This window comes from Cajanus cajan, chromosome 11 (assembly GCF_000230855.2).
Source record: "Cajanus cajan strain Asha chromosome 11, NIPB_CcT2T_4, whole genome shotgun sequence".
Lineage (NCBI taxonomy): Eukaryota > Viridiplantae > Streptophyta > Magnoliopsida > Fabales > Fabaceae > Cajanus > Cajanus cajan.
This window is the reverse complement of record NC_138527.1, coordinates 39,734,573-39,878,751: the sequence shown is the minus strand read 5'-3', so window position 1 is coordinate 39,878,751 and position 144,179 is coordinate 39,734,573. Positions and strand designations below refer to the sequence as shown.

The window sequence follows — 144,179 nt, the reverse complement described above, 5'->3', positions numbered from 1 at the left end:
AAGCAGTATTGTTATGGAATGGACTGAGGAAGTTTTGTCAGTTCCACTAGGAAACAATTCAGGCAGAATCCTTTAAACAGTGGATACAAATAAATGAAAATGAATTCCCGATAAAGTGTTTCATGTTTGGAGAGTATTGAACTGATCATCTGAACAATAGACAAAAAACTGAGAAAAGCAAGAGCCGTTTCTGTTGTATGAATAATGACTGCCATTTAGTATAAATTTAACAACACTGTTTTGCTGTAACTAAAATATTGACTTGATTGCTTACTTATGCAAATCTATCTGTTTTGCAATGTGTATTGTGGTTTTGATTTGAAGGTTGTTTATCAATCCTGCAGGACTGGGAGATAACTGCTGCTTCAGAAAAGTTAGCCGAGTGTCAAGAAACCATCTTTAACCTTGGAAAGCAGTTGAAGGCATTAGCTGCACCAAAGGATGCTTCCCTTTTTGACAATGCCATTGCCACCCAACATCATACAATTGCAAACACAAATGCTGTCCCCCTAAAAGACATGAAAGCGAAAAATCGATCTTCTCTATTTGATCAAATGATGGCTGATGATGATACTAAAGCAAAGGGTTGCAAAGCAAGTGAAAGAAGCTCCAGTCCCTCGAGCATTCCTGGTTTTAAACAGCCCCTGGAGAAGATTTTACTTTTGAATGGGCTTAAAGGCCAGGATGACAGTCCTAGTGTTAATTCTATGGCCATTGTACCTGCCAAGAAATCTTTTGGTCGAAATTTTTGGAGAAGGCTATTTGGGAGAAAGAAATCCAAAAAGAAAACACACTTTTCGTTGAACACATGAAATGCAATTCTAGTGTTGTTTTGGTACTTCCAGAGACTGTTGCCGATGTATCTTCTTTGCTATTTCTAATGGAGTGATATTTGTATGCTTTGCTCTTGGACTTTTATACGACTAAAAATTAACCACTGAAAATTCAAGTTATTGGATGCATGAAACATAGTTGTGATATGTACTTACCAGGTTTAGTGAGCTCATATCAATCTTGCTAGCTATGGTCTGTGGGGTATAACAAATTGGATGTTCTATATAAATCTTACTGATGAAATAATTACCAAAATCATATTTGAATGATAGTTTCCTTAATGCCAATCTGGCTTACAGAATTAAAAGTAAACTATAATTTCAATGTCTATGGGAATGTTTTGTTTTAACGTTGACAAACCTCAAACGGCCCTTCGAATCAATCGAGTTCATTTGTATCCTCTTTAAAAAAACAGTTTTTCATTTGTATTCTCTTTAAAAAAAACAATCAAGTTCTAGTCATTGTTAAACACCAAATAATTAAATAAGTATATTTATTTTTGAATGCGTAAATCAATTGGTGTAAAATTGTTATTTTAATTTAATTAAGATTATCTGGGGTGGAAAGTACATGTAGTTTTCTGCCAGTTTATTTATTTATTTATTTTGCAATGTTTGTCGTTCCTATCTTAAAACTAAGATAATTAATAGATTTCATCTTAATTATACTCTTGTTAGATTTTATTAGGTTTAGGTGCTCAAATCTAATAAGTGACCAAATCAAAATTTAAGGGGGGTGTATTGGATTAGGATTTTAAAGGACTTTTTCAGTGAAAAAAAATCTTGCGGATTTTAAAAGACTTTGCAGGATTTTCATGACTTTTAAGATTTTGCAGGATTCTACAAGATTTAAAATCAGGATTTTAATGGATTCTACAAGACTTTTAAATCAGGATTTTAATGGATTCTGTGGGATTTTGTGGAGTTTTGACATTTGATAAGATTTAAAAAAAAATTCATACATTCAAATTTAAAAAGAGTCAAAGATAAAATAATTAAAAAAAACAATAATGTCTAGATAAATAATAATAATAATTCTCCATAATATTCTATCATCTTTTTATAGCATCCACTATCAATTGTAACAATTCATCGGAATCCTCCTTGGTCTAAGCTTCATAGTTTTCTTTCTCTTTTCCTTTTTCTTTATTATTTTCATGTGAATCTCCCATTTGAATTACTAAAATAATATATGTTGAAAACCAGTTATATAAATAATTATGGATAAGAGACAAAATCAATAAAATTATATTATTATTTTTAGAAGCACACCAATTATACAAGATCGGATATATCTTGGCTATCCAAATGGATCAAATATCTCAATCATTATAAAAAAAAATGTAAAAACGAAAATATAGAAACAAAAGATAATTTTTTATATAAAAAAAATTAGTATATTCGATACTGAGAAAATATTTAGATATATAATCTTTTTATATAAATGGGAGTATTTAGATATAGAGAATATATATATATATATATATATATATATATATATTTATTTATTTATTTTAGTTATATATTATATGATAATTTTTAACGATATTTATAAATGTAAATTATTCTAACAAATATTTTAACAATATTTTATTTTTTAAAAATAAGCTAATGAAGACATAAATCCTAAATCCTAAAAAATTAGATACGGCAATGTCTTATATTAATTTTCTTTTTTTAAAATATAAAAAAATCTTAAATTCACAATATAAAAATAAAAAGAAAAATTCATAGTAAAAAAAATAAAATAATTGTTGAGTCATAAAAGGAGGGATAAGAGTAACAAATTCAAGGGAATGAGAGAGTTCGCAGTTTTTATGCTGAGAGGGTTCTTCCCCCAACTAAGATCCATTTTCATCTCATTCTACTCACAGAAACCCTAACAAATTCATCTTATATATATATATATATATATATATATATATATTTAGAGATTATGATATCAATTTCATCTTTCACCTTTTTTTTTCTTCTTGACGTATGTTATAAAAAAAATTACCACTTAAAAGTTGAAATTTCAAGCATTTTTTTTGTTATATAAAGGAACAAATTCAACTACATAGAATAAAATAAAGCAAGTCAATTAAAGAGAACGAACAGAAAAATAGAGCAAGTCAATGACACTATCATTTACATATCAGAGTTTCACAAAATAGGAGAATGGGATGAGAACAGTACTACAATATTATATATGAGCAATGAATAATAGTATAGTATTATTAGTAGAGAAAAAATGGAGAAGACAGGAGCATAGAAAAAAAAAGATGAAAAACTCACTTGAAAATTATTGTAACACTTGAAAAATCACTTCAAACAATCCTTCAAAATCCGTTGGGTTTGGATGGGATTGTTTTATGAATCTGGTATTTATAGATAACACTAGAAAGTCCTTCAAAATCCCTCTCACACAACAATCCTTTAAAATCCTTATATTTTTGAATACCAATGGATTGTTTTTAAGTTGTAAAAAATCTCAAATGAATACCAGTGGATTTTAATGGACTCTTTAAAAAATCTTGAAAATCCAGATTGAATACCACTGGATTGGTTTTAAGTAACATAAAATCCTGATTGAATACCAATGGACTTTTTTACTCAAAAAAAGTCTTTTAAAATCCTACGAAATCCTAAACCAATACACCCCCCTAAGATTAGTGAAAGACAAATATTATGTCTCGGAAATACTCTTAATTATTAAATTGATATACTGACATGACCATTTTTAACCTTTTTTTCTCACAAAAAAAGATGAAGAGTATTAAATATTCTCCAGGGAATCAAATTTTTATGTAATAAATACTTGGTCAGTCATTTTTAAACAAAAGATCCCCCAAAGTTCCTCATATTTAAGCAGGTATAAACTTTGCCTTCAAATAAAAAAATTAAAAAAAAGGTAGGTGTAAACTTGATTATGTTAACATTTTTGTTAAATATTAGATGTCAACAAATAATAGATAAACCAAAATTACATAATTAAAATAGTTGAGAAACCACATTTGTTAGAGAGAAAATTGAGACCAAATTCAAGAAAGGACAACATGTATAATTAAATCTAGTAAAATTTTGGGAAAAATTCTTTACAAGCCAAATCACTTTATAAAAATGAGTCAATTCAAACTGGGTTTATTTTACAAAAATGATCCAGTTCGATTTTTTCTCAATAAATTTGATTTGATTTGATTTTGACATGGTTCAGTCCGCTTTTGTTATATATTTTTACACACTCAAGTTACATGTATTTTAATCCCAAACTCATGTTTTAAGTCTTCTACTCAAGGAAGTTGCAATGCATCTAGAAATTAGGGATAACAAGAATAAGATAATATCTTTAATCCTAAACTTTTACTTATCGATTTCATTTTCTATTTGCTTTTTAATTATAAAATTGTTGCCTTATTTTCATTTTATTTTTGGTGTTCAAATAAAAATAAGAATACATGTAAACAAGTCCTAATTATGGTGATAAAAAGTTTTAAAATTGAGTAAAAACATGAGCATCATATTACATTAAGTAACTCCATGTATAAAAGGAAGCACAACCGCATGTAATACTCCTATTTGACTTCTTCATTTTTTTTAATAAATGATAACATGTTTTATTTAGAATGTCTCCTTTTAATTTTTAAAATATCAATTATCTTTTTGTTCAACATGTTATATTTATGTATAACTTTTGTACCAATTTTATGTATGAATATGATGTTATATTATCATATCGAACATAGCTATTTGATAGGTTTGAGGTTGTTAAAGAAATATTTTATTCAGTTTGGGATTATTTTGAAATATATTATTATAACTTTGGAATAATCAATGTTAAGTGTCATTAGTTAATTCAGTAACACACCCATAACATGTCATTCTTTTTTTGTTAAAGTGACTTCCAAGGGGATATGTTGTCAAATGTCAATGTTAGTATCGCCGGATTCAATTGTGACATGATATGTCAAACAATAGACTCTAGTGACATCATTTTTTTTATTTGTGTCATTAATAGTCATTACTACACATTTTTTTAAAGGGAGTCGTTAGTGGCTCCAACAACATTTTTTTAAGAGTGTCGGCATCATCATGATGCTATTGAATAGGGGTCCTAAATAAGGTAAAATATCATCTTTTACTCTGCTTCATAAAAGTCAGTCTTGATTTAATCTCAACCATGGTTGAGAGATGGAGACTAAAGATACATCCATTTCACATGTCACTTCGAAAGTGTACCATTATTCTTCAAAATGTGACATTACTTGTCAGAGAACAAGTTATCTTATCTAGAGAAGATGTTGACTAGAGAGCATTTCATATTTTATCTAATTATTCAATATTATGAAATCGACACAATTTAATAATAAAAAATTTCATGTAACATAGCTTACTAGTATATAAGAGTTGTTCCTCTTGACATGGCAATTATAAGAGCTTAAATAATGTTGTTATGGTTGGTTGAAAGATTACATAGATGAAGACAACAATTATCTGGAGTATTTGCATCGTTGAGCTAGAGTTTGGATATTGAAATATATTGAAGGTGTCATATTTGTTGATAGGGGTTTGAGTTAGGTATCATTGAGGTGTTTACTTTTTTTTACATGACTTTGACTCCATCAAGACATGTGCATGTGCATGGGTGGTGTTGTCTTAGGATATCTATATTGATAATTATGTTTATCCAGTAATTATTCTATAGCATCAATTGGTGGACTAGTGATTACTTATGCAATTATGAGGATGAGATCAATTTGATGGGTTAACTCCTTCATAATCACTAGCCATTCCTCCAAAATATCCAATAAGTCTAAGGTAATTATTGAATAATATTATAAACAAATTTTATCGGTATGTTAATATATGAATATAACAAACTTAAATTTATTTTAAATGGTCAAACACTAGTCATAGTATAATTATACATTTCATATTACCATAAACAATTTGACTAGATGAACAGAAAGCAAGTATATTTACTTGTGTTATTTAATTAAGAATAATTATTATAAAATATCTATTTTTTCATATATTTTACAATAATTATTCATAATCAAATAATTCAAGTAAATTTACTTACATATTTTCTTTTCATCAAGTCAAATTGTTTAAGGTGATATTTCAAATCATTTCGTACATTTATACCATGATCGTTGCTTGACCATCTAAAATAAATTGAAATTTATTAGATTCATATATTAACTAACATACCCATAAAACTTGTTTATAATATCACCCAATAGTTACTTTAGACTTATTGGACATCTCAGAAGAATGAATGGTGAGACTAGACGAACTAACCTATCAAATCATTCTCATCCCCATAATTGCATAAGTATCACTAGTCCATCAATTGACATCATAAAATAATTAGTTGATGAACATAACTGTCAATACAAATACCCTAAGGCAACAACATCCCATGCATGTCTTTATGGCATCAAAGTCATGTAAAAAAAGTAATCACCTCGGTGATACTCAACTCAAGTCCCTATCAACAAATATGGCACCTCCAATATACCTCAATATCCAAGCTTTAACATAATGATGTCATTGTTGTTTTTGTCTATGTTGCTAAATCTTTCAACCAACCATGACAACTTTAACTAAATTTCTTTAATGGTCACGTTAAGAGAAACAACCCCTAAATATTGATAAACTACATTACATGAATTTTTATTATTATTAAATTGTGTAAATTTTATAATAATGAATAATTAAATAAAATATGAAATGTTCTTCAATCAGCATCTTGTCTCAATTAGTTTGTCCATCAACATAGAGTCTAGCAAGTAGTGTTACATCCTGAAAAATAATGGTATACTCTCTTAATGGCATGAAAAATATGTGTTTTTGGTCTTTATCTCTCAACCATAGTTGAGATTAAACCACGACTAACTTTTATGAACATGAGTAAAAAAAGCAATGTTTCACTTCACTTATGACCCTAAATCCCTCTTAAGCAACATGACAATGATGACACTCGTAAAAAAAAACAAGTATTATAATGTGTACCACTCTTTCAAAAAAAATTAATGTGTAACAATAGCCACTAGTGACAAATAATAATAATAATAATAATAATAATAATAATAATAATAATAATAAAATGATGTCGCTGGAACGTGTTGCATGACATGTCATGTCATAACTAGCTCCAACGACACCAACATTGTCACCATGTGTCCCCTTTGGGGCTGCTTTAACAAAAATAGTAAAATGCTTTCATATCAACCCTAATATGATGAAAAAGCCCAACGAATAAAGGTTCAAGCCGGCATGCACTAAAGCTTAAGATGCCAGTTCTCAAATCTCCACTTCATTGGTGTAAGGTATTCAGCAGGTCGAAGCTCTCGAGCAACCACATAAAGGTACCTTGCTAATTTCTAACTATATGTTGGCACAAAGTTACTACCGGCACCGCCTAGGCCCCGATCTGTTCCCACGTCAATTTGCGTCACCAACCCTGCAATAGCATGACAAGTATTGATTGTAGGTGTAGGAATGCAAATAATCAATCAATTACATGCCAGATATGTGACTGTATGTTTGGGGGGGGGGGGGGGGGGGGGGAGACGAGACAAGTGAATTAAGAGTTCAAAAATATCATTATTCTTACATGTAGTGCATGATACATAATAGGCATCTAGGAGTTCAAGTTAAATTGATTGCAACGGAATGAGAACTCAAGGAAAAATATCCAACTGCGGAATGAATCGTATAATTTTCCTCTAATTATTTCCAAAACTTCATATTTGGAAACGCCGAAATGGAAATGTACTGAAGCATGTTGGCGGAAAGAAAATCTGGTAGTATTAATCTCTATAAAGTATGAATTTTGCAATATCATGAAGTCCTGCTTCCTCATAACATTTGGCTATCTGCTCTAAATAGTCATCCCATTCTCCCTCTATAGAAGCCAAATCCAACAAGAAAGCAGCTTCATCTAGTACAACCTGCAATTGATTTGAAGATGAAAGCAAGATTAAGAAGAATATCAGTATACACTCTAGCCATGAATATTTGATGTTATAGCCATGATAGTCATTAAATCAATAAATACTTCACACTGTATGGTACCTGTGCAGGGGCCTTCCCCTTTTTAAGATCTTCTTGCCTTCCCTGTTCAGTCACCTTCTCTTTAATGTACTCAATTTGTTCATCATCCCATTGTGCTATATTAGCCACGTCCTAAACAAAAACGAATATGACAGAAGAAATATAGGGGGACAGGAAAGAAAATAAGTACAGAAGAAAAAGAGATCGAGCACAAGCTTAACTTAAACCAGAAAACCAAAATGATAATGATTTTCATACATGATACTTGCAGCCCAAGGTCCACCATGGTGATTTCAAAGCTCCCCTTGCGGCATCTTTAGCTTCTACTTTACGCCCAACCCTGTAAAAAAATATTAAAAAGAAAAGCTCCTTAGAAGTTGAAAATGGTAAGCTCCGAACTCAGATTTCCCATCTTGAACTCAAAGTAACAGAAAATGTTAACACCAACCTTAACAAAACCTCAGCGTTGAACACAAAAGGTCGTGCAAATCCTGGAAAATGCTCCTTCTTGGTGTAAAATTCCCCAGTTATTAAAGCTGAAACCTTCCCACACACAGACATGACCAACATGTATTAATTTACACTAATGGCTAATGCTTGAGGAACCAACTAAACGCAAGAGCATCTTACATGATCTCCTTCCTCAAAATGCCGCGTCACTTTGCGCTCTAAGATATCTGGAAATATACCAACCTGAAAACAAATTAGATATTTGTAATGATTTGCTACGAAGGTCAAAAACACAGTCCAGAAACTTATTAATACCTTTTTCAAAAGATAGACATCTAGGTTAGAAATTCCAGACTCTGCAAAATCACCCTTTCTGTAAAGTTTCTTCCCAGCATCACCGGAAGCATAAAATACTTCTTCATTTCTCTCTTGACCACTCTTTGCATCTTCCTCAACTAATGCTCGGTGTATAAATTGGTCTACCTATATGTAGTCAGACAGTTAAAATAACACCATCTCGAGTGCCAAATTAATCAACATCACAATGTATCAAAATCAAACATAGCGATGCAGTCAAAAGACCAAACACGCTCCACTTACACTCTTAGCTAAAAGCCATACTCCATATTTTCTGACTTCCACCACTGGCATTTCCATCCTGCAGGTGCTCATAACCATAAGATAATCAAAACAGCAGTAAATTAATCACCGCAGAGAACAGCCATTGAGCCTTACTCGGGTGGAGCCGTTGGCCACCGCAGCAGCGCAGTTACATTACCTACCAAGAAAATAATCACAAACAGTGCCAAACTTGAAATTTTCTCAAAGCACTAAACCCTAAACCCATACCAGAGCTATTTTTCGACAGTGGTACAGCAAGAGGTATTAATCCTTGCCTGGCACCAGGAGAGACAATAGATTCACCTGTTATAACACAAAAGCATGAAAAAAAAAACTAATTAAATTATTAAAAAATTAAAATCATTCCTCAGAGAAAGTAATTCAAGCCGCACCGCACATACGCATACACAATTTAATATGCCAAAATAATCCAAATCACATGTTCAAGTACATTGACAAAATAAATATTCACAATTACTCTAAACTTGAGATTCCATTAAGATTTACGGTACAATTTATAATAGAAAGATGGACAAATTGATTGCACAGTAACAGTTAATTGTAGTACAGTATTGTGATTTTCGAGGAACGAAGCTACCTCTGGTTTTCAAAATAGTGAGGAGTTGTGAAAGATGCTGAGGAGGCTGAGTCGCAGCGACATCCTTCACGAAAGAGACGTGGTCTGCGACGGAAGAACGAAAAATGAAAAAAGAAAGAGCGAAACGGTTTGAAGAAGAAGAAGAAGAATGCGTTACCAGAAATGGAGGAGTAAGAAGAGACGCGAAGGGAAACTCTGCGGCGGCTGACAAGCAGAGGCACGACGCTGCCCCGTGGAGCTCCGCCGTATAACACGACGCCGCCGACCTTCATTGTGTATTCGTCTCATTAGCTCCCACTCACTCTCCCTCCCTTTATCTGTTTTCCCTTTTTTTTCTCCGAAAAAAACGTTGCCACATAAAAAGAAAGGGTAAGTTCTATGATCCATAATACGGAAATATGTAGACGCTTCAAGTTTTAGCCCATGTCCATTTTAACTGTTACAACTTACCGCTTCTTTTTCATCTCGAATTACTGTTATCTTAGACCATAAATTGTATTCAAACAAAGTTCATTTTTATAAAGTAATATGTATTAATAACATAATCATAAAAAAAATTACAAATTTTTATTTTACATATTACATATGTATTAACGTATGATCTTTAGTATGTTAATAATTTCACTGTTATTTAAGAATTTAACCAAGTGTAGAGGCTATAACAAATTGTCACAGTTATAATATTTTGTATTCATAATTTTTTTGTATTGTTTATTTTTATCAATATTTATCAAATTGTTTGTTTAACTAAACAATAAAATAATAAAAAATACATGTCCAAAATACAAAATTAATTTTTATATATTAAACATAAACAGTGTTTATATGAATTTTTAATTTTTATCAAATTTAATTTTTATTTATCGTGATTAACTATGAATTAAATATTAATATTTTTTAAAATAAATGATCAATAATTATAAATAATTTTTTGGTATAATATAAATTATTTATCATAAATTTAAAATATAATTTATATGTTTAAAAATATTTATGTATGTTAATTATATATATATATATATATATTCAAGCATAATATTTATTTATATATGTGTAATTTATTATAAATTTTAATTATATCATATATAATCATACAAACCAAAATTCTATTTTTAAGAATTATTTTAACTTACTAACTAATTCAACTTTTTTGTTTTAATAATTTTAGATAAATTATAAATAATCAAAAAATAATATTTTGTTGTATATAAATTATTTATTTTAAATAAAAAATATAATTTATAAATTTTAAAAAAATTGTTTATACAAATTTTAAATATAATCTATATGTTTAAATATAGTATTTATTTGTATGCATAATTTATTATAAAAATTAATTATATATAATAAATATTTAACGTATGAAATACATAGACTAAAATATTAGTATAAATTAATTTTTAAAAATAATATTTTTATAACTATATTGTTAATATAGAATATTCACTATTTTTTGTTAATAACTATTTTTTTTAAAAGAACTTAACTTTTTTGTGGAATTTATCCCTTCAATCACGTGTTTTTTGATCTACAATTTTTTTTATTTTTTAAATATTTTTTGAAATGTCAAAATTAAGCAATTAAAAATTATTGTAGCAAAAGTTATATGATGCAATGAAAATGAGAATAATCTTTAAAAACGTTCTTTTTTTTTTGTCTGCAATAAGAATATATAGAAAGTTCTATTATAAGAGTGGATAATAATACTAGTTATTTTGTTTTGTATGACTGCAATTTCGCAAAAAAAAAATGTTTTATTTTTTAAAGAAAAAATTTATTTTATGATTAACTTAATTTTTTTTCTAAGAAATAAAATAACTATTAACTTATTGTTAAACTCAAGGAAATAAAATAAAGAGTCATACTCTTTTTATACAACTTCGTTTCTACATGGTATGTGTTTGGTTCTAAGTGTAAATTCATGTAAAAAAAAACAAAATTTAAATATCACAAAAATAATTATTATTCACTTCACAATTTTCTTATGTCATTAACGTGACACACACCAAAAAGAAGATAATAATGTAGGTTAAATTTTATAGATCAAATTATTAATCTTTTTTTTTTAATTAAATAAATAAACTCACTTATCTATCCAATCTAATAGGTTTAACATGTAATTTCGTTGAGTCAATCTACCATTTCACTATTTTTTTTATGTTTTATGTTTTTAAAAGATGATTTTGGAATGAATTTATATTAGATCAATGTTTTTATTTTATAACTCAACTTCTCTTTTAATGTAATTATTCTCATTTTATATAAAATATAAGTATATTATTTTGATCATATTTTTCTACTAGTATATTTTCATGTATAGTGTCTTTTTAATAAAATTATATATTACTTTAGTCCTTTGTATGAAAAAAATAGAAATTCTCTAATCAATTTTATAAATAATAATAAAACAATAGATTGAATTGATAATGTATATTGAAATATTTCAATTGAGATATTTTTTTTCTTTAAATTTAGATGATTTAAAGACGATATAATTTACTAATTCATTATTTATAATGCACTAATTCACTAAAGTTGATCAATCCATCATTTTCTACTATAAATAAATTGATTCATTTTATCACTCCTTCAACTAAACATACAAGAATAAATGTTATTATTTATTTTTAACTACTCAATTTTCATGATATAATCTATATTTGCCAGATCATTTGTCATTTTTACAAGTATTTATAATATAGTGTCAAAATGTATTTAGCATCATTATTATTTTATTTGCATTAAAAATATTTTGCAACCGAGAAGAATAATGGCAGAGATCACTAAAAATGTGTTATTGTCTTTTTATTAAAAATATCTATATACATGGCTACACACATTGTTATTGTGAGTGAAAAGACAGACATTGTTACGTGCATGTGCTTACATATTCTTTAAATCGGGTAAAAGAAGCTATTGTTTTAATGGTTCAAATCAAATGATTTGTTTCCCAAATAAAAAAGTCAAGAAGAATGAGAGTGATCATGGTGGTTGTAAAGAATGCTGGTGTTTCTGAAAATGGCAAAACAAACAACATGTGAATTGTGGTTGTTGAGATGACGAGAAAAAGTAGTCGTGATATAGAAATGATAACAATAAAAGAATGAGAGTGATCACATGGAAATCATTGTTGTGATTGATTGTGTTTTAGTGGAAGAAATAAATGCTGATGACGAAATGAAAGAGAGGATAGATCTTAAAAGAAATTTACAAAAAGTGGTATTGGGGATGTTTAGACTTTAGAGAAAGGAAGAGAAAGGACTTGATTGAGTATAAAAGCATGCTTGTATTAAAGTTGAGTTAGCCATTCAAGGCAAATCGAACATAACAAGATTGTTTGTTGCACAGTTTCGTAGACACATAAAATAGCATCGCTAATTGCTACCGGTCATCAATCCGCATTTCTATTATTGCAGTTTGTTTAAGTGTTGGTACTTTTTAATTAGAATTAGAACTATTATATATGATATTTTATATTTTATATAATTAAAATTTATAATAAATAATTTTAAATATAAACTATGTTATAATAATTAAATTTTATTTTATATAACTGAAATTCATAATAAATAATTTTTTTTATTATATAAGTTATATTTAAGATTTATAATAAATAACTTATAATTTGAAACCGTAACAATCCGTTATAGTTTTTACTCTTACTTGTAGGAGAATAAAATAACATCTAACTACCTATGATTAATATATAAATAATACTTGGATATATGTAAAATAATATATACATGTAAAATTTAAAACAATTAAAGATATAAAATAACTATACAAGTATGTAGACTATGTACAATAATTTAGTATTGGATATTAATTATAAGTTGTTGGTCAAACAACTTTATCAAAAGTAGTTGTATCAAAGTAACTTAAAAAAATCAGGTTTGTCATCAGCAACATAGCCACACAAAATTACGTCATGCATTCAGCTAACCATATCTTATTCTCATGAAAACATGATCATTGTAGTTCAACTACTAGAAAAATATGTAAGGATATGTTAGATTTTCAAAAGAATCAACATATAACAATTATAAATGAAATACAAATATACTACTAATGACGACATGTAAACCATCTAACATGCATGTGGCTTACATTGTACAACACTCCACATGGAATCAACAAGTTTGAAAAGCAAACAAAATTAAGCAAATTAAACTTTCACCACAACTATGTCATACAACCATGTAATCACCAAAGCTTATAAACAACATTAAGTAACATCATATCATATGCATACACCTTAATTAATGTGTCGTCGTGCATTTGCTTACAAGATTCTCCTACACCAAGATGAACAATTTAAGTGGTTTGATCTTACTAAATCAGTTGATCTTTTTCACACCTTTCATGCCTACTAGATCAGCAACTAATTGGATATAAATCCTACACATGATTTCTTGGATGTCGTCACTTAAACTATGAAAATCCAGTGTCACAATCAAGTATAACATAGTTGGGTATGATCTTACCACATCATTGGCATGTATTGACCAAATCCCTTATGGATTACAACCCAATTAACTATCTTTGTGATACTAGACATTTTTCCAATAATTAATTAAGGACTGTAGCTTTCGACTTTATACCTTACTTCAACATCAATCAATGATCTATAAGAGATTCAATAATCCATTACAAGAGATAACACTTACTAAACAAGAGTTTTCAAAAATTAGATTCCTAGAGCACAACACAAATATCCATATAATGAAATATACAACTTTCAAGACACAACATCTCCTTTAATCCCAAGTTAATTAACATGCCTTAGTATGTGTAACACTCTCAACATCAACACTTCAATAGGTCAGCAAATCATGCCCAAAGCATTATCAACATCACACCTTAACAATATCCATCTATATGAATTACCATAGGTCAATGAATATAAATCTCACAACGCTAAGCAATTTACAACATATTTGCACTTCGACAATCAATAATTATAAACATATATACATATTATCCTATATCAATATATGTAGAACTAGTAACACCCATTATACAACACACAATAGATTCATCAATCCAAAACATGTTTACAATCAATCGTATAAGCATCAAATCATTAAAGAATAACTTGCACCCAAAGGTATCCACCTTGCACCCAATGCCATTGAGGTAAGGAGTCCTCTGCTTCACTCACGCCCAACGTCATTCAACCTGCATCCGACATGGATCAGGTAAAGACCCCGTAAGCCCTCACACCTGACATGGCAAAGTTATACGCTCGACTCCAAATTAGGTAGAGACAAGTCTCTCTCCTCATGCCTAACACCACTCCTTTGGCGCCCGACGCCAATCTAGGTACATTCAATTCTCTCACCTCATAGTTGACGTCATTCAAACCACGTCTAACATTTTAAAGTCAAAGGTTATTCCATCTCTTTACATCTGGTGTCACCAATCTTGCACTTAGCACGAACAATACAAAGACCCCCTGATTTGAGTCACACTCAATGCTGTGAAGGTGCGTCCAATGCGATGATGAGTTATACACTCAATAATAGACCACGTTTAATGCTCAAACCACCTAAAAATCAACAAATTCCTAATAGGTAATGCAATACAACATATATGTGCATCATCCACGTATCATTTTACACCAAAACAACAACATGCAACAACAATTAAGATCATTCATCAACATTTCACATTCATAACTTAACACTAAAACTCATCCCTTCCATTATTCAATCTAGAAATCAACCAACCAATCACATTTGATGAGATTCAAACACATGTAACTCATACAACTCATAACGAATAGGTTTATTGCCTCTTTTACCTCAACTCCATGCAAGAGAGGAAAGAGAAGGAGAAAGCATTTTTCCGAGCTCTAAGAAGCTTCATACCTACATCACCTTTATTCTAAATTATTTGACTTAAATCAACAACCAACAACAGTTTCTACACACTTGGAAAGGCTAAAAAGAACAAGAAGAATGAGAATTTCATATCTTATCAAGCTCAATTATTAAAAAAAAAATATTTATATACTTTTTTTCCTCAAAATCAGACAAAACCTTTACTTAGAAAAATCCTTTAAAACACTTAAAGATTCCTCAGGAATTCCTTTACTCCAGAGTCTCTCAACACCACACTTCAAAACAATTCAACACATAATTATAGATAAAAATATAATAATTAAAAAGATGTATAGTGTTACAAAAACAAAATTAATTTTAATTATTGATAAAATTTTAAAAGATTTAATTTTAATTAAAATAAAAAATAAAGATAAAGAATTAAAAAAATTTATAAACGCGTTTTGGTTAAAAAAAAAAAGCTAAAAACATAGCCTTTAAAACGCTTTATTTTTAATATAGTTGCTTTAATTAATATACATAGAGAAATTGTTTTAAGAAAATATTAAATTAAAATTAAATATAAAATTTAAAAAATGATAAATTGAAACATATAAGAGAAGGCTATTATTTATCACTACAACAAAATTGATTATTACTAACAATTATTTAGTGGCAATAAATTAATTGCTTTTATTTTATTATTTAATAACAATATTAATGACTAATATATAATGGTCACTAAAAATGTATTTATATCACACCAAAATTTACTATTAGCGACAATTATTTATTTGAAAAAACTTAAGTCCCACATCGACTATAAATAAGATAATTAAAAAGTATATAAATGAATGATAACTCTCATCTTACAAGTTTGTTTTGTAGGGTTAAATTAAACCTATAACTTACTATTCTAAATTGGTATCAGATTACTCACTATTACCAAACTCAATAGTCCCTAAACTTGAGGGGGTGTATTGGGAAAATTTCAAATCTTACATCGACTATTGATAAAATAATTAATTAGGAGATAAGACAATTAAAAAATAAAAAATACCACAAAAAGTTAATTGTCGCTAAATGTTTTAACGACATTGCATACAATGACTATTGTGAAAATGCTGCTAAAAGATTTTGTAACAGTTTTTATTATCATTAAAAATTATATTAAATGCCACTAAAAATCTATTTTGTTGTAGTGTATGTTCGTTAAAAACATCTTTATAGAAGAAAAATAAATAATAACATTATTGTATCTTTAATTATTTTTTACATGATTATTCTAATTTTTATATATACAAAATCTATTAATCTACACGTTATCCCTTTGAAAATATGAGTTTCTATTATGTAATAATATATTTGTATGATTATAAATATTTTCAAACTTAAATAAAATATAAAAATATAAATGCGCGCTTTAATTAAAAAAAACGCATGATTAACATAAGCAATATATAAAATCTACAAACTATTAATTTTTTTTTTGAGGTGTCTACAAACTATTAATTAAAATATATAAACTATTACAAACTATCCCATCCTTTGAGGTACCTCCAACCCACTCTTTGAGGTGCTTCCAACGTAGCGAGGAGATTAGTCACTGCTCTCCGTAGTGGATACTCCATGAACGAACAAAAAAAAATACATAAATATATATTTTTCATTTTAAATAATTATCATTTTAATTTTAATATATAAAGTTTTCATTTAATTTTTATTTTGTGGTTGAATGGAAGGATACATAATCAAAATTCTGATAAAGATTACATATTAATAAACTCGATAAAGATACTTACAACATACTGACAAAATAAATAATATTAAAATGTATAGTGTTGTAATGGAGCAAATTAAGAGCATTAGAATTTGATTAATTTGATAGTAACTATTACTCGAATCCGAAATGATTACAAACAATAAAAATATAACTTTGGCGTAATATTAGCACAACTCTGCTATTTTTATTATTATTATTTCAATTTCAATGATTTTAATCTTTTGATTCACTGTCCACGTAGATGCATTATTTATGCAAGAGTTATTCTTGATTTAAAGAAACATTATATTATTGAAAATAGTGAAAATAATATATATTTTTTAAGATACTGATATTCAATAAAAAAGTTGACTTTTCAATAAATAATATGAGTATTTTATATACTCATTATTGAGGATCATATGACAATTTGAACTATTAATAAAAGAAATCATTTCTTTAAACAAAATATATATTTATTACTTTTAGAAGATTGAGTATACTTTTAGGTATTTAACACTTCATACTCCAAGTATTTCGGAGTAGTAATTTACTTGGGTTGATGGCTAGATTCCGAAATACTCCGTATATTTATTTATTATTATTCCAAAAAAAGAGTATATGAAGTGTTAAAAACGAAAACAAGGATAATTTTTAATTCATGAGTAGCAACAAAACTGAAGAAAATAATTAAAGGGAAGAAAATTAGCGAAAGGGATAAGAGCTCACCTTGTTCGTTTCCACAGTGTATATAAATTCAAAATCGCGTTCCCCCCATTCCAGTCACTTCCTCGAACAAACAAAATAGGGAAAATAAAATGAAATGAGAAAAGAAAAATAAGAAAAGGTCCTCGTCAAAAGCGGCGGAAAAAAATTGAAAGCGTTTTCCCTAATTCTGTTTTTTTAAGGATTTTTGAGACGTGACTTAGGGTTTCAACACCCGCCAATTTCACTCCTCAAACTCAGAACCCTTCACCATCATCGCCAATTCCACCTGCATGATTCGGATCTCGATCCGATTCCCTATTTCCGATTCGGCTCCGATAAGCTTCGCCAGCATTGCCACCGTCAATGGCGTCGAAGCCGTCCCCTTCGCCCTCTTCTTCCAGATCGGAGCCTCTCGTCGATCCCTCCGTACACTCTCTCTCTTTATCTCTTCAATGCATTCGTCAACTTATCCTCTCCCCGACTCGTGCTAGCTAACTTGTTTTCGCTTTCTATTTTTTAATGTTATTTCCGTTTTTGCTTCGATCTGGTTTTAATTATGCCTTTCATCTGCGTCTCTCTAGCTGCGTTTTTAACCTATTGATGCTGTTCAATAGAAAACGAACCAGGCTACATTTTTTTTGGGGGTAAATGCTTGCTAAAATAGGCTGAAACTGGAGATGTAGCTGCATTGTGTATGGGGTAGCTTATTCGAGATGCGGTTCGGTTTTCCGCCATTTAGGGAAGTTTAGCGTGCTTTGATAACCGGCCTGGTTCTTTTGGTTATGGAATATGATTGTTATTGAGTTGCAGTCTGTGTATTGGTTGTGTCGGATGAATTGCAATCATTACATAATGAGTGTGTCTGCCGTGTTTGTTTGGATTGCTATTTTATAAAGTAGCGGTGAGTGACAGATTATTGTTTCAATGCAGGCAACAAAAGTGGAGGTTGCAGGTCCGATGGTTAAAGACGTGTTACTGGTTATTGATTCTTTGAAGAAACAAGTTGCTGCGGAACGTGTTGTTTATGTTAAGGTGTACTAGTAAAATTATGGCTGCAATTCATTACTGATTTTGATTAGACTTTTTTTTTTTTTTTTTTTGCACCTCATAATGTGTGCATTTGAATATCAGAATAGAATAGAGGAAAACAGACAGAAGCTGGTTGGAGTCACAAACCATCTCTGCAAAATGTCAATGGAGAGAAGGAACTGCAGCATTACTGATACGGATAGAAGTCTGGACCTATTGACAAAGAGGCAAAAAGATGCAATAGATATGCACAATGGTGTTCATGCAAGTAATGGTGATATGGAGAGCAATGGCTATCATGAAGATAACCATGGTTCTACAGCAGTTCTTCTAGGGTCTAATGTTACTGTAAAGAATGCTGTTCGACCTATCAAGTTACCTGAAGTAAAAAGATTGCCTCCTTACACTACGTGGATTTTTCTGGACAGGTCTGTTTGCCTGATCCTATTTTTTTTTTCTCAACCTGCAATGCTCTATTGATTCAGTATTGCAAAATTATTGTGGTTGTGTTGATGGCTGGACAAAAAAAAGGATAATGAATGAATGCATTAGAGAGAAATCGGGGTAGAACATAGTAAAAAATAATAGAACCTTGCTATAGGTGGTTTGGTTACTTTGGTATAGAACATTGAGAAGAGTGGATTGGATGGAGTATAGTGTTATTCCTATAGTAGAGGTGGTCCAAGGAAAACTCTAGGTGAAACCATTTAAAAGGACTAAGATCTAAATGCACTTTCCAAGGATTTGGTTCATGACAGGACATAATGCTTTCATTTTAATTCACGTAGCTCACTCCACCTAGTGGTTAAAAGCTTTGGTTGTTGATGCTTTGCTGTATTGCTGTCCTTCATGTGATTTTTAACTAGCAATTAATTCTTTGACAGCTGAATTATGACTCATTGCCATCTGTTTGTGAATCCAACCCAATGTCTTAGGTGAATCTGCCATGTGTATAATTGAAGGAAATTAAACGCGGAAAAAGTGTTTAAGGAACTTTCATTCTATACATGTTTTTTTATCGTGTTTTCTTTAATAAGCACTCAAGCCTCTTATTTACTTATATACTATTTACCTTTCCACATAGCTCTCATGTTTCTTTCCATTGTATTGTAGCTTCACATTTTCAATTCATTAATTTCCATCTCTATAGTTTCTTCTATTTTGATGTAAAAAGTTTGATCTTTTGAAGATATTTGTAACTTGTGTTCATTCTGTTACAGAAATCAAAGAATGACTGAGGATCAGTCAGTTGTAGGCCGGAGACGAATTTATTATGATCAAAATGGTGGCGAAGCACTTATTTGCAGTGACAGTGAGGAGGAAATTATGGAGGATGAAGAGGAGAAAAGAGAATTTATAGAATCAGAAGATTATATACTTCGGTTGGTATAGCTTAGTAAACTATTATTGGGTGCTTTCACCGTTACATTTTCCCTGCCAGATCTTTACTGTTTGTATGTAAAATAAAATTGCAATACATGTCTGATGGTATTCTATCATGTTCACGAGATTAATTTTTTAGAGCAGGAAGCAATGTGTCTGTTCTCTCTCTCTCTCTGAGTCTGTGTGTGTGTTTTAAGGGTATTTAGAAGTTATTTACGCACTTAAAGTCTATAGTTGACTTGAGCATTTGTTTTACATTGGAGCATGTGTTGCATTGTCTTTCAGTTGACTGTAAGAGAAGTTTCTGGTAGGATGGTTTGACAGTTATTTTCTTGTTATTTTATTATTATTTATAAAGAATGAACGAAAATCCTTGATCAGTTAAATGTATAATTCAATCCTTATTGGAAAATGAAACTAGTGCATACACTTGTTATATTAATTGAAATATTATATGTTTGGTTTATCCTGTCAATTAAATGAAATTAGTGCATACACTTGATTGCATTAATGGGAAATAACACTGAAGTTATTTTGCATCCTTCTGCTGTGACTTTTTTTTGAAACCTCTTTATTTTGTCATGTTTGCATGCTACATAATGAATTTCATGTTAGGATGTTTAGATATTATGTTGCATCATCTTATATTGTTTTTCTTGTGTTGCATGAGAGGCAGTTTTGTGGATTTCATAATGTCTGATTTGATTTTACAGCATGACTGTCAAAGAATTTGGTTTATCTGACATTGTTCTGGAGTCGTTGGGTCAGTGTTTTTCTAGAAACACTAATGAAATTAAGGTATGTTTTTTTCATTTGTTGAATTGTTCCTCTATGTATTTTCCACTTCTGCCATCTCTCTCTGTCTCTCTCTCCATTACTCTGATGAAAACTGGTCGTAGTGTAAGCATTCGTCCAGCTGTTTCCCATTTGCTTTGTGCTGGCTTTACAGAGATATGAAACACCGTCAAACATCTTATACAGGCAAGGTATGAAACTCTTGGTGTTAAAGACAATGCTGGTGGGTGTTCCAAGGTTGGAGATTCTGAAGAGAATTCCCACAGTGGCAATTCTTTTCTAGAAAAGGATCTTGAAGCAGCTCTTGACTCTTTTGACAACCTTTTTTGTCGACGATGTCTTGTAAGCATTTTACTCCATGAAGGCACTGCATGGCTTGCATTATCTTTCTCTTGGAATCTCATTGGTTGCCATATTTCACTTTGCAGGTTTTTGATTGTAGATTACATGGATGTTCACAGGATCTTGTCTTCCCTGTAAGTACTATTTATGTTTAAGGCTATTTTTTCATGTAGTAGTCCACTACTCCACTGTATTTATTGAGTCATGGCTTGGTTCTTTAACAGGCTGAGAAGCAACCTACTTGGATCCCTCCTGATACTGAAAATGCACCATGTGGGCTAAATTGTTTCCGATTGGTATGCACTTGTCTGTTCTTAAGGATATTTTTATAAATTTTAACAATTTACTCAATTTGCTTAAACCTTAATTTAGGTGCTTAAGTCCGAAAGGTTTGCCAAAACATCCTCTGCCCAGGCTGATGGTGAAGAGAAAGGCTCTGGTGGTACTTTATCTAGTAGGAAAAAGCCTTCAGCTAAAAGGCGGTTAAAAAATAGCCAAAGTGAAAGTGCTTCATCTAATGCAAAGAACATATCTGAGAGTAGTGACTCAGAGAATGGTCCTGGACGTGATGCTGTTACAGCCTCCCAATCAGCACCTCCTAAAACTAAACCTGTGGGGAAAGGTGGAATTGGTAAGAGAAATAGTAAGCGAGTGGCAGAACGAGTCCTGGTTTGCATGCAGAAACGGCAGAAGAAAACAATGGTTTCTGATTCTGATTCCATTGTAAGTAGTGTTCTTTGTTCAACCACTTGCGTTTTTCTTCAATTATAACCAAGATCTTGAAAAACAATTATTTTACCACATAAATGTGTGAAATATCTTTGCATGGCAAGATCAAGAAGTAATGCATTCATATTAATCTGTAAAAAATGCAGAGTGAAGCTGTTGATCATTCATCAAATGATATGGTCACTGACCCACATGCAATGAGCAGTGAAGACAACACAAGGAAAGAAGAGTTTGTGGATGACAATGTTTGTAAACAAGAAATAGTGGATAATAAATCTTGGAAAGCTCTTGAAAAGGGGCTTTTAGAGAAAGGAATGGAGATTTTTGGTAGAAACAGGTCAGCATATGTTTGGATAAGGGATGCTTTTCTTATTTTTCTTTATTAAATATTAATATCAAATATATAATAAAATGTAATGCTCAAATGTTATAATTAGTGCTGGCATGAATATAAGAAGCATGCAAGTAGATTATGACCACTGGTCCAAGTGTTTATATGAAGTAAAACATGTCTTCAGTCAATTTCATGGGGAATGGATGGATATAAATTTTGAAGTATTGACTCCACTTAGTTCATAATTTTAGTCTGGTTCAAAATGCAGACATTGACTTGGTTGATAGTATTTCATTTTTTAGAACTTTTTAATTTTTTTTTTATACCATTCTCTAACATTTCTTGGATGCTTGGAAATTGAAATAAGCACAATCCTCATGGTAATACATATCTGACTATTATTTACCCACTGTCCAAGTTATAGCCTTTTAAAATGAAAATTGAATGGTTTGGATGGGTGATTGAGGCTTACTTATTAACTAGACTATACGCATGATATGTGGGAGCCTAGACCAAAATGTTTTAGGGTTAGTTTTAGGAGAGAATTTATTTAATTGTAAATAGTTATGCAAAGAAATTCACTTATAATAGAAAGCCTAATGTACATCTGTGCTTTAAGAACAAAAAATCAGGTTCATACTTATGTCCAATAACATTTTTAAAATGTTAAATGATGTGATTGTGTTTTCAATTGCTAAAAATCCATTTAACCAGAGTCAAAATAGAAAAACCTCGTAATGCATTAATTTTTGTTTCTTTCCTTTTTCATAATGGATTGTTACAGTGACCAACTATTTCATTAACAATTTGAAAATCTATCTCCATTTCTCAATATGTTGGTGGTATTATGCTCAAAGAGACTTTAGTATGGTTCAAGCACCTAGAGCCTTCCAATGAACTATGAAATCAAAGTTTTAGTAGAACCTAAAATTAGTATTGCCACTATTCTGAATTGATTGGTTTCTTATTAGTGCATGAAACTGGTATTTAGAATACCCTAGTGTTGTAGTCGAAGTTAATGATACATTGAATGGTTAGCACATGTTATTTAAACTAGGAAGATAAAAAGAAGTGAAAACTGGATGTGGCACGCAAGCTAATTTGTTGGTATGACAAAAATGTTTATAGAATATACAAGGTGTCAATGCTATAGCTCAAATGTCTGATTTAATGAATTATAATTGTAGGGTAAATTAAAGATTGTCCACATGGTTTGGGTCAACCTTAATTTTATTGCATGTTGTTTCAAATGTCTCACTTTGCCCATTCCTGTCTTGTTTGATGCTTGTTTTTGTGTGAATTTGCCTCTTCTTTTAACTATGATGGGCTTGTAGAGTGATTTCCACAATATATTTAGGCATAAATTTTCTCTTTATGATTGTCAATCACCTAATAAATGATAACTTTGGATTTTTACTGCAGTTGCTTAATAGCTAGGAATCTCTTAAATGGTTTAAAGACATGCTGGGATGTTTTCCAATACATAAATTGTGAAGAAGGAAAGATGTCTGGTCCTCCTGGGGATGCTGCAAATTGTCTCTTGGAAGGCTATTCTAAGGTTGATTTAATGCAACTATGCTTGGTGCACTTTTTGCTTTCTTCTTTCTTATAAATAGTGCTTGACCATGTCAATTTTGGTAAAAATGTATATAAGGGTAATAACGAAGTGAGACGAAGGTCTAGATTTTTACGTAGAAGAGGAAGAGTCCGTCGATTGAAGTACACCTGGAAATCTGCTGCTTACCATTCAATTAGGAAAAGGATTACAGAGAGAAAGGATCAACCCTGTCGGCAGTATAATCCATGTGGCTGCCAATCAGCTTGTGGAAAGCAGTGTCCTTGCCTTCAAAATGGAACCTGCTGTGAGAAGTACTGTGGGTAAGTTTCTGACTTGGCTAAAAGATTCTTAATCAAAGGGAGGCACCCTCTACAATTGTAGTGTTGTGTTGATTTTCTGCATTCATTGCCGGTTTATTGTACTTGTAGTTTACATGGTTATGTTATCGTGACATGCTTACTTGCCAGCATGACCATCCAACGACCCTTAATTCCTGTGATGACTTTTTTCTCCCTTTTCATATCAAGATGCCCCAAGAGCTGCAAGAATCGATTTCGTGGCTGTCATTGTGCTAAGAGTCAATGCCGAAGTCGTCAATGTCCATGCTTTGCTGCAGATAGGGAATGTGATCCAGATGTTTGTAGGAATTGTTGGGTCAGGTGAGATTTAATTATGGTTATATGTAGCATTGGTAATAATTTATTTTTCACATATGGGATGGATGGTGTGATTTCTTATATTCATTGGAAATAATTATTTTACAGACATGCAATTGTTGACTTAAGGGATGAAAAAAAAATAAAATAAGGAGAGGTGATTACTGAGTTAGTATTGCCAAACGCACAATCTTGATGTGCAATAATGGAAAAAATCATACTTTGGGCCAACGATTTTCTTGTTAAGAAATGATTGGTGCTGATTGAGTGTGTAGAGATGATTGGGATGGGAGCTAATATGAATATGATATGTGCTTTTGATTGTTTATGGTAATGAAAGAGTCGATTCTGTGCTTCGATTCTGTGCTTGTATCCTTGCATACACACACACACACACTATTTTTTAATTGCTTTTCTGTGGATCCTTGAGAAGAGTAATTTTATGTGTATATTCAAGATTAATTGGGCTGGCCTGCCTCATCATTGTAGACTCAGTCATTATTTGACCCGCTGAATTGATTGTTTTGAAAGCCAATGTTCAGCCAAATGTCTGTATGCAGGACTTCTCTCTGCCTTTCTTTCTTCTTAAGTGCTTATAAATTTATAATGTATTATTCATCTTGTGTTGACTATACTACCAGTATATCTCAACTCTGTTTGCCATGTTACATTTTGCTATTTGGGTCAATTTATTGTTGCAGTTGTGGTGATGGTACTCTTGGGATTCCTAGCCAAAGAGGGGACAATTATGAATGTAGAAACATGAAGCTTCTTCTCAAACAGCAGCAAAGGGTAAATTTCTTTAACTTCCATTTAATGTCGTACCTCTCATTTGAAATCTTACACACGTATTAAGATTTGTTTGGTTCTTTTCCAGCAAATGTATTATTCTATTAAAATAACAGTGAGATATTTATTGTCCAGTTTGTTTAAAAAGTAATTTTTTAAGCAGATAACAGTTCTTAAAAAAAATAGAAAACTGCTTATTTTATTAAAAAAATGTTTTTTTTAGATAAGTTCGAATAAACAGACCTATTATGATTGAGAGAAGTGGATGGAATCACGCATAGAATGAAACTCCCTGTAGACATAATCCTCCTCATGGAGATGTATTTTGCATGGACTTTGGTCTATACCATACTGCAAACTTCATTCTCAATATTCTGTCTGTTCTTTTGTGTCGCTAATGGTATTCCTATAAGATAATTTTCTTTACTGTTATATTTGCAAATTGCAATGATGGTAACTAACATTTAATATACTTACAGGTTCTTCTTGGAAGGTCGGATGTATCAGGCTGGGGAGCCTTCTTAAAGGTATTCATCAATAAATAGTCCTATATGGTTAGGTGTGGTTCTTTCGTTTTCCTAATGCAATCTGTTGGCCCTCCAGAATAGTGTTGGTAAACATGAATACCTTGGAGAGTATACTGGAGAGTTGATTTCACATCGGGAAGCAGATAAGCGAGGAAAGATATATGACCGTGAAAATTCATCTTTTCTCTTTAATTTGAACGACCAGGCAAGCTTTCACTACTACGTATTTTTTGTGGGAGATAAGTTCTTAATGTTACATATACGCGTGTATCAAACATAGAATGAACCACGAGAATGTTGTATGCAGTTTGTTCTTGATGCTTATCGAAAGGGTGATAAATTGAAGTTTGCGAACCATTCTCCTGATCCAAATTGCTATGCAAAGGTAGTATTCAATTATTGGAGCTCTATTTCACAATGCATGAGTATTCCTACTTGACAATCTCTATATGGTTAAACTGGCAGGTTATTATGGTTGCTGGAGATCATAGGGTAGGCATTTTTGCGAAGGAGCGGATTTGTGCCGGGGAGGAACTGTTCTATGATTATCGTTACGAGCCCGACAGGGCCCCTGCCTGGGCTCGGAAGCCAGAGGCGTCTGGATCAAAAAAAGAGGACGGGGCTCCTTCAAGTGGTCGTGCAAAGAAGCTTGCTTAATGGAACTTGCTCAAAAATCAAAAATCAATTCTTTTACTTATTCTTTCACACGTAGGCGAAGCAATCTCATTGGTAGCGGAAAGAAGTGTTTTTTTGAGCTTTTTGTTTGTAGCTAGGCCATGCAATTGTTGCTGCATAGGTAACTAACTACAATTAAACAATTCATTTTGTTATTAACTGACTATTCGCCATTCCAAACGGAAATTATAGGCTTAATCAAAATTCTATGCAATTTTTTCCCGGAGGGAAATGGGCAAATGCTAATCAAATTGAGCTCACGCATATCGCTTACTATTCTTACAAATATCATTTGATTGATTTTGTCATTGAAATGAACAAATTAGTGTGTAGATTTTACTAGTTATATTGATTTCTAATGCTATTAAGCATAAATGCTTTTGCAAAAGAAATATTTTAAATAAATATCATACATTACCAACGTATTTTTTAGATTGTAAAATGGCTTAGGCAAATGAAAAATTGTACAAGCGTAATAAGTGTGATTTATTTTTATACTGAATGATTGTTGAGAGCTATTTTGTTTATTTTTTTAATTGGTGTAGAATCAATATTGATTTAAAATGGTGCCATCGTGTACTTGTTAATTTCCAGTGCAGGAAATAATATTTTGAACCGTGAAGTTTCATGGGCATAACATGCACGTATCATATTTTTAACCTAAAGTTGATTTTGTTGTGATTAAAAACCGAAAGGTGAATGTTGTAATAAATATAGGATTTTTTGAATAAATTATTTAATTAAGCACTTATTAAATTAATGTCTATCGTGTAGATGTTTAAGCATAATTTGTTTTTAAAATTAATTAATTTAGAAATATAATTAATTTGTTTCATATACGTTGTTAGCATTATAAATTACTTTAGAGAATTTATTGAAATAAGTTAAAAATAGTTTATGAATATATTAGAAACTAATTTTGTTAAATATTTATTCACATAAAAATGACTAGTGAATGAATTCTATTTTTTATTAATAAAATTCTACCTAATCATAATGAAATAATAATAATAATTATTATTATTATTTACTTGTTGATTATAATTGAACATAAAATTTATCCAAACCATTGAGATCCTTTCTTGAATGCAAAAACTCCCGTTAAAAAATAGTTAGCTTAGTCCAGAGATCGCTCTGTGGTGCATATAATATCAAGGCATTATGGTGAGCACGGAGTCTCGTATAGCACCAAGGTCGATCCAAAGACTTTTGATGTTAAACAGCTTGATTAGCAAGTTTTGATATTTGGTTGAGGCTTTGCCTTAACATATGACGTATGAATATGGACATAAAATTGCATGGTTTGTTGCCTATCATAAAACGGTGCCTACAGGTTGCAGCAGTAATTTCCGGGCAGAAGCAACATACCCCACCACGTGAAAAGCATAAAGAGATCCAAGGCAGAGGAAGATGAAAAAGAAAGAGAGTGGAGGACGTAGAACAAGTAGCTTGGAAAAGTGGGTGGGGGCTAGAAAATAACTCTCAACAGATGACAAATACATTACATTTGAAGATGTTAGTGCTTATTTTTAGTGTCGACCCTAGCCCATGTCCTAAATAAACAGTATCTCTACATTTACAATAATAAAATATAAAGTGCATTACATGGCACACATAAACGTCAAGTAATGTAATTGCCTCAAAATAAGAGAAAAACTAAAGGTGACAAACCCAATACTTTCATCAACCTCTCTCTTCCACAGTAAAATCTCTTTCTTTTCCTTTCAACTTTCCTCTCTCTCTCTCTCTCTCTCTCTGGTTCGGTGGTGCCATGTGCTCTCGCACCAAATGCAGAGCCTTCACCATCTTTGCTTCACTCTTCTTCTCCCTCCTCTTCACCTCTTCCGCCGCTTGCTTTAACGGGAATTGCCAGGTTCACTTCCTTTTCTTTTTCACCCTTCACACACAACACACTCACTTGTGATCCATGCAAACTGGTTTAAGATTCAGCTGAAAACTAGACGAGAATTCGCAGGTTCTGGAAGCATGTTCAGCTGCCACCGATTGTGGGCCAGGCCTCTATTGCGGCAATTGCCCTGCTTTGGGCCGGACTCGGCCCGTTTGCACCAGAGGCCAAGCCACCACCGTTACATCTCTCGTAACCTCCAACATAACACATATCTCATAACAATTATATGAAAAATAACTGTTTTATGTTTTAACTGTTTTTGGGACATGCAGGTGAATGGTTTGCCCTTCAACAAGTACTCGTGGATCATGACCCATAATTCATTCAGCATCGTGGATGCGCCACCTTTAGCCGGCGTTCAGAGACTCACCTTTTACAATCAAGAAGACACTGTTACTAACCAGTTGAGGGTATGTGTTCTTGTGCTTTCTTCTTCTCCTCTTATTGAGATTCCTTGGGCAAACCAAACACCCCATCGTTTTCTTCTTCGTTTTGCATTTTCTGTATTCTATTCTAGTTCAGCTTCAGGATGAAGGGACCTGACTGCTTTTAATTTTTATATTTATAGTTTACTTATTTCTCTAGTGATTCTTAATTCTTATACATGGCTTCAGGATGAAGGGATTTAAATGTGTGATTTTAGATTCACTTATGAGTTATGTATCTATAGTTTACTTGTTTTTGTTTCTTTGGTGATTCTTATACATTTATGTGTTTGATGGATGTTGTTTAGAATGGAGTGAGAGGATTGATGTTGGATATGTACGACTTTGAGAATGATATCTGGCTCTGTCATTCGTTTCGAGGGCAATGCTTCAACTTCACTGCCTTTGTAATCTAACTGAAACCCCCCTCTTTGTTATTCTTTTTACAATCTAAATTTGCTTTTGTGGGGTGTTGTCTAATGTGTCATGCTGAAAATGTTCTCAGCAACCTGCAATAAATACATTGAGAGAAGTGGAGGCATTCTTGACTCAAAATCCAACGGAGATTGTCACCATTGTAATTGAGGACTATGTGCGTACTCCAAAGGGGTTGAGTAATCTATTCATAAATGCTGGACTGGATAAATATTGGTTCCCACCGTCTGATATGCCCAAAAAGGGTGAAGATTGGCCCACTGTGACAGAGATGGTTCAAGCTAATCACCGGCTTCTTGTTTTCACTTCGGATGCTTCGAAGGAAGCTGAAGAAGGAATAGCTTATCAGTGGACTTACATGGTTGAAAATGAGTGTAAGTGCAGTGTCATTATAATATGGATATCTCTATTTTACATGGTGTCAAATGAAAAACCTCATAATTTTCACCAACCTGCAGCTGGAGATTCTGGAGTTCAAGGGGGTTCTTGCCCGCATAGAAAAGAATCAAAGCCGCTAAATTCTAGAAGTGCATCACTTTTCTTGCAGAATTACTTTCCAACATATCCAGTTGAAGCTGACTCGTGCAAAGACCATTCAGCTCCTCTTGCTGATATGGTGAACACATGTTACAAAGCTTCAGGAAATGTGCTGCCTAACTTTATAGCAGTTAACTTTTACATGGTATTCCTTATTCTTCTGGGTTGTTAATTCCAATTCAATAATACAGAAAATACCTCATTATCCATTTTATAATTCTAAATGAAATTTCATGCAGAGGAGTGATGGTGGTGGTGTTTTTGATATCGTTGATAAAATGAATGGCCACTCATTGTGTGGCTGTACTACAATCTCTGCTTGCCAGGTTTGCTTGCATTTCGTGTCCAGAATCCGGATATGTATTGCCTTGATAACATTTGTTTGTGAACTTTCTTCTTTATTCTGATAATTTCTTATTTCATATGTCTTCTATTCTCATAATTACTGGAAACCTAATTTAATATAATTTCTAGTTAAACAGATGTTTATTCAGAATTGATTGTAGACATGAACAAGAAATATTAGACCTTCAGATGATATTCTTTCAAGCCTGAGCCTGACCGTGTATCTGTCTGACATTAAAATCAATTTGATTCAGATTGTCTTTTTGAATTTGAAGCAAACAGTTGGTCAGTCATCAAATTTAAAACATACCTATATGTAAATTAAGCGTGTTAGTGTTATTATTTCTTGAAAGTAACCATATTACAAGAGATAATAGATCTTAACTTGAGATGGGGAAAGAAAGGTTTAGTTATCTTTGAAAGTAGCAAAAAGTAAAAAATGTATAATCAGGTTATGCTTGACTTTGACTGTATCCTCAAAATTTCTTATTAGCTCTTGGGAGTTTGTGATAGTTTTATTATTTTTTGCATCAATTTTTTGTCAAACCCCTACACCTTTTTTGTCAAAATTAAAAGAGAAATACACTTCTCCATGCCTACTTTCTTTCCCAATGATGTCAGGTCCTCACCTAAAAACTAGGTTTAGGAATAGCATTTGTGTGTATGATAAGTTGGTGTTGTATCAAAGGACATGGTGGAATTCTTAATGTGGATGAATTTCTATCACAGTACAGTTTCTTGATGTGCATTTTGATGATAAAAAATTATAGCAAAGACAATTTACATAGTTCCTACAATTTTTGCAGGAGGGAGCACCTTTTGGATCTTGCAAGAACATTGCAGTACCCAATACAAGTCCAGTGACCAACACAGCTGGGAGCTTTACAGGATCTGTTCAGTTCTCTAGATCAGCTTCACCAGTCCATTCCCCAAATTGCTGGCTTTTCCTCTTGTTTTACTTCCTGTTTATTGCTGTTTTATTGCAATTGTGACAAGTATTATACCATATGCTAGCTAAGTCTTTCAAGAGAAGCTCCTAGTGTTATCATATTTGTTTATCATAATTCAGTATGTCTTTTAGAGAGGGGCTTGTAGTATTTTAGTACGTACACTGAAGTACTGCCTCAAACTGTGAAATGCCATGGAATTGCTTATAGGTTAGAAATTAGATAAACAAAATTTTGGAATTGCTGAGGCTATAATCAAGGATCTCTGAGGTCGTCTGAGGTAGATGGTAACCAAGAAAGACTAAGAATGCATCCGGAGCAGTTCAGGTATGTTGTATGCTTGGCAGTATAGCTCAATTTCTAGATGTTTCAACTCTGGATGCTTACACTTCCTTTCCCTTTCTCTCTTTGCATTTAGGAGCATAACGAGCTTGGCAAAATGATTTGATAAAATAGTTGCATATGTATTAACCTGAAGTTATTGACCAAGCTCTGATTAGGTGCTTTGTTTCTTTCAAATTTATTTATATGAATATGTTAAGATGTCACAAATTTGACAAGTAAAAAATCTTCTTGCTTAAACTACCAATCATCATGATCATGTCGGATTAGATAATTATTTTTCTCCAGGGAGTTTCTGATTCAAATTCAACCTGCAATATTTAATAACCTTTCATGAGCTAGAAGGCTGAGTTTACCTGGTTCAAGTTTCTAAGGGTTGAAAAACCTTTGTCACATTGTTATTATTTGTGGTTCCATCGATATGATGGCTCTCCATTGTGATGGTGGATACCGGATGTGATGTCTTAGCTGGTACCCCTAAGTATTTGTTATTGTGTTGCCCTCTCCTTATATTTATAATATTTCCCCTCATTGTGTTTCAGGATTTGTACGAAGGTAACATTAGGCAATGACTGAATAGGAAATTTGCAATATAGGATCAGGATGGCTGGAAGCTCTTGGTCATTTTACGATTGTATTCTGATGATTCTTATCACCTGTCTTTCCTTCTATGTATTGATGTTGAAACAATATAGTGGTTCTATTCTACATTTTAACCATAAAACAAATAGTTAATACATAATATGGAGCATGACCTTTTAATTTAACAGAGGAACTTGCATGAAATTTGCACAATGCACAGCTTCTAAAAGAAGAACATCGTGTAGATTCGTTTTGCACAATAAATTTTATGTCTGTAAAAGAAAAGAAAAAAAAAATCCAACCCCCACCTTTAGATTGATTAAAAAAGAAAAACCGTTTGTTGCTCTCTTATTTCTCTGTCATTTAACATAAGGAGAATATAATTAATATATAGCGTGTTTGGGAATGCTCGTAAACTCGTGTAGATGTAAACTTTCACATCAAAGTTGAGTAGTGATTGTCTGATCTCCCGTCTTAAACATGCATAAGATTTTCACGTAAAAAAATTTAAAAAAAACGTAGAAGCTAAACTGGGTTACTTTTGAACTGATGCGAATCATATGATAAAATGTCAAATCAAACATGTGGTAGCTATCGACTTTTGTAAATCCGTAGCCTCAAAACGCAGATCCAGACACACTGGCAAACAAAAATGACGAGAAACAAACATGTTTACTTTTGCACGCTGCGTTGCATGAGCAAACACCATTGTCAAGTTGAGTTTTCCAACTCAATAAACTAATCCATTGTATCAGCTGTCAGGTTGGCTTGTTCTTGGATTACAAGTATTGAATTGAATACAGTATAATACCTAAATATGATAATTTTTTGAAAAATAAACTTAAGATACAAATACAACAATTTATATAAAATTAAATTAAATAAAATTTATACATGTAATATTAAATATTTTGTAATAATCTTAATTAAATCTCAGTTAAATTATTTTTTTTTTTAAAATATATTTAAAATTTGGAGAAACATAAGTGGATATTGGATTGACCACTTTTGTATGTATGATAGTCATTACTCTTGAATTAATCAAAACACTAATGGACCCTGGATGATTTTGCATTTACGATTATCATGATTATTTTATGTTCTCATTTTATTTTATTTTCCTAAATTGTTAAACAATTTATCTAAATATAATTATACACTTTGAATGCAACTTCCATAGATAGAGTCGGTAAGTAGATACATTGAAATATTTCACTAAATGAATCAATAAAGAACAATGTGACCTGTTTTGTGAATTTATCCTTTACAGGATAGCCACTTGATTAAATATAATATATACACTAAAACAGAATATTTCCTAAACAGTAAGGAATGGACTTTGACATGTTCAGCTTTTCAGGCAAGTTGAATTTATGAACACAAGAAGGAAACAATAAGCAGTGAAAATACCACTGTTGAATTGAATCAACATCAACATTCTATACATGCAGATGTAGTGCGTCGAGTTTCATAGTTTTATCTGAAGGGCTGGACTCAGAATAAGTAAATTGTTAAAGCAGTGCTCGGGAACTCTTGTTCCCCATACATTCATTGATTTGAGCTTCAGGCATTTATCAACTAGTGCAAGAAGTCCCCTCTCCGTGACATGATGACAGCTCCAAAGAACTATGGTCTGAACAAAAACAAAAGAAGCAATCATATATAATTAATGCGATGGAATACCACACCAGTCTAATACATCACGAAATACAGACAGCGAGATGAATGAAATGCCATTTCTTAATAATCTTATAGAGTAAATAGTTTATGCATTAATAGTGTAAAATGATTTTACATAGTCATATTATTACACATTGTCATGCATGATGAGTTTGTTAACTTTTACAATAATTACCTTAAAAATCATACATATTTTAAGTTATGATTGTTTGATAGTATAAAACTTACATAAAGTTTTCTAAGTGCTATTTATACTCCAATTTTGATTGGAAAATTGCTTAAACACCACTTATAAAATTGTATGCAAGTTTTTTCCTTTAAATTAAACTCAAAGGTAAATTGTAATGGTTGTTTTTCTCTTTGGGCCATGAGCATCAACAAAAACTTTTGTTCTGATGTACTAATTTTCTTCTTCTTTTGTTATGAGAGGAGAAGAATCAGTCGACACAAACACCTAGCATTCATTTTCTTGTAACTTACCTCCAACTTTGGGCAACTTCTTGCTATGGCAAACAGAGATTCATCCGTGATAAATGTACCACCAACATTCAGATGTTGTAAAGATCTAGTTCTAGATATCTGTTACGATAATTGTCATCAGAGAAGCAAAAGGAATTAAAAGTAAAACACACTTCCATTGACCAATAGTGTTTGGTTTTTCCTAAATCTTGATTTTGGGACTATCAATTGAAACCCAAACGTTGTTGATCTTGCAAAGGATGTGAAAACACCCAAAATAACAATTCATCAACTTGACAAATGTCAGAATAGTATCTGCACAATCTAGTCAAGAATAGCCTTAAATTTCCAAGATTCATCTAAATATTCTAATTTCATCCCAAATATCATAGTCTAGCACAAAATGAATATCATCCCAACTATCACACTACCCTAGCATATAGCAAGTTAGAAAAAAAGAACAATGACATACCAGTTGAACAACACCTTCATCTGTGATGCCAGTCAAACCCCACAATGATATGGATGTGAGATTGCTGACACACTTAGCAAAAGATATTCTGAGAAGTCCAGCGTCAGTTATTTGGCAACCCCAACGACTCATAGGTCTGCAATTACAAAAGACAATAATGTCATGCATCTTAGATCTACTGATGATAAACTACCAAAATCTACTATTGCTTGATTCAGGTGCCAAATTTTACTTATCGAAGTCAATGGAGCTTCACTTGTTTCATATATTCTTTGAGTTTAAGATGAACTAACATGTATAATCTAATCTATTCAACCACTATTTGCTGTGTACCAAACATCCCTCACTCCTATTCAAATATTGGCATGTTCGTATCAGAAAACTTTACAAACGAGAAGAGAAAATAAAGAAAAAAACTACTGTTCTATTACCCTTGCCACAATCTGGAGAAAAAGGTTAGAGATACGGCTCAAGGAAAAATGGTGCGGAATCATATCAACAACAATATTACAAATATGGCTTTTACTTTGAGTTCAAAACTCCACCAGATTCCCATTTCTCATATTACTATTTGACACATACACTATTTATGCTTTCAAACAGAGCAGCATGTTCACAGCGCTCAACTATCGTACTATCCCTAAATAAACATGTTATCAACCTTCTCCAAATACTAGTTTCTCCCAGAACCTAAAACAGCAGAGATAGTTTCCATTAAAGTGCCAATTCAACTCCTGTCTGTACAATCAAAATTTATAATTCATCTCCAAAGCTCTTAAAATCAACACCGAAATTTCACTTTGATGTTTCAAAGGGAAGATATGAGAAACATTTTACCATCCATATACTACAAAGGGCCATGAAATTACAATCAGAAAAAACATAATCACATATCGGAACAATGATCGTAGAATAGAATTGAGGGGTCTGAAAAGAAAATAAAGACATATATATATACATACATACATGTCTAGTTTAGTGAGGTTGTAGGCATGATAAACAAGGCGAGCAGTGGAGTCATCATCCATCTTCCAACCTGCAAAGCTGAGATTGTGTCTGCGAGCAAGAGACTCCATCACCCCTTGTTTCCATTTCTTGCAAACACCGCTAGCCCTGACAAAACAGCACCACTAGACCAAGTCATGGTGCATGAATTATTAAAAGAACGAAAGAATCATGCAGGGAACACAAACAGAACTTACTGGGCCAAATCAGTGAAGGAAGTGAACATAACAAAAATATGAGCCAACAAGTCAATTGGCAAGCGATCAATCTCTGCCTCAACTTCCATGATATCCTCTCTCACAATCATAAATCCTTAACCTCAATTCAAACCTTAAACTCTGCTATGCTCGGTGCTGATGTTGGAAATGGCTTTTGGTTCCGCCAAGTTAGCTGAATAAATATATTAATAATAAAACAGACCAACAAGGCAAGAGAAAAAGTGTCCTCATGTTTTCGTCATCCTTATAACTGCCACGTCCTTCCTTTTTCTGTCTACCCACTTTTTTTCTTCTATTAGTTAAAAAAATGGCGGCATTTACAATTTTTATTTACACATAATTATGGAATATGTTGCTACCTACACAGATTCTAGTCGATATTTTCTGTTTAATGTGGATCCTCTGTGTATTATATTTATATTTTCCATCAAATCCTTTTCTTTTTTAATATCATGTTAATACATTATTATTATTTTTTTGAAGAATGATGTTAATACATGATTTAATAATTGGAATTTGGAAATGATAATGAGTTGTGTGCGGCAATAAATGATATTAGTTGAGTTTTTATTAATTGTACTAAAATTCTTTTTATTTATTACCGACTAAAGAAGGAAAAAAATTGGTTTCCTATTTCCTGAGCTTGGGAAAACTAGCATATATTATATAACATGTTGTGAGGTGTGGAATGACTAATATATTAGCTCATTCGGAATCGTGTGAAACTTAGCATATATTTTATAACTTGACGACTTATTTGGTACCCATATTATTGCGTAAAAGAAAAGTACTGACCTAAATTGTTTGAGTTAATCTTTTACTTTTAAAAGGTTGAAAATAATCTTTTACTTTTATTTGTCTGAATAAAAATAGTGTATTTGACTCACTTATTTTTAATATTTTAGTGGATAGCTCCAACTAAGCATGGCTAGTTTTAAGTTTATCCTTTTAATTTTTTTTTTAATCTATTTTAGTTTTCTTTTTAAGTTGTAAGTTTTCATTCACGTTTCTCCGTGGACTTTCTTGCGTGGATAAATTAAAAGCTATAGTTTTGGGATGTACATAAATACACGTCCGTTCCTTCAAAAAAAATAAATACACGTCCGTCAATATTTTTTAATAAATTTTATATTACAAAATCTTAATTATATTTTTCATAAAATATTGCTTTATTTTTTAGGATAATGTTGCTCATTACTTATTAGTAAAATATGTATATAAATATTTTTTTTATGAGACAAATTTTATTTTTCACGGCAGGAAATTGATACATTATATGTAGTATCTGACTTTTCAATTGATTGAATTGGTCAACGCAAGACTCTTTGCGACCTTGACGCTCGAGCCTGGAGGGTTGTGTATTCTCCAGATTCCCAATTAATCAAATCGATCAAATAAAGGCTATTTGTATTGTTAACAATTGAGCATGGAGGGTCAAATATCCTCTAACTCTCCATCCAACCGAACGAACCAAGTTCAGGATCACTCACGGATTTTCTAAAATTAATTAAGGCAATAATTCCCATGATTCTCATATTTGATTACGGTTATAAATGTGATTTATAGACTCATTATGAAAAATAAAATCAAGGCTTATTTCAAGGGATTGAGATTAGAGAAAAAGATTGGAGAAAAAGATTTGTCACATATCCTCCAACTCTCCATCCGTCCAAGCAAACCAAATTCAAGATCACTCACAGATTTTCTAAAATTAATTAAGACAATAATTCCCATGATTCTCATATTTGATTACAGTTATAAATGTGATTTATAGGCTCATTATGAGAAATAAAATCAAGGCTTATTTCAAGGGATTGAGATTAGAGAAAAAATATTGGAGAAAAAGATTTGTCACATATGCTCCAACTCTCCATCTGTCTGAGCAAACCGAATTCAGGATCAATCACGGATTTTCTAAAATTAATTAAGGCAATAATTTCCATGATTCTCATATTTGATTACGATTATAAATTTGATTTATAGACGTTATGGGAAATTAAATCAAGGCTTATTTCAAGGATTGAGATTAGAGAAAAAGATTTGTATCCTTAATATGACACCCATATATATAAAGGAAAAAAGGATTTTGATAAAGGTAATTATGTTCGTCAAATGTTCTAGGCCAAGACAACGATTAAGTTCTCTTAGAGTTCGTATCACTAGGGGTTCCTCGTCTACTATCCTTTTTCCAGAATAATATATAATTTAGATCATCTAATGGATGATAATCTTTTGTGTGTTGGTTAATGATGCCCCGGATATTTATTTGTTTGGACTAATAAAAAAAATACTTTCCAACATGATAAAAGATACAAAATTAAAAACATGACCCAAAAAAGAAACAATAATATATATAGGACACTCTCAAATTAGAAAAAAGTTAAGATATATTGGTTAGTGAACATTCCTAAAATACAGCCTAATAAGAAGAAATCAAGGTATGTTTATCAAGGTTCATGATATATAATATCTTTTTTTATTTATTATTATTTTATAAGTAGACATCCTTTCCTTTTTATATAAAAAAAAAAACAAATTCTTAAGATGTTTTTTATTTTTAAAATTTTTAATTTTAAAATTTTATACCTCGAACATTTAATTCAACATTTTCTTCTTATTTTTCACACAACTCTTTTCATCTTCTTTTTAATTTTTGCATAATCCCCTTCCCTTCTCCTTACTCTCTATCTATTTCAGTAGGTAATTTTAATTTTTTTAATTTTTATATTACTCACACTATTACCCTCTCTCTCTCTCTCTCTCTCCCATTTTTTAGTTTTCATAATCTCAAAACATAAAATTGGTGGTCGACACCATTATAAGTGTATATGGCTTCTTCGACAATGTTGAAGATGTCGAGCCAAATATACATTTTTTTAAGTCCTTCTCCCATTTATATGTCTAGAAAGCACATCATTAAGTTTAATATTTTAAATAATTTTAGTATTTTAAAAAGTACTTTTCAAAATAGTAAAATTAGTATTCTAAAATTATGTTTTTAGTATACTTGCAGAAAAAAATTTCTGGTACACTAAATTTACTATTCCAAAAAGAATTTTCTTGAATTATGTAAAATAATAAATTTTCAAATTTTTTTGAAAAGTACGTTTTAAAACATTAATTTTTCTAATATGGAAATACATTGCAAAACACTTAAATTGGTGTTTCGAAAAGTATTTTTTGAAAGCATATTATGTTACATAATTCTGAAAAGTGTTTTTTTTAAACACTAAATTTATGGTTTTGAAAAGTACTTTCTGAAAGTATGTAAAAAATACAATTCTATAAAATATTTTCTAAAACACTAATTTCATTATTTTGAAAACATTAATTTCACTTGTCCAAAAAGCACTTTTTGAAATATGAAAATTAATGTTCCCGCAAGTATTTCATAGAACACTAAATTTAATGTTAAGAATTATAGAAGTATAAAAGAAGATGAAGTGTTCGAAGAAAAAACACATGTTTAACTTGACACTTTCGAAATTGTTGAGGAAGGCACATATATCTATAACACTGTCACATGCAAAAATTGACAGAGATGGGAGAGAATGAGAGTAATGTGAAAATTGAAAGAATTAAAATTACCTATTTGAAATATGTGGGAATGAGAGAAGACAAAAAGTGCATGAAAATTTGAAAATGAAAGGAAAAGATGTGTGTGAAAAATAAGAAAACAGTATTAAATTGAAAGTTAGAGGTGTAAAATTAAAAATTTTAAAAATTAAAAATTAAAGATATTTAAGAATTTTTTTAAAAAATAAAGAAGATGTACTTTTTTTTTTTATTTATAAAAAAAGTGTATGTCTTATTTGCCGTTTATCAAACCTGGGTAGCCCAATATTTAGATCTACCCACTACCCAGATTAAACGTGATCTTTTTGGACCAGATCAAATTAAAAGTGACCTTTTGTACGGACCAAAGAAAAAACCTACGACTCTTGTAGAGTGTAGACGTGAATTTTTTACATAAATAATATTCTTTTTAAAAAAAATTACAAAAGTAACATCTGTACAACATTATTTACTCAACTAGAACCAATCACTGTTCATGCTCAGAATTCGGTTCCCCGGAAACCGAATTCTGAGCTTCAAATTTTTTTTTTGTGCTCAGAATTCGGTTCCCCGGGAACCGAATTCTGAGTTGTTTTTAATTTTTTTTGCGTTTCTGGGAAGTGGAACGGGCCGTTCCGAAAGCAGAACGGCCCGTTCTGCTTAAACAAATAGAGTGTTATTTTTGAAATTGGAACGGCCCGTTCTTCACCCGTTCCAATTTCAAAAATAACACTCTATGTGTTTAAGCAGAACGGGCCGTTCTGCTTCCGGAACGGCCCGTTCCACTTCCCAGATTCGCCCAAACTGGACCTCAAACGCAAAAAAAAAAATAAATTAAAACAACTCAGAAATCGGTTCCCGGGAACCGAATTCTGAGCACAAAAAAAAGGAAAAAAAATATTGAAGCTCAGAATTCGGTTTTCCGGGAACCGAATTCTGAGCATGAACAGTGATTGGTTCTAGTTGAGTAAATAAAGTTGCACAGATGTTACTTTTATAATTTTTTTTAAAAAAAATATTATTTACGTAAAAAATTCGTGTAGACGTTATTTTTGTAAGGGTATAATGTATTTTAGGCTTTTGTAATTTTTATTTAAAATTATCTTAGTTTCTACACTTTAAAAACAATATTTTGATCCTCATATTTCTAAAAATTGGTAAAATTAATTTCTCATCCTAATATTATTAGTCCTGTTTGCTGACATTATAATATTTCATGTGACAACAGAGACTAATTCTATTGTATTTTAGAAAAATGTATAACAAGACTAAAATTTTAAAATTTAGGGATTAATAAGACAAATTTTCAAGGATTAGAAACGCATTTTATCCCAATAATAATACTTTGTTTTACATAATTGTTAGTTAGGTTTTTTTTTAATATTATGTGGATCTTATTAAATAATAAAGAGTGAGATTCAAATTATTTAGCAAGTCTAACTTATATACATTGAAATTTAAATTAATAATAAAAAGAGTGTTATTAATTTTTTTTTAAAATTAAATAATAATAAAGATAATACTTGTAACATATTCTAATCCATTTTCCATTTGGCAAATGTTAACAAATGTCTTAATGTCACTAGTTAACGAACTAAAAGGTTAAAAAAATTTATTGCAAAATAAATTATAATTTCAAAAATACAAAATTCATATAATTCATGTTTTTTGAGTAATAAAAAAAATTGTTAAGTGTATTTGACATTGCTAAATCAATACATATACAAATGAGATTGAAATTCAAGTTATCATTGAGATGAAGGTCAACTTGAAAATCTTGTAGTACCGAAATAATTATAATTATATAAATAATGAGTTATTAAAGACGGTAAAAAAAAAGTGAGTTTTGTTCGGGCCAACATAACAAATTTTAAAAAGTTAGGAAATAATTGGTCAATCAAATGATATAATTTGTATATAATTTTTTTTGCATTAATTTATATATAACTTAATTATCTTATTATTATCTTTTAACATCTTATTTTTGACTTTATAGCATATTCATTAATTATTTTCAAGTGAGATCCTAATATATTATGTCATTTGATTAGTGTCCTCAACATTGTTTATGTATTATAAGAAAATTGCGATATAATAACACATATAAATATGTTCACTATAAACTATTTTTACTCACATAATAAATATAGTATATGTTGGTATATTGTTATAAAGTATGAGTATAAGTTATAGTGACATACAAATATATTGTTAAATCTCATTCAAAATCAACACTAAAATTATGTATAGTTATATGTCAGATAGATATATATCTACATATATATTATACTTATAATGACATTTTTTGTATGTCATTAATGTAAATTTTTTATAGTCATATAAATTTATAACTTACTAATATAGTAATATAATTGTATTTGACATTAGGAGAAAAAGTATTATATAAATTGATATAATTATATAGACAAAACATTTTTACCTCAGTTCGATCTCGAACAAAACTGTTATTTGAACATAAACAAAATGGGTGTAAATTTTTAATAAAAGAAAAAGTTTAATATAAAAAAAATATATGTTTGGATATATTTTGATCATTAAGTATTAATTAAATGATCCATTAGATATGAAAATAAAAGAGAGAGGATTTCTTCCCACCCATACCATCCATCCAATTTGATTCAAGTTTGTTTAATTTTAACGATGTAAATTTAATTAAATTTTACATGAATATTCTTTTAAAAATGAACTTTATAAAGTTGAAGTATATATTAATGGACTCTTCTACCACTTCTAGTTTAGGTATATTTTATTAAAAACATTTATAACTGAACATATTATTATCGCTTACTCATTGTATATATGTCACATATATGACTTTGAATTAAAACGTGTTAGCGTTGCGTCAAGGAAGAAAAACATTATGGATGTAATTGCGTAGAACTGTAGAAGAGTAACTAATAAAATCCATGCAAGCATACATGAATGAATTTATTTAAGGATTAGGTAGAATAGGAGAAACTTGTGTTTTTCTACTACATATAGCAGGTGAGATACGTAAAATGAGAGGGAAGGGGGAGAGTGATCAGATGATGCGGCGGCACAGGGTAATCCCATCACCAACGGGAAGCTGGCAAATCTCGACCCTTGAATCGAGTGCAAGAGCTTTGTTGAGCTCCATGACAAAATGGCGATAATGCCTAATGTAATTCATGAGAGGCGCATCGGGTGGGGCGACCACGGAGCCGTTCCATAGGGTGTTGTCGTAGCCGATCAGTCCCCCAACCTTCACAAGCTCAATCACCCTCTTGTGGTAGTTCAAGTAGTTGTCCTTATCAGCATCCACGAAGATGAAATCGAACGTTCCCTTATTCTTTTCCTGCGCATGCATGCAATGCAAAATGAACGAATCACAATTAACCATTTCAACTTTCTAGCTAACACAAATATATATACATAATTTTTCATTTGCAATGAATCTTTCTTTTATCTATAAAATTAATTAATAATATGAAGGCTAGGCACGTACTTGTTTGATGAGTTGGTCAAGAAGAGAAAGAGCAGGTCCTTCTCTGAAGTCAATCTTGTGAGCCACTCCAGCTTTTTGAATCACAGGCAACCCCAGTTCATAATATTGCCGGTTAACATCCATAGCTAAGATCTAATTTCAACAAAACGTACTTCATTACTCAGTACACTCATGCAGTCCAGCTTAATTAATTAATATATCAAATTTCTATCTTAATCTTATACACAGAAATTTTAAGTTATGAGAATAACTCATTATAAATTGACGACTCTTATTTATTTATTTATATATATATATATAATAACTTTATTAACTTTTATGATAATTATTTAAAAAATCATATTAACGATGATGTTTTATTAATTAATAGTATAACACTAGAGTAATTAGGAAAATAACTTATAGTTGTCATATATTAAAAAAAAAATCTATTTATTTTTTTATTTGTAAAATGGTAAATAGATAATGACATCTCCAAAAATCATTGAGTATAGTGTCAATGACATGTTCAAAATCATTAACCTAAAAATTAATGTTCAGTTTAATAGTGTCTAATTTGATGTAGAATTTTATTTGTGAAACTAAAAATCAATAAAAAAATTTCAAAAGAATTTCACTTAGTTTTAAGAGATCTCTTTAAATAAGATATGCTCACCAAAATAAAATTTTAATAGTTACAACAAATATTAAGCTTGCGTCATGAAAAACGCAACCTTGATCGAATCATTTATGTTAATTCACGATTAATAACTCTTAAGTACTATATAATATATAAAACATGTTTAGATAGAAGTATTCAAGTATTTCTCACAACTTCTTTTTATTTTTAATATAATTTTTTTTTTTAAGAAATACTTCTAAATATGAATCCAAGCAGAGTTGTGGTTAAGCAAATTAATGAATGACCTTTCCGTGAGGTGGTAGGGCGAGGGCAGTGGAAAGCAAGGAGTAACCAGTGTATACTCCTATTTCCATGGTGTTCTTAGCATTGATAAGCTTAAGTAGCATGCCTAGAAGTTGTCCTTCGTCCGCTGGCGTAGCCATCAGGTTCCTGTTTTACAAAATCGTGTGCCTAGAAGTCAGTGTTTTTTTCTTCTTCCAAAATATATATCGTCTGATCAAAGTAAGGGACTAATATCTTGAAAATTAGTTATTTTAGGACTCACCTTTTCTCTACAGTATGTATTTTACTATTTTAGTCAGTTGAAAACATTGATTAATTATTGTGAACATATATTGATGATCTTACCAAGGATGTTTTTGGGTCAACTCTCGCAGCTCCTTCAAGCTCTCATGCTCTCTTGGGTACACACTGGTTTCAAGTATATACTGCACCACCGGTATAATATAGGGAATTGGAGACAAAAAATTGTTGACTTTAGAGATAAAATGAAAACATGTTGGTAATTGGAGGAACCTTTACCTGATAGAGTGCATCGCTCTGAAGGAGACTTTTGTGACCTTGTTCTTTGTGACCAGCGATGTGGTTTTGTTGTTGTTCCTCCTTAGTCATAGTCATCTCTGTCTTTGCTACGTTATGTAAACAATGGCCCAAAACGCTTATTTATAGAAATTAAGCACAAGTGTCGTAGGTAATTCCTTTCATTTTCATTTGATGAAATTAATGATCGTCAATGGTAGTTATGGAGTTGGTAGGCTGAAGCTTCGATCCATTTGGAATTTTTCAGGCTTCCTTTCTATTTTAAAGACTCATATGTAAACATTTCTTGTTAGAAAATTCTTTAACACCTTCCTCACTCTCATTATTATAACTGAATTATTATTATTATATTAAGTAGGAGGTGAAACTCCCTGCCACAGGCTGGTCATTTTAAAAATTTTAAAAACTGATATTTTAATTGGGACTCCATCATTAAGACGAGAGCTAACTCCAAATTCTTATGCTATTCTTTCATTATAATTATGGAAAACATTCTTCAATTTAGCATGAGTTAGGAGTTGCAGTTAAAAGTAATAATGATCCACAACAAATAATATTTTCCCAATTTCTCTTTACTATACTTTGTCTGTTCTTTATTATAAGGAAAAAAATTATATTATTAAAAAATTTAGTTATTTATATTAAATTTTATTAATTTTATAAAATTATTTTTAAATTATCCTTATTATAAAGGATTAAAAAAAAGTAATGCAAGTGAAAGATCATTTATTAAATAATTAAAATTTGTTTATATTAAAAAAATATGTGTTTTTTTTTCTTATAGTAGAATACAGAAGGAATATTGTCAACTATAAGTACCTTGTCACATTTTTATTTATTTTTTAATTATTCAATAATGATTTAATTAACATTTTTATTATTCATATTTTTTGATTTTATAAATTTTATTACTTAATTTTTAGACTTTATACATTTTTTTAATTTACTTTTAATATTTCAGACATTTTATCCTCTTATTACTTAAAAGTAATTAGTTCATCATTGATAAAAAAAATTATATTTAAGCCTTCATTGATCTATTCTTTATTCTTCACCTCATTTTTATTGTCCGTGTATAGCACTCAATTCAGTTCTTTTACTCATGGGCTTCACAAGCTGATACTACGAGACTTTATCCATGAAAATAACAAATACACATTGTATGGGTACATTTAAATATAAATGAAATATTAAAAAACGTAAATTAAGAATATATGAGAAAGTATATATTAAAATATAAAACTATAGACCTTTTCAATTTTTAAATATTAGTTTAGTTAAAAAATATATATTTTATTAGTTATTTGCAAAATATCTCATTATACTTAATTTTAATTTTGATTAAATTAATTTTAAAGTATTTTCTTAAATAATTAGTTAATTAAATAAAAATAATTTAATTTAGTATTAAAATTAAAAAATATGTGTTGTAAAAATTAAAATATGATTATGTGAGAATAGGGTGTATATAAAATTAGTATTCTATTCCCACGAATAAAAAATAAACGTTAAACTTATTATTTAATGTAAATCATTAAGTAATAATATAAGATAGCATGATCTACAAACAATGGCAGATCAAAAAATTTTAAGTAGCAGGGATTGTACGTATACATAAATTTGTAGTTTAAACATAAAATTTCTTGTTTCTTTAAAATATAAATATATCAAATTATTTTTTTATAAAAATTTATATTTTAAAACTATTGAATAATTTTATCATTTTTAACACTTTTAAAATATCATTTTTATATAAATAATTAAACAATCATTTAACCATTTATATTATATATCAAATTTTTTACTTTAAAAAAAAAACAATATAATATGAGATTGGATCAGTCATCACTCATTAGTCCATTAACTAACTTAATTATAATTGATATTTTTTTTTTCTGTCTCATAATAAGTATTGTTCTAAATTATTTTACACAGACCAAGAATAAAGAAACCTTATTATTAATTTTTTTTATTATTAAAAATAATGCAATACAACTAAAAAATACTTTGAAAGATATAAATAAAAAAAACTAATTAATATAAACGTTAATATTACACTTATTTTAAGACTTATTTTTTGTTCGAACAAAACAGTTATTACGAGACAAAATAGTATTATATATATTATAAAAAAAAACTTAAAAAATTAATATATTAACTTTAACACTTTTTTACAAAACAAAATTACAAAAAAGAGTAAAAATATTTAATTTTTAACATAATAAGTGTAAGTACATTATTATTATATATATATAAACTAAACATTTTAGTGAGGGCGCTTTTTACCACTATGAACAATGTGAATTCGTTCTTGTCTCAAAATTAGGAATGACAACGGGTGGGTCAAGTACAGGTTTCATGATACCCGTTCATGTTCTCATAATTCAAACCCATCCCTGTACCTATAGGGTATATAATTTTCATCCTCATCCCCGTTCTTGTTAGGTATCAGGTATACCCGTATCCGTTCCCGTAAAAAATTATTTTATTTTATTAAAAAAAACACAATATTTTTAAATTATTTTTTCATTATATTATAATTATAATTAAGTTGTTTCTCTATCTCATATTTTAATTAAGAGACTTCTTAATAATTAAATAATTATAAATGTTTCACATTATAATAAATAATTACACATAATAAAATATTAATTTTTTTTAATACAATTAAATTAAAAGTGAGTATTAAGCAGGGAATGGGAACGGGGATCGATATAGATATGAGTACAACATATATACCCGTACCTATACCCAATCAAAATGAGTATTTTCAATCAAAATCGAGACAAATTTAAGTATTACTCACATGTATGAATTTATTTGTCATCCCTACTTCAAATATACATGTGCCGTTTGTTTGATATAATAGATATACATTAAAGTTTTTTTGGGGTTCCACAGCATAAAAAATTCAATTTAAGAAATTAGGTATCTACTAACTATGCTAAACATTGTTAGTATAATATAATCTTTTTATTGTTTCATATCTGTACATATTACCCTGTAAAAAAAATCCATACATATTGTATAGTATAAATGTTAATAATTTTCTGAATTTTAATTAATAAAAAATTCAGCAAAAATCTGTTAAAGATAAAAGAGAAAATTTTGTTAATATCTTTTTGAAATGAAAAGTATATATAGAAGCTTCATAAGATTATTTATTGAGTTTTAAAACAGTGGCTTTGAATCTAAGCTTTGTTTGAAATTTAACAATATCCCTGTTCCCATGCAGTTGTGTCCAGAATGAATCCTCTCTCATCTTTGGCCACAACACAACACAACCACAGTAGAAGAAGGCGCATCTCTCAGTCTCTCGTATCGTGATGAAAGTCAGAGTCAAAAAGTTGCATTACCCCACAACCAACATATTCGATTCTTTTAGATACGACCACACCACACCAGAGAGTACCATCGGATCCTTCTTCCAAATCATAACTGCACTTTCTACAATAAGTTATAAGAACCCATTCAATGCAATAAATCTAGACAATTCAATTCACCATTTGCTTTAACTTGTCGTTTTAACTATCATATCACCCAAATCATACTCTACACTCTACACAATGTACATCACTATTCACGATGCTTTCATCATTACAGTTACAGCAAAAGCAAAAAACAGCCCTCTAATCTAATCAAATCAATCAACCCTTTGCTATTATTTCAGAAAATATACTTACAATTTTCGTTGACAATTATAATTAATACCCCCTCTTTCTTTTCTTTGGATGCATATATACAAAACAAGAAATACATCATTTTCTTCTGCCTTGTTCTCTTCTTTTGCATAACAAAGAGAAAGAGAAAAATGAAAATAGTGATGGTAGGTACTAGTTGGCGTGTATGATCGTTGATGCCTTGTATGTGTGACGTTGGATGACATTGACGCAGATACTGTGGTGGTCCATCCCACAGCACTGGATTCGAGATTTTCTGAGCCAATCAAGATTAGCCACGTGCTAGTACGAATAATGAATAAGGTTTAGTAAAAGATATTAATAAATATTTGTTATGTCGGGTTAAGGTGACGTTGAGTCGGACAAGACAATGATAGAGGTAGAGATTGAGACGTCTGATCAACTAATCATATCTCATCTCACCATTCCCATTTTAAGCTCTGCTTCACTTTAATTTTTTTAAGAATAACTACTTTTCTTACTTTTGAAACGTTTAAATATTAAATTATATATTTTTAATTTTAAAAAATTATCTTATTTTTAACTACTCATTTGCTATAGGATAATGATGAAAAAATAAAGTGAAATAAAATATAAATTTAGTTGTAACCAAAAGACTAATATCATTATATAGTAGTATTACTGATTTAATTATTTAACTCTGAAGATAAGGGTTTGCGTGGGAAGGGGTTGCTGCTTTCATGCATAATCGCAAGGAGTCGTCTCATCGAAATCATAGCTATGGACTTGTAAGTTCTAACAGTAACAGTATCAGAGACATTTAAAAAAAAAAATACAAACTTCACATTCACTTATGTGGTGATCGGTCGCAAGGTCTGACACAAGTAAATATTACGGACTATAACTTGGCATCTGAAATATTTTTACAATGGCCATAATCATTTAATTCATTTAAGTTTTTTATTTTTCAGAAAAATCATTATAATTTTTTTTTATATAGAAATGCAAACACAATTTATAATATTTAAACTTGATCTTGGAAACCTTAATCAAACTCTATTTTCACGATATTTTAGAGAGAATTAAAAACGATAGTCTATTATAATCAGTTTCCAAAAATATAATGGGATATTCAACTATGTTAGAAACGTAGTGGATAGAATCATAGAAACATAAGGAAGAAGAAAAAAGTAGCCAATATAATAAATGATGATATAAGAAGGGAAAAAAAAGTAAATAAAATATATTTTATTGTTACTCATCATCTGGACTATAGAACAAGATAATGTCTCCTCCCATATATAGAAAGCACTCTCCAATAAACTAGTATTCATTTTTGGTAGTACTTCTATTGGTTTATGTAAATTGATTGTAGTTATTTAATATATATGACAATTTTCTATTTTATGCAACTTGTGATATAACTTTCATGTTAAATTTATTTTTCTTTAAATTTCATGTTAAGTTATTACTTTTCGTGTTAGATTTTCGATTTAAAGGTCCGTTTGACTAGCATTGAACAATAATATATATGTAAGACCTTTACGATAGAGGAAGTACCGTCCACTAGCATCCATTTATATATAGAGAGAGAAATAGATAGATAGATAAATAAATATCAAATTAATTTTAATCAAATTATTGTATTCAATAATTTTAACAATTTAATATTAAATTAAAGTATTATATAACTTTTAAATTTTACAAAAAAAAAACTCACTATAAATTTTAGATGAATATTTAAATATGTAACCACTTAATAATGGTGTGCAAACGAATAGTGAAATTCTTATATTTTAATAAAAAGATATGTTATAATTTTTTTAAATATAAATATATGTTTTAAAATGATTTATTTTGTTAGTTTTTATTTTAAAATTTATATTTTTATGAATATTCATGAATATTCATATGTACCTATGAATATATATAAAAAATTATAAATATCTTCTAACTAGAACTCAGCATGTGTACATTAGAGTCAAGATGTAATCTTTCATGTTTAACTAGAAATAATAAATAATAACTTTCACGTAAATTCACATTTAAACAGAAAAAAAAATTGTTAGAAAATGAAAATTAAACACGCACTCATTCATTTATTGAATAGATAATGTAGCTATCGTTTTTCTTTTATCTCACTTCATCCATTCAAATTTTCTTTTTATATCTAAATCCGTTGTGACATGTATTTGTTTATTTCTCTCTTTTCACTAATGGTCTCGTGTACGTTGTTAATTTTCTATTATAAACATTGTATCTGATATAAGATAATTTTTATGGGCACTGTTGCACCGGCCAGCACACCTTGAGAGCCAAATTCATGAAGATTAGTGAATTAGTAGCAGTGTTAAAGATTGAGAGTAAAAATATGATTATGTGGCTCACGTGCCACTGCCACACGTAGTGGAGCGTGCTACCACGGGACTTCCACTACACTTTCTGACACAGCAAAAACAGAAACAACAACACCAACAGGAACGCCAGGCCTCGTATTTGTGGTGATTAAGGTTAATAATATATTCTCTCCTCATATACCTTGTTTATTTGAATCCTTTAATTTATTTTTACTTTTTTATTAATAGGAAATATAATAAATAAGACTTTATATATACTGTCTCAAACTATGTTTATCGACTTTACCAACCGATGGCTTTAGTATAATTTTACTTTCAATTATGTTTCTTCTTAGTTCTATGTTCTTGATGAAGGAGATTGACAATTTAAAAAATTAAAATTAAGCTGAAATTGTGCAAAACAAGTCCCCCTATAAGAATTTAGTAATAATTTATTTAGAGTGTGAAATTGGAGGAGGGAGGAGTTAGTATTATATATGTGAAAGTTTAGAGTGGAAAGTGAAGAATTGTGAAAGGTGATGGCGCGTGAGTAACATTAACATAACACAATTGTGATCCAAAAACCCGCCCACAATTCCCCATATCATGTCGTGTTCATGTCCTTGTTCTTTTTCCTTTTCCTTTTCCTTTTCAACAGGTTTCTGAAAGTGGTTGCGTTGCCATTTACTTCGCTTCTCAACGCACGGAAAACCACCCCTTTCATCCCTTCGCATTCTTCACACCTCTACCAATGGGTGACATGTACCACTTCGACAAGAACCTCTCTTCGCAGGACGAAATCTCTCTTTTCCTGCGTCAGATTCTCCTCCGTTCATCACCTTCTTCTTCTTCTTCTTCCCACTTCATGCCCGGATCCAACGCTCCTCACCATAACCTAAATGCACACCCTTCTTTCTCGCCCTCACCGCTCCAAGATGGAAAGATCCCAGCCCTTGATTCCACCGCTTCCTTTGCTATCAAGCCTCTGCATGTTTCTGCTGCAAATGTGTCTTCTTCACCTGTTGGAGTCAGTGAGAACGAAAATGATGACTATGACTGTGAAAGTGAGGTATATATCACCCTGTTTGTTTCTTCTCTTTTACTCTTCAAGTTTTCAGTATTGTTGCTTCTCTGCAAAATTGTTTCTCATCGTAATACTCTATGTTCCCAGTTTGACATTGTAACACCAACATATTTAACCTTTTTTTTTGGGTGTTATGGCTAGGTTTCTGGTTGATAAAGATATTCGTAACTGTAAGTGTGAAAAAAAAAAATAAAAAATAAAACTTGCTTCCTGGGCTGTTTTTAGTCCGGATCTTTGTAAAACCTTTTGGTTGGGGTGAAAAAAATTGGGACGAACTTTGCTGCTTTGTTGTGGGGATTTAAAGTGAAAACTGCGTCTATTGTTGTTTCGATTTTGAAGTACAATTGCTTCCTAATTTCTGAACGTAGGAGGGTGTTGATGCTTTGGCCGAAGAAGTTCCAACAAAGCCTGCTCCTTCCAGGAGTTCATCTAAAAGATCAAGAGCTGCAGAAGTTCATAATTTGTCTGAGAAGGTTTGTGGATTTCTGTTGATGGCTGTTTGTTGAGCTTGGGTTGTTGGGTTTGATTTTAATCATGCTTATGTGATTTTCCTTGTGCCTTTTGCTCTGGCCTTGGACTTGTTGAGCAGCGAAGAAGGAGTAGGATCAACGAGAAAATGAAGGCTTTGCAAAATCTAATTCCCAATTCTAACAAGGTGCACAAGTTTCTTCGACCTAGGTTTTTACGGGTGCAGTTTTTTGGTTATTAGTTAGTCTTGGTGTAATGAATTGTTTTGTGTGTGGCAGACGGATAAGGCTTCAATGCTCGATGAAGCTATTGAGTACCTTAAACAGCTTCAGCTACAAGTGCAGGTCTGTATTTCTTTTATAAGCTGCAGTTTTGTCCTACTTGTGAATTTTGATGTTCTGGTTATTGTTGTTCGTCTTGTCTGCAATTCTTTTTTATGTGAACAGTATATGTATGTGAAACTGCATAATTTAGGAAAATTTGAGAAAATCCTTGCCAGAAATGTTGTCTTCTCGCTAAAACCTCTATGGTTTTGTACTTGAATTCATCGAGTTCAAGCAACCAAAGTTTTACTAACATTTGAAGAGCCATTATTTTTATTTGCTGCTATTATAATCCAGTGAATTTTCTAGTAGTTTCTTTTTATTTTTCCTTGCAATATATATGCCACAGGTGCTGTTAGAATTGACTTGTATATTGAATCTTGATAAAGATATCTTTAACGAATGATAACAACTGGATATGAGAATTACAAGAATAAAAAATGACGTGTAAAAATTAAATTTTGTACCTGGCCGGTATTGGTGCCTATTACACAGAATGGACCTGATCTTATTGATGATTTGACATCTGAAGTTTACAGCCACATGGAGACTGTTGCTAGGAGTAGAAGGAAGCCTTCACTCTAAGTTAAAATACTAATTCAGTCTCAGTTGAAGAGTTAGCCTGAATCTTGATTAGCTTCATAGTGAAAAAGAAGGGCAGCATAGACAAAAAGTTTTAGAATCATCTTTGTCATAAGCAATGATACCTTATTATAGGCCTATATTCCTAGGAGTTTGGTTCTCATATGTTTTTTCTACTTAGATGAATTCAAAGCTTATGATTATTAAATTTTGTCATAGTTGTCAGTTTGAAAATGGGTTTTGTTCAATAGAATTGGTTTTTGAGTTGAAAGTAGTCTATCACTGAACTTTATGAGTTCTTCATGACATAATTTCAGATGCTGTCGATGAGAAATGGATTGAGTTTGCATCCTATGTGCTATCCTGAAGGCTTGCAGTTATCTCAGATGAGTATGGAATTAAGTGAAAGAAACAGGTCTACCCCTCTAAACATGACAGCTACTCTGCCTCTGCACCAAGAGAACCCTTTGCACTATGCATCCAATCTACCTAACAAACACGCTGTGCCAAATCAGCCATCAGCGCCCTATCCTCCATACATTAACAACTCAGAAACTTCTTTCGGGCTGGAATCCCGAATCCAACCAGATATAAAACCTCTTCAACACAAAGGAACTTCTGAGGTAAGCTCAACCTTGTAGTATATCATATGTAGTTAAAAGTATTAGTCTTTGTTACATGTTTCACTTGAATTGTAAAGCCTATACGAGGGGAAGACCTTTTGCATTACCAGCAATCAAGTGCTATCCATTCAGATGCCAATACTTTAGTTGGCTCCCAAGGTGCGCATGTTTCTTCTTGTACAATTCAATATATAACTAGTATAAACTATTCCATATTTTCATTACTATACAACAATTTCATGATCCAACCTTTTCTTCTGAACCCCAGTTGTGAAAGAATTCGAGTCAGGCACTACAGCATCACTCTCTTTTGACACGCAAACATGTGATCCTAAGGGCAACAACTCTTTGCACACATGCATTGGAGGAAGAGATCAGTCAGGAGTGGTCATAAGAAATAGTGAGGCCAACATTGTTGTTACATCACAGTTAAGTAGGTAACTGGTATGTATATATGATGCTTAAGTAGCATATGTGAAATGTATGTTCATGCATGCAAAAACATGCTTTAGAAGCTTTTCAGCAGAGTGAGTGCAGAGGGGAGAAAGTGGACACAATGGTAACTCGAAGACCGAAAAGTGAGATTTTTGAAGTTTAGCAGTCTTGAAAATGCTTTTTGAATTTTGGTTTCCGCGTAAAAGCAGCATTTTGTTGTAATGTAGTGTTCTCAAAAAGCCTCTGGACATGGGAGCAGAAATTATTTGTAGCTTCTGCTGATAAAAGTATTATGTATAATTTATGCAGAAAGAACTGCCAATTGTTGTACGGAGTATAAACGACTCACGACTGTAAAATCTCCTATGATGATTTCAAGATCACGATAAAAACTAAATTGCCTTATTATTTCCCCATACATAATTTACCTAACCTTCTTAAACATTGGATTTGGTGGTGAATTGGGTGATTATAAATTCTAAAATAATTTTTTAAAAAATAAGGTAATTTGTGTGTTTGGATATATATTGATATAATTGATTAAGTAAATGTGAATAAGAAATATCGTGATTTTGTTTAAATAATAAAATATATGAATTTGATTTTCATATTGAATATTGTTTAGAAATTTGTTATCAAAATTGATTTTGAATATATAATTATAAATATGGATAGATAAAATTTCATAATTGATTTTATTTAATGAAAAAAAATACTAATAGTTACTTCCAGGTGAATGTGAATTTTCATATTTTGAAATTAATTTTATTAATAGCTAAACATACTATAAACATAATTATGATCATTTTGGATGCAATGAAAATTATTCTTGAATTGTTTGATGTGCAGTCAAGCATATCCTTTGACTTATTCTCTAGAAGTGTTCTACTCTTGTCTAATCTTTTAAGTTACACTTTATCTTTTTGATTCGAATGATTTCTCATCTTTACTCAAAAAAAAATATTAAGAAAATAGAGAAGAAACTAAAACAAAAGGTAAATGTTACATGTTGAAACCCTGTGGGTCCGTTTTATTTGTTAAAAATCTAAGGGGCAAAACAAAATTATATTTTAAAAATTGATCGAGACAAAACAAAATAAGTGTGGAGTTCGGAAAGTCAAAATTTTCCTTATCATATTTCCTCTTTGGCACGTTGTCACTCCTCCCAACCGTTCTCTCTTTGGCACACTACCATTTTTATTCAACTACTAGAGAAAGATACCAAAGAGTTGAGTTTGGATGATGATCATAACATGAAACGTGTGATAGTTATATTGTCCTAAAGGATTTTTTAATTTTTATATATATATATATATATATATATATATATATATATATATATATATATATATATATAACTATTATAAATGGGATATAGGAGATGTAACCATTTTTTGATCTCTATTTTTTAATGGACCATTATACCCACATGTAAAAGAAAATTTTAAATTTTTTTAAATAATTATACACAACTTTCTAATATTTTATTAATGAATAATTATTAGAGGCACGAACTCTTCTAGTATATATAAGAGAAATTAAATGAAATTAATAAAATTTTTATCAATTATTACTCTGTATAACAATTTTTAATTTAATAATTATTTTTTAAAATTTACCATTAGATAGAAAGTTCCTTAATTTTATATGCCAAACTTTATATTAATTTAAAATTATTTAATATATCATTAATATAAATCAAAAATTGATATAATATATACATTTCAAAATTTACTTTTAATATTAAGTTATTGAACAAATTAATATTTAGTATAAATGATACAATTAATATATTCATATATATACATACACAGTTACACACACGCATATACATATATATATATATATATATATATATATATATAATGACGGCAAATGTTACGCTAATAAGAAGAGTAAAAGAACGATTAGAAAAAAAACCTTGGAAGTATCCTAGTGGTAAATGACAAGCTTTTCATTATAAGTATCCAGATTATCATAATTCAGACAAGAGTCAAAGAACCACTAGAAAAAAAATTAGTTTAGATAGAACGATTTTTCTGGAAAATTAAAGGTTATAAATAGAAACAGATAATAACACCTTACTGTTCTGAATAATAATGTAAACGTTACTTTTCGGGATAATAATGTAAATGTCAATTTTCAGGCTAAGATAATAAACCATTTGAGTAGCTCTATTAATCCACTTTTTTTTTTTCTTATAAAAGACCAAGTCAAAAGAAAAAGTTACTGGAAAATCAGTTTTTCAGATCAGCTTAATTTTGATATTAAATTTAAGTTTTCAAAATAATTAAACCAAATAATAAAAGAATTTCAGAGACCCAATTGTTGTGCAGGGAGAGAGTAAATCAATCTGAGGGGATTTTTTTTTTTTTTTTTCCATCAACATGGTCCAATATCTCAAAACTGAGTGAAGGGCTAATTTGTATTTGTAAGATGTAATTTTAGGAGATATTCTCAAAGTGTTTTTAATATTTTTTAATCTCTAACCTTTTATACACTTTTTCATTTTTGTTTTTAAGTTGAATTTTAATATTTAAAAAGTATCACTATATGATAAAAGTAACATTGTATCCTAATATACGTCAATATGTCATTATATGTTAAAAAAAAACTAGCTTGAACCGAGGAGTTCCTCTAACATAGGAATCAACATAGAATCAAATTCTTGTCTAATGGTTAAACAACTCGATCACCTATATATCTACCAATTTTACCAAACTTTGTTAGTATTTAGTTTATGGTAGAAAAGAATTTAAACACAAAAAATATGAGAGAGCAGAGTAAGGTAGATAACTATTAGTTTTTCTTTTTTTTTCTTTTTTGAGGACAGTTATTCTAATTTATAAATACAGAAATATTATATAAAATAATAATAATAATAATAATAATAATAATAATAATAATAATAATAATAATAAAAAGCATTGAATGAAGTGTATATGCTTTGGATCGTATTCCTATTCAAGCCCACTATCTCCCCTGTAACAAAGCTAGATAACGAAATTACTCTATTAGTTATCCATTTTTAATTTTAAAAAATCTTTAGCCACATTTTGACACCAAGTAAATGATAATGAAATTGATATCGTGTTCGGGGGCTTGGCATAAAAACGACCACTAACAAAAATTAACAAAACGACGAGGAATGCAAAAACTTGTTGTTGCACATAATGTCGCTAAGATGCAAAGTTTGCATGAATTTGGTGTAATCAAATAATGATAGCCAAAATTAGACGAGACATGAACGGCTAATGCGAACGTTGAGAAGCTGCCACGTGTGCGGAAAATGTTAATTACGGTCCACAGAGAATAAACAAAAATCATTACATGGAAACGTAACCCTTCAGACGTGATGTTTTCTAGTTATAACCATTCCTCTCCAACACACAAAACATTCACGTTTTACATGTAATAGAAAGTCGTAGGAACCAATCAGATCACGTTCAAAGGCTCTTCACTCACGCTTCACACTTCAAAGTTTTGTTTCTTATATATATAAGAAAAGGTTAGTTTGTAGAAGAAGAGAAGGATAAGAATGGAAGAGAAAGAGTCGAAGAAGAAAAATAGGGCTGGGAGCATACCTGGACCCACCAACCCAATGGTGACGCCATTGCTGACGGATCTATATCAATTCACAATGGCTTATGCCTATTGGAAAGCTGGCAAGCATCAAGAGCGTGCTGTGTAAGTAATTCATTCAATCCTCATGCATGCATGCATGCATGCATGCATGCGTACATGAGGGTTTTTCTTTTCGTTGGAACTTGGATGGGTGCAATTTGATACGTGTGTTTGTTTATGATATGATTCGGTTATCGTGAGTGTAATTTTGTTTCAGGTTTGATTTGTATTTTCGGAAGAACCCCTTTGGAGGGGAGTACACTGTCTTCGCTGGTTTGGAAGAATGCGTGAGGTTCGTTGCTAATTATAAGCTCTCCAATCAAGAAGTTGATTTTATCAAGAAAAATTTGTCCGTTTCTTGTGAGGTAAACCGTCTTCTCATTTTCATCATGCCCTGTCACACTCTTGTTGCTCGTTTTATTCCCAAATTTCTTCAATAATTGGATGTAAAGATAGGGTGTAGCAGTTAATCATAGCAAATTAAAAAAACAAATAGTACCGGATAGATTACCTCTTTCTTTTATAAATTGCTCGGAGAAAAAGTTTCATGCACGATCTAGTTTACATGCTTTTTTCTAGTAGATTTTCTCCCTTTAAAATAAATTTGGACTTTGGTATTGATTGATTAAATCATAGGATGCCTTCCTTGACTATCTTAGAGGAATTGACTGTTCTGATGTTGAGGTGTATGCTATTCCCGAAGGATCAGTTGTTTTCCCTAAGGTACCCCTATTGAGAGTTGAAGGTCCAGTTGCTGTGAGTACTTCTTTCAGTTTATATCGCTTTTGAATTCTCGTTTCTTCCAATGACTATATACTTCTTGCATTAAATTGACTTTTCTACTGTTCAGGTTGTTCAATTGCTGGAAACACCTTTTGTCAATCTTATTAATTTTGCGTCATTAGTTTCTACTAATGCTGCAAGGCATCGTTTTGTTGCTGGAAAATCAAAAACTCTACTTGAGTTTGGACTACGAAGGGCTCAGGTTTCTCACTCTTACTGGGAAAATATTATTTGATCTAGAAGATTTAGGAATACTTTCTTTTCTCAGTGGTTCATCAAAAGAATGTTATTTTGAATGTAGGGGCCTGATGGTGCAGTAGGTGCATCGAAGTACAGTTATATTGGGGGATTTGATGCAACAAGGTACTATATATCAAACAACTTCACAAGTCTAGCATGTTCAGTACTATAATATGGAGGAAATGTTCATTATATTATGTATATTTCTAGCAGTTATCATGACTGAGATTTTTTTGTGACTATGATTTTTACAATCCCAATACAGTACAAACAAAGTGTTAGCATTAGTTTTGACTATTTATCTAAAAGATACTTTATTACTGGTAATTTAAGATCGTAAGGCACATTTTGGTAGCATAGCATATAAACTCTGCTTTTGGATCATGTCAATGTTTACCTTATAATTTTGAACATAGTGATTGACAAAGGGAAAAGTGCCTCCAGAAGCCTAGACTTTTCTGATAGTAGTTCAAAAAGTTATGGTAAAACCATGATCACAGATATACAATTTGCTGTATGACAGGATAGAACTAAAATCCTTTGAAACAGTTAATATCTCCTATCACGTCCTATTTTTAAGCCATATGCATTAATGCATCATATTGCATGAAATAACTAAAATCTGGTTTCAAAATAGTAATGAAAGAAGTGGGAGGAAAATGAAAACTGGGATGAAGGATAAGATTCAAACATTCATTGTCAACTTTTCGTGATTATTATATCATATTTCTATCATAACATGATTGTCAAGTTTAGATGACATTCCTTTTTTACCATTTTGTTTAGGTTTAGTGAATTATCTGTATCTTACGTTTGTTATTGTATAATGATTTTTGATATGGCACGCCGATAGCAATGTTGCAGCAGGGATGTTATTCGGGATTCCCCTACGTGGTACTCATTCCCATGCATTCGTTAGCTCATATATGGTACGTGACCATTTCAATGAATATTTATATAGGTATACCTATTAAATAAATAGGGATGTTGTCCTTTTTATATTTGTCTTTATACTGCAATTCCTGAAAGGAAAAACTAAGTGCAGTGCAATTAGTTCAGACATTTATGAACCTCTTTGGACATTGTAATGCCGAAATTGGCGAAATTTACAGCTTGCAAAAGCAAATTTGTTATAGGGTCAAAAATGCAGTAATAGAATTGGGAGGTAACACGTAAGCTTAGAGAGAGAGTGATATCATAAAATCTTAGAACAAAGGAAACCTTCAAATGATGAGGCAGACCCTCTTGTAATTTTTATTTTTTTTTTACCTTTCGTATACTTATATGATTTCAGTTATCAGTATTGTTATGCTTTGTTATGACTTGATTCATTTTCTGATATGCATACCTTGTCTGTCCTGTGATATGCAGAACGTTGACGAAATTAAAGACAAATCGCTTCGTAGAAAAGATGGTTCAAGTACATGTAAAGATTTTGTTAGTTTAGTTCAAAGCTGGCTGAAAAAAATTGAGGTGTCATGATTCAAAGGCCTTTACATCCTTAATATATATAATTTTTTTCATTTGTGGTTTTTAGCTAAATTCTTTTGAGGAAGGGGGATTAGTTCGGTGTCATCATGAGAGATGTTTCTTTTTTCATTTCTCCATATGACCATTGTTATAGCATATATTTATATTATTGCACTTCTGCAACAATATAATCTGTATTGAGGTGTCTCAATGCAGAAGTCGAATTCACTACGTGGCAATTTTGCTGAGACCAATAAAAGTGAGCTGGCAGCACTCATATCGTATGCATTAGCATTTCCTGATAACTTCCTTGCCCTAGTAGACACTTATGATGTAAGTGTATAATATTTTCTTGAGAACTATATTTCCTGTTATAGACATGCATAATCTTCGCACCATTTATGTCTTTGTTGAACTAGCTCTGGTTTAGTTTAGCTATTTTTACTCACATTTGCATGTTAACAGGTCATGAGAAGTGGAATCCCTAACTTTTGTGCAGTTGCATTAGCTCTCAGTGACTTAGGGTGAGTCAATGTTTATCATTATCAATTTATTCTTTTTGAAAGAATCATATAATTGTTATTATTCATTGCTGAGTTTAGATGATGTCCTGAGCAGATATAAAGCAATTGGCATTAGACTGGATTCTGGTGACCTTGCATATTTGTCTTGTGAGGTCAGGAAGTTGTTTTGCTCCATTGAGAAAGAGTTTGAATTGCCCGGTTTCGGGAAGATGATCATCACAGCTAGTAATGACCTTAATGAAGAAACATTAGATGCTTTAAACAAACAGGTCAATTCTCTTTGCTAACTGGAAATTGTAGCTTTTTGGACAAGGAATTCAAAATGTAAGTCTATCACTAGTGACTGATAAAAATATAAAAGCTAATGGCCAAATGAAGACATTGATAATATAGAAAGGTTTAGGTTGAAACACGGTTGTGCTAAAATGGCCTAGCATATATATTCAATAGTTTTTATATATATCCTACTGTTTTTTACTGGATTGCATTTTGCTCTGCAGGGCCACGAGATTGATGCCTATGGAATTGGGACATACCTGGTTACTTGTTATGCTCAAGCTGCTTTAGGTGTTGTTTTCAAGCTGGTTGAGATAAATAATAAACCTCGTATCAAACTTTCTGAATCATTCTCAAAGGTGTGAACACTAGACATCAACATATAAAGTGGAATAATTTTTAATTAATAATCTTATTATTCTTTTGCTACTTTCTCTGTTCTTAGGTCACTATTCCATGTAAGAAGCGAATATATAGATTGTATGGGAAAGAAGGCTATGCTTTGGTAGACATAATGACCGGGGAAAATGAACCCCCTCCAAAGGTATTTCTTGACTTGGTGTTCTTAACCCTCTCTAAACTTAAAATTATTGTATAGTTTAGGATTATTTTGGCTCTATTTTTTGTTAATCTCCACGTAACATGTAAACAAAATTTTAGATTTAAGAGAAAAAATTAATTAAACTTAATTATGTGACATTGAAACTATCGAAATCACATACAAATAGTAGTCCCGAAACTACTTAATAATTTTTCGTATAAATAAAAAATAAAAAAATAAAAAAAAATCCATACTTTCCAATTTCTTGGAGTCAGTCCAGTGGAATTTGCAAATGTAGGCATAAATATTTTTTAACATTATTTTATGATAGGAGGGAGAAAGAATCTTGTGCCGCCATCCCTTTCAAGAATCTAAGAGAGCATATGTGGTGCCCCAGAAAGTTGAGGAGCTTCTAAGGTGTTACTGCGCTGGGAACTCAGGTAAGAACTAAAATAAAATTGACAGGCATGGAGACAAATAGAACCTTGTATTTATACATACTTAAACTATATTTGTTTACTTAGGGAAAGGGAAACTGCTTTAACAAATTTTGGAGGCATCCCATGACATATTATTGATCTACTTAATTCTATTATAACCTTGAACATGCTACTTAAAACTAAATAAGCAAATATCTCATCTCATCCATAAATGATACGGTTTCTAAAATCTGAGTCACAGTTGCACATGCAGCTTTCGACAGTCAAATTTGATTTTTGTATAGTAATATCTGTTTTTTATTATTTCCTGAAGATAAAAAGGAAGGGACTCTGCCTCCTTTGAAAGATATAAGAGAGCGATGCATCAAGCAACTTGAGCAAATGCGATCTGACCACATGAGGAGACTCAATCCAACTCCGTATAAGGTCTCATGCTTTGAATTAATTATTTTTATAATTTTGATTTTGAAGTAGTTTTAATGCGTTAACTTAAAACATTGAGCAGGTTAGTGTAAGTGGAAAATTATATGAGTTCATTCATTTCTTGTGGCTCAATGAAGCACCTGTTGGGGAGCTGCGGTAACAAGTACACTAAATATTTGATCAAGGCCAAAGAAATTTTGATACAAGTTTCTTTCCTGTGATTAACTCAGCATATACATACATCCAATCTCTCTGATATATATGTATGGAAATGGAAACTAGTGTATTTCCTGTATTTGCTATTTAAATTCTTTAAATTTTAATAAAGTCCTATTTGTATCGAACCAAGAATAGACATAATTATAGTTTAAGAGCCCGTAGGTTCATGATTTTTTTATTGTTTTAAAAATAGTTTTTTAAACTATAAAATTTGTTAGTTTTTTATTTTATAAATCACAAATTATTTTGGTATAAACCAAATTAACCCTTTTTGTTTTTTATTTTGTTTTGCATAAATTTATATATTTATATATTTTTATAAGAGAAAAAAAAAACAAAAAACAAAGACTTCCAATCTCTAGGAATTTTATCTTTTCTCGAAAAATTTACATCTTCATATGTTGATTTATTTTTCCGGTTCAGGAACCTAAAATTACAAAAAAATAAATAAATAAATAAAATAGCGTATCAAACATACACAGATAGACAATTGAAATACACTTTCTTGCTTTCCGATCATTCATTCTCCCACGTTTCTTATAAAACAAATGAAATACACCTTCATGCTCATGATTTGATCAACAAACTTCCTCAATTCAAACAGATACTGATCCAGTAGGCTTATTGATCCTTCGAACTTTGACCAAAACTTTTTCTTAACGATTACATCCTTTTAGCCCGCATTGACACATCAATGACAATGTCTGGTTTACACTACACAAACCGAATTTGGCACCAAAAATACAAATTAAACTGCAATGACCAGATCTTGCAGCCTCACCCACCCAAAGGCACAACGGTCCCTGATCTTCTGTGCTGTTGATGCTGCCATATCAATCATCGGCCTAATTTTTATCAACTCCTTCTCTATTGGTATTCTGGATTTTGTCTCCATCTGACATAGTCACGCACCAAAAAAAAAAAGAAAAAGATTAATAATTGTTAAAACAGATTCAAGAGATGCTTAAACTGTATCCTCACTATACAACGGAATCGATTTTAAGTAGACATTATGCAATAAAGGTTGGAAATGATATTCCTATTTACATGATAAAATAGGCTTATAATTACAATAATCATAATTACACAAGGGAAAATTATAAAATGAATAAAAATATTCCTTAAATATTATTTAGGATACTCTCAAATAATCTAAGACAATAAAAAAATATTATCAGACATCTCTCATATAAACAATAATGATTAAGTTATGTAATCACTGTTCATTTATTTAACTCAAATATGATATTTAACAAATTAACTTTAAAATCCGATTGCTTTGCTTCAACTTTCAACAAACTATCCTCATTAAACTTGTCCTTGCATCGTTTAGGGTGTGTTTAAACACCCAATCACTTCAGTTGAACGTGAATGACCATAGAAACATGGATTCACATTGAAAATGCATTGAAAAGTAAGACATGAAGTAGAATCGCATAAACACTTGGCCTAGTGAGTACCTACCTTTTCTATGCAAGAAACAGTATCGAACACATGGCAAAAATATGAAAGCTGCCTGTACAAGTCTGCTTCCGTGTACTGAAAAATCAAATAAATATTTAACTTCACAATTATAAACCTTGCATAAAAGAAACCGTTAATGTTCAAAGAGATCATGGAGTGAAACCTGTCTCAGTAATCGCCCGTTGCAGCGAGGATAATTTGGACATACAGTTCCTCTCTCAGAATCACCAACCAACCGAAGGCTGATACTTCGCGTCGTATGCTTGCACGTTTCATCGTCACACTGGATGCAATAATCAGCTGATGATGATGATTGTGACACCCAATTTTCAGTCTATTAATATTCATTATATATTTAGAGAGGTGACTTACCATTAGTAAACCTCTATAGTACATTAAAACAAACCTCTCTGCTTGCCTTTTGACCTGACATTGAAGTATAATGAACTGTAAGTATGCTCTCAAGAACAATATTCAATGCTAATCAAATCAACAAACATGTTAATAAGTGTTGCTACATATTACATCCGGGGATCTGAAATTGGTGTAAAACCTTTCTTAGATGAAACAGTTGAATAACACAATTTTTTTGAGGCCTTAAATCTTAAATTAGTCAAACCTGATTAGATATCATTGCAGGAGAAATTTTAACATCTTCTGGGCATTTAGGACAGCACAGCTTACGCCAGAAATTGTAGTCAGATTCCTCCGAAATTACACCAGCTGGTTTTTCACTTCCCAACAAACAACAAATAGATTTAAAGACGGGTGGACAGTCAAATGTACCAAAGCAGCTGGGGCATGTCAAGATCAACGGCTCACATCTTCGATACCTGCGATTATTTTATCACATCCAATCCATTAATTAATAGTTATGGTTAGGAAATCCATCGGTAGAATTGATGAATCATAACAAAACATAGATAAAGTTGAAAAAACTGTAAAAAGAATTATATATAAATTATTAAAATGTCTGCACAGAATACTGAATTTTACAATTGAACTTTGAAACAAAATATGTTCTAGCCGACTCCATATTCACAGTAAATATTTGCATTTAAGAGATTTGGACAACTAATGGTACAAATTTTAAAACCATGATGTACCTTTCCTCATCATCAGCAACCAACAAAAGTGAGTTTATAGAATCATCATTTAAAGCTTCACTTGATTTATGATGATACTGTAAAACAATATAGTTTGCAGATTTAGAAGAATTGATACAAAAAAAAAACAAAAGAGTAAATTACCTGCCAGTAATGCTGAGACAAACAAGGAAATATGTTTTACCTTTGACGAGTCAAGCCCTAAACAATTAGCCAGTCTTTCTGGGCTTGTGCCCTGAATTGATGCACAAAGACGGGATACCACAGGATGGATCTACAAGAGAAAAAAGAAAATACTCAATCACGGTACAGTATTTGTTAACCATTGTTATATATATAATTAGCTACTAAAGTCTAAGACACCTGTTGTGATAAATAGTAATCAATGTCAATCAACCAAGTCCCTTGTTCTTGTTTAAGTTCATCAGGATGTCGGGCACGTTGTGCAATGCCAGCTGCACTGCCTGAAGCACCACCCTAATCAAAGAAGAACATAATGTTAAAAATGTTAAGTGAGACAGCATAACCTACATCAAATATTCTATGCAAAAAGAATTTCTACAGGTTACACTATTTGGCCTTTGATTGGAAGCAAGTGACTAAATGACAAACCTGCTCATAGCAAATTATATAAGGGATTGTATCACCAACAGAGCAGCCAGAAGAGTAACCTAGTTGCCTCAATCTTTGTGCCACCTATATGTTGATCAAGAAAAGCATCCTCAGAATCAAGTTGATCATAGAAAAAGAAAACTAGATCGGACAATTTCAAGTAACAAACGAAAATAACTTGGACTAACAAGAACATGTGGCTGGTTCTTGGCATCGGGGTAAGCTTCAGGAGGTTTGGTCAATGTCTTTGTAATAACATATTTCTCTAATGGTACTTGTCCGTTCCTCATTTCTTCTTGTACCTGTATTAACAATAACATACATTAGTTTGCAGGAGAAATAAACCTCAAATGCCAGCTTAAGAATCATTAGTTAAAAAATACGGCAAAATTTACATGAACAAGATCCCCAATATAAACAACAATACCTTCAACAATGATCGATAATTAAATCATTAAAATAATAATAATAAAAAAGCACTCCACATCATCGGCTAGTCTAATCAAATGTGAATATACACTGGGTTTTAGACCACCCTACTATATTCGGCAAAATGTTGAGCCCAAAGCTCCAGGAAGCATCTTTTAAATTCTCGAATTACATGGTATGTTATTATAAACAAATATATGATACCGCAAGATATGACAATTTACCTTCGTGAGAGAGTTGTGGATTGACTCCACGACATCTTCACATGACCTGTGAGCATGGGAACCAGAATATTAATAGTTACCAGAAAAATGAGTAATTCTGCATCTAAAAATTGAGAAAAGGAAAGTAACATACCCTCCCGACAAAATTTGAGTCAAGCAAAAATCTCCTAATTCTTTAGCTAACAAACTCCAGTCACGACGAACAATGTCAAGACCTTTACGTTCAATAACCTGCTCCATACGTTAACCACATTGCATGATCTTCCCAAGATGTTAGGTTAAGCAAAAAAATAAGAAATGATGAACATACCTCGTATGGGGTGCGATCTCTAAACATCAACTTTACAGCTGCATACTTCTTTTTCTTAAGAAGCAACATCCTTTTGTATAAACCATCAAGATCAATTTCCAAGCATTTATATTTCTTGTTGACCTTGACAAATTAAAGCAGAAATTACAGATCACAAGAAAATTAGATGAAAATAGGAAAGGAAAACCACTATTTATTCTTGAATCATGCACACATGCCAAAATTATCTGTATTTATGAACAGTGCAAACCAACAAAGTAAGACATCATTTCGCATCAGTATCCAGCTTTAAATCAGTCATGTAACTAGTGACAAACCAGTAAGTACAAATATTAGCGTGTTTGGTTTAGATTTAGAAACGTAATTTTTCATTCTCTCTTCACGTTTACAAGGCAATTTACGTGGAAGTTACAATTTTTTTGCTTCCCATAAACGTGAATTTTCACGTCCAAAAGCTAAAGCAAACACGCACTATAACTTAAAATGATCTTTTAAATTGAGTTTAAGAATCATTAAATATATTTAATAATTTATACGGGAGGTAACAAGCCTGAAAAGCTCTCGTTCTAGCACTAACACAAGAAAAGAGCAGAGGAAAGGCAATGTGAATCTCAGCCAATGTTGTTAAATAACAGCACCATCACCACTCGGTGGAATGGCGTGGCAGATTTTCTGCCAATCATCATAGGCAACTAATAGGGTTATTTTATGGTATTTGTCTAAGGAGATATTTTATGAGAGTTATTTTTATAAAATTATTACACACAACTCCACAATGATGAAATATTGTCCACTTTGGGCCTAAATTCTCGCGGTTTTGCTTTTGATCATCACCCAAAAGGTTTCTCTCACATTAGAGTATGTGTGTGCTTTATAAGTTGTTATTTTTTTTCTTATTTTATCGATGTGAAACTTGTTTATATCTCAACAATCTTTCTCTCAAACAAAGGACCTAACCTTTCATGCAGTTGAATCTATCTGTCTTTATATATCACATTATATGTTATGAGTTATGAGGGTTATGAAGGTTGTTACCACATCTAACCTTGCAACTCTGATCCCACTGATGAGGTTATTTTATAGTATTTTTATAAGATTATTACACACAACTCCACAATGATAAGATATTATCCGCTTTGGGCCTAAGCCCTCATGATTTTGCTTTTGATCATCACCCAAAAGGTCTCTCTCACATTGGAGTATATGTGTGTTTTATAAGTTTTTATTTTTTTTCTTATTTTATCGATGTGAGACTTGTTTGCATCCCAACAACAATTTGTGAAGGGAGGCCCACATGTTTATATGGCAAAATTTTGCCCTTCTGCCATTTGTGTCATAGATAGCACTGATCTCAACCACCAAGCGTTCATATATAGGCTCAAAAGAGGTTTGCACAGCTAATAGTCAGATCTTACCTCTTGAATAACTCTTGCAGCAATTTTATTTGCTTCCTCAATATCATCTAGCCCGCTGTAAATCATTATTGAATCAGTATCGCCATAGATAACCTATAAAGTAAAAGACAGCACACCAATTAAGAGTTGATATTCACAACCAGTTACATCAAATAATTCATATACTAAACTATAATACTTATTAAAGATGCTGAGTACTAGAAATAACCTCTAAATTCAAGTTATTCTGAACAAGATCAACAGTACTCTGTAGTATCTCCCTTCCCTATACGACCATTAGACACGCAATTGAAAATGTAAGCGTTTCAAAATATATTTGAGATTATGGTAGTCACTATGCTGAATAAGCCAGCATATTCTTCTTACTTGTAGTGTTATGAGCTCGGCTAACGGCTTAGCATAGAATCTTGAATTGGAAAATCCCAGGCACCCATACATACTGCATCATATGCCATAGCATTATACATACAGAAGGAAGAATGACATACCAATTTTGGGCACTCATAATTCACTGGAAAATATTTATTAAAAAAAAAAAAACCTGTTTGCAGTAAGTTTCAGTGCTTGCTGTTGAATATCCAGTTGCTGAACTCTAATAGGATCAGCTTTTTCATTCTTCTTTTTTTCATTCTTTATCCACGACTTTACCTTCTTCCTCCGCTCGACCAAATTTTTCAGCACCTAGCACAACAAACACAATTGTACACGCATCTCCTTAGTCTATTGGAGGGAAAACGAAAATCGCCTTGACAGGTAATAAAGTTATATCAAATTTTTAATGCATTGATAAACCGCATGAAAATACGGATAAGCCACTTTACTGACGTGAACCATGCAAGTAATTTAGGACCTTGATTGTGCCAGACTGCCAGTCAATTTTGCACAGCTACAGTGAGATTATATATTTTATTGAGAGATTTAAAATGACTTGTCATAAAACGCTCTGTTTTGAAACTAATATTAATTAATGTGCTTTATACGTAAAAATCTTAAGACCATTTTTTTCTCTCAACTCCAACCAGGTCTGTCATGGCTTCCCCTTACTTATAGTGTTTCACGTTACTTGCAGTGATTTTCTTATACGTTTTTGTATTCCCCGTCTGGGAATGGCATATATCATATCCTAGGTGATCAAATCCTCTTCGGATGCGGAAAAAATATCCAATGTGATGCTTGAAATTAGTTAGAGAAAAAGATTGCTATCTCATATTTCCCATTCATGGAAGATTTTCTTTATCTAGTCAAATCTGTCACCACCTTCATCACCTTTCATTGAAACAGCCATGGCAACTCGATTAGGAATCCTTTACTAATTTTGAAGTTTTTCAAACTCTGAAAACTCTGTTAATCCTCATTTTCCAATGCTACAGCTGGTCACAGATATAAGAACAGCAGCCAAGATGGAACAAGCAAGAAGGAGACAACTCTAGAAATTCTAGTTATATAAGTAGTTTACATGGCAAAAAAATCTATAAATCTTACAACACCCGACCCATATGCAACAAAAATGGAAGCCAGAGCCTCGCATCAGAACTGGTGAGAATATATAAACTAACTAGTCAAAGTTGCAATGCAAATAAATTAGAGATATCATTTGGCATATCTCAAGCATGCAAAATTTGGAAACAATAAACTAATATAAAACTTCAAGCTCCAAATGATTCGACAAGTTCCACAATACTTACCTCTGGCAAGACTCCAGTTGTTTTACTAGATGGTAGACGAGGAAAAGATTCGTCCGAAGATCTTTCAACAGTTGTGAAGCAAATATTGTATTCCTGTAATTCAGTTCAGTAAGTTGCAAATAGTAGAAATTGCCACAAATTACTACCAGAGGAAAAGTAAACAAGCAAATACAACAGATAATGCCAAAAGGTAGAATGAAAGTGACTAAAACCAAGCATATTTTGAAAGACAGTGATATCAACCTGAATAATAGAAGGATAAAGACTGTTGAAGTCCAGAAGCAATATATATTTGTCATATAGACCCTTCTTTGGCTCCAAAACCAATCCCCCGGCATAAGAAGGACCCTTTTTGCTTTTCTTATGATCAGCTTCAGAAGCATCATTGTCATAGTTTGCATCGTCAATATCTACATCAAAGTTGCTATCCTCAACATCATTAGTGACTTTGCGTTTCGTCAATTTTGTTTCTTTTGCATGGTTTGAGAACTTGTCTGGCACCATATATTTCATTGAATGAAAAGTATGCAGCAAAAGATACTCCACTCTCTGTGCTCGACCACCCTAAAATAATAAATTGAAAAACATTAGTTATGGGCCTCTACCTGTTAGGTCATGTCCAATATTAAATCAAGCTAGCAAGCAAATGCTACGGGGCTCACCTGAAGAGTTTTTCCCCAAAGATTACCACTTATATTAGTTAGCTGACGTGTGAGCGGAAGAATACTTAAATAAAACATGAGTTCCATAGACAACCACGCATCTGTTTCACCGTATTCAATCTGAACAAGTCAAGAACACTATGATAGTTAGCATAGAAGCAAAAAAAAAAAAAAAAAAACAAATTAAATGTTCCATCAATCAAATATTCCACATGGAAAAAGTAAATTCTTCGACCCACACGTATTTTGCCAGACCATATCAAAAAAAGTTGATCAGATCCAATAACTTATCAACTAAGACTATAAAGTCCCTAAATTCTGTAAAATTCAATATGGTTGTGAAATATTTCATACAACAAACTAATACACGTCTATTGCATTCAAGTTTCAACAACTCAGCCCAGAAGCACTATCAAGTTCAAAAATATCAAGTATGGGAAAATAAATTGCTAATATCAATAACCATGACAAACGTCATAGTTCAATATTTATGAGTGCAAACTCTTGCAGAATGTGAATGAATTCCCATTTGCCCAAACAAGAGCGTCAGTCCAAAATATTGATGCATTGAATCAGAATTGAAACAAAAATTTCCCATAACAATGAAGTGTTTAACAATGAAAAATATGATCCATGGATAACATTGCACAACGAGCACTTCAAATAGTTGTCAACAATAAGGATTAAAATAACATAGAAAGCTGTTTGAGTACACAGGGACCTACAAGTTCCATTAGGGATTCTGCTGCTTGGAACATTTTTGGAACTTCATGTGGAGCAACTTCCTTCCGAAACTTGTTCAGATGTGATTTTGCAAGGTGAGTTAAAGAATAACTAACCTGGAAGAACCAAATGGTTAATGGTTACTAAGAAATAAAAACCAGAATTCCAGCTAGGCAGGAGTTCTGACCAATTATTGTACCTCCTTTAATAGGTCCCGGGAACACAAGTAGGTATCACAAAGAAGCCGACCAGCAAGGCAAGACATGATACCAGGATCTGCTCCAGCACCAAAAGTCTTGCCTCTTCTTCCAAGTTTAGGCATTTTAGAACGGTTGAGGCGGCCTAGTCTAGACCACGTGTTGCTTCCTACTTTGAGAGCCTGCATCTTAATTATTTTAGGGTGCTTTTAGGTGGAACATTCAGTGTGTAAAATGCAAGTCAGATGAAATGCAGCACATTTTTGCTTAGAAAAGCATAGGAACAATGACAGCCATTTCCATGCACAAATGATGAAAACAAGAAAACTGTACTTGGAAATTTGGGATAAAGCTTTTAGCTTAAAAAAAGTTCAAACAGTAAATTGAAGAACAACTGGCTAAACATATAGTTTTCTTAATACTTATTCAGGAAACATGAACTGATGCATTAATGAGTTTCACAAAGAATGACGGGGAAACTGTGTCCATAACAGTTACACACCAACCACAAACAATAAAATAAAATAAAATAAAATAAAATAAAATAAAATAAAATAAAAAGATAAAAATAACCATGGATTGAAAATTGTGAAATAGCTACATGGTTTCTTTCTTTTTTTGTTTACAGACCTCCAAATGAATTCTAATATTCCATTTAATTTTGTCTGAAGCTTTATTACCAACTAACAATCTTCCTAATATAACATTCATAATCAATTCTGACAAATTAATTTTGATCTTCATGAGTCCTCATGCCATTTTACTGCCATGAGAATGAATTTCTACCTGACTGATGTAATTGCTCAAACCCACCTAAACCAATTACTTCGCATCCAGATATCATCCGTTGAACAAGGAAGAATCATAAGGAAACTCAAGTACAAAATTCAATTAATTCCTTTTCAGCTTGAAATGTTCAAATCATTGACAAGAAATTGTTTGAGAAAAGGTCAAAACTCCCACCTGGCATCTGTGGAGAAGAACATCCAGGTCAAATCCAGAAATATTATGTCCAACAAGAACATCACTATCCAACTTGTGTAATTCTAACATCAAGCGATTTAACAATGCTCTTTCACTGAAAACAAAAGTAATACATAGGTCAAGCCAAGAAGCAATCATAATTTCCAAGAAAAGTTTTAAAAAATTTAGACATCATATTTAAACTCAAAGAATAACATGCAGTCATGCAGATAAGCAAAACACTAGAACTAGCAAACCATCTTTCAATGTCTCACCTGCTTTCAGCACACAGAACATTTGAACCAGCTTTTAAGTTTTTGTCCGTAACCTCCTTATTGAATCCCATCGGAAATATATTCCCATCAAGTTTACGAATAACAGTAAAATGGGTCAGCCTTCCAGGCCTCTTCCACTCTGAAGCCAACATAGGAGTGTCAATCTAAAAAGTCAAACAGGAAAGGTTACTATTAATCATACTTCAAACTAAACTTCATCTAGAATTGTAACAAACATCTTAAAATTTGATATTAAGTATTCAAATTGCCAATGAGGGCACATATGGATACATATTCACACAATCTAAACAAGTGTTAAATACAAGCATCAATTCATTTAAAGATTTATAGAAAACAAAAAATTCCACCTAATGGCCACCGTATCAGCTAAGATGATTTATCCAAAAAAAATAGTCAAGACCAACTGTCCAATTGCATGAGCTCTAAATATTACAGATTAAGTACAGAAGTTCCAAAAAGTTGCCAAAGGTTCAAAAGAAACAGACTGTATACTTTTATGGTTTATCGAGTATTACCTTACAAAAAAAATATTATGTCTTCCTGAACATTTAAATAGATGAAACTGACAATACATTCTTGAAACTTCAAGTTTTGTATCCGTATAAGTTCATGTTAAGAGAACACAAGAATTAAGCCATATGTGAATCAATATTCTATAACCACGGAAATTTAGGGAAAAAAGATTAAGTACTTTCAGCAAATAAATTTATTTATGAGAAGTGAGAACTGTTAGTAAGCACTAGTTTGGTAAGTCATTCACCAAGAATGCATTATTTCCATTCAAAATATACCAAATCACACAATCTTGAATGTATGTTGTGTATATGAATAGCTAATACATAGAAATTGCAAATCAGTGAAAACTGTCAACTATGTTCAAACTTCACAAGCATATTGACAGTAAATTAATCCTTCCTGAAAAATAGATTTCCATTACACAGATATTCTTATATTTAGACATATACGCAAACACATGTTAATGCTCTTGAGATCATTCCAAAAAGATAAGCTAACAAACTATACATAAAAAAAAGGACAATAAACAACCTTAACCATATTGCAACATATAATGGATGCCGATACAATCTCATTTGTGTTCTGTTTTTCATTTATGATTGTTTTCAAGCTCATCGCTGCAACAACCACAGGAGGAATCTTAGAAGTGATTTTTGAAGGAGCTGAACTCTTTATGTCTTTAGGAGAGTCAACGGTCACTTCAAATTTGCACCAGCTAACCTGTAAACGCAAACAAGTTGATAGGATTAAAACAAGGAGGCCTGTATATGAAATAAAGACAATGTCATATTACTTCTACTTGATACCCAACTTAAAAATATTACCCTTTGACTTGTAGAAAACTTTGAAACCTGTAACCATGAAGGCCCCTTTATCTTTCTTTTAATCAGGAAAAGCTCGAGCGCACTGCAGATTGTGATACAGTGAGTTCACCTTTTTTTCTAACAAAAAAATGTTTAATTTTTGGACACTCTTTCGAGTGGGTGGTTATAGTGCAAAACCCTTAGCATGGTACTAGCAAAATACTAGGCAACTCGACTATTTAAAATACACACTTCATTTGACAAAGTACATTTTTCTGTTTACCAAAGAAAAGGTTATTAGTCTCTTGAACCAAATCAACTCCTCAATCCTCAGACCAAAAAAAGAATTAAATCAACTCCTGTAACATTCTATTTCAGAGATCTGACAAGTGTTTGAAATGCATAGTCACTGAGAAATTAGTTTAGCTACACAAAAAGAAATCTCCAAGGTTCTGCTTGATTACTCCACAAGTATTCCGCGATACATATGACAAGTTTAAATGGCTAGGGTCACTAAACCAACATGCATAAAAATATGCTCCCTTCTGAAATAGAAAATATATTTTAATAATAATCTCTTCTGAAAATAATTTGAGTTCCTGAATTAAGGGCTGATTCAATAATCGTGCAAAACATCACACAGGATAGTATCTGAATATTTATAATACCTGCAACCTGTTCCTAAGAGAGCACAAAAATTTTCTCCTTTGAGATCTCCTGGAAGTACTGGATCCTGCAGCAGATAAAGATTGAAAAAATTGAGAAAATCAAATAAAAATACACATGCGTAACAAGCTTTAAAAAATATTTTTTAACTAGAGAAGGGACAGATTTGGTGTTTATAGCTGTCTTTACTCTTCAAAATCAACTTGAGTATCAACTTAAGTACATAACAAAAATATATTTTGACATTTTTTTTATTGCTTGAGGATGTGCAGGGATTTGATAGTGTACCTTAAATGAATAATTGATTTTCACCACATAATTTTCACCTGCAGGTATTTCAGATCGTTCAAATGCATATTTCCTCTGCAAAAATGAGCAAGTAATCAGAATATAAAAACATTGAAAAATCTACTTGGCACAAGAGCATCACAACTCATATATACACTCCAAGATATCAGAAATTATCTAATTAGCAAACCTTAACAGGCGCCATGCTAAAGTTAGAAACTTCCAAATTCACCAGATGCTGTGCTATCTCATTCTTAACATCAGACACCATGTCCTACAATTTAACAATGAGACACGACAGACTGCATCAACCCCAGGCTAACAGAAAAATAGGGAAGAAATTCAAACTTAATAAAAAAAAAAGCAAAAAATGGACAATTTTATGCCAGAGATCAATAAAGTGAAAGCTCACCTGCAGCTTTTTAAAGAAGTCTGCAGAAGAAACACGAGACTCTTGGACATCTCTCTCGAGACTCCTCATCTCTTCAGTGCGATGCAAAGGATGGCTTAGAACTGCATAGACACACCTCTGCATGTTTTTCACAATAACACAGCAACTCTGATAGAAACACCCTGTTTTGACCTAATTCTCACCCAAATGCAAATAATCAAAGTCATTTTCTTCATCTAAGTCACACTCATTAGCATGAAAAGGTTTAAATTCAAAATTATTCAAATAAGATAATCTGTCCTGCAAAAGTACCTTCCCAAACAGATAAAGGGTACCCCTATTTTCCCCATAAAACTCCTCATAGGCATCTAATATATAGAAAGGCAATGACCCATCTTCCTCCAAATCAAACTCCGATTGTTGTTGGTTCTGCAAAGCATCCTTCGAATCAGCAGCGTTGACCCCACCAGCACCGTTTATCGCTTCCTTCCAACCCGCAGTCGCAGACAGTGCTGGATCTTCCTCATCTTTAACCTTCGCATTCAAAGAGAACACCTCCTTTTTCGCACCCGTTTTAACTTCAATTTCAACGTTCTTCACCTCTTTCTCCTCAACTACACCCTCGTTAATTTTGCAATCATCGTGTTCCATTTCCACCATTGGTCCCTGTCCATTTCCACAAGCCAACTCTTGAACTTCACTAACCACATCGCACTTCTGCTCTAACCCCGAGTCAAAATCGTTACTCTCAACAACAACTTTAACAGACTCAGCATTGGCACTTGGCGGAAACAAAGAAGCTGCGTTCAAATAATCAGCAGAAGGCTTATCCCTAACCCTGCATCCGACATTGGATGAAATCGTTTGAGCCTTTCTACGCCTGAGTCTATCAGTCTCATCCGGAGCAAACTCCGCAATCACATCGTCGACGATGCTTTCGGAGGCTTTGTCATCTCTGCTCTTCTTGAAAACGGAGGAAGTGAACATGGAGGAGAGTCTCTGGCCGCCCATCATGGCGGCGGCGGCGGAGAGCGAAGAAGAAGGCCGTTTCGGCTGGGGGTCCTTCTTCTCGACCTTCTTCCGTTTGGGCCTCTCCGATTCGCCTTCGGATTCGTCGTCGGAAAGGTTGAATCCGGCCTGCGACCAGTCCTCTTCCTCGCCCTCGTCGCCGTAGCCAAGTCCTTCATCGTCGACGATGAAGGAGCGCGCCTGTTCGCGGCGCTTGGCGACGAGGGCGTTGTACTCGTCCTCGGGGACGGTGTCGTAGACAGGGTTTTCTAACCTGATTTGGGGGCCGGTGTCGTCGGATCGGCGACCGCCGCGTAGGCGCGCCTTGAGACGCTCCAGGGCTTCGCTGCGGGCGGTGGCCTCTGGTCCCCTCGGCCTTCGCCTCCCGCTTACAGGCTCCGCGTCCGCCATTGCTGTTTGCTATCTCTCTTTTCTCGCTCTGTGAATTGCGAGTGTGATCTGAGAATTCAGATTTCAGAGTTCAGTGCGGCGCTAAAGGGTTTTCAAGATAGCGCGGGAAATGGTTACAATTTTGGCGCCCATGCCACTTCATTCTCTCTTCTTATTTTATATACTTTAGCTTTTTTTTGTCTTTATAATTAATACTAGTATATTTCATTCACGTTTTATATGAGTATGTCTGTTTGCCTTTTTTTTTTCTTTTAACTCTTATATTTGCATAAATATTAATTTTTAATCTCTATACAAAAGGTGAAATTTTTAAAATTAGATTAATTAAAAGGATAAATAAACCTTATGATTATTATAAATTTAAATATTAATGTACAAATATAAATTGTTGCTTTATGATGATTTAATATAATTATGTATTGTCAGGTGTTCGAATCTTGTCTTGTGTATACAGTCGCGTTAAATTTTGGGGTCAGTTATCCCACCCTTTGAGATGCTTCCAACGTAACGAGAAAATTAATCACTACTATCGGCGATGGATACTCAAAAAATAAACCAAAAAAATAATAATAATAATTATGTATTGTAATGATAACTATTAACTAATTAATTTGAGTTTATCTTAGACAAAATCTAAAATTCAAATTTTGGGAGTGGAAAAACATGATTGAAAATAAAATTTCTATTCAAAATGGTTAAACACTCTCCTTAACAAAAGATTGGTATGATTGTTAGAAAAATAATAATAAATTAAATTTAAATATTAACCTAATGAATAATAATTAAATTCATGTCATATTTTATATTTATTATTACTTTTTTATGATAATTTTATGGTGGATATTTGACAATACTGGATATGTTTTACTTCGTTGTTGATTTTTTTTTTTTCATTCAAAGTATATAACTATAATAATTTAAGTTATGTATCGATTAAAATTATTAGAAATAAATATTTATCTTTATTAGCATACTTAAAATAACTATGATAATACGCGTGCATATATATATATAAAGGAGGGTTCAAGCGATACCGGTGTAACTTTTACTAAATATTACACCGCTCAATAATTTTATATTAAATGTAACTTTATATTTAAGTTATTGAGCGGTGTAACATTTAGTAAAAGTTACACTGATGTATATTCATTTTTATTTTAATTTCCTTTTACTTTTATTTATAGCCATTTGTTTTTTGTAATGGTATAAGTATTAGTGTTGTAAATAGTTTAAAATAATATGCAGGACATTGTTTTTTTTTTTTTTTTTACAAAAGTTGAGTATATTGTTGCATAAATTGCAACTAACAATGTTGTTTGAATTAGAATATTCATTGTTAATTTAATGACATTTTTTGCATTATAAATTTAATTGACTTCTACTATAATTAAAAATAGAGTAATCATGTAAGTCAAGGAACTTGGATCTTATTAGTGATACAAGAAACATATTTACACTCAAAATGCTTTCATCTCACTTAATAAGTGAATCTATACAGGGGATTGTAATTTGTAGTGATGTGTAGAGTATTCACTCTAGATAACATGTTTGACTCACTAAAAAAACCACCTTCTCAACATAAGCATGACGCTCACACTAGGTCGATGGACATTAAGTTTATGTTTAATTGGTCATAATTATAATGAGAGATCGGTGAAGTCAACTTTAGTGATTAATCATTTATTTATATACGACTTTGATATGAGCATTTTAGTTATTGTGCTAATTGTTATTGTTGGTGTTTAATTAAGCATAATGTCATATTTAGAATAATCAATTCATTTAAAGACATATGAGGTGTGAGAAATCATGAGATTTTGTTAACAATATTACTTTGAGATTGTTATTATTGACTAAAACAACAATAATACACTTAAATTATTGTATGAGTTAATTGATGATCACATCTCATGAGACATAAATATTAATATACAAAACAAGATATACAAATATACATATTTAAAGTATACATTTTATATGAGATGGTGTATGAATGATAAGATATTTTTAGAAGATTAATGAAATGAATGGTGTATGAAGAAAAAATACAAGTAAATAAAGTGTTCACTAACATATTACTGTTATACAAGTTGGGTTGCCCATTATATTTGACAATTTGACATTTTGACTTAAAAGATATATTTTTCAACAACTATTTTTTTACATGTTATATATAAACAACAATATTTTAAAATAAGATTATAAATGTGATTAACCATCAAGTTGTTATATATAAATATTGCGATTATCTTAAAACACGTTTGAAGAAAACTTTTAAAAATTGTCATATTAAATGACTAATATTAAAACTCAATGATATATTATGCACATAAATGATGTATTATACACATATTTCATTGAGAAAATAAAATACGCATTAATATTTTATGCTGTCATTTAGTTATAAACAATCATATAACATATTTTTGTTGATTTTTATAATAAATAATTAAAAATATATAAAATATTTTTATATTGCTACATTATCATTAAGCTTAATTTACTTCATTTACATTAAAATTTATTTATATATATTAATATATAAAGGAGATAACTTTTTTTGGTAACTACCTTGATTTATACTTTTTTTGTCCATTATATCCTTTTATTTTAAAAAAATTTAAAAATATTTTTGTAATCAAATTTAAGAATTTAAAACTAATGAACCTATACTTCTATATTAATATATAAAAGGAATATCATTTTTAATAAATACTTTTGGTTTCAATTTTTACATGAATCATCTTATCTTTTGTTTATTTTTTAATAATTTTTTTTATGAGTAATTTTTCATTTTTTTTTATATTTACTTTTTTTCTTTTAATACAATGCAGGTATAGAGTGTCTTTTTCTTGCTAATATTAATAATATATATACATTTTATCATTTGTTACATGATCATTGAATTCCACATCATTCACATTAAGAATCACTTATATTATTTATAAAAAAAAATGATAACCCTTCCACAATTTCTTTATTTTGCATGCGTTTAATTATTAGAATCATAATCTATTGTTGAATTTTCGAACTCATATTAATCTTCTTAGGCTCAAATTTTCGTACGAATACCATGTAAAAGCTATTATCGTGTAATTAAAAAAAATGTTTCGAAGTTATTTCAAGCTAAAATATCGAGTGGAACGTCAGACAGAAATCAGAACACTCTTCCTTGTCTGGTATCCATAATTAGGTCTGTCAATTTTATACTACACTCTTTATCAAATTTTAAATTTCGTGCCATTTTCCGAAATTAACTCTCAGAAGAAGAAAATTACGTACATTTGAGCCTATTATGTGTATCACATAATATGTTTGAGGTCATAACTACTCGTTTAAGGTGCGATAGTCTCACCAAACTGCTACATATTTTTCTTTATCGTCATTTTTATACTCTCCTTTGACTGCAGTTCTGGTAAGCATCATAGATCAATACAAAAGGAAACAAATTAGGATTGGTGGGGCCGGTTAAGCTATGTTGGGTTGAAAAATAACTAAAGTCCAACCATCAACCACGAAGTTACCTAATCCAATTATATTTTGCTGATACACATTAAATGATCGAATAAATAACAGCAAATTCCTCAAATTAAACATTTTAAATTAGCCGAAGAAAAAGCAGTTGTCATATTTCTAAACAGCAACCCAACCAACTAAATACAACATGGAAATAAACAACGGCTCCAAACATGTAACATCTCATCAGTCATCAATCATCATGCATAAAGCAAAATTATGAAAAAGTAATTCACATTCATATATTATACACGGCGATCCATTAATTTTATAAGATTGAAATTATATTTTTATGTTAGCAATAATTATTTAATTAAAATAAAATATTGAATTTGGATATTATTAAAAGGAAGAAGAAAAAAAGGTGTGATTAGATAATGGGAGTTGAAGAAGTGTTGTTGTAGAAAGTAGAAAGGGTTGACGCGTGGTGGCGGGAAGGAAAGCATGGTAAAAGGAATGATTAGGAAAAACTAGAGTTAGCGTTAATGGTGGAAATGGAAAGCAGTAGCATAGTATATGGACTCGAGTGAGAGTTGATAATTGAGGATTCAGATTTCACACACGTAGCATTCAGACACTGCAATTGATTGCATAAAGCAGGGTCCCACTCCCACCATGCCAGCTGCATTCTTTTTTGTACGGTTTCTCATTCTCTATTTTCTTCTCTTCTTCACACGAGTGGAGGAACAAGGCCTACTTCTCTTGCAAATTGCAATGCCCGATCACTCCACCACCACCACCACCGCAATGAACGACCAGCTCTCCAACCCTACCTCCATCTTCGGCCTCCGCCTGTGGGTGGTTCTCGGCGTCTGCGTCGGCGCCGCCATCGTCCTCCTCCTCTTCCTCATCTCAATCTGGCTCGCCTTCAAGCGCTCCAAAACCAACCCCGTTTCCATCCCCGACGTCTCCAAGGAGATCCAAGAAATCAGGCTCGACACCACCCACGCGCCCAATCCCACCCTCCAACCCGACCCTTTTCCCGACCCTGACCCTCTTCCCGCCGCCGAACGTCACTCCGAGGAGGAAACCAACCCCTACCACCGGATTCAGTTCGAGATTGGGAAGAACCACCGAATCTCCTACCCCGAACGTGCCTTGCTTCGCTCCTCTTCCAACGACGAGGCTCATGCTCAGGCTCAGGTTCAGCCTCCCACCGTCATTCCTGAAGTTTCTCACTTGGGTTGGGGCCACTGGTACACTCTAAGGGAACTCGAGGATTCCACTAACGGCTTTGCCCCTGATAATGTTATTGGCGAAGGTGGATATGGAATTGTTTATCATGGTATCTTGAACGATAACACTCATGTTGCTATTAAGAATTTGCTCAATAATAGGTCAATTCCTTTCTTTTCTTCTTTCTAATCATGTTTTGCATTCAATAGTTAGTTCATAATGATGAGATTGGTGTTTCATTAATTAATAACGGTAGGGGGCAAGCTGAGAAGGAGTTTAAGGTTGAAGTGGAAGCTATAGGACGAGTTCGCCACAAGAATCTAGTGAGGTTGCTTGGTTATTGCGCTGAAGGAGCTCATAGGTACTCTATTCTCTTTATTTTTTTAATCACCACTGCCATGTGCGAGCAAGTCCCAATACTGTGAGCAAGATTAGTAAACTGGAGGATACCGGAGAAAAGATTTTTTTTTTGCAGTGCTATAGCTATGAGCTGGTGATACGAGGTTTTTGTTTCTTTCGCAGGATGCTTGTTTATGAGTTCGTTGACAATGGTAACTTGGAGCAGTGGCTGCATGGGGATGTTGGGCCTTGCAGTCCACTAACTTGGGAAATTCGGATGAACATTATTCTGGGAACGGCTAAAGGGTAAACGCCAAACAACCAATTTATTTGGTTTTCTCCTGCTATGATGCGCTTTCTCTTTTCATGTTGGCGGGTTTGTTTTTCAACAGATTAACTTATCTTCACGAGGGGTTGGAACCAAAAGTTGTTCACCGTGATATTAAATCAAGCAACATTTTGCTTAGTAAGCAGTGGAATGCAAAGGTGTCGGACTTTGGCCTCGCGAAACTCCTTGGCTCTGACAACAGCTATATTACAACCCGTGTCATGGGTACATTTGGGTTTGTATAGTCTCTCCTTGCCCTTCCTATATTGTGCATGTTCACGTTGAGTTGCTAGCAATTCCCTTACTTGTTCTTGTTTTGGCAGATATGTTGCTCCTGAATATGCAAGTACTGGCATGTTGAATGAACGGAGTGATGTTTATAGCTTTGGAATTCTTATTATGGAACTAATTACAGGAAGGAATCCAGTTGATTATAGTAGGCCTGCAGAAGAGGTATGATCTATGAATTTAGTGTTATGAAAATCCCTGTCGTTGCATTTTTTTTACTTGTTGCTGAAAACTCGAGATTTTCAGGTAAATTTAGTTGACTGGCTCAAGAAGATGGTTAGTAACAGAAATCCAGAGGGAGTGTTGGATCCCAAGCTCCCTGAGAAACCAACTTCGAGGGCACTAAAACGAGCCCTTCTTGTAGCCTTACGCTGCACAGATCCTAATGCACAAAAGCGGCCTAAAATGGGGCATGTGATACACATGCTTGAAGCTGAAGATTCCCCTTACAAAGAGGTAATAATCATTTCTGGTCAAGTTAATTCAACCTCAGTATAGTGCTAGTTAATGCATGAAGAAGTATAGCATGTGTTAACACTTTCATTAACTGGGAGGATAAATTAAGACGCAAAAGTTAAAAGGGAACATATTTAAATATCAATAAAGACTAAATAACAAACAATCCCTTGTTCTTCAAATTAAATCACCATATTATGAAGTTTCCATTTGTGGCCTATAGTATATACATGACCTCGTTATGGATGCGTATTTAAACCTGGATATCATGTGACTACATATTTCGATAACTAAAGGGATATTTACATTCATTTATGCTATAGTAATCTCTGCAGAATGTGCGGTTCTTACAAGTCTTGTGTTAGTTCAAGCTTCATGAAATATTATTCATCTAACCATGGATTTTTTTTCACCATGGAACTGTTTGTTTTTTACCTGTTGATCAAGTGCTATGTTGTTACAGGATCGCAGAGCTAGAAGGGATGCAGGACATTCACCTAATGATAGAGTAGTAGGGGATGGGTTGAAAGAGGAAGCGAGTGTATCAGTTGATAGTGGTAAGCTTGAAAACGGGACGAGTGCTAATGAGACAAGAGCGAACCCTCAAATAGACCAGCAATAAATTTGCATAGCTGTCTCTTGAGTGACCCAGAAACTTGTGGCTCCCTTTACAACCTGTCATTGCCGAAGGCCAAACAATTTGCATCCATCGGGCCATAACGTACTTTTCTCTATAGGCTGTTTGCGCCTTCTATACCTCAGCGTATACTCGCATAACTCCCACATCGAGATTTCTCCGCATTCTGTGCCCTTTTTTAAAGGATGATTCTAGCTAGAGGTTTCGCTCATGTAAATTTTAGCCATATTGTTCGATTCACCCAATAAAAGATTATTATGCATTGATCGATATCTTGTTTTGATCTGCTTGAACGTTGTTAGATCAAAACATACTTCGTTGTCAACGTTGTAAAATGACATGCACCTAGAAGGTGGACTTCACATGTACATCATATTAAATGCTAATGCCACACACTAGGTTATATATTTTTTGGTTTGTGTGGCCATTATACTGCATACTGGTTAGACACAGTACAAGTAGCTGGCATTAGATTAGATGACAGGATATTTCCACTTCATCACACTGGTCCTTCAGTCCAATTTCTTGTCAAGTGGGGAACCCATGTGTTTTGGAGAGGCTCGGATAGTTCCATTAATGGAATCGTCTTTTTAGAAGGCTGGACACTATTATTGGACTTTGTCTTGTGTACAAGAGAAGCCCCACAACTGTGCATTATGGATCTCGCAAATCTTCATCTGATCTCAACTTTTATGATCATAAAAGAATTCAGGCATCACTTGCTCCTCAAATTTGGAAGTTGTTCATTTGGCGATTCAATAGCAATAATGGAACTACATTCTTCAATAAATAGCGTACACAGATAACGACTGCCAGCAGAAAGGAGCTCTTTCACGAGACAAGAATTTGATAAGTTCTCGAGGATGTCAGTCATTAAACAAACCAAGTTACAATACAGCCATATAGCGCCGTGGGATGAACAATGACTCGGATTCCACACAATACTCGGAATCAAATTGGCCTATAAAATCTATGATTACAACACATATTTTCAATGATTAAAAGCTCCCCTAAACTAATGGCATTCTATAACCATGCCAATAGAGATGTTGTAGCCAAAATTACCACAACCGATTGCATCAACTCGGCTGTTCTACCAATATAAGCATTGTTTGCGTGATTATTATTTTGGGACTGCTGGCCTTCGGAGGGGGTTTCTGTAGCAGGTGGAGGTGGAGAAATAGGAGGTACATCACAAGTGCCAAACGTAGCGTTTGCCTGCATGTCATTAAATATTATGGTTTAAGGTTTCCAATGTATATACATTACCACAGTTTAATCATTCTACATTTCGTAACATAAGATCAGTTCGTTACTTTTCAGTACTAACTACGCATAAGGTGGAAGAAACCAAACCTTGCAATAAGCAATGTTGTCACACCCGCAAGTGAGATGACCGTTTGCTTCATCAACGGCTTCTGATGCTCCTCCGCCATCATTTCTCTTTAAAAGATCATTAGTGTAATTAATGAATGGCATAATGAGTGATATGATAAAAATTTTAGACAAGTAACTACCTGGTAATAATCAACAGCAATGTAATTTGGCCAACGTTTGCCGGCTGCTTCATGACATGTCTTCATCATGCTAAGTAGTGGAGCCGAATTGTCAGCGCAGGCCTGAGAACGATTTGGAGCAGAATGAAAATAGTTTACCACCACAAGCGATCTAGACTTTGTGTTCATTGCAGGTGATTCCGCACGGCTTGGACATACACCTGCTTTCATGCCTTCATCTCCATCTGAAATTCCCACATATAATCATGATTAGTTATTAGCATTTCTCTTCTGCACCGGTGCTAGATTGACATTTAGCCTAGGAGGGTCCACAACCCTTCAGCCTCGAGCACAATAGTCCGATGATGAGGCTTGAAGGAAAATGGCACATAAAAATTAAGGATATACAAGATACGACAAATAACCACATTAGTTGATCAGAACTAATGTCAATCGGTCATGAGTCTAAGGGGAAAACATGTTTCCGGTTAATAAACTCACATTGGTTTTCTACCGTGTATTTCCACTGATAAGCAATGCCCTCAGAAGCTTCCTTTGATGACTTGGAGGTAAAAACGACTAAACGCTGATTCTTCTGCACCATGTCATCTACGGTTGGCCAATCACCACCATTACTGGGCATGCGAGACAGTGGAAACATGTACTTGCTGAGGCCTGAAGCTTTGAAAACCTTGGTTAAGCCCTGTGGAGCTGTGACGTAGTCCTCAATGAAGATGGTGATGATTTCAGATGGATTTGCATCTAGAAATGACCGCATGTCTTTAAGCACGTTTATGGCAGGTTGCTGCATGCATGTTGACACAGACACTTGAATGTTATATCAAATTTGGACCAAACTTGTCTCATTACGAAATTGAAGAAAGCAAGGTCACGCACTTACGAATGCAGTGAAGTTGTAACATTTGCCTTGAGCGGAGTGACACAACCAGATGTCGTTTTGAAAATCATACATATCTAACATAAATCCTCTAACGCCGTTCTGTCAAAATATCCAATACAAAATCAAGAAATATAACGCATAAATTACGAAGTAATCATAATCATACATTAAAGCATCAAATATGTAAATATTTTATCACAATTCTATAATCTATAATATAAGTACTTTATTTTTTAAAACTTAACGTAAGGGAGCAAAACTAGAGTTGGAATTTTACGAATGATCCAGGGAGCAAAATTTGAATACACAATTTGTTTATAATTCATCGAGACGTTTTTATCCTTCAAATTTAATGGGTGAATTATTCAAATGGGATATATCTTGTTTTAAATGTGATTACTTCATTCATCACACCAGAGACTAAACTTATATGTAATTGTTTAATTAAAAAATTGCCAAATAAATACAATTATTTTGCTTTATTTGCTATATTCACAATGAATATCTCCCCCCACTCCAAAAAAAAAAAAATTCTCTTTCATTTTTTTTTAAAAGTCAAAAGACAGCTTCTGCATGCTTGAATTATTATGTACCAGTTAGCACATGATTCACACTGACCAGTGACCATCTATGTTTGTTTTCCAAACGAAAAAGGCCACGGCTTTTAAAAGTTATAAAATTAATTCTCTACGTTTCTAAAATTAATGTACGATTTAATAATAAAAAATGTTGAAGATTAACATAAGTACACGTTTCACTCGCATTTAAAAATTTAATTAACTTTATTAAAACCAATACTATGATAATAATATTTTAAAGGCTAAATTATACACCTGACCTGAGTTTATATCATATCTAATCTGCAAATTTGTTTATCTAAATTTTAATTATAATTTTAATCATTAATTTTAAAAAAAATCAATTTTTTCTTAATAAATATTTATTTGTTGATCATTAAAATATGATCAAATATTAAGTAAATATTTAGACTAAATTTTATTTTTAATTCTAATTTTTATGTCATAAATGATTAAAAGTGATAGAATAAAATAAAAATAAGAAAAAAAATAACTTAAATATTTATTAAATATATCAATATTAATTATTATATCAATTATTTAATATTAAATCATAATTATATCAATAACTTTAATAATTAATAAATAATATTTATCGAGAGACTAAAATTATAAATTTTTAAGATTACAGAATTAAATTAAGAAATTTAAAATTAATAGATTAAAATTGTGAATTAGATTATATAATTAGAATTAAATTAAAATTACAATTTAGGCCGTGAATTTTTTACTGGAATAATATTTTTTTTTTTAAAAAATTACAAGAATGATTACTGTGCAGGATTATTTACCAAGATAGAACCATTTACTGTTCAAGCTCAGAATTCGGTTCCCCGGGAACCGAATTCTGAGTTGGTTTTAAATTTTTTTTTTTTTTCGTGTATGGGCAAATGTGGGCTGATCTGGGAAGCGGAACGGCCCGTTCCAAAAGCAGAACGGGCCGTTCTGCTTAAAGAAACAGAGTGCAAATTCTTTAAGAAGAACGGGCCCGTTCTGCAACAGAGTGCAAATTCAGAATTTGCACTCTGTTTTTTTTAAGCAGAACAAGCAGAACGGGCCGTTCCGCTTCCCAGATCAGCCCACATTTGTTCCCATACTCGAAAAAAAAAAAAAATTTAAAACCAACTCAGAATTCGGTTCCCCGGGAACCGAATTCTGAGTTGAAAAAACAAAAAAAATTACATTTTGATGGGAACCGAATTCTGAGCTTGAACAGTAAATGGTTCTATCTTGGTAAATAATCCTGCACAGTGATCATTCTTGTAATTTTTTTTAAAAAAAATATTATTTCAGAAAAAAATTCTTTAGGCCGTTCTAAAAGCAAATAAGAACTAAGCATCCGTTTGTTTATGCAGGAAAACAGAGTTGCAACTTTCACGCATCTCAACGTCGTTTGAGGCATATCAATTCCCAAAGTAAGCTCTACGTATTCAAGATAAAATAGAATTCCAAAATAAAATATTTGATGTTTAAATTATACAAAACTTTATCAAACAAGCCCTAGCGTTTAGATTCTCTACTGAATTTTAAATTTTCAACCTCAACTAGTATACCTTCAATATTAAACAAAGAAATGTTTATTCACATGGAAAGCAAATGCCAACAAATAAATCAAAGGATGGACCCCGTCCAATGCATGTCTATAGAATTCAATAATGTTTGCAAATTGCAGTATCCCTTTTTTGGGTAACCCCACTTTGCTTAAGAATCAAAACTAGTTTTACACGAATCAAAAGACATTTTGGTTACTCACCAACATAAATAAAAAAGACATGTTGGTTGCAACAGTCCCTTTTAAAATCAATTATGGTTGTTAACACAAAAAACAAGAAAAGAAAATAGAGAGAGAGAGAGTTACAACTTTTTATTTTTTAATAAAAAAGACCTTTTAAAATATTTTATTACGAAAAAACTGTTATAATTACTATTTTTTCATAAAATATTGTTATTGCAATTATTTTGGAAATGATTTTAATAATAAATAAAAAACAACTAATTTGTGAATCAATATTCTGGTAACACACTTTGGCATTTGGAAGCATAATCTTAGTTGTGTTATGCGATATTCGTAATTTAGAAATAAATTAATAGGAGTTAATTTGGGGGAATCTCAGTTGAAACTTTCCTTGTTCTTTTCAGCATACAGCAAATCTGCATTATAAAAAATGTAAAGGAAAGTAAGAGAATGTTACCTTGAGTTGATCAGCGACAGTGTCTTCCTGGTTCATGGGTGCTATGATGATAGAGCCAGTGGCGGATCTCGCCCCGGCCAAAGCATACGAGTTATGAGTGGTGAGCCACGAATAACGGTTAAACGGTAGCCCTTTCACCTGAACACAATTCAACTCCGTCAAAGAAATTATAATAAAATAAAATAAAAATAAATAAAAATTGAGGAAAATGAAGTAACCTTAGAAGTGGGGTTCAGAGGTTGTATCCGCGAACATCTGGGTCGGGTATTCCCATTGGAGGGACATGTTTGGCAGCTGAGACCAGCGTCGCATTTGTTGTCTGACCCGCAACTTTCTCCGATCTGCTACCTCGGACTCGGTCAGAACCAAAAATAATAAAAATAAATAAATAAAAGAAAATATTGGAAACTCAGAAACTGAGCATTTCTTAAACAATGACCTTTAAACCGGAGGAACAGGTGAAGAGGCAGATAGCGATTAGTAGAAGCTGCGTTTGTAAATTACGGATGCCTAACCTCTGCAGATTTCAAAATTAAAAGACGCGACATTATGAAAATTAAATGTAACGCTAATCAACTAGGCTTGCAACTTTCTAACCTTCATTTGGTTGAGATTCGAGAGAGATAATTTGTGTGTTTCTTTGTGAGTTGAGTTTGAGCGTGACTGTGCAAATGAGATGAGGAAAGTTCTTACATCACAGGTATAAAAGGACGATGGATTTGGTGAGGGTGAGGGTGAGGGAGGGAAGGTGAGGATTGAGAAAGCTACATCCACATTACAACTTATTAGATTAGGTATATCTGTCTTTTACTCTTCTTTTTTCCTTTTTTTTTTTATTGTAAATTTTTATTTTCTTCTTTTCTATGCCCATGTTACTTATATCCATATCAGCTAATTATTTCTCTTGTACACTCTTTTAAACTTGGAGATGGTTAAGAGTAGAACAACATTTTTCTAAAATTAGATTAACAACACTTTTCATAAACAATTTTATTTCTTAAATTCCGAGGTGCTGTAAATAATAATTAAGATTGGTCCTGAGTCCTGACCGTGTAGTGGTTAAGAATGATTATTTAGCGACGGGGTCAATAATTGAATTAGCAAACTTTTTGAAGATTAAACTTTTGTTGAATGTATCCCATGTGCACAAATGGAGACAGACTAATAGTATTATAGAGTCTAAATAATTTTATTTCTAGATTTTTAATTTATAATACCAAGTCTTGAGTTTTAAAAGATCTACTCAATTCCCTCTATTACCTTTGATTATCAAATACGGTGTATGACACAGTGATTTACTAGTATTAGTTATTACATTTTTAATAATAATAAAATCTCATTTAAATTAAGATTATTATTTTTTTAAAAACAAATACATTATATTTAGGTATTAAATTAATTTCAATTTATTTCTCCTTTATAATCTTAAAATAATGATTTAATCATTATTTATAAAATAATGATTAAATTTAAAAATTCTGTGCACATTAACTCAACCCTTCACAAATAAAAAAATAAATTTATAATTTATAAATTCTTATTTTTTCTCTTTTTTTATCTTCGTCGATTTACTATTTACTTTTTACTTTTTAAATTTATAAATTATTTTGTCTATTCTATCACTCTCATTCTCACCGTAAAAAATATTTCACGACATTTATAATTATTAACTAATTTTACCAAACATTTTTTAATTTAATCAATTAACTTATAAATTTTAAACTTTTTAAATTGTAACTTATAATTTTTAAACATTCATTAACAGATTCATTAAAAAAAAATGCATTATCGTTTCAAAAAGAAAATTGCATTAACCGTTGCGTGGAACACGGGTGACGGTTCTCAAGAGTTCAAGACTAACTGTACGACATGGATTTCTCCCCATCATTTTTATTTTTTTATTTTTATAATAAACATTTCGCGTGGAACACCATTCTGCAGAGTGAAAAGAACACGATGTGTTGATATCTGAAGCCAAGGGCAATACACAGATAGATATATTATTACTATTAAATTGGAAGGGATGTCTCTGTTTAGGCCACTTCATATGCTTAATGGAAACGAAAGGATATATTTTCAAACTTTTCTCTAACCATTTTTCAACATTCAAAGTTCTGAATAGGCATTCAATTTCATCATCAAGGAGGTAATACAGAATATTGTTAACACGTATAAGATTAAGAGAAGCCAGAATAGTTCAAACTTCAAAGCATTCTTATCTTACACTGAACTCACTTTCACATTGATTAAAAAAGAAGGGAGAGAATATGCCTTAGCTTTAGCCTTTAACTTCAATTTATCGCATACTTTCTAGCCTTTGACACGTGTTTCATCAAATGAAAGCAAAAGTTTTTGATAAATTTAATTAGATCACCAGAATTTATATATAAAAATAAAAACCACGAGTCCAATTATATGAAGAAGGGTTCAAAATTTATATAAAAAATATTTCATGTTAACATCAGAAGCTGTTAGGAAGTTCTAATCTACAAGTAAACATCAATACAAATTAAGATACATTTTTTAGGGGGAAAATTGCAAATCATCTTATTCCAGCGAATTTTGGATTGAAAATGTCTACATAGCATATTCATCCCCACCTTGTTTAATTTCCTGTGATTATAAAAAGTCATTAAAAAATAAAATAGTATGTCAAAAAAATATTAAAAATATATATATTTCATTACAATAAAATAGACTTTGAATTACATTTAATATTATTTTTAGTGGTAATAAAAATGACTGTAAAATATTTTATCAGTATTTTTACATTAATCATTATATGTAATGTTGGTAAAATATATACCGACAATTATTCCACATACTGCTAAAAATCTTTATAATGGTCGAGAAAAATGTATAAGTTTTTGTGATATTTTTTTTTATTGAAATTCAATATTTTTTTTGCTATTACCATTAAAAGTTTAAGAAATGATTCATAATTTATATACTCTTTAATTATCTTATTTTTAGTCGATGTGAAACTTTAATTTTTCTTTAAGAAATAATTCCTAGCTTATATACTTTTTTACTTATATACTCTTTATAATTGATGTGAGACTTAGATTTTTTTTTCCAATACACCCCTCAAGTTTTGTTCAATTAGAATAGTGAATTATGGGTCTGACTCAATCTTACAAAATCAACTTGTAAGGTAAAAGTTATCATATGCTTTTATACTCTTTAATTATCTTATATCTAGTCGATGTGAAATTTAAGTTTTTCCTAATAATAATTATTGTTAATAGTAAATTTTGGTGTAATGTAAATATATTTTTAGTAGCTATTATATATGAGGAGAGAACCATTTATTCTCGAAGTAAATCTACCTAAACTTAAAGTTTAATAACTCATGTTCTACATCAAATTTCAACGATCTAACCATTGAATTTAAAATTCTTAATGCATAGATCAAATTTGTAAATTTTTAAAATTTTTAAAATTATTTGATACTTCGTTTCATTAATTCAAATCAATGTATAAAATAATTTTATGATTATCTGTTAATTTAAATTAATGAAATGAAGTATTAAATGATTTTCAAATTTTCTAAAAATTTGTAAACTTGTTCTATGTATTAAGAACTTTAAATCCAACGATTGAATCGTTGAAATTTGATGTAGAACATAAGTTATTGATCGGAATAAATCTAGATAGACTTACTCTTGAAATAAACGAATCCCTTCTTATTATATATTAGTCATTAATATTTTTATTAGATAATAAAATTGAAACTATTAACTTATTATTATTAAATAATTATTGTTAATAATAAATCCTGTTATAATATTCGTATCTATGGAGATTTTGGCCAATTGGAACCTTTGTGTGGGCATGACATTTTGTTTGTAGTGATATTGAGGAAATTGTCATAGTCACCCCTTGAAAATTTATAGTCTTGTCCTATGTGATAATCTTGTAGAAAGTTGAGAAGCGAAAAATGACTAGAATGATTCACCTTGAAAATAAATTGACAAAAAGTATGAACCTTTCAACATGAAAGATTATTAACAAGGAAGAAATTGACAAAAATGTTAAAGAATGCAACAGGAAAAATAAATTGATAGAGTAAGTTAACAAAAATATCTGAACCGTGCGATAATGCAAATTAATTGGCTGAGAAGATAGGAGTAAAAGCGTACAAAACATAAATCATCATAAAAAGTTATTTACAAGTAATTTGACGGGATATTTAAAATGTTCGAAAGTAAGTTAACAGAGAATAAAAAATTGACGAGAAATTAAATTGCATCAAAGATAAAGTGTAAGAAGTGAATGAACTTGAAAAGATAAAGAGAATGAACTTTTGTTGAAATCGAAAAGATGAAGTGAATGAACTTGCATCAACAGGATTTTTTTGTTGTTGTATCTTTATAAAATTAAATATCTTAAAATTATTTTTTTAGCAACTAATTATTAAACAAAAATTCATTATAATTATAATTAATCTCTTGAGAATAATCAATTATACATGTAATCCATTATTAAATAATTTAATTTTTTACATTGATTCCCAACACACATAAGATTAATGTGCTTGAAACCATACTTGGTGATGCTCAAGTTCTAGTAAAAATTATACATTCTCCTAAAATTACTAGAATAAAGGAGGATTTAGCATTTTCTATTCATAAAAATTACAATAATTACAATAAAATTTAAACTTAAGATCTTAGACATATTACCCTAACTATACTACTAAGATGAAGAAGTAGTTTGTGTTAATTAACACTTACCTAATTTTGTTAATGAAATTATCAATCTCAACAAAATTTTGTAAAAAAAAAAAGATAGATCCAACATCAGTATTGATATGAAGAATGACGATAAGAAAAAATATGTCCATTTTCTTATTCTACTTTTTGTCCATTTGTAGAAACATGGACATATAGTTTCTAGATGTCATCAAAGAAAAAAAAAGAAAAAAAAGGTATTTCATAACAACTAAAACTAATATATATGAAAGAAAATACGGGTACTTAAATATCAATTTGTTCTCATTGAATATCTATTTAGTGGATAAAAATAAAATATTCAATTAGTATACTGGAAGATACGTGAGGGAAAAAGAAAACATATATGTTCTGACTTTCAACCCTCCAGAAGAGACAATTGTCCATAAAGACAACCGACACTGTAAAATTTGTGGTATATATAAGATCGATAATTAAGTCTCATTTACTTACTATATATAAAAGATACTTTATATATTAAACATAATTTATTATGCATAAGCCAATTTTATGAGGCGATTTTCAGCATATATATTTATTTAGTTAATTACCGTTTGAACACTTTAAAACACAAGTTTGAACTTTCTAATGCATAAAATACAAAAGGAAAAAACACTTATTTTGATTTTAACATACGTTAAAGACCCCATTTTTGCCAAAGAAGACAATCCCACTCCTTATGCAAAAGACTTTTGATGACAACAATTTCATTGGCATGTCTATGATAGCATTGGATCTTACCTTTGAACCAACTGAACTATTCTCCCATGATCTCAGAACAAACAGCAAGGGCATAATCTCTACATGCATGGGAGAATAGTTGAGTTGCCAATGTTTCCGTAAAAACCCTGTAAGAACTCATCCAAACAGCAAGGCCATAATACTTTTTGTTTATAAATACATACAAAATTTTATTTTGTTTTTTAATATGTTATATAGTTATATTCTTTTTTTTGTTTATTTAATTGGTACTGACAAATGCGAACTGTTTGTAAAATTTTCATGTAATAATTATAATATTAGTTTCCTTTATGAAAAGGATACATCTTTTAAAATAAAAATAATAAGAAAGTATAAAATATTAAAAAAAGTTTATAATTATAAACTTACACCAACTGTTTGGATCAGAATTCAGAAGTGCTTTTCAATCAAATTAAGCCAGTATTAATTTAACCACTCACACCCACAAAAAGTGCAAAATTGACCCCATGATACGATTGTCCTTTTTGTTTTTCTGTCAACTATAATAAATTTTAGGCCAACCACTCAATTTAAATGTTTAGAGCATTGACGTCAATGATCATACGTTTGAGCTTACTACAAAAAATATTTTTAAGAATTATATAAAAAGCTATTATTTTCAATCTAAAGTTACGTGTTAAATGCTTATTATAGTAAATTATATACATAATTAAATATTATATTTAAATATATATAATGTATTTAAAATCTGTATAAATAAATATTTTTAAATATATATATATATATATTATATTTTAGATTGTAACATTATTATTTCATAATCTTATTTTTTGACTTGACAAGTTGTTATTGAGAGCTATGAGATTTAGAGGCCCCGATAACATGTTGATCTCTAGAGATTAGACTAGAGATAGGTGGAATCAACTCAAATAAATATAAAAAGGAAATTTTTCAAAAAGGAAGCTCATAATACATATATTTTTTTATAACCTTAGAGAGAAGTCATAGAACTCAAATCCTCTCCATCTTCTCATTCCTTCAGAGAAACCTTCCTTTACTTACTTCTTGTAGCTAAAATCTAGAGGAGGGCTGGAATCTAAGCTTGTGGAAGTGGAGGATTCACATTGGAACCGTGCGAAGTTGCTCATTCTTCTTCTCCTTCTTTTCTTTGTGGATTTTCTCCGAGAGGTAAAGGAGACTAATTTCAAATTTTTGGGTGTGCATCATGTGGCTATGATGATTGGAATGAGTTGGTTGAGGGTGTTGAGTGAATTAAAAGATGGAGTTTAGAGGGTTTCATAGTTTTCAAGAAAAGTATAATAAATTAAGTTGATTCTTGTTTGGATGCTTGTTGCAAGTTGTTTTTTATGATAAAATTTAGTTGTATATGATGTATAAATGTTAAATGTTGCAATGCATGTTCATGGACAGCTAATTTTCAAGTGTTTTGGGTTGAAATCAATTTATGTATAGGTTTAGAAACTAATATTGTGTCGAATGCCCCTTTAAGGCACTGGGCGAAGTTTCAAAGAGAGGTCTTTGTCTCACTCACGTTGGGCTATGATTGGTGGTGTCGAGTGTGAGGAGAGAGACTTTTCTCGAGTTAGAATTATGTCGGGCGTGGGTTAAGCAACGTCGAATGTGAGATGAGAAGTTGGTCTTTGTCTGGGTTCATGTTGATCGCTGGTGGAGTGGCACCGAGTGTGAGTCAGGTAGAAAGTTTTGTGCTTGATTAGAGTCGGGTGTGGATGTTTCCACATTAGGCGCGAGACTGAGGGACACTCTTTACCTCAACCACGTTGGGCGCAAATGGTGAGACGTCGGGTGTGGTGTGAGATAAGGAACCCCCTACTTTAGTGATGTCGGGTGCCTAGTGAGTGGCACAGAGCACAAGTTGTATAATATAAAGTAGTTATTTAATGTTGTTTTATAATTGATTGGTGATGAATGAGTTATATGATGTAATGTTGATTGTTCAAGTTGTTTGGCAACTGATTTATGATGATGTAGTAAGTTGAACATGTTGTGAAGTGGTGAGTTGTTGTTTTATGTTGTCTTTAGTTGATATCTGATGTTATACAGTCAAAGTTGTAAAAGTTGAAAAGATGTTCGATGTTTATGTTGTTAAGTTAATATGTTGTAAAGTTGAAAGTTGAACATTGTATATGTTATATGTTGTTAAAACTAATAAGTTGAATGTTGAAAGTCAATAAAGTTGTTAAGCTGACGAGCTATTAATATGTGGGTTAGATACATGTCTTAGCTATGATACATAAAACTATAAGAGAGTTCAAAATGTTTTTGAACATAACATCCCATTGTGTGAATATATGTTGCAGTGCTTTAAAAGTCATGTTGAAACCCTTCAATAGGAAAGTTGGCTACTCCTATATGGTCGAGTTTTGTATATATATCGACCGACATTTAGGTTTGTTTGACTTTTAGTACTATATTTTGTATATGACTTTCATGTACAATATATTAGTTACTAACTGTATTATAAACTCTTATTTTGATAAATGTTGCTTAGTCTCCCGCTACACAATAATTATTTAATAGTATGTGTAGTAACCTGTCGAGTCGTGATATAAATTTATAATAAATAATTTATCAACTTGTGAGTTTAATATATTTATGTATAATAAAAAAATTATAAATGATACAAATTAATATTACAATGTTGTTGATTTTCATTTTAAGATTATTATTCTATGCATATTAAATTTTGTTTTTTCTTCTAATACTTGTTCATTGATACACTTTACTTTATTTGTACTATTATACGTCATATATTACAATATTTATACTACAGGGGACAACCTATTATTTTAGTTAATAATGATTAAAAAAATATTAACTTGTTATATAAAGAAAAATATTTTGCCTTTTTATTTTTATATTTTAAAAATGAGTGATTTATGGAAGAACTTACTCCAACCCACTAAAGACCGGACTAGGCTAAAGTATTTCAACCCATCATAAAATTATCCTAATTCAATTTAGTTCGAAAATGCATTGACATGGAATAATCCAGTTGGATTGAGTTAATCCAAATTGATGACTTTAAGAGATTAAAGGATAATCTTTTAACTTTAAGAAACTAAAATAAAATAAACAATGAGGCGAAGAAAAAAAATTAAATAAAAAGAAAATAATAATAGTGGAGCCAAATAAGTTAAGCACCCACCGAAAAGACTCCTAATTTATATTTGAAATGTGCATAGGGTTATCCTACTCGCAGCAAGAAAATACAATTACATATCTGGTGAATTTTAATTATTTATAAAAACTTTTTTTTTTTTTTCAATTTGGGAAACAAGGATAAAAGAGTAACGATAACATGTGATTTTGTTTCACAAGTGGCATTGATTAGTTTTATATTTGGAAGGGGCAAAACAAGAAGAGGGAAAAAAGGCAATTTCTGAATTTCGTAAAGGATGGGAAGGGCGAATGCCTGATCCAACTGCGCTTGAATTTTTTAAACAAAGCCCAATAACAAACCTGTTCATCTAGGCCCGGCAAGGGGATAAGCTACAAAACTTAAATTTTAGATCTTAAAAAAATACTTATTATTAACTTTTTAGGTTAAATATATTGTTTTTTATTTGATAAAGAGATATATCTCCTACCATAATATTAGACTTTATTGAAATAAAATAATACATTTATTCGTCACTCTATATCTAAGTTAAAAATCATACATCGATCAATAATTAAAAATTATAAATAACAAATTACTTATGCTAATAATTTTTAATGATTAGATATGTTTTTAGTATTTGAATTGATCTTATTTATATTTTAGTTTTTATGTTTTTTTTATATTTTTATTGTTACCTAATTTTAGTCCTAAAAAAATACGTTCTTATTGTTTTGATCTTTCCGTTAACTCTGCACCGTTAACTTTAACATAAATGAAAAACTTTATCCATCACCACTTCCATTTGTGTTCTTTTTAAATGATTATAATCATACGTTGTATCACATGTTAGTTATTTTTACCATGAAATGTATTTTAACCGTCATTATTTTTTCAAACGAGAATTTGCATCGATTTTTTTTTCCTGTTTTTTGCAATTTAAATTAGTTATAAATATCATGTCAGTGAATTTATTTGAATTATAAAAATAGTTAATCATTGGTTACAATAAAATTATAATTTTTATACTACTCAATTAAATTTATAATTTTCACTTTATTGTTATACTTAAATAGTTAGTTATATAATAAATTAAGATATTAATTACTATTTTTTGAAATACTTCATGTTCATGCACAAACAATCTCAATTAACAAAAAATAATAATTCAAAAAAGACATGTAAGTCATAAATAAACTAATCATCAAGCATAAAGTTGACTTTAAAAAAGTGCAAGTTAGGAACAAAATTAACTATTACAATTTACATATGAAGTTGACTTAAAAAAGACATATACATCAAAAATAAAACAATTATTATGTATTAACTTAACTTTAAAAAGACGTGTAAGTCTAAAATAAATTGACCATCACACATAAAGTCAACTCAAAAAAATGTGAGTGAATAATAAAATCAATCATCACACATAAAATCAACAAAAAAAAATGTGTAAATTATAAATAAATCGATCATCACACGTAAAGTCAATTCATAAAAAGTGTTTAAATAAAAAATAAACAAATCATTATGCATAAAGTTGACTCAAAATCCTAGGCAAAATCAGGTTTGTACTTCATATATATTTCAAAACTTGTAAACTTTCTACTATTTACTCATCCTTCAACATGCGTTCACCTTAGAAAAATGTCAACTTTTAACACTTAATCGTTTTGATAAAATAAAAAGTTTTTTTGTATACAATTTTTGGAATTGTTCACTTACTTGTAATTTGAAAATAAAATTTATTTTTTTGGTTGATTTTTGAATTTACATAAATTCTATGTTGTGAATTTGGGTTTCTAGGAAAGGTGAACCCAAAAATCCAAAGTTATTGATCTTTCATTATTAAAGGCATGTATGTTGCATTTGAATTAATTTTCATGTATATGTCGTTTAGAATCATATTGATGGGATGCATGTGAGTTTAATGGTTTTGATTTGATTTTGGAGCTTACATATGAGTTTGGGGTGGTTTGAAAATCTTTGGAGACGTTGTTGAGGGTTTTTATGCTCATAATTCCATGTTTAGGGATCGCCATGGGCATGACTCGATGGTCATGTGATTGGTATTGTCTAAGGTTGAAAAATATAGTAAATGTGATAATAGAGTCGATCATGGGCGTGACTCACCATTCACGATTGTGATCCTTGTAACCTTAAGTTGAAAAACATAAGTAATAATAGAGCAAGATCTCTCACAAACATGATGAAATTGTCACAGTGGTGATTACCTCAATCAAATTAATTGTTGACGTTTTCATGAAAGTTGTAGTATTGAAATGTTATCTTTTTAATGACTTTAAAATCACCTAAAAACAAGGTTTAATACTCAAATTATGACTTTTTTTAGTTGTTGTAATCTTTATGAAAGTTATAGCTCTGTAAAGTTATTTTTAGTTGTTTATGTTTATATACATTATAGTATGTATATAATGTATTTTGAGTATAAATCCTTTAATATGAGATAGTTTCATTATTATAGATATATTTTGTAAATGTTATAATCATGACAAATTATAACATTTTTACATTAGACTTGTTAAAATATTAATTAGAATAAGAAGTATTACTTTGTAAAAGTACCCGACTAGTGAACGGAAGTTATTTTTTCAAGGGAAAACCAATTAAAGAAAATATGGGAGAAGATAAAAAAAAAACTATTGACCCAATGACACCCATTGAAAGAAAAAGCTATACGTATAATAAGAAGAGAGACATAGAAAAGAATGAGTGTTGATAAGATATATAAAATAGAGGGCATTCGAATATAAATACCCAAAATAAAACTGAAAACCTTATAAACTGATCAAAATTTTAATATGAACAAAACGAATCTCTGTACACTTGGCCAAGGGTGGCGGCAAGTAGTCCTCCTGTCATCCTATTCCTAATAATTCACATCTAATTAAAGACAAGAATCAACAAACGTCATGGAATGTCATCCGTACGATCTCATCAACTTCACCTTACGTCAATCCAGTCATCCGATCCCGACCAACCCATCGGAACCAATTCATCAGTGCCCAACCGCCGGAGACGACTCGCCGGCGAACACGACAAACTGAATTCCCCCTGACACCACTCGCCGGAGTCCGGGGAGGAAGGAAGCGAAGACGTCACGGTGGAAGCCCAGTCAGGGAAATCAAAGTGGGTCCTCGGCGACGGCGACGGCAACGACCCATTGACTTTCTTAAAAGAAACACAGTGATCGTTAATAAAAGGATGTTCCAAAAGCATCTCAGCACTCCACCTCGTATTAGGATCCTTAACGAAACACTTCCTTAAAAAATCCTTCCCCTCTTCCGACAACTCTTCTGGAATCTTCGGCAACTCCTCTCCAACCCCAATCCGTATCAACAAAGCCCAAATATTCACCCCGCTTCGAACTTCCCAAGCGGGCTTTCCCGTCACCATCTCCACCACGGCGCAGCCCAAGGCCCAAATATCCGCCGCCGACTCGTACTCGTTCTCGTTCACCGCTTCCGGCGACATGAACAGCGGCGTCCCACGACACTCCCACTTCCCCTCTTTTCTCCCCTTCTCCTTCGCCAGCCCAAAGTCCGCGACTTTAACCTCGTCATCGTCGAACACGAGAATGTTCTGCAGCTTCACGTCGCAGTGAACAAAACCTTCGGCGTGAATGTGCCTGAGAGCTTCCACGACAGACCTGGTGCAGCGCCGAACGTAACTCTCCGGGAGGGTCCCGCCGTGTTTTTTGAGCTGATCGGCGAGGGAACCGCCGGCGGCGTGTTCGAGAAAGACGTTGTAAAACTCCTGGCCGTTTTCGATGGTAGAATCGTGGCCGTAGCATTTGATGATGTAAGGGGAGTGGCGAATGCGATCGAGAATCTCCTTCTCGTTCTTGAGGGAAGCGGCGGTGTGAAGGTCGGAGGATTTGACGGCGGTGGGAGAAGGAAAAAAGTGAGCGGAAGTGTGTGTGGGTACGAGCTTGTTGACGGTGGCGAAGCTTCCAGTTCCGAGCGAGTCACCGCGAATCCAATTCATGGTTGTGTTGAAGAAGGATGAGACGAGAAGAGTGGTGTCTCTTATAAAGAATGAAAAGTGCGGTGTGGATAATTCAAGCACTGGAATTGGCGCTTACCGATTTTGGAAGCACGTGATAATTAAGGATATTTTCCGCGAAGGCGCGTTACCCTGGATACGCTTACACCTGTCCTCAACGTGTTTCTTTTCTTGTTTCACTTGCGAAGCTTCTCAATTCTCATACTCATACTTGCCTTTTTATTATGGAAATAGATGTATATCTATATTATATTATCACTAACTAACTTATCAATTGACTGCGCTGCCTTTTATCACCCCTAGATATTATCTTCTTTCAATATCTGTTCTTAATTCAAACGCCTCTCCTTCAACGTTTGAACTCATCTTGTTTTTGAAGACTAATAAATGGAAAGATGAATTATCACTGTTAAAAATAAAATATATACGAGTATATTATATTCATATCTTTAATTTAAAACAAAATCTTTAAATTTTTTTATAAACTCTTGAAATTAAGATTTTATTAATTTTGAATAACTCTACGTAAATAATTTGACTGCCTTTTGCAAATATTGGATAAGATATACTTATATACAGTTATTTATATGATTGTATATTGTATTTTTTTTATATCCATTATATTTTATATCATATTGCAACGAAATTGTACATTTACAGCAACTTATATGTAATTGTGTATTGTATATTGATCGAGGATTCTTACACTTTTTTTTTTATAAAGATTGGAAAGATTACATAGATGATTGCAATGAGGATTGAACCTAGGTCCTCATGTTTCTTACTACTCCAACCTTTCTCCACTCAACCACTAAGCTAGCCCTAGTGATTGATCCCTACATATTTAATCCTTCCTTTCAAGATCATATATTTCTTATAGTATATTTTTTAAAATGAAGAGAATACTTGATCTCGTTCTTTTGTAAATAAAATTCAAGATTAAATTAAAGACGGATAATTTATCTCAATCTCTTATTTTATTGGATTCAGTCTTTCCATCTTTCTTTTTAAAATTAAATCTCTATTTTTCTAGAGAATATTATAATTAAAATTTATAATAAATGATCAATACTCTATATAAATTACTTATCATGAATATATATCTCTCCATAAATATAAAAACAACAAGAATTTTCTTGAATGAAGTATTTTTAGAGATCACTCTTCAATGATAATATTTTAAGATATTATTTTTTAATGAGAGTGTTTTTTTTTAAAAAAAAATTAACTTCTTATCTATTTTAATATATCATTTTTGTTATTTTAAATTTAATTTTAATAATTTTAAAAATGATCAATAATTAAAAGTAATCTTATATTAAAATATAAACCATTTAACACAATTTTAAAATATATTTTATATGATAAAAAATATCTATTTTTTATATCCATTATATCATATGGCAACAGAATAACCAACTGTATTGTACATTTACAACAACTTATGTGTAATTGTATATTGAATATTGATTGATTGATTCAGGATCCCTAGACATTTAATCCTCCCTTTCAAGATCATATATTTCTTATTAATATTTTTTTAAATGAAGAGAATACTTTCGCGTTCTTTTGTAAATAAAATTCAAGATTAAATTAAAGACGGATAATTTATCTCAATCTTTTATTTTATTGGATTCAGCCTTTTCATATTTCTTTTTAAAATTAAATTTCAAATTTTTAGAGAATATTATAATTAAAATTCATAATAAATATAAAATTATCAAGACTTTGTTACTTATCATGAATATCTATCTCTCCAAATATATAAAAACAACAAAAATTTTCTTGAATAAAGTATTTGTAGAGATCACTCTTCAATGATAGTATTTTAAGATATCATTTTTTAATGAGAGTGTTTTTAAATTTTTTAATCTTTTATCTATTTTAATATATCATTTTTGTTATTTTAAATTATATTTTGATAATTTTAAAAATTATCAATAGTTAAAATTAATCTTGAATTAAAATATAAGCCATTTAACATAATTTTAAAATATAATTTATATCATTATATGATAAAAATATGTTTATTATAAATTTAAATTTTAATATAATTTATGTATTTAAAATATTTATTTACTATTAAATAAAAAATATATATTTTATATATTGTACAAGTTAAAATATTAGATAATTATATATTAAAAAACATTTATTTAATAAGAATTTTATTAATTATACTCTCTATTTTGTTTGGCATGAAAGTATTTTTAATGATTATGTACCAATGATCTAAACCTCTCAACCTAATAGTTGATATGACTTTTAGTAATTTATTGGAAGAAATTGCCAAATTTATCATATATATAATAATTTGTAATTAAATGATGTATAAAAATAATTTTACACTATTAGTACATAATCTATTTATCTTTAAAAAAAAAGTTGTGTGGACCAAAATATTTATATTTAATATTTTTTAACCAAGGTCTATAATACTTTAAAAATAGAATAAATTTATTTAAAGAACTCAGATTGAATTTGAAAATTTTCAAAATACAATAACATACTTAACCCCTTTTGTTTATTTTATTCTTAAAGATAGTGAGTCATACAGAAACAGAAGTTTTGCTTTGTGCGTGCCGCAATCTGCACGAAAAACACATTCATTTGATTAGGAAATACCGAAATAGGAATAGGAACGTAGGAATCAGGAGGCAGTCATTTCGAGACATGCCCACTTTTCGGCACTGCATGCTCATGAACTGTACTTTACATTGTGTATTTGTGATAAATGGGAAATATCTTTTGAGATAGAAAAAAAAAAACTATGTATGTCGACAACAGAACTAACATAATTTTCTCATTTAAAGTATAAAAAAAAATCTCAAAATTTGTTTTATGTGAACTCTACGGAGAAATATTATTCTTGAGCACGTTATTTTTACAAATGTACATTAATTTACATAAATAGATCCAACTAATTAATTAGAAACTGTTTGCATAATTTTTTTCATATATATTTTACAAAAAATATGAGAAAAAAAATGAAATTAATGAAAGAGAAAATCACATTTTAAAGAAGTTAATGCTTGGTTTTTGCATAAAATGTAGTTGAGAAGTTTTTTTTTCCCTAATAAGCCTCTAGATTACAAAACATGTAAAAAGTAAGGTGATAAAATGGGCAAATTCGATATATTTAAGTCTGACTTATTATTGGCTAACAAAAAACGAGTTGAGCCAAGTTGGTCCATGAAGAAAATGAGTAGTAAACTTTGATTAGCGTCTAAGGACAAGTTAATAAGTCAATTTGCTGATCTTTAAAAAAAAATATTATATATTTATTTTGAATTACTCTTTTAACATGTTTTTTTTTCTTAATATCTAAATGACTTGTTTAAATCAATGTATCTAAATAATATAAAAAAAATCTCCAATTATATATAATACAATAAATTAAATACACAATAAATTTGTTACATAATAAATCATAAATTATATACAAAATAAATCTGAAGTGACTTAATTAAATTTATATTAAAAATAATAAATAAATAAATAAAAGGGGTTGAAACCTCAAGCATGTCAGTTGACTCAACAAACTGACGAGTTAGACAAAACGAGACAGACAGATTAATGAATTAAAGTACCTAATATAACTTGCTAAATTTTTATGAACCAACAAACTGATTCATGGATCGTAACTCGTTTTACCTCCTCTAATGAATAGGAACACCTTATAATTATAGATGAAATAATTGACTTCCAATTAAGAAAATAAATTGTAATTAAGTATAAAATTTATAGTTATAAATTTGTAATATGAGCAAAAGTATATATATATATATATATTATATATATATATATGAGGATTATAATAACATGTGTAACTTTTATTAAGTATTACACTACTTAATAACTTTATATTAAATATGAGTTTTGTAAACCCAATTGTTAGATTGAAAGTTATTTACTTCTGGATTGTATATACAAAATTTTATATTAATTCAAGATAATTTGATACTTTATTTTTATAAAATAAAATTGACGTAATATATATATTTTAAATATACTAAAATATAAATACTTTGATTACCTTCAAGTTATTGTTCAATTTTAACAAAATTTGATATAAACATATAAAGTGTTATGAACTTTCAATTTAATGGTTGCATTTACAAAATTCATATTTAGTATAAAATTATTGAGCGGTATAATACTCAATAAAAATTACACCGGTGTTATTATAACTCTTTATATATATATATAAATTTTCATTCTATCATAAATTACATATAATAAATTTATGACTTAATAATAGTTAATCACTCTAAAAATACACACCAAACTATAAATTTTTAATTAACTTGTTGAAGTATGAAATCTTTTACAAAAATAACATAATCATTAAACCCTTTTAATATTTACCAATGCAAAAATTACACTAACCATAAGAATTTTGAACATGAGATATATAAATGATGAGGAATTAAAAACCCTTACCTTGGATAATTATGATTCAATTTTTTTTAATCTCTTTATGTTATTTGTATCTTTTCTTTTAATTATTGAAAGTGACTTTCTTCGCTATATTTCGGTCTTTCTTAATTCTTATTTCTTTGATGATTAAAAACCTTACTTTTGTGGTAATGACTTTTCTTAGAAAAAGAATCGTTTATATTTGTTTTCATATTCCTATTTTCTCACACTGTTTATAGTTTATCTAGAAGAGAACTTGGTCACTCTGCATATTGTTATATTTTTAGAATTATAACAATAGTGGTATTTAAAAATGAAAAACATGTGGTCATTGCTCACGAGTCACGACTAATTGAAGAGTGGGTCATGATTATTTGCAGGATGGTCTGAGTAGTTGAGTTCAAATGGAAATTTGAAATCATGTGCATGTTTGAGGTAGAAAAATATTGGTTAGCAACAGCGTTAGAAAGGTCGTTGTTCAATGTTCACACTTGAATGGAAAATGCGTAGACTGCGTAATTGGGATTTGATTATTTGAAGAAGAGAAGACTGAGTGACACGTGAGGTCAGATACAGAGAATCACTTTTAGTTTGGAGCCGACGGTGTGCGACCAGAACCTGCCTTCGCTTAATAGTCAATCCCTATCACGTGAATGCAAATTTCTTTCTATTTCTATTTTAATGTCTAGGAAAGATATAAATATATAACTTAAAATTATATATGACTACTTATATTATTTTAAACAAAACAATTAATTAATTATTATTTTAATAAAACAAATATTTTAAATAAATAATTTAATATAAATATATGTAATTGATTACATAATTATTATATTATATATATATACAATATATGCTACTTATATTTATTTATTAAATAATTAATTTAAAATATGAAATATAAAATAATAATAATAATAAATAAAATATAATAATATATTTAAAATCTATTAATATATTTTAAAATATAATTTAAAAATATAATATTATAAATAATTTATATATTTAATTTGTTACATATTATATATAATAATGATGTTTTTTTTAAAACTCTCTCTAGCATAACAAATTACACTACTCATATATATATATATATATATATATAATTGTTTGAATAATTTATTTTCATATAATTATTTAGTCAAATTAAATATAATTTAAAAATTTTATTTTTTTACTCTATTTTTACTTAATTTCACCTACTAAATAGCTATAAATTTTATTTTATTTTTAATCTATTTTTCTTTAAATCATTTTTCACTCATTTTCTCTCTCACTCATTTTTTTTTTCCTTCAAAACATTCCCTCTTTTCCCTTTCAAATCATACCCATCTCTAGATAAAGTAAAAGTTATTAAGTAATTTAGGACTGCATATGTGATATTCTACATTTTGTTAATAATTGTAAATTTTATTTAAATGTATGTTGTGGTGATTTGTTGTTTACTATTGAGAAACTTTAAAATTTAGAAAACTCTTATTGAGTAATTGAAAAATAAATTTTGTTGTTGTGTGATTTATATGATAATATTGGTAGTATTAATGCATTTATTTTTGTACTTGTTTTATGATTATTTTTCCAAGTACTTGGTTATCTTACATATTTTATTATAGTCAGATTGTGATAATTATACTTAGTATAGGAATAAGTCATAAATAACTAGAGAAAGAGCTCTAGTTAGAGTTATGATGATCGTGATATTGTTTGTGCTACCATGACTTTGTAGTTTTTTGTTAGTAGTTATTGTTTGGTTGACAATTAAGATGTTCATATTTTAAGTGGGATTATTATTATTATTATATGTGTGGGTGTATGTACGTGCATGCGTGTGTATAAAACATGATGTAGTTTTAATTGAAAAACATTAATGATATTTCAGTAGATTTTATTCTTATACTTCTGTATATATTATTGCATGTATATATGAGAATTGTTCATATATTAATTATAGATAGTTATAATTATTTATATATATTTTTCATTATGAGCAGTTAGATCGTTAAATGTAGTAATATAAGAAATTATTATGATATAATTTTTAATGAATTTCTACATAACATATAATTAAATATGATTAACTTTTTATTGTAAATTAAAAAACTTAAATTTATCATATATATATATATATATATATATAAATAAATTATTTTAATGGTCAACAAATAACAAATATTATAAAGTCCATTGTTTATTGAATCTTGCTTGTTGCTTTTCTTTTCATTCTCAAACCAATAATTTTCACTCAATTCCTAAATTTGGCTGAAAGCTCTTCACTTGGCCCTGGTTGGATGTTATTAGCATAGACCAAGTTAGCAGCCATAAAATCTAATTCTGACTTGTAATTTGTCATCTTCAAGTGATAGACAACCGATTATTGTGCTGCAACTCAAACGAGGAAAACACCTATTCAGTTGGCAATGTTCCAGTAGAATATTTTTAATAAATTATTCATCAAATATTTTATTTCGTTATTTATTTGGCTTAAACATTTGTTGTAAAGGTATTGTACTATTGTTCAGTTAATATTGACAACGCACCAAATGTCAATCAATGGGAATTTAGGATGCCGAAAGCAATTTTGGTTCACTTAGTTTTCGGCTGCAGTATCTCAAATCATTCCAATTTTATGGGCTAGATGGATTCTTATTGGGACCCCACTTCATTTTGTTTAGCACACGTTCATTGAATTCGGCTTCGGCACGTCACCCCTTTTTCCATGCCATTTAAACATGATTTAATAATATGGAAAATTAGTCAGGTTTTAAAACTATATATTCCTTTTTTTTTCTTCATTTTTTTAATAATGATATAAAGTATCACTGAAAAGAGGAGTGATATGAATTGTGAGTCTTTGTACATTTGTTTTCTTATTATACTTTCATTTTGTTATTATAAAGAAAAATATATCCATTTTTTGTTTGACCTAAGAATACTAAAGAAATATTTTGAAGCAAAATAAAACTTGAATTATATTTTTCAATTCAGACGTTTATATACTATTTATAAAAATAAATAAGAGATTATTGTGATGTTTTCATGAAAATTTATATTTTAAGTTAAAGTATATTAAAATATAAATCACATATATTTTTTAATATAGACATTTATCCCCTTTGTCTTTTTCATTTGGGTTCAATCTGTGCTACCAATGTCTAAAAGAATTAAGATGAAGAGAAATGAAATTAGGTCTCAAAATATCAATATTTGAACTTATTTGTATGGTGGTATGTCATTTTTTTAAATTTATTGTAGAAAATGAATATCATGCAATATGTAACAGATATAGTAGGTTTAATAATCTATCAGTAATTTATATCATATTCATTACATAACTTGTAATTAATGTATGCATCTTTTCTTAGATAGACAAACTGTTTCAAATTTTCAAACACAACTTTATGGTATTTGTTATAGTTAACTCAAATTTAAGGTACATTAAACAATACCTGCTTTTGTTGACTTTAGTTAAAATTCAAGATATTAGTTGTGAATGTTACAACTTTTTGGTACTTAAATTCAGTGTTCATTGTGAAATACTGATACGCTTACATGTATGCGAGTAACCTAAATTTTTAAAATTAAAGAGAATTTTAAAATGATACTTCCTATAAACTTGAATATAAAAATAATATATATATATATTACATTAATTAAAAATATTAGTTAATTTAATTTATTTTTAACCCCATTTTTTTTAATCACTCCGTGTGATAATTGATGAAACACATTGATTTTTTGAACTTGTTTCAAGTGGTAACACTTTTTCTATTTTGAAAGATGTATGACTACGTCACTCAAATCAAAGGAATTATTAGTTAATTTACTGTTAACAACAATTACAAACAAATAAATAAATAAGCATAAAATTAATGATTTGTAAAGATTGAATTTTATAATTTAATTTCACAAGAAAAATGATAGATAAAAGATATTCTTAACTTTTCATAAGAATTTTGGTCTTAATTTTTTTTACATGAATTAATAAATAGATTAAACAGAATATTAATTTTATAAATTAAATTTTTTTTATAAAAGAATAATATTAGAAATATAAATAAAAAAGTAATCAATATAATATTGACAAATTTAAATAGATTTGTTTTTTCTACACTTAGTATGATATAAAGAGAGTAATAATAAAAAATGAGGCTAAACAATGCTAACTTAAAAAATTAATTTTATTAGATTTTAAATAATCTAATACTAAAATTGAATGTGATTCTTTGTAAGTCGAATTGTGTAACTGTTATCTTTATCCTTCATAAGTATCCACAATATGATTGACAAGTATATTACAAAAGTATTCATAGGGAGAGCAATGTTGTTCATGGGTTAGCCAAGTGGAGAACCAAATTTAATTTGATGTTTGTTAAATGGATGAGTCCTTCAAATTTTATTGTGTGTGAAATTGATTTATATTTCATGTAATTTTCTTTGTTTGATTGTATTCATCAATATAAAAAAAACACATTGAATGTGATTAAACTAAGAATTTGTTATTGTAACATTTTGTTTTGAGCTAGATTTGATATTTTTTGTACAATAGTGGGACCAGTGACGAACATCAGAAAGAAAAGAAAAAGGAATCAGATTTCTGAAGGAACGAAGAAGAACCAAAATGAGCTAGGCCCATAATCATAGATCAATAAGAAAAGTAAAACCAAACAAACGGACCAAATTTATTGGACAGGCTTGGTATTGTGGCTATGGGATGGGTTCGGTGATCCAAAGCCTTGTGCTGATGGGCTGAAATCGTGGGACTAAGTTTGTTGGTGGCTGATACATGCTGATTGTAATGTAAAGCTTAATGTTATTACTTATTTCTGGTGCATAAGATAAAAATAAGCACGGTCAAGATCATCCCAGCAAACAATTGCCTAGCTTTGGCATTGATTTAACGAGGTTCTTATCCTACGTAAGATTGCAAGAATTGTTCCTTTTAGAGTATATTTACAAATAATAAAGAATATGTTAAAAAGAGTATTTCAAACCTTTCAATATGACAATGTTGTAAAATATTTGAGATTTACAAAATCATAATCGTACGTAAGAAAAGTGCACCTGCACTGCACAGTGCAAACGCCGAATAATTGGAGGTGCGATCCCCCTTTTATTTCTTAAACCTACATACCATAAGGAGGGTAGATGTGGCATTTATGGGGACTCGTCGTGGTGTCAAACAATTTGGGTGAATTGATAAATGTTGAGAAAGTTGCTGGTACAGTATTTAAAATACTTGTCCAGTAACTGCAATCATCAGATACTACCGAACAAAGCGTGATTGCTGTTGAACAGAATTGAATCATCCTCTCTAACGGACTCTTAATATGTTGTTCATCTCTACTTCTCCACCACTCCATAAATTAATTATGATTTTATGTTTTGAATTATACTGTATCATCCCCTTTCAGTTGTACTTGTAATAGTAAGAGAAACATGAGGATCCATAATAAAGGGAAAAAAGAAATGAAACAGCATACATAAATTGCAACGAGTGTAGAAAGCACATTTGGGCATGCAGTTGCAATGTGATGATTACTCTTGAGTTTATACAATGGAATAAATATGAGGCAACAGAAAGGAGAAGGAGATCCATCTGCGCAAGCACACTGAAGGACGCTTCAAAATCCAGAAAACGTAAGGAAACGACAGTACAAGAGTGTAAACGGCAATTACGAGTGGGGATCTGAGGCGCGTGGGCGATCATCTCCGGCAGCGCGTGATGACGGAGCATCCCCGGGAGTAAGGGTGAACGGGGCCTCTGGCCTTGTAGCAGTTGTGCGTGTAGTAAGATCTGCCGGAGCGAGGGGGGCAGGGGATTCTGTTAGCGGAGAGAGCACCGTAGGATATGTAGTACTTCATTCTCCGCCAGAACAAGGATCTCCGGCTGAAACCGTTTTCCACGTCCTCCTCTTCGGTGTCTTGGTCCACGTCATCATCGTAGAGCGACATTGTGGTAGGCCAGTCCAAGGCGTCCGACATGAGATTTAAGGTTGTCTCCTCCATGTGCGCCCGGGCGCCGAGGGAAATGCAGAGGAAGAAGAGGGCGAGGGTGAGAAGAGAGAGGGAAGACGCCATTGGAAGAAGAGAGTGAGAGTGAGAGTGAGAGTGAGAGTGAGAATGAGTGTGAGGGTGAGTTATACTCGTTAGGGTGTGTGAGCCATGAGGAGTGAAGAGTGAAGAGGGGACAAGAGACAGAGAGTCACATGATGTTAGCGCCAAAGCTGGTTTACAGCTGTGCCTCATCAATGCCCACCTATTTCAATTATTCTCTCCCACCTCCTTTTGCTTCATTCATCTTCCCATAGATTGCGTTCCATCACATCCCACGGTGGGGAACCACTCTGCTTTTAATTTTATACATCAATTTCTAATCAAATGCATCCTACAATATCTCTCCCTCAATAAATGGGATCAACGCTCATTTTAAATCTAATCACGCACCCAATATCCCTCGCTGGATTCTAATCCAATGTCCTACTCCTACCCTTAAAACTTACCATGACCAAACCTAAAAAAACCAACACAATAAATCGTGGGGGAAAAATATATTAATATTGTTAGTTATGCTATAAAGTATAAAGTGTGGAGTTTAAATATGTTCCATGGTCAAATGTTATTCAAAATATAACTTTATGCGGAGAGTAAGCATGGGTCGGAGACTAGAGTGTAGGATTCAATTTATAAGCTTTCTTACCATTTTTTTAGTACATAATCCTCTCTATCTTTTATTCAGCACAAAAAAGAATAATGCTTATTGTGACACCCCCCTATCTGTTTTATTGTAAAGCTTCAACTTTTATTTTTGCATTTGGATAATAAAAAAATTGTTAATGTAAAAAATTCAGCGTGAAAAGGTGCGGCAGACAGCAACGATTCCTTTTGTTATTCTTCTTTTGGTCAACAGAACGACCAGACACAGACTACTAGAGGCTTAAACAGAGAGACATAGACTCCTACAGAGTGGCCCAACAAACAATACACAAGAATGGAACCAGACCTGTATTTTTAAGCCTGAAAATTACATGGACCAGGTTAGAAAATGGCCCTCCTTTCATAAGGTCCAAAACTCTCATAGAATGCAGGCCGAATAGATTCTGCTATGGGCCGTGACTCATATACTAAACTTTAGTTTAATGTTTTTCCCTCTTTGTCAATATTAACCCTTTCAACAAAAACAAAAATACAATTTCCAAAAAAAGAAAGTGACCATGAATAACATTGACTCAGTCACTTAGGCATATATAACTCAACATTAGCTAGTAATTTTCCTCGAGTCTTGTGTATAATGATAGCATAGATTAAGATGGAAACAACCATGTAAGGAATGCAAGTCAAATTCTTAACGTTCTTTCTAGATACGATCTTTATTCTAACAATAACATGATTTGTTAATTGTAGTCTTAATAGATGCATTGCGTAATGATTATAAGTTATTCTATATTTATTTTATCCGTATATAACATTATTTTTATTTTATGTAGTTAATATAAACTTTATTTATTTCATAATTTAATTAGAATAATTTTATTTGGTGAATATAAACTTTATTTATTTCGTAATTTAATAATTTTACTATTCAAAACCAAACCTAGTTTTTTACAATATAACATATTGATCTATGCTCCTTCATAATTTTTAAATTCAGTTAGGATTAAATTTTAGATTGAACCGTGATTTTAGATTATTCTTTTTTAAAATTATTGCGTTTTATAATTTTATATAATATGTTAGTATTTATATTTAAAAACATATAAGATACATATATATTTTAATAATTTTATATTCACACATGTATTATATCATTTTAATTTTTATAAATATATTTGTATTTATGTATACTTTAGATATACATCAATTTGAGTCTTATTTTTTCCATTTAATAATTAATTAGGGAGAAAATCATTTTTCTTTTAAAAAAATATAATTAAATAGTAGTTGAATGAGAAAATATTATAAAAGAAAACTATATCTACATCGAAATTATAAAACAAATACATATATAATAAAATATATATTTTTAAATAAGCCAAGTATTAATGTGTTTTTATATCAAAAGTTCACTCTCATATGATAGGAGATGATCAAACGAGAAAAAAAATTATCAAGAAGACAAATAATAATAATTATCGAATTAAGATTAAAAGTAATAGACTGTTAATATTAAAATTCAATCATGAACGATTTGTTCTGTTTTGTATTTTTTTAAATTCTTTTTACAATACGAATCAAGTCAACCTAATCACACATTCTCGTATTAAAATCTTTTCTGCCTTTTCACTCCATAGCCTCTTAAAAGGGAGAAACTAATTTTCGAAAGATTTCTATGTTGATATATATGTTCTGTGTTGTTGAAAAATGGTATTTTTGAGAAAACTAATAAAAATGTGAAAGGAAGTTACAGTAGTTTAGAAATTAGGGAATAATTAACGTATTAAGTAACTCGTTATATTTGTTATGTCATCATTCAAATAAATCAGTAAAATTTACTAAATAATCACAGCATTTCAATATTTAGAGATCTGATTTACATTATTAGAAGTTGCAAGTCAAAACTAGACGATTATAATATTTAAAACACGAAAACTGTACTTAATTCTTTAACAGTAAATGTATATAAGTTGATCGAGGGCATATGCTCCAAGCAGCGGACTTGAATAGATATCTCTTTGTTCAGATCAGTCGCTCTCACTCACTTATCTGTTTACTATTTGTCAATTACAAAATGCCTCCGATCATCGATATCATGATTTCATTTCATTTTCATTTCCCACCAGATATATTTAAATATAAACAACACTCACATGAAAACAAAAGCCACTCTTTTACGCACTTCTGCTGAAAATTATGTTTAATATTGTCGCGTTTTAACTATTATCTTAACGTATGATTATGTATATTAAATTTTAAATTATTTAAATAGATGGGCGGATGCTATTCCTTACATAATCTCATTAGCTTCTACATCTTTTGTTTGTATCTCTCTATATGTTAAAAAAATAAAAAAAAAAATATTAATTATTTTTGTTATTTTCATTGTATTAAAAAATACATGCAAATAAGATGAATGAATCTATAAAAAACAAAAGAAGCAGTAACAGGGACCACTTTTTCTGCAACATAATTAAACAGCTTATCTTCTTATCTGCTCTTCTTTTTATATGTGACAAAACACTAGAGTCTTAATTTTTGCACGCTTCTTTCTGAGTTTCTAAATTTGCCTGGCTTCAAACATGGCAATATCTCCCACTTTAGAATGGGTCCCTGCAACAGAGAAGCTAAGATTATAGTTTATATAGATCATAGAGAGTATTATTATTAGATATGCGAATCTTTTTAAAGCTACGGGTGCCTCCACCTTTAGTAACAGTGGTTGGGTATATAAGCATCCTATTCAGCAAATTTCTCCCTTCTTTATCGGTTATAGGATATTTAATTGTAAAATTTAAATCAAGCACACAATATTGTTTGAATAGTGTGTTTAATTAACCACAGTAGATTCAGGGAGACATGAGTGTTATACTTATAGTGTATAGTCTATATATATAAAGGTCTTAAAGATACATGATTAATTATATATACCTTGAAAGAGTATCTAATTGTCCAAAAAAAAGAGTCACAGATAGTAAATATTTACTCTTCTCATTTCTAGGTAAAGAAAAAAAAAAACATTACAATAGATACATCTTATATATTCATGCTTACACTTGAATACACTATAACAAAAAATTTAGATTAATTTTAATAAATTTGATTAATCATAATTATATATTGTTTAAAAAATCATCATATATAAAAACAAGTGTAAGTTGTGAAACGCCACAATAATTTACAAACATATACCTTGTTTATTATTAGATATTCGTTAACACAAGCTACACTTTAGAGATAAACAGGTACTAGCGTGGAAGACTGCTGGTAGGTTGAGGGAGAGGTTTAGTGGTGAAGAGTGAAGGAGGAGGGTGTTGCTGCTGCCTGCAGTTACTACACACCTCGATAACCGTTCAATTCTGCACTGGACTTGCTTAAAGTGCGGTGATAATTGATAACTCCACAGTTGACACCCTTTTCTTTTTGGATCGTTTTTTCTTTCCGCAATGCATTAAGCATATATAGTCGGGTCCACGCTCTTATCTCTGCCAGGGATCAGGTAATTAAGCTACCTTCTCTCTGACAAATGTCATGTGACACTGGGGCTACCTGGTAAATCAAGTGAGTTAAAACTTCATGGCATATTAGAAGGAATTGAGCCTAACCTGGTTCATGCATCTTGCACCATTCAACCCTACCGTTGTGGTCCCTTTCCTTCTCTCATTCTCAACCATCCGATCTTAAATGCTTCCATCTTCCACCCTTCACATCAACGGTGCGAATCCACCCCGGCCCACACGTCATGGGCGCTCTCCAATGCATCATAGATTACATTTTTTCCACATTTCCTTCCATAAATAGATAAAATTAAATAACATTTCTCTCATTCTCAACTTGCTATAAAAAGGCCTTCCATTTCCTGCTACATTGGTCGGTTACACAGATAATAATCTGCACTGCTTTATATATTATTCTCTCTCTACTGCAAAGTGCAAAGTGCAAACCCTCCTCAGCTTCCTCTCCCTTCCCATACTCTGCTCCCAACTTTTCTCTCTTCCACTCCCCCTTGTCTCACGCTCATGGACGTGGACATTCTCAAAACTTCTACCAGTGACACCAGCATGGACATGATGATGATCATGCAAATGGATCAAAAGTTCCCTGAATTATGTGAACCTTTTTATAACCACAACACTACTAGTACTACTCTCCTCCACCCAGAAACCGACTTCTTAACCTCCACCACCACTCTTCCCGTCTTCTCTAACCCAAACGTCATAACTCCATCGCCCACTTTCATCAACACGCCACCCTCTTCCTCTAACTTCCTTCTCCAACAACCCATGACACCTCCTCTTCAACCCAACCCTTCATTTTCGGAGAAGAAAAACTCTGTGGCGGCCATGAGGGAGATGATTTTCCGCGTAGCGGTTATGCAACCTATTCACATAGACCCGGAATCCATCAAGCCACCCAAGAGACGGAACGTGAAGATTTCCAAGGACCCGCAGAGCGTGGCGGCGAGGCACAGAAGAGAGAGGATTAGCGAGAGAATAAGGATCCTTCAGAGATTAGTTCCTGGTGGTACCAAAATGGACACGGCTTCCATGCTTGATGAAGCCATACACTACGTCAAGTTCTTGAAGAAACAAGTGCAGACGCTGGAACAAGCAGGGGCGAGTAGACCCTTGAACATTGTCGGATTCCCTGCTACCACTGTGTCCAACGCCAACAACGTTAATTATTCTGCTTTTGTCAAGAGTTGCCAACCGTGTCAAATCACGCCTTCTGCAGCTTCTAAACAAATGCTCACTTGACAACTCTTTCTTTGCTTCATACATGCATGAAAAATTTATGAAAATCGATTAATTATATATATGCGGTGTATTGATCTTCATGGTTTTGTGATCGTGCATGGAATTATAAAGACTCTTAATTTTTCCGTGTACTTGCCATTGTTTCCAGAATTTTCTATTTCTCTTTTCCATCCTAAAAGGGGAAATAATTAATATGAATGAATACTTTCTTCATTTTTTATTTTATTTTTATAATGAGTGTTTACTGATTGACTCAACGGCCTAATAAATTTTCAATCCTATTCCGATCAGAATGAATGTCAGAGTAAAATGTTTGAATAATAAGAAGCAAATCTAATGGGTGATCTAGAGTGTTCGAATGAGTATGATATATAAAGCAAAAGTTTGACCCATATATAAATATATACGGACGCAGTGTTGTTTTTGTCTTTTAAATATGGTTAACTCTAATGGGCCAGTAGTTTTCAGATATTAGGCCATTTCACATTTAACCTTGCTGACCCACGACACGGTGCAAACAGCCTGCAGCATGCATGCATGCATACTCACTTCCCTATTCTTCATTTGGCATCCAATGCAACCAGTCATTATTACTATTTTCAATTAAATTTCTATTTTCTTTCTCTCAATACAAAATGCTAATTTTAAATGAGAACAACTCTTTTTTTATTCATACATAATAGTTATGTAGAGTAAACATTTATTCTTTATTTTACAAAGAGTACTATTGAGATATAAAATTAAATCTAAAATTATTTTATTCTTTATATGTAAAAGAAATTCATTACAATATAAATTATTTATCACAAAAAATTCTTTAAACACATTGCAACCCATATGTTTAAAATTCTTTATTTTAATTATTTGTTATTTTACGCATATTAAAATGTAATTTATTTTATAATAAATAAAATTTATTTATTATAAATTTAGTTATATGAAAAAATATTTTTTCTATCACTTTATTTAATATTAAAAGAGAGAAATATTAAACAGAAAGAAAAATAAACATAAAAATAATGTTATATAAATTGTTGTATATATAGTATTATTCATATTATTATATGTTTCTTGCGTCTCTTTGACTTACCCACATACTAATGACTCGGGCCATACAGGTCTTCTAGAGAAGAAAATTAAGGGCCCATAAGGTTAACCGAAGTAGGTTGCCTCCCGCAGCAAGGTCGAATAATTTGGTTGTTCGTGTCTCAAGGATCATGCCTCACAAATGTCCCAATTTTTTCTTACTTGACATATATGATAAAAATTTACATTAGGTAGTGAGGAGTTTATGAGTAAAAGTTTAGGCTTCTCTAAATAAAGTTTTAGGTTTGGATTTTGTACATGAAAAAAAAACATATGGAAAGAAAAGATTTTATTAGAAATCACATTCTACAACAAAAGATGATTATCAATAAACTGTAAACATTTCATACTACAGGTATGGTAAAAAAAAAAAATATGAAAAAGGTGAGAAAACTGTGGAGAAGTGACTAGCGAATTCGGGGCATGTGGTATAGTCGAGTAGGGACCCATGCATGCTATGAGATAGGATTTAAAATTATTATCCATTAGTGAATAAAACTAAAGCACCTTGCTATCAGCATATGCATTATCTCTGCACCTTCCCACCTTCTCTATAGTGCATTGTATCCTCCTCTGACACATTCCTTATCGTATTCCGTTTCACTTTCCATTTCTTATTTTATATATACTTCATTCTGCATATTTTATTTCATAATATTCTAAATACTTTAATCCATAAATGTTCTAAAAATTACACTGTATAATTATTTATGCAAACTGTACACGTCGTTGATGTTAGACTATCATCTCTACCTCTACCTCTACCTGTAACTCACCTGATGGAATAGGATAAGTTTCATTGTTCCTTGTGGGATGTATACCGACATTGCATTCAAATTGATACCGCTATATATAATACTATATTAGATATTAGATTCTTGCATTTAATGGTCAAGAAAGAAAAAAGAAAAGGCCAGTGAGAATTCATTCAAATGTTGCAGCCACCAACTATCGTGGAAATGCAAGAAAATTTCAGACACTAGTACAGCTTTAGCATTTATTTCCTTATCTATCTGGTTATATTCTCAATGACAATCAGCAGTAGTAGAACTTCATAAATCAAAAGCTTGGTGATTAAATTATAAAAGTATTATTAAAAGAATCTCAACTTTAAATTTCCGAATTTTAATAATATCAATTTGCTTGGATAATTTTTTTAATCATATATTAATAGAAGTATCTATTATTTTCGTTGAAAATTAATCTCTCAAAATTTTGATTATATTAAAATTATTATATTTTTATCAAATCTAAGATTTAAATATAATTAAGGGCATCAAATATAATTTGATAAAAATATTTTAATAAATTTATATTTAATTTAATTTTTTTATTTTTTTATATTATAATTATGTGATTTTGATTTATAAGATTTTAATTAAATAATTTTAATCCCTTAAATATTATAATTGTATAATTTTAATTCTTCAATAATATTATGATTATACAATTTTGACCTATTTAAAGTTTATATATTATAATTTTTATTCATATATTAAGTGATATTTTTTTTTACTAAAATTTTTAATATATATAACTTAAATAAGTAAAAACTTATATAATTATGATATTTAAAAGATTAAAATATACGATTATAATATTATAAAAACTAAAATTATTTAACTAAAATTAAGAGATTAAAATTATATAATTATTATACTTGAAAAGAAAAAAAAATTAAGCCTAATATTTATCAATTGAATTTATTTTAAAAAATAATGCATTCAGTTTATTTATAATCACACTTTTCTTTAACAAGTTGTTTATCGTATACTTTTATCTTTTTAATATTTTTAAATATTAAAATAATTTGATAAAGTCAACTATAAGGTGTTTGATTAGTATATTACTCCCGAAGTAGGACCGAGATCATAGTGTAATATATCGATTATATATATAAGTTGACTTAAACCTCGAGGTCAATAAGACCGATATCTCAATATATAAACAACATCAAATATATATAACACGTGACAATAATAACCAACCTAACTGTAGTTAACTCACCTCGGACAATCGTTATAGCAGTTATATCGGAAAATCGCACAACCCAAGTAAATGATAAGTATGAGAATAGACAATGAAGGAAAGACTAACTTGATCGTTGGAGTCCTTTTTGCAGGTATATCCAAGACGTTCGAGAAGGAAGACTAGAAAGAGGAGACTCACCACAGCAACCGACCTCATACAATCTCGGCTAGACCAGAACAGGAAAGACGACTTACCCGAGTTGGAAATCCAACCTGATTCGTGTAAGAACAATTAGTAATTGTTCTTCCTTAAAACTTGATGTAAGAAGTTTTTGATGAATAGTGTTCGATCCTCAACTTTCAAAGATCAAGTGGATTATATCTAAAAAAGAACATCGATATTTAAATTAGCAAGTATTTAGAGTGAAACAATATATATTATGTCTATATTTTCACATGAAGTGAGAGAAATATGTTACCAGGTTCTGTTGAATAATTTATATTATTTCATAATGACCTAGCATTACTCTCCGTGAAAACTGTTAGAGCAAAGCCACTTACCCACACACGAGAGAGAGAATACCCGAGAAAAACGTAAAGTAAAAAATGATTCTATTATACACTGAATAGCAGCAGTAATTATATCAACGTACAAACAGAGTCAGTTACTATTTATACAGTAAATGGAGAATTTGAATCAGATTTCTTAACACCCCCCTTTGATTCAAAAGCTTACAAACAAAATACACCCAAAGATTCTCTCAACTCCCTAAACCTTTCGATCTTCAATGACTTAGTCATTATGTCCGCTAGTTGCACTTCTGTTCTGCAATGCTTCAATTTAATTCTACCCTTGCTTACCTGATCCCTGAGAAAATGATACTTGGTATCTATATGCTTGCTTCTGCCGTGAGATACTGGATTCTTGGCCAAGTCTATAGCTGATTTACTATCCACAAGCAATTCAACACCACTATCAACCGACACCTTTAATTCACTGAGCAAGGAAGACAACCATAGTGCTTGACAAGCAGCTGAACATGCTGCAATGTATTCTGCTTCACAAGTTGATAGTGCCACCACTGTTTGCTTCTTTGAGCTCCAAGATATAGGAGATCCAGACAATAGGAAGACTTGTCCCATAGTGCTTCTTCTATCAACCAAATCACCACACCAGTCGGAATCAGAATAAGCCACAAGACGCAGACCATCATCTTCCTTGGTTTGATGAGAAAACATAATTCCATATCCCAAAGTTCCTTTTAGATATCTCAAGATTCTCTTGGCAGCTACCAAATGTGGTTGTCTAGGGTCATTCATGAACCTACTTACAAGCCCAACACTAAAAGCAATTTCTGGTCTACTATGACAAATGAACCTCAGGCTACCAACAATCTGCCTGAACAGGGTTCCATCAACTGAAGCCTCATTCTCACTTCTTGTAAGTTTCCCATTGATCTCTGCCGGAGTTTCTGCAGGATTACACCCCATCATATTGAACCTCTTTAGTACCTCTGAAATATACTTCTTCTGATGCATAAAGATTCCCTTCTCAGTATAAGCAAACTCTAATCCCAGAAAATATGATAGGATTCCCAAGTCTGTCATTTCAAATTCCTTCTTCAAACTTTGCTTGAGTGACTCAATGTCAGCAGAACTATTACCAGTAATCAGTAAGTCATCCACATATAGGCAAATAATAAGAATTTTAGTGGAACTCACCATCTTAACATAAACTCCATGCTCAACAGAGCATTTCTGAAAACCAACACTATGGAGGAAAGTGTCAACCCTTTTATTCCACGCTCTCGGTGCCTGTTTTAGGCCATATAGGGCCTTCCTTAACTTCAGAACCTTCTGTCCATTCCCTTTACTTATGAAGCCAGGAGGTTGTACAATGAACACGTCTTCATCAAGTGGTCCATTGAGAAACGCTGACTTGACATCCAGCTGCCATAACTTCCAATTCCTCCAACTAGCCAAAGCAACAATCAGCCTCACAGTTTCCAATCTAGCTACGGGAGCAAACACCTCTGAGTAATCTATTCCTTCCCTCTGCATGAAACCTTTTGCTACCAATCTAGCCTTGTGCTTAGCAACTGAGCCATCTGGTTTGAGCTTAATTTTGAAAACCCATTTAACATCAATAGGGGTCTTGTTCTGTGGTAATTCTACCATTTCCCAGGTATGATTCTTCTCAATGCTCCTCAATTCTTCTTCCATAGCTGATCTCCACTCTTTGCTAGTGATAGCTTCATCAAGACTGATAGGTTCCACATCAGCCATGAGTGCCAGGTGCTGAACTAGATCACCATCAACTGAGATAGCATTGTCAGGATAAACTTGATAATCTGAGAGTCTTGAGGGAAAATTTCTGTTCCTCGTCGGTCTGTTTTCCACTGTTGGAGATACATCATTCATTGTCTCCTGAGTAATTTCCCCTATTGAGTTATTTTCTTCCCAGTCAAACTGTAATTTTGAAACTGTTTCAAGTTTTGACTGCGACTCGCTCCATGAATTAGACTCATCAAAATAAACGTCTCTGCTGAAGAGAACTTGTTTTGTTTTTGGATTGTACAACTTGTAAGAACCTGTAGGGTTGTATCCAACAAAAATCATTGGCTCACTCTTGTCATCCAACTTCTTTCTCCTCTGATCAGGAACATGCCTGTAACATAAGGATCCAAAAATCCTAAAATGCTTGACTGACGGTTTGTTTCCTGACCAGGCCTCCTCTGGAACCATGGAGTCAAGTCTCTTGGTTGGGCACCTATTCAGAACATACACAGCTGTCATGGCTGCTTCACCCCAGAAACTATGAGGAAGATTCTTCTCTTTAAGCATACTTCTGACCATGTTCAAGATTGTTCTGTTTCTCCTTTCTGCAATGCCATTGTGTTGGGGAGTGTAAGGAGCAGTTACTTCATGAACTATACCATGCTCCTTGCAGAAACCTTCAAATTCTCCAGATGTGAATTCTCCTCCACCATCTGTCCTCAAAATTTTGATGCATTTTTCAGATTGCTTCTCCACCAAAGCCTTGAAATCTTTAAAGATGCTGAACACATCACTCTTGGCTTTGATTAGGTAGAGCCATACCTTCCTGCTCAGGTCATCAACAAAAGAAACAAAATATCTATTTCCACCTAATGATGGAGTGTCAATAGGCCCACAAACGTCTGAGTAAACAACATGCAGTATTTTACTAGCCTTAGAAGTAGTAAAATTGCTAAAGGATTTTCTAGGTTGTTTGCTGATTAAGCAACTATCACATACCTTCTTGGGAATTTTGATAGAAGGAAGACCAGTCAACATTTCCTTGGATTTCAAGAGACTCATATCTCTAAAATTTAAGTGGCCCAGTCTGAGGTGCCATAACCATGCATCATCTGACAACGTAGCAGCGGAAAGACATTGAGATTCAACGGTATTTAGGCTTACCTTGAAGGTTCTGTTCTTGGCTAGAGGGGCTTTCATGATCATTCTCTTGGTTGTGTCATAAATTTCCAAAAAACCACAGACCATGTTCATTGAGAAGCCTTTCTCCAAGAGTTGTCCCATACTGATAAAGTTGCTCTTCATTCCAGGAACATAAAGCACATCTGCAATCACTGCTTGTCTTCCATCTTGCCTTGTGACTAACACATTTCCAGTACCCTCAGCCTGAATGACTCTATTGTCTGCGAATCTCACTGTGCTCTTCTTCTTTGCATCAAAATTAACAAGCCAATCACGATACCCTGTCATATGATTTGAACACCCAGAATCTATGTACCAAGTTTCATTTTTATGAGATTCCGGATTGGTGATCATCATCAACATTAGAGGTTGTTCTTCAGAATTTGCTTCGCTCTCTTCTTTGGCCATGTGTGCTTGATAATCACTATGTGATTGACTTCCTCGTTGATCTGTCCGACCTGGTGCAGCTTCACATTCTGCAGAAAAATGTCCAATTCGGTTACAGTTAAAGCATTTAATTCTTTTTCTATCAATAACCTTTTTTTTTCCTCCTCGCCAATTACTGAAATTTCCTTTTCTGTTTGAGCTTTCTGGTTGATCTTGGTCAATCTTTCCTTGATCTTGGCTTTGATTGTTTCTTTCAAAGCCACCTCTGAAACCTTTCCCACGGCCTCGTCCTTTGAAGTTTCCTTTGGAATTATAACGTCCTTTCTTTGAGGTTTGAGCTTGCAGTGCTTGATGATCATCAGACTTCACTGAACTTCTTTCAATGAGTCTCTGCTCATGTGCCTCAAGAGAACCTTGAAGTTCCTCTACCTTCAATTCCTCGAGCTTCTTTGATTCTTCAATGGCCACAACAATGTGGTCAAATTTGGGATCGAGTGTTCTCAGAATCTTTTCTACGATTGTTTGATCTGTGATTTTCTCTCCACAGTTCTTCATAGCATTCGTGTGGGTGATGATTCTGTTGAAGAACTCAGCTATCTTTTCATTATTCTCCATTTGCATCAATTCGTATTGACGCCTCATCGTCTGCAATCTCACCTTCTTCAATTGCTCTGCTCCTTCACTGCATTTCTCCAGAATCTTCCACGCTTCTTGCGAAGTTGCAGCACCTGCAATCTTCTCAAAGTGTGCCTCATCAACACATTGATGAATCAAGAAGGTTGCTTTACAATCTTTCTTTTTATTTTCTCTGTAAAGCGCCTTCTGTGCATCTGTCGAGTCTTTGGTGAGCGTTGGATAGCCTTCTTCGACGATTTCTGCAACCTCTTGATAACCCAGAATCGCCTTCATCTGCACACGCCACCGATCCCAGTTCTTTCCATTGAGAACGGGAAGGTTTGCCGGAAAATTCGTACTAGTTGAACCCATCGTGTCTCAAAAAATCCCTTAATCGGAACCTATGCTCTGGATACCAGTTTGTTAGAGCAAAGCCACTTACCCACACACGAGAGAGAGAATACCCGAGAAAAACGTAAAGTAAAAAATGATTCTATTATACACTGAATAGCAGCAGTAATTATATCAACGTACAAACAGAGTCAGTTACTATTTATACAGTAAATGGAGAATTTGAATCAGATTTCTTAACAAAAACTATGGTGAAGGTGCTGTCAAGACTGAATTATATCCTGTTGCACGTACTCAGTGACAATACTGACAACCGAATACACATGGAATCTCCAAAACACTTAGAATCTGGGGCCGAGACATCTCCACTGCGGTAACAATAAAATTGATTCACATATGTTGTTTGGATAAAATGTTTAGCTCTCAATCTCAAATAACGCTTTGCCCTCATCAAATAATTAAGTACTCAAGTTTGCCAAATTTGAAATTGTGGTTTTTCAAATAATTAAGTAATCGTTGACTGGTCCAATAAAAAAATGGTCAGAAACCTAGTTAATTTTTAGAAAGATATCAAATTTTAAAACTTGATAGTGGTGTTTAACTAAAATTTTATTTTTGTCATAATTTTAATCAAATAAGTTGGGAGATAGTGCATCAACTTACATGGATAAATCAGTTAATCACTTTAACTTACTCATCAAAAGTCTTCAAATCTTAACAAGTTCTGACCAAATTTTCATTAATTTCTTACTGTAAGTAATCGGAACGAAATACGTTTTTTTGTTTTCCCCTATTAACCGACTATGGCCGACATCTATTGGAGGCGAGTTCTTGAAGGTTGAACTCAAAGTTAATAATGAAACCCATATTAAATGAGAGTTAGCACAGTATGTAGTTTGGTTGTAGGTGAATTGTTAAATGTTTTAATATTACTTGTCAGTTTCGCATTGAATTCCATTACATAAGATTTTTATTTAATAAACATTTTCCAATCAAGAAACAATAAATAAATATATAACATTATACCCTGAATATCGACACCAAAATCTAAATCATAAGAATGTATTGTTGATATTTCTCAATCTTATTTATATAATTTAAGAGAAATAAACTTTTAGTCTAGTGATAATTATTTTTAAAATTAATTAATTAATTAAAAAATATTTGATATGTAATAATTAGTAAAAATTACACTTATGTAACTTAATCTCTTTTATATTTTATATATAAATTTGTTATTGTTAATGTGTTGTATTATATCTTATCAAAATTTAAACATAAATATAATGATATATTTAATTTGAAAGAGTTTATTTTTTCAAATGAAATATTTGAAGACTTATTGATCATAATAACTTGTTATAAAGTTTATCATTTGAATGTGTCAATTTGTAGATGTGAATTTCGAACATGTGAATGAGGATACTGCCAAAACTCACAGAAAAGTTAAAAAAAAAAAAAAAAAAAACCTTCGACTAAAAAAAAGAATACCAAATGAAATGAAAGTAGCTTAAACTTAAAAAACGAAGTTGTGAGAGAGTTATACAAATGTCGTACTCCAAGACAAAGCAATATAGTATTGTACCTTAAATGATGAGAGCCCAATTATTAGTAAAAAAATTATTTTTAAAATCGAGATTTTAAAATTGGTTAAAAAGTAGTCGATTTTAAAAGTGACGTGGTGACAATTTTGTAAATAATGACATTATTTTTTAAATTGGCTATCTTTTAACCGATTTTAAAAGGTATCTGATGTTACTTTTAAAATGGGTTATTTAAGAACTGATTTTGTATGTAATATACAAATCGGTTCTTAAGTAGCCTATTTTAAAAGTACTACTTTTAAAATCGGCTAATTAATAACCGAGCTAATTAAGAACCGATTTTGTATGTAGTATACAAAATTTGTTCTTAAATGACTGATTTTAAAAATGTCAACGCCTATACTTTCTCTCTTTCCCTCCATTCTCTTTGATCTTTCCATCCATTCCTTTCTTTACTCTCTTGCGCTCTCTTCTAAAGTCTCCAACTTCTCATTTTCTTTGCAAGACTACTATATCAAGGTAACATTCTCATTCTCTTCCCATGTCTCTAGTTACGTTGTTGTTGTATTCTAGTAAATTTCAAATCTGGAACGGGTCGTCCTGCAACAATAACGAGTGTTCTGCAACTAGAACGGGTCGTTTTTCAACCAGAACGGGTCATTCTTCAACCAGAACAAGGCCGTTCTGGTTGCAGCACAGGTCGTTCTTCATTCAGAACGGGTAGTTCTTCATCTAGAACAGATCGTTCTGCAACAAGAATAACCCGTTCTGATTACAAAATGACCCGTTCTGATTGCAGAATCGCCCGTTTCAGACTACAATTTTAGGCCTTTTGAGGAACTTGAACGACGTGTTCCAGTTTAGAAGTCTAACTTTTAAAATCGATTTATGCATGACCGATGTTAAAAGTTATACATTTAACATCGGTCAATGACCGATGTTAAAAGTGCAATTTTTTAAAATTGGCTCTTTTAAAATCGTCCAGAGAACCAATTTTAAAAGTAAAAAATGACTGATTTTAAAATTATTTTTTCCACTAGTGAATGCTGAAAGTATCGCTAACTTTTGGTCTGACTCGAGTGACATGAGACTCGTGGATTCGAGTACAAAACAACAAAATTCATCTTACAATACTAAATACTTTATGATATTAAGTATTGTACCCTCCGGATCTCCAATTTGTCGAGTTGACCGATCAATGGCTCTACGCATCGTCAACACTCTAGCTAGGAGGGTTGTGTACCCTCCAGATCTCCAACTTGCCGAGCTGATCGATCAATGTCTCTGCCTTGTTAACGCGTAAGCCAGGAGGGTTGTGTACCCTCCTGGTCTCCCATTTGCCGAGCAGTACATACCTTCCTAGTCTCCATCCGATCGAAAAACCCGAACTTTAGGCTAGTCATAGGTGTATTGACGAGTGAGTTCCGTGAAAACTAATCAAGGTTGTGATTTTCGTGATTCTTGCGTATATTTGATTACAATTATAAATACGATTCATAGGCTCATTATAGAAGGGAATTCAGGCGCAATTTAAGGAACCAAGATCAAAGATTCGTATCATGGGTATGAGACCCATATAAATAATAAAAAAATGGACTAGGGAGAGGCAAGTTATTCTCATTCTTGAATTTTCTAGGTCAGGACGGCAACTAGGTTCTTTCGGGGTTTACATCACTAAAGGTTCTTCAGCTGTTATCCCTTTACTATAACAAGTATACTATGAATATTAAAAACTTATAAAATAATATATTTATTTAATATTATTTTATACATTACTTAATTGTTATTTTTATCATAATTTAATCATTGAATTTTAAATTAGTAATGTGCGGTTTAATTTTAAAAATAGCGGGGGGAGAAAAGGATGAGGGGACAAAAATCAGATTCAGTTTGGGCTTTGCGGCTCGAAGAGAATGTGGACTACAAAGTCTACTAAGAGGTTAACGGGCTCCCTTAGCCAGGTGGGTCCATCTACAAAGAAATAAATAAAAAAACACTGGGCCTTCATTTTCAAAATACCTTTTTTGATATTGGCAGATGATAAACACACTTCCATTCTCGTATAAATACACCCCCTTTTAAAAAAAAATATAAAATGTTTAAATTACCTTTTTTAAAAAAATAAAATTCCTAAATTTACACCTCCCTTCCCCGCACCCCCTTCCCCGCACAGAACGACACCAGAACGGCACCAGAACGGGCCGTTCTGCAAGCAGAACGCAGAACGGCCCGTTCTGATTGTAGAACGCCACGTACTGCTTGCAGAACGGCACGTTCTGAAAGCAGTACAGGTCGTACGGGCCGTACTGAAAGCAGTACAAGCCGTTCTGCTTGCAGCACGGGCCGTTCTGGGGCCGTTCTGTTGCAGTACAGGCCACCGCGTCACTTTTAAAATGGCTACCTTATGACTGATTTTAAAACTCCGATTTTAAAAGTCATTTTTGTACTAGTGTGTCTTTCCATAGAACAAGTAAGAGTCTTTCTCTTACAAGACCACCTGCTGACATTGCGCACCCTCCTTCTTTCTCTTTCTGACACTCCTCTTCTTCTTTTTTTTTTCCAGCACCTCGCACACCCCTCTTCTTTCTCTTTCTGGCACTCATCTTCTTCTTCTTCTTACTATTACGGAAAGTTCTTTCCGGAATTATATAAAAATGTTCCGGAAAATACTTTCCATAATATTAAATTCTTATTCCAGAAAGTATTTTCCGGAAATGTTTTGTTGCATAATTCCGGAAAGTACTTTCCATAATATTAAAGTTACTATTACGGAAAGTTCTTTCCGGAATTATATGAACAATAATTTTACTATTCCGGAAAGTACTTTCCGGAATGCTAATGACTGTAAAAGTACTTTTCGGAATGCTAATGACTGTAAAAGAACATTTCTTATGCTGGTTATGGTGGGGCTAGTCCTTTTTTTCTATTCAGAATGACTGTAAAAGTATATTTCTTAATGACATTGAGCGGAAAGAAGCTTTGGGAAGAAGAGGGGTGTGGAGTGTGGGGTGCGGGGAAAGGGGTGCGGGGAAGGGAGGTGTAAATTTAGGAATTTCATTTTTTTTAAAAGGGTAATTTAGACATTTTATATATATATTTTTTTAAAAAAGAGTGTGTTTATACGAGAGTGGATGTGTGTTTATCATCTGCCTTTGATATTTTATTTCTAATAAGGCTTTACTGAACTTTTTTTTTTTTGTCTTTCTTTTTGTGTAGCCTGGTTTTGTTTTAAACGTTTTGTCAAGAGATAGATTTAACGTTTTAGGATGCTGTTAACCAGTGTTCTAAGAATACAGATTAAGAAGTTATTAAAAATTACATTGACATTGCATTAATAATCACGAGAGAGGGCACTGTTACACTTCTTAATAAAATAAAATAAAAACACTGATAACAAAAAAAAGACACTTTTAATTCTTTTATGAATGTCTAATTAATATTTTTCTTTGATTTGTTGGAGTCTCTATACCCAATTAGTTTGTGGATTAAAATGGAAACCATTGTAGTCTGAATAGCACAATCATTCAAGTTTCATTTAAAGAATGGGCTATAGCCTGTTCCAGAAGATCAAGAAACTTTTATTGTCCAGATTTTAACGTATGCTCGAGCCATTTTCTGTAAAACAAAAGAATCCAGTGGGCTTCTTCTGTACATTCTCTATCTTTTCTGACCTTTTTTTTTTTTTTTTTTTTAATAAATTTATTGTTTAAAAGAATTAAAATTAAACAAGTTTTAAAATTATGGTTATAATATATAATTTTTTAGACTAAATTATATTTTCAATTTTAATTTTAATTTTTATATTTATTTTAATATATTATTTTTTTTATATGTCTATTGATTTAATTATTTTAAAATAATAATAATTTTTAATTTTATGACACCATTTTAAATCAAATTTTTACTGATTTTAGACATAAAAGTTGTAAGAATAAAGTTATCTATATAAAAATTAGTTTATTTCTTGTTATGAAGTGATATATTAAAAGTAAAATTAGAAGAACTGAATTTATCTGAATGATAAAGTGAAATCATTTTTAAAGTTTAAATGGTAGTATGTTTTGTGAATAGACATGTTTAACACATTTTTATTGTGAATTTGCTGAGTTGTCGAAACACGGAATATAAAATATTACAGTATGAAACGCGAGGCGCATGCGTGGTGTTCGTGGTTGTTGAATATTTGTCATCACTGTTTTAACTTTGGAAAATGTTTAATCCTCCGAATGTGATGGTTACAAAAATCCTCCGAACACTGAAAGTTACTATATTTTTTTAGATTGATTTAACGTAAAAAAAAAATATTTTAATTTGATATTATCATTAGTTTAAATGTTGGAAAATAATTCAGCATGTATAATTCGGACGGTGTAGCACTTCTCTTTAACTTTTAACTTCTGACTTATTAATTAGTTAGATATTAGATATGGTATATTTTTTTTATATGAAAAGTATTAACCAGTGTTTTAAAAAATAAAAAGTAATTCTGTACTAAAAGTATAATAATAATAATAATATAATGTACTCTTCTATGTAATTTTAATGGTAGTTCTTAATAACAAATTATATACTGATTCCTTGACAAATATTTAAGTTGGGAAGATACATTCAGAATTGATGAGGACAGATAGATGATATGAAAGCGTACAGTTTTGACAGCTGTACAGTAACTATCAAGAAAAGTCCAAAAGGTAGTATCATAAATATCACGTGACAACTGTACAGTTTGCGTATAAATATCTAATCATAAATATTAAATTAAAATTAACCAATATTCGTATTTTAGTTTATATAATATAATAATAAATGTTTATTTTATATAAAAAATTATGATAGATAAATAATTTCAATATATATATATATATATATATTATTATAATTTAAATTTATCTATAACAATAGATAAGAAGAATACATTTTTTTTTCACATTTATAAGAACTTTTTTCTCTCTTAAATTTATTATAACTCTATTCTTTTTTAGTCGGATAAAATGTTAAGAAAATTACAAAATATACAAGAAAGTTAAATTATTTTTTTAATAAAAAAATCTACACTGTTGTCAAATTTTTAAAAAGATTAGTTTTTCCTTCACTTCCACAAAATAAAATAATGGTTATTTCAACAAATTTTAATTACTTTTCTCTCTTTTGTGATTTGATTTTTATTACATGTAATTGCACCACACTCTTTAAAGTTTCAAATTTGGTCATTCAACTTTTTTTCATTTTTATCAACATGGATTAATCAGGTTTATAATTGTTACTATGCATTATATTACTTCTTTTTTTTTACTTCTATTTTCTAGCTTATAACATTCTCTTCTATATTTTTTTATTTTCCTAAATATTTTGGTAATGACAGTAGTTATTAATATAAATTTTGATTCTAATTATTTATCAAGTGGTTGGTTCTACTTTTATTTAACACTGCTTTCAGTTCTTCATTTTTGTATAACTTGATTTTAGACGCACATTACCTTGATATTTGTTGTTATAGTTTCTCAATCCTCATATTTTGGGCATTCTAAAATTTGAACTATCATTGCTTTTGCAGAAACTTCCTTTCCTATCAGAGAGGCTTTTGTCCCTAGGTTTTGATGTAATTTCAATTTTCAAATATACTGGAGACTGGGCCTGTAAGTTTTCTAATCATTAATTAAATTTAATTTCAATTTATACAGGGATGGCAAATACCAAATAGTCTTACAATTTCATTGGAATCTGCAATCTTTCCAGCAGTAGTAATGAATGAGAAGGTCAGAATTTATTTCAAAGACGTAACATGGATAAACTTTTCTTAAGAATAATAAATTAGTGAAATGGAGTTGCTTTTATCTATTAGTATAGATGAAGATTGTTAAAACATTTTTAATTTTCAAGAATTTGTGTTACGAAATTTACTCTCATGTACTATAATTATTTTTTTTCAACTTTTAAGAATATTTGTTAAATAGTTTTAATTTTTTTTATTATTGTTTCAATTAGAGACATTAGTCATTAATATAAATAAATGTTCGTGCTTTGTAAATTATCGGAAAAAGGTGAACATTTGCTTATATACTTCAATGTGTAAATGAGAGGCTGTGATTGTTTGAGACAAATTTGTTGGAGTTTGATTCTTTCGTGAAATGTGAGTGATTATTATGATGTTAATTAATTTATTTTCTTTCTTTTTTATTTTTTGATTTTTTTTTGCGAGTAATCATACTTTGATTTAACAAGTTAACTGAATTTGAGTTAATAAAATTTGATCTAATTTTTTCAAATTTACTTATGATATTTGTCTCATATTATTCATTTTTAGACTATTTATTTAGTTGAATTGTTATTTCTATAGTGGATTTTTTTTTATTTAAATTGTTTAAGAGGATTTTATTTTTTTGATATAGGATTTTATTGGAAGCTTAGAGAAGGGAAGTGCTTTTATTCATAGTTGTTTCTTTAATGAATTTGAGTATGTATTCTAACTTTTTTTTCTATCTTTATACTCTTTTGTATTGGACTGAATTAAATTCATGTTTAACTCTGCTCAAAATTTTATATGGTGGCAAATATGTTTTTTTAGTTTCTCAATATTTATATATTTATATTGTATTTTAGTATCCATAACATATTAACATATCTATCTATGTATAACATCTATAATCTACGATCTATGATTTATAATCCATAAAATCTATAATCTATATCTATACTTATTATAAAGGGAATATATTTTAATAATCATCTTTTTCATTTCTATTTTTGTCATGGACACTATTACCCTTAAATTTAACAAACAAAATTCTTTTAAATTTTTTTTTAAATAAACCTATTATAAAGGGAATAGATTTCAGTAACAATCATTTTTATTTTTATTTTCGTATTAAACACTATTATCCTTGAATTTAACAATTTTTTTTTATTTAAAAAAATAAATATATAGAGACACGAAGTGTCTCTCTACTAGTAATAAATAAGTATTTTTAAATATATCAATTATATTTTAAAATATAATAAATACTTTATATGATGATATGATATTATTTTCAATTAGTGATATTCTTTTTTAAAAAAATTAGATTTTGCTTTCAAAAAAATATTTAGCTTTGATTTAAAGAAATTGAATGAAAACAATAAACAATTAAGAAAGTCAAGTATATATACTACTAAAGATAAAAATATAAGAGTTTTAAAAAATGAATTAGTTACAAAAAAAATTAAATTAAAAATATAAAATATAAAATTGGATAAGCTACGTGGTTCAATAAGTAACAATACTCATGATTCCGAGTAAAACTAAACCTGATTTCATTAACTTATTGGATTTAAATTTTATGGATAAAAAAATTCTAATTAAGAAATGACTATAGCAAAAGTGTTGGATCAGATTTTCTAATAAAAATATGATAAAACTAATAAATATTTTATATTAATAACATGACCAAATTAAAAACATAAAACTAACTTTTAAAAAATATCTTTAAAAAATAACTCACAAAAATATTATTATTCTATAATGACTTTGTATTTTCTGGCTATACACTAATATACACCGTCATCAAATCACAAATTATAAAATATATAAATTTTAAATTATTTTTGTAAAAAATAATAATTTTATTATAAATGACAATTTTTTATTTATTTAATGGTGATGTAACATATCTTTACATTGTTTGGTACGTAAATCATTTTCTACCATAACATGGGAGTAGAAATTTAAGATAATGTATTTAATTGTAAAATAGATATTTTAAATATTAATTTATCTTCAATTAAAATAAATTATAATAAATAGTTAATTTATTTTATTAATTTTGGTTCACTATTCAATATATTTTATTTTATAATAGTTAAGAATTTTTACTTGATATATATATATATATATATATATATATATATATATATATATATATATATATATATAAGTAACTTGTCTAAAAAAATTATAAGTAACTTATATTTTAAAAACAAAAACTACTTTAACAATAAATATAATTGAAATGCAAGAGGAAAAATAAAGCATAATATATTTTTTATAATAATAAAGCTTAAACTTAAATAAAAAATGGTAACAGTTTTTTTTATAAATAATTAGCCAATATTAAGTAATGACAATTCGCATATCATAAAAATAAATAACTTAAAATAATAAATATCTTCACACGTAAGAAAAAGTACTCAAATTATAATGTATATAAGTGTTATTAATTAGTAAATAAAATTTGTTTCTTATTATTAAATGTTTAAATCAAATATTAACAGATGATAAATTCAGAAATGTATTTTAATATAATTATTCAAATAAAAAATAATATTAAAAAATTTAAAACTGGATAATAGAAATTTACAAAGAACTCAATAATATAAAAAAAATGAAACAAAAATAGTATAAAGTTTATCTTAAAAATACTTTTGATAAAGCAACTTTTCGTTAATGAATTTTTCTTGAAGGATAAGTTTAATTTTATTAAGTTAAATTAATTTATAAGTCTCTATATCATTATTAAATGTCTATTTAAGTTCCTATAATATAAAATTTGTAATTAAATCTACCAAAAAATACCATAATTAAATTCATTTTCAATATTTTTAATGTGTCAGTCTAAGTTAATAAAAATGTAAGGTAGCATAGCGATTTATTATAATTACGTGGTATTTGATGAAGGATTGAAAGAACGTGCATGTACAGCTAATATAACTATAGTGTTTTTTTATTGAACTTTTTATTTCTTTAATTCATTTTTGAGTTTTACCAAATGCATCAACATTGTGATATCTAATAGAAAAAGGAACTTTATATCTCTTTTATTAAAAATAAATAAATAAATTAAAGTAATTATTTGAAAGTGTGTATTTCTCGTGTAAAAAAAATAAAACAAAAAAAAGTAGAGTGAAGTGATTATTTAAAAGGTGTAGGTGATTTATATTTATGAATAAATAATTTAAGGATAAAATTAAAACTAAAATATAAACACCAAAAAAAATCTATCACTTTTATTATAATCATAAATAAAAACATGACTATGTCTAAAAAATTTGAAACGAAAAATTAGTTCTACGAGTCAAATTCTAATATAATTTATCATATTTATTTTATCATTTTAAATTTTTAAACAACAAATTTATTAATTGAAATAAATAATTTTAATATCTTATTTAATGTTAATTCATTCAATTATTATCTTGTACTATACTTTATCTCAAGTGAATCTAAATAAAAATAATTTAGAAATAATATTTTCACAATAACAATAATTATACATATTTTTAATTCTATTCTATAAACATTACATGTTGTAAAAAAAATCATCTTAATTATATAATTTAATAGTTTTTTCTTTAAAATCTTATGCTGGTATTCTTTTAATATTCTTACTTAAAAAATAAATTAATATCACTAATATCAAATTAATATTCAGTAAAATTTAAATTTATTTCAGAATTATTATATATATATATATATAATTTGTTCTCTCCTTAAATCTTTATCTGTTGGGATTCATGTAAAAAATTAAAACTGGTTTCATATTTTAATATTTATACAAATAAGCTACGAGTATATGAATATAAATTGATTTAGTATATCTACAAAATAACAAAAATAAAATATTTTGATTAAAGTCAAAGTATTAATATTTAAATAAATATTTGATTTTACCCCTTTCATTTTCATCAAAATACTTTTATACAAGTCATATTATATTCATAGAGTTTAATAACTATGTTCATTTCATTTTAATGTCAATTTTATTTTATTTTAATTCAAAGAAAATATAAACTAATTTTTCTTATAATTTTTTTTAAATGAATTACTTACTTTTCAATTTATTTATAAAACATTTATGCATATACACGTTCTTAAATTGTATAATTTTATTAACAAGTTAACTACAAATAATTAAAATGTTTAATCTAATAATTTAATTTAAACTTATTTTTCTAGATAATATATAATTAAAAAAAAAAAGTTTGAAAGGGTTCTATAGCAATAACTTCATTGACTATCACTGCCAAGTCTAACATAATTAGTAGATAAAAAATATATTTCCTGTGAGTGACAACATTTACTTCAATTGAGAAATATTTTTGGTTCATAGAAAAAAAAAAAGGAATTTTCATTGCAATGGAACACAACATTCGTATCAGTCATTTATATTAATAAAAAAAAAAAAAACTATTTAGTATAGATATTTTAGTTTTCACAATTATTGAACTATTACACATTTTAATTATTTTAATTTTTTTAAATAATTAATATTTTCTTTTAATAATCATCCACTCTATTATCTTTTATTTAATTATTTTTAAAATAAATAGTAAGAGGTATGAAGTCACTATTTTTTTCTTCTTTGTGTAATAAAGTGTTTTCCTTTTCAAGCAAAAAGTGTTCACACATTACTAAATAAATCTTGTCATATATATATTTTCACACATTACTACTCTGAGTTTAATAACTTTTCATTTTGTTAAAAAAAACTAAACTCTTCGCATGATAGCATCGTCTCCCTTCAGTTTTTTCTCTCTTTTATTCTATCTTTTTCTTTGTAATTTTAATCTCACACTTCTCTTTTTCTTTCTCCTTTTCTCTTTTTTATTTTTTTGTCTCGCTGCATTTAAATAGGAGAGGATCCAAATTGTTTTGCATGAACAAGCTGTCATCTGATGTAATATCGGATAATTTAAATCAGAAGAAGAAAGAGTAATCAAGCTCGACGTCCCATCAAAAGTTTCTTAAATTATAATTTCAGTCTTATCAAACATTATGTGATTTTGTTTTGTACTGTTTACTCGTTTTAAAAAATTAGTTTAAGCACTAAACCATGTGACTCTCGCAAGGAATAAATTATTGGCTTGTTACTTGTCCTTTCATCATTGCCATCGAGGAGTGGAATAAGTATAAGTTAAACCACAGCTTTTGTCAATTAAGTGTGTGTTTTAGATATGTGATCCTCTGATGATACAATTGATTTTGTTAATTTTCAGAAATGCATGAGTAAAATTGAGTAAAAAGTAATATGATTTTTATTTGGATGATTCAGATATAAATTTATTTATTTTTATATAGAATGTTGTTAAATTTTTTTGTTTAATTATAAATTTATGTAAATAAAATTTTAAAATAGATTTTCTTTGGAGACAGTATAAATAGTTGTTTTCAAATAAATATAAATTTTTATATTTTAAAATCAATTTTACTAATAATCAAACTTATAACAATCATGATTATAATAATTTTATAAAATGCAATGAAATTAATTATAAACATGTTTGATATGAAATCAAACATATACTAACATAAAAACAAATCACATGTTAAAAAGATACTAGTTGTTAAACGTATCTCACAAAAAATACATAATATATTACATATCAATGATACAATCAAAATCATAATATATTAGCAATGTTTTCTTTGTTGTTATCCGTTAAAAAAAATATAACAAAAATAATTGATAAAATACAAACAAAATCAAACATCATTAAAATAAGAACAGAAAGAAGATTTATACAACATGTATACTGCAATAAAATAAAATGTTTTGAGTAATGATGGACATAAATTATTAGAGTTTAAGTTGGAAGTATACAATATGAAATTAAAAAAAATAAAAGATAAGACATCATCCAATCAATAATTGCACTCGAGAAGTGTACGTATAATATATAGTGATAATGGGTGGCCTAGATTTATGAGTATTGTTAATTCCTTGGTCTTCTTCTATTATCGAGCATGGCATCAAAAAGGAAGAGCGGTTGCAGCAAGGAGTTCGCAGAGAGTTATATGTTGTTGAACCCAGAAGACGCTGATTTCTTTGATCTATTAGGTGTCCTATTTTCCCGAAAGTTGGGAAATCGAAGATTCGTGGAGTGTGACGCAGAGGGGGCTGTTGAGGGAAGCTTCCGCCACAGATGGCTCATATTTGTGTCTGTCGTACTGCAGAAGTTTCTCATGTACGTCGCTAAGCCACTTGCCTTTTTCGGCTCTTGCATTGAGCTCCTCATCAACCTCCTTCTCCTCAACGGTGGCTTCTTCAGAATATTCATTAACTTTCTCACATGTAATTACCTTTCTTTTCTTCCAACACATATACGTACATCTTACTTCTTCTTTTTTAACACTTTGCTTCTATATACATACCTCACTCAACATAAATATCTATTCCATTCATCTGCTGTTTCCTTCAAAGTCCAACATTTTTTTTATGCTAAAAACCATTAAAATAGAAAATAAAATCCAAAGTGCCTTTTTACTAGAGTCCTACCTAAGTTATTCAGATCCTCCAGATTAGATACAAAGGTCAAATAGCATTCATGCTTCGTCTTTTGTTCAACCTCATTTTCCAGAGTCACAGTCCACGGATCCAAACTATGGACTTGGAGTGTGTGACTTTTTTTCTTTTTTTCTTTTTTAATTATGGCTTTACTTGTTTTTTTTATTATTTTTTTATTTTATTATGGGTAATAAACGGTTTTAATTTTTATATTTTTTATTCAAAATTAATCGTCACAAGTCCATAATTAAGTTTTTTTTTCCAGCTTAAAAATTCTTATTTTTTTACTCAAATATTTTAGGATTTATAGGATATATAGAGAAAATGAAGCGATTTACATCAAAGTTGTTGGTGGAAATTTAATAAAATTTGGAAACTTTTGTTGGAAGTGAGGTTTGGATTTTGAAGAAGAGGAGGGTCATACATATATATAATTTTATTTTTTCTGTTTTCGGTGAAATGGAATAGTTGGAACAATTTTTTTTTTTCTGGTGAGATTTTTTTAGTTAAAAATTATTTAAAACGATTTAATTTAATATTGAGATATTTTGAGTAAAAATTAAGGATTTAATTTATTTTTAGCCAAATGAAATTAGTACAAATACTTAAATCATAATAATTGAAAACATTACTAAATATAAATAAATTGCATGTTAACTATAATAGAATGATATATAATGTCTCCCTATATATTGTTATCACCTAATTATGTATTATAAAATTTTTAAAATAATTTTATTTTGATACTGGAATTTCTTAACTATATTTCAATCTAAAGCTCTGAAAGTTTGCCGAGTCAACCCAATACAGCTAAGTCTTCGTTTGTTTTTTTATAAATAAAAAATACATTATTGGTCAAAATTGAGCTCAATAATCTTTCAATTTTTCAGATTAGTAAAGGCGAGAATACAATTATTTTTTAGATAAATAAAAATTTAAAATTTTCCGCTGAAAATATATTCTAAATATAAGATTCATAAAATATATCGATTAAACAATTGTTTTCACTTGCTTACACTACTCTGAAAAAAATACATGCATAATTATAATATTTATTAAAACATGAATCCCCTATTTCTATCCATTCCTAGATTGATAAGTGATTTACGATCCCAATCTAACTATTGATGGAATCAAATTTAACAACGCTCATAATTAGAAATATTACATACAATAATATATATAAAAAGTCATTATAAATATAATATATATAAACATAAATTCATTTAACATATATTTATATTCAATTTAAGTATTAATTTTAAATGAAATTTAATAACATATTTCATAAATCACTATAATTTATTCTTATATTTTTTAACAATATATCAATATATATTATATTTATAATATAAATAAAATTAATTTTTAGTGACAAATAATATATTTTAATATGATATATGTCAATACATAATTATTTTTTTTTTTGTAGTGACTTAATAAGAATATATAACATGTATTCTTACACATTTTAACTTGACTGGGTCAAATGGGAAAATCATAACTGTGCAAAATCCAATCCAACATAATCATAAGAAAAATATTTTAAAAAATCATTCATTTCGTATCCAATCTCATAAATTAATCAATTAATATATATATATATATATATATATATATAAACAGGTAACCTGGTGATCCCGAAACGTGATACACCAAATTATTTGTCTTGTATTGGAAATTTGGACGTGCGAATAAAGTTGGATGCTATCAAGCGCGAAGACAGCAGGTACTATGCTTCAATAGCCATGATGGCTTCAAAAGCATCATATGAGAATGCAGCTTACCTTAAAGGTCTAATTACAAATCAATGGAAGGTATAGAATTCAAAAACTAACTTATTTTGTCTTCACCTTTCACTCTTCTCTCAGTTTAATCAATTTCTTTCCATTATGCCTCCCTAATTAGTTTTGTTTTCACACCTGTGTCCTCTTACAGATGCAATTCGTGGGATTTTATGACTGCTGGAATGGTGAGATTTAAAAATAACCTATCTCCACGTGTTCATGTATAAATTATAAGTTCCTAAGGTTCGGTGAATAGTTGAAAGTGTTAAAAATGTTAACTGTATGTTATTATTAGTCAAAGTGAAAGTGTATTCTCTCTAATACAGACAAATTTTAGTGCGAGAAAGATACACAATATTATGAGAAATAAGGTTTAATTATACTTTTTATATTTATATTTTATAATTTTTGCAAATTGAGCAGCTCAAATTTTAAATTTACATATTTTATAATTAAAATTATAAAAACTTTATAATTTTTTTATATTTTAATAATTAGTTTTAACATTATTAATGATTATTGATGTGATATATTAATTATTGATATAAACTAATAATATGACATATGAGTATGTTAACATATTAATTAAGTCGATTATTAATTAATATTGTCACATCACCAACTAACATAATAATAAAATGTATCAGTAGGTTTAGATTTTTTTTTTTATATAAAATATGCAAATTAAAAAATTTAGATAATAAAATTGTAAAAGTTAAAGAAAAAAGTTTTTAAAGTTAAAAAGACCTGAAATACATTTTACTCTTGATTGAACGATGATGAATATTAATTTTGGTTTTGAACCTGATGCACATGGCAGATTTTCAAGAAAAGGCGACGACTCAACTCTTGGTTCTCTTGGACAAGCATGAGGAGCGCGACACTTACGTGGTGGCTTTCCGAGGAACGGAACCCTTTGATGCAGATGCATGGTGCACTGACCTTGACATCTCGTGGTATGGGATTCCGGGCATTGGAAAAATGCATGGTGGCTTTATGAAAGCCTTAGGGCTACAAAAGAATGTGGGGTGGCCTAAGGAGATTCAGTGGGACGAAAATGTTCCCCCGTTAGCCTACTACGTTGTTAGGGACATTTTAAGGAAAGGTTTGAGCGAAAATCCGAATGCAAAGTTTATACTTACGGGTCATAGTTTGGGTGGAGCACTCGCAATCCTCTACCCCACCATCATGTTCTTGCATGATGACAAGTTGCTGATTGAGAGGTTGGAAGGAATCTACACGTTTGGACAACCAAGAGTTGGAGATGAAGCATATGCAGAGTTCATGAGACAAAAACTGAGGGAAAATTCTATCAGGTATTGCAGGTTTGTTTATTGCAATGACATAGTTCCGAGGTTGCCCTACGACGATAAGGACTTGCTCTTCAAGCACTTCGGGGTCTGTCTTTTCTTTAACAGGCGTTATGAACTCAGGGTACGTGTGAAGTGAATTAATTTCACTCCATAATATATAAAATATATGTTGAAAAGAATATAAACTATATTTGTGCTGAATAATATATAAGTTGGTTTACTTATTATTTAATTTAATTTTGTTACAGGTTCTGCATGAAGAGCCCAATAAAAACTATTTCTCGCCATGGTGCGTGATACCCATGATGTTCAATGCTATTTTGGAAATAATAAGGAGCTTTACGATTGCGTACATAAATGGACCTCACTATAGAGAAGGATGGTTTCTGTTCGGTTTCAGGTTGTTTGGTTTACTTATTCCTGGCATACCTGCTCATGGTCCCCAAGATTATATTAATTCCACTCTTCTGGGATCAATTGAAAAACATTTTAAAGCAGATTGATGAGTTCGTGTGAGTTATTTCATAGTAGTAATAAGCTTGCTAGCTTTAGGTTAATTTGGTGCATGGAGTTATCATAATTAATGAGATCAGTGTGCAGCTGTTTATTTTATTATGTCTCGAAACGACCAAAATTGCTAAATAATATTACTCTATTTGGATCTTTCTTATCTTTCGGATTTTTCATGCCCCTTTTTCTGTTTGTTGTAGAGTGTGTTTGGCTGCACATACTATAAATTTTGTAAGTTTATTTTACCGGCTTAAAAGTAAGTGTAATTAAAATAAATTTGTTTGGTAATTGGTATGAGTGTATACAAACTTATTTTAAAGTTTTATAATTTATTTTTATAAATTAATTAAAGTAGTTTATAATTTATGTGTATTAGTTTTTTTTCTCTTTCCATTTTTTCTCTTTATTAATTTACTTTAAATCACTTTTATCATTTTAATTTTATAAATCATTTTATCTAGATATTAATTATTCTCCCACTCTTATTATTGAGTAAATTAACATGTCATTTTATATCAATATGTAAGTTTATTAGTTAATTTTATTATATATTTTTAATTTAATAAGTTAACCTGTAAGTTTTTAATTTTTCAATTCCTAATTTATAATTTATAAATTTTAAGTTAACTTATAAGTTAATATTACCGAACACACTCAATTTGACACAGAGAAAATTATATTTTGACACAACGTTTTGGATCTTGATTGCAATAATCAACGCGAGTTTGTATGGCTTAGGTTTTTAAAAAAAAATGTTTTTTAAAGTCAATATTAAAAATAAGTTGAAAATTTGTTTTTTACAATAAATATTTTTATTTTCATAAATAAAATGCAATTAAAAGGAGTTTTTCCAATGAATTAAAAGTTAAATTACACTCTCTTATAATATATATAATCAATAATTTTTGTCTTAATTTTTAATTCTACAATTTTAGTTTTCATTTTATAAAATCTGTAATTTTAGTTCTTTTAAAGTCTCGCCAATTAATTATTAAAATTGTAACATTGATTAATATCGGATATTATTAAATGATATGATAATTAATATTTTATAATATATAGGTTTAATTGTAATTTTAATTTTTTATTTTTAACTAATTTTTCATCTCATTTTACTATTTTTATAAGATAAAAATATGAAATTAAAAGTGAAATTTATTATAAATATTTTTAAATATTAATTGACATGTCATTTATTTAATTAAAATTTGATTAATATTACAATTTTAATAATTAATAAATAAATATTACAATGAGAAAATCAAAATTAATTAATAATTAATATGATTAAAATTGGTTTCATATTTTAATATTTATACAAATAAGCCTCGAGTATATGAATATAAATTGATTCAGTATATGTACAAAATAACAAAAATAAAATATTTTGATTAAAATTAAAGTATTAATATTTAAATAAATATTTGATTTTACCCCTTTTATTTTCATCAAAATACTTTTATACAAGTCATATTATATTCATAGAGTTTAATAGCTATGTTCATTTCATTTTAATGTCAATTTTATTTTATTTTAATTCAAAAAAAATATAAACTAATTTTTCTTATAATTTTTTTAAATGAATTACTTGCTTTTCAATTTATTTAAACATTTATGCATATACACGTTCTTAAATTGTATAATCTTATTAACAAGTTAACTACAAATAATTAAAGTGTTTAATCTAATAATTTAATTTAAACTTATTTTTCTAGATAATATATAATTAAAAAAAAAAAGTTTGAAAGGGTTCTATAGCAATAACTTAATTGACTGTCTCTGCCAAGTCCTGAATAACAATGTCCGTCACAAAATCTAACATAATTAGTAGATGTAACGTAGCGGTCATTCTCCGACTAACGGGTTTCGATCCC

At 30.5% G+C, this 144,179-nt stretch overlaps 15 protein-coding genes across 24 annotated transcripts in view; 8 read left to right on the top strand and 7 right to left on the bottom strand.

Moving 5' to 3' along the window:
• LOC109800691 (filament-like plant protein 7) overlaps positions 1–1,006 on the top strand; it is a 6,918-nt gene extending 5,912 nt beyond the window's left edge. For all 3 annotated transcript variants that reach the window (XM_020361520.3, XM_020361522.3, XM_083066378.1), the window contains one exon: positions 345–1,006. In XM_020361520.3, the coding sequence (XP_020217109.1) occupies positions 345–812 (468 nt within the window). In that variant the 3' untranslated portion in view covers positions 813–1,006. The remainder of the gene's footprint in view (positions 1–344) is intronic.
• Positions 1,007–6,871: 5,865 nt separating this feature from the next.
• LOC109800764 (protein IN CHLOROPLAST ATPASE BIOGENESIS, chloroplastic) lies at positions 6,872–9,889 on the bottom strand. The gene is made up of 12 exons (XM_083066798.1): positions 9,701–9,889; positions 9,544–9,627; positions 9,174–9,248; positions 9,060–9,102; positions 8,925–8,982; positions 8,640–8,807; positions 8,505–8,567; positions 8,323–8,417; positions 8,133–8,214; positions 7,896–8,006; positions 7,435–7,771; positions 6,872–7,281 (listed from the first exon to the last, which is right to left on the bottom strand). The coding sequence occupies exons 1-11, from the start codon at positions 9,813–9,815 to the stop codon at positions 7,631–7,633; spliced, it is 1,035 nt and encodes a 344-aa protein (XP_082922924.1). The 5' UTR covers positions 9,816–9,889; the 3' UTR covers positions 6,872–7,281; positions 7,435–7,630.
• An 8,009-nt stretch (positions 9,890–17,898) lies between these two features.
• On the top strand, positions 17,899–26,916 carry CLF (SET domain-containing protein). Of its 3 annotated transcripts, none has more exons than XM_083066481.1 (18): positions 17,899–18,261; positions 18,766–18,867; positions 18,967–19,292; positions 20,085–20,246; positions 20,961–21,045; positions 21,229–21,384; positions 21,471–21,518; positions 21,609–21,680; positions 21,757–22,107; positions 22,260–22,450; positions 23,870–24,005; positions 24,102–24,325; positions 24,473–24,664; positions 25,363–25,453; positions 25,930–25,977; positions 26,054–26,182; positions 26,285–26,362; positions 26,443–26,916. In XM_083066481.1, exons 1-18 carry the CDS (start codon positions 18,199–18,201, stop codon positions 26,632–26,634), a joined length of 2,646 nt encoding a protein of 881 aa, XP_082922607.1. In that variant the 5' UTR covers positions 17,899–18,198; the 3' UTR covers positions 26,635–26,916. The 3 variants fall into 3 exon arrangements, with proteins under 3 accessions (XP_082922607.1, XP_082922606.1, XP_020217717.1); XM_083066480.1 differs by having other exon boundaries at positions 24,434–24,664; XM_020362128.3 differs by having other exon boundaries at positions 17,901–18,261; positions 24,533–24,664.
• Positions 26,917–28,181: 1,265 nt separating this feature from the next.
• On the top strand, positions 28,182–32,359 carry LOC109800613 (PLC-like phosphodiesterases superfamily protein). 2 transcript variants are annotated; one of them, XM_020361397.3, is made up of 9 exons: positions 28,195–28,525; positions 28,628–28,750; positions 28,834–28,971; positions 29,295–29,393; positions 29,492–29,795; positions 29,880–30,103; positions 30,198–30,284; positions 31,110–31,577; positions 32,135–32,359. In XM_020361397.3, exons 1-8 carry the CDS (start codon positions 28,424–28,426, stop codon positions 31,293–31,295), a joined length of 1,263 nt encoding a protein of 420 aa, XP_020216986.1. In that variant the 5' UTR covers positions 28,195–28,423; the 3' UTR covers positions 31,296–31,577; positions 32,135–32,359. The 2 variants fall into 2 exon arrangements, with proteins under 2 accessions (XP_082922531.1, XP_020216986.1); XM_083066405.1 differs by having other exon boundaries at positions 28,182–28,525; positions 29,492–30,103.
• A 996-nt stretch (positions 32,360–33,355) lies between these two features.
• Positions 33,356–36,197, bottom strand: LOC109801066 (F-box/RNI-like superfamily protein). 3 transcript variants are annotated; one of them, XM_083066406.1, is made up of 5 exons: positions 35,988–36,197; positions 35,752–35,915; positions 34,786–34,921; positions 34,335–34,433; positions 33,356–33,807 (listed from the first exon to the last, which is right to left on the bottom strand). In XM_083066406.1, the coding sequence occupies exons 2-5, from the start codon at positions 35,859–35,861 to the stop codon at positions 33,643–33,645; spliced, it is 510 nt and encodes a 169-aa protein (XP_082922532.1). In that variant the 5' UTR covers positions 35,862–35,915; positions 35,988–36,197; the 3' UTR covers positions 33,356–33,642. The 3 variants fall into 3 exon arrangements, with proteins under 3 accessions (XP_082922532.1, XP_020217639.1, XP_020217640.1); XM_020362050.3 differs by having other exon boundaries at positions 35,752–35,898; positions 35,988–36,194; XM_020362051.3 differs by lacking the exon at positions 34,335–34,433 and having other exon boundaries at positions 35,752–35,898; positions 35,988–36,196.
• A 6,282-nt stretch (positions 36,198–42,479) lies between these two features.
• Positions 42,480–44,817, bottom strand: LOC109801130 (caffeoyl-CoA O-methyltransferase 5). The gene is made up of 5 exons (XM_020362129.3): positions 44,474–44,817; positions 44,300–44,379; positions 43,957–44,101; positions 43,051–43,182; positions 42,480–42,900 (listed from the first exon to the last, which is right to left on the bottom strand). Exons 1-5 carry the CDS (start codon positions 44,567–44,569, stop codon positions 42,607–42,609), a joined length of 747 nt encoding a protein of 248 aa, XP_020217718.1. The 5' UTR covers positions 44,570–44,817; the 3' UTR covers positions 42,480–42,606.
• A 6,168-nt stretch (positions 44,818–50,985) lies between these two features.
• LOC109799791 (transcription factor SPATULA) lies at positions 50,986–54,313 on the top strand. 2 transcript variants are annotated; one of them, XM_029271776.2, is made up of 7 exons: positions 50,986–51,537; positions 51,921–52,025; positions 52,142–52,207; positions 52,299–52,364; positions 53,243–53,548; positions 53,642–53,707; positions 53,817–53,957. In XM_029271776.2, exons 1-6 carry the CDS (start codon positions 51,220–51,222, stop codon positions 53,693–53,695), a joined length of 915 nt encoding a protein of 304 aa, XP_029127609.1. In that variant the 5' UTR covers positions 50,986–51,219; the 3' UTR covers positions 53,696–53,707; positions 53,817–53,957. The 2 variants fall into 2 exon arrangements, with proteins under 2 accessions (XP_029127609.1, XP_020216005.1); XM_020360416.3 differs by having other exon boundaries at positions 50,989–51,537; positions 53,626–53,707; positions 53,817–54,313.
• A 2,997-nt stretch (positions 54,314–57,310) lies between these two features.
• Positions 57,311–62,648, top strand: LOC109799960 (nicotinate phosphoribosyltransferase 2). The gene is made up of 15 exons (XM_020360630.3): positions 57,311–57,670; positions 57,825–57,972; positions 58,244–58,363; positions 58,458–58,592; positions 58,692–58,753; positions 59,484–59,559; positions 60,002–60,103; positions 60,317–60,433; positions 60,566–60,624; positions 60,719–60,893; positions 61,125–61,259; positions 61,346–61,444; positions 61,773–61,881; positions 62,195–62,307; positions 62,387–62,648. The coding sequence occupies exons 1-15, from the start codon at positions 57,522–57,524 to the stop codon at positions 62,462–62,464; spliced, it is 1,677 nt and encodes a 558-aa protein (XP_020216219.1). The 5' UTR covers positions 57,311–57,521; the 3' UTR covers positions 62,465–62,648.
• A 303-nt stretch (positions 62,649–62,951) lies between these two features.
• Positions 62,952–76,834, bottom strand: ICU2 (DNA-directed DNA polymerase). Of its 2 annotated transcripts, none has more exons than XM_020361835.3 (31): positions 75,586–76,834; positions 75,295–75,465; positions 75,073–75,156; positions 74,883–74,957; positions 74,597–74,661; positions 73,950–74,031; positions 73,657–73,845; positions 72,589–72,752; positions 72,314–72,428; positions 71,353–71,538; positions 71,156–71,269; positions 70,431–70,550; positions 70,012–70,332; positions 69,769–69,861; positions 68,625–68,764; positions 68,450–68,522; positions 68,292–68,348; positions 68,084–68,176; positions 66,669–66,791; positions 66,492–66,589; positions 66,359–66,404; positions 65,894–66,007; positions 65,706–65,789; positions 65,457–65,570; positions 65,278–65,367; positions 65,094–65,170; positions 64,607–64,820; positions 64,360–64,413; positions 64,151–64,270; positions 63,988–64,062; positions 62,952–63,418 (listed from the first exon to the last, which is right to left on the bottom strand). In XM_020361835.3, exons 1-31 carry the CDS (start codon positions 76,690–76,692, stop codon positions 63,272–63,274), a joined length of 4,605 nt encoding a protein of 1,534 aa, XP_020217424.1. In that variant the 5' UTR covers positions 76,693–76,834; the 3' UTR covers positions 62,952–63,271. The 2 variants fall into 2 exon arrangements, with proteins under 2 accessions (XP_020217424.1, XP_020217425.1); XM_020361836.3 differs by having other exon boundaries at positions 71,353–71,532; positions 75,586–76,833.
• Positions 76,835–80,650: 3,816 nt separating this feature from the next.
• On the top strand, positions 80,651–83,869 carry LOC109800060 (Protein kinase superfamily protein). The gene is made up of 7 exons (XM_020360741.3): positions 80,651–81,545; positions 81,641–81,745; positions 81,907–82,029; positions 82,116–82,286; positions 82,375–82,504; positions 82,586–82,795; positions 83,259–83,869. Exons 1-7 carry the CDS (start codon positions 80,824–80,826, stop codon positions 83,415–83,417), a joined length of 1,620 nt encoding a protein of 539 aa, XP_020216330.1. The 5' UTR covers positions 80,651–80,823; the 3' UTR covers positions 83,418–83,869.
• A 317-nt stretch (positions 83,870–84,186) lies between these two features.
• On the bottom strand, positions 84,187–89,377 carry LOC109800061 (PI-PLC X domain-containing protein At5g67130). Its single transcript, XM_020360742.2, has 9 exons — positions 89,197–89,377; positions 89,039–89,116; positions 88,818–88,940; positions 88,600–88,737; positions 85,830–85,928; positions 85,430–85,733; positions 84,950–85,173; positions 84,789–84,875; positions 84,187–84,650 (listed from the first exon to the last, which is right to left on the bottom strand). Exons 1-9 carry the CDS (start codon positions 89,200–89,202, stop codon positions 84,459–84,461), a joined length of 1,251 nt encoding a protein of 416 aa, XP_020216331.1. The 5' UTR covers positions 89,203–89,377; the 3' UTR covers positions 84,187–84,458.
• Positions 89,378–99,851: 10,474 nt separating this feature from the next.
• Positions 99,852–101,224, bottom strand: LOC109800842 (mitogen-activated protein kinase kinase kinase 20). The gene has a single exon (XM_020361744.3). The coding sequence runs from the start codon at positions 101,176–101,178 to the stop codon at positions 100,135–100,137; it is 1,044 nt and encodes a 347-aa protein (XP_020217333.1). The 5' UTR covers positions 101,179–101,224; the 3' UTR covers positions 99,852–100,134.
• A 9,820-nt stretch (positions 101,225–111,044) lies between these two features.
• On the bottom strand, positions 111,045–111,862 carry RALFL34 (ralf-like 34). Its single transcript, XM_020362154.3, has one exon. It carries the CDS (start codon positions 111,694–111,696, stop codon positions 111,322–111,324), a length of 375 nt encoding a protein of 124 aa, XP_020217743.2. The 5' UTR covers positions 111,697–111,862; the 3' UTR covers positions 111,045–111,321.
• A 3,969-nt stretch (positions 111,863–115,831) lies between these two features.
• HEC1 (basic helix-loop-helix (bHLH) DNA-binding superfamily protein) lies at positions 115,832–117,157 on the top strand. Its single transcript, XM_020362741.3, has one exon. It carries the CDS (start codon positions 116,289–116,291, stop codon positions 117,024–117,026), a length of 738 nt encoding a protein of 245 aa, XP_020218330.1. The 5' UTR covers positions 115,832–116,288; the 3' UTR covers positions 117,027–117,157.
• A 20,878-nt stretch (positions 117,158–138,035) lies between these two features.
• Positions 138,036–142,465, top strand: LOC109800874 (triacylglycerol lipase OBL1). The gene is made up of 5 exons (XM_083066906.1): positions 138,036–138,482; positions 140,322–140,512; positions 140,634–140,667; positions 141,303–141,916; positions 142,044–142,465. The coding sequence occupies exons 1-5, from the start codon at positions 138,155–138,157 to the stop codon at positions 142,296–142,298; spliced, it is 1,422 nt and encodes a 473-aa protein (XP_082923032.1). The 5' UTR covers positions 138,036–138,154; the 3' UTR covers positions 142,299–142,465.
• The last annotated feature ends 1,714 nt before the right edge of the window (positions 142,466–144,179 follow it).

Coding starts and splice junctions, on each gene's coding strand:
- LOC109800764 (XM_083066798.1), bottom strand. CDS start 9,815: ATGAAGGTCGGCGGCGTCGTGTTATACGGCGGAGCTCCACGGGGCAGC. Junction 9,103..9,173: donor ACTGTCGAAAAATAGCTCTG/GTATGGGTTTAG, acceptor TTTTCTTGGTAG/GTAATGTAACTGCGCTGCTG. Junction 8,983..9,059: donor TGGCCAACGGCTCCACCCGA/GTAAGGCTCAAT, acceptor GAGCACCTGCAG/GATGGAAATGCCAGTGGTGG.
- CLF (XM_083066480.1), top strand. CDS start 18,199: ATGGCGTCGAAGCCGTCCCCTTCGCCCTCTTCTTCCAGATCGGAGCCT. Junction 22,108..22,259: donor TTTCTGATTCTGATTCCATT/GTAAGTAGTGTT, acceptor TAAAAAATGCAG/AGTGAAGCTGTTGATCATTC. Junction 24,006..24,101: donor TCTTGGAAGGCTATTCTAAG/GTTGATTTAATG, acceptor AATGTATATAAG/GGTAATAACGAAGTGAGACG.
- LOC109800613 (XM_083066405.1), top strand. CDS start 28,424: ATGTGCTCTCGCACCAAATGCAGAGCCTTCACCATCTTTGCTTCACTC. Junction 28,972..29,294: donor CTGTTACTAACCAGTTGAGG/GTATGTGTTCTT, acceptor GATGTTGTTTAG/AATGGAGTGAGAGGATTGAT. Junction 30,104..30,197: donor TAGCAGTTAACTTTTACATG/GTATTCCTTATT, acceptor AATTTCATGCAG/AGGAGTGATGGTGGTGGTGT.
- LOC109801066 (XM_020362050.3), bottom strand. CDS start 36,097: ATGATTGTGAGAGAGGATATCATGGAAGTTGAGGCAGAGATTGATCGC. Junction 35,899..35,987: donor TCCTTCACTGATTTGGCCCA/GTAAGTTCTGTT, acceptor CTGTTTTGTCAG/GGCTAGCGGTGTTTGCAAGA. Junction 34,434..34,785: donor ATGAAGGTGTTGTTCAACTG/GTATGTCATTGT, acceptor TTATCGTAACAG/ATATCTAGAACTAGATCTTT.
- LOC109801130 (XM_020362129.3), bottom strand. CDS start 44,569: ATGACTATGACTAAGGAGGAACAACAACAAAACCACATCGCTGGTCAC. Junction 44,380..44,473: donor AGAGCGATGCACTCTATCAG/GTAAAGGTTCCT, acceptor CCGGTGGTGCAG/TATATACTTGAAACCAGTGT. Junction 42,901..43,050: donor TTGACCAACTCATCAAACAA/GTACGTGCCTAG, acceptor ATGCATGCGCAG/GAAAAGAATAAGGGAACGTT.
- LOC109799791 (XM_020360416.3), top strand. CDS start 51,220: ATGGGTGACATGTACCACTTCGACAAGAACCTCTCTTCGCAGGACGAA. Junction 52,026..52,141: donor TTCATAATTTGTCTGAGAAG/GTTTGTGGATTT, acceptor CTTGTTGAGCAG/CGAAGAAGGAGTAGGATCAA. Junction 52,365..53,242: donor AGCTTCAGCTACAAGTGCAG/GTCTGTATTTCT, acceptor ACATAATTTCAG/ATGCTGTCGATGAGAAATGG.
- LOC109799960 (XM_020360630.3), top strand. CDS start 57,522: ATGGAAGAGAAAGAGTCGAAGAAGAAAAATAGGGCTGGGAGCATACCT. Junction 60,104..60,316: donor GCTGGCTGAAAAAAATTGAG/GTGTCATGATTC, acceptor GTCTCAATGCAG/AAGTCGAATTCACTACGTGG. Junction 61,445..61,772: donor AAAATGAACCCCCTCCAAAG/GTATTTCTTGAC, acceptor ATTTTATGATAG/GAGGGAGAAAGAATCTTGTG.
- ICU2 (XM_020361835.3), bottom strand. CDS start 76,692: ATGGCGGACGCGGAGCCTGTAAGCGGGAGGCGAAGGCCGAGGGGACCA. Junction 68,765..69,768: donor CAACTGGAGTCTTGCCAGAG/GTAAGTATTGTG, acceptor TTGTTGTGCTAG/GTGCTGAAAAATTTGGTCGA. Junction 66,590..66,668: donor GAGATCGCACCCCATACGAG/GTATGTTCATCA, acceptor CGTATGGAGCAG/GTTATTGAACGTAAAGGTCT.
- LOC109800060 (XM_020360741.3), top strand. CDS start 80,824: ATGCCAGCTGCATTCTTTTTTGTACGGTTTCTCATTCTCTATTTTCTT. Junction 81,546..81,640: donor AAGAATTTGCTCAATAATAG/GTCAATTCCTTT, acceptor TAATAACGGTAG/GGGGCAAGCTGAGAAGGAGT. Junction 82,505..82,585: donor ATAGTAGGCCTGCAGAAGAG/GTATGATCTATG, acceptor CGAGATTTTCAG/GTAAATTTAGTTGACTGGCT.
- LOC109800061 (XM_020360742.2), bottom strand. Junction 85,929..88,599: donor CTGTCGCTGATCAACTCAAG/GTAACATTCTCT, acceptor ATATTTTGACAG/AACGGCGTTAGAGGATTTAT. Junction 84,651..84,788: donor ACAACATTGCTTATTGCAAG/GTTTGGTTTCTT, acceptor AATGACATGCAG/GCAAACGCTACGTTTGGCAC.
- LOC109800842 (XM_020361744.3), bottom strand. CDS start 101,178: ATGAATTGGATTCGCGGTGACTCGCTCGGAACTGGAAGCTTCGCCACC.
- RALFL34 (XM_020362154.3), bottom strand. CDS start 111,696: ATGGCGTCTTCCCTCTCTCTTCTCACCCTCGCCCTCTTCTTCCTCTGC.
- HEC1 (XM_020362741.3), top strand. CDS start 116,289: ATGGACGTGGACATTCTCAAAACTTCTACCAGTGACACCAGCATGGAC.
- LOC109800874 (XM_083066906.1), top strand. CDS start 138,155: ATGGCATCAAAAAGGAAGAGCGGTTGCAGCAAGGAGTTCGCAGAGAGT. Junction 140,513..140,633: donor TAATTACAAATCAATGGAAG/GTATAGAATTCA, acceptor GTCCTCTTACAG/ATGCAATTCGTGGGATTTTA. Junction 141,917..142,043: donor ACAGGCGTTATGAACTCAGG/GTACGTGTGAAG, acceptor ATTTTGTTACAG/GTTCTGCATGAAGAGCCCAA.